Source organism: Pelecanus crispus, chromosome 3 (genome assembly GCF_030463565.1).
Source record: "Pelecanus crispus isolate bPelCri1 chromosome 3, bPelCri1.pri, whole genome shotgun sequence".
NCBI lineage: Eukaryota > Metazoa > Chordata > Aves > Pelecaniformes > Pelecanidae > Pelecanus > Pelecanus crispus.
The window spans coordinates 95580678-95724856 of record NC_134645.1 but is presented as its reverse complement, the minus strand read 5'-3'; the positions used below and the strand labels follow the sequence as shown (position 1 = coordinate 95724856).

Here is a 144179-nt window from a genome sequence, read left to right as displayed (position 1 = left end):
CAAACTAATATAGGCCTGGAAAATAAGATTTGATGACCTTTTAATCACTGGCTTTCTCAGTATGCAGAGGAAGATAATTTATTTTCCCAGTGCTTCAGTTTCTTTCTGTACAGCAGGGATAATAACACTACTTGAAATAAGCCTTGTAGGGAGAAATATTAAATATTGGCAGTTGCTTACAGGTTTCGATCAAAGAATCGCACTTGCTATTTACTTTGGGCAAGTAAATGTTATGCATAGATACAGAATTTCAAAGTAAAATAATAGGTCATGAAATCATGACATGGTAAGGCACTCCTCTCAGACTCTGACCATAGGGTACCAGAGGACCTGTGGTATTTTAGGAGATATCTGTACCATGAGCTAGGAAAAACTCTGGACATTAAAGAAGCTTTGACAATCTTCAGAGGAAAAGACGAGTTATCACCTTTAAATCTCAAATTACAGATAATTACATTTTCCTCCCTTAATCCCCTGTCATTCCAATTAGGGATGCTGTTTCTCACTTCCTCTCCCAAAGTGTGGTGCAATGCCGCTATGCATTATTGAACAGCTGCCTTACTTGACCCCAGAGGTGACTGCTTCTTGGCGGTGGATGAAACGAGCCACACAGATTCCTTGACTACATCACAGAGATATTGTGACTAGCTTAATTAGATAATGCTCAAGAAGTGTTGTGAGATACTTGGATTAAAAGCATTATGCAAGGCCAAATTAATTATGAGTATTAATACAATCTTGATCTAAAGAGTAATTTGAATAAGGGATAAAATAGTAACGAGATCTTTGTGAGTCACACACTGAGTGCTTTGCTTCTCTGTATAAAATATCTCCCACATCACTTAAAATGTTTCCGTGAAGCAGAGAAGAGCAGTGCCGCTCAGAAGTGACGGGAATATGTGCTGCCAGATGTGAGTCATCGCTGAACTCCAGCACTTGTTTCTTTGTTCACATTTCAAGCACAAGACACACTGTTCCCTACGACAGAGTTGCCTGCAGGTGTCTTGATGGAACGTGAAATGAGGAACATGCCAGATAAGGGGGGGTGTTTGGGTTTGTTTTGAAGTTTGGGGGATTATCTTCCTTCCCTGTGCAGATATGCAGTGACATGGCACAACCATCCTTGTACCTGGGTGAAATCCTGGCATTTCTGAAATCAAGGAAATGTCCCCTTTGACTTACTTCAGTGGAACCAGGATTTCTACCATGTACATGTTTCAATGCCATGTTCTTTCAGATAAGGAAATGTGGAAATGCTGGAAATGATGTGAATTTATCTAGCCATGTAGTCCATTTCCCTACAAAAATAGAAAAATCAGGTTGAACCAAACTGTCTGATCTCCAAATCTATCTTGACAGTTGGGTGGCCAGCATGGGTTTCCACTGCAGGTTTTTGCTTGGTAAGCTTTATACATTTTGTGTATACCTAGCAAATTTTGTATCGGATTTATTTTAGTGAAATCTGAATGCACAGAGATCAGATTTCTGAGTCTAAACTTTTTATATTGCTAGGGTAGATTGTTTTGATTTAATACACATATCTACAGTATATTTAAGATACCTGCTCTAGGATGAACTGAGTTGCTCACTAGATCTGCACTGACTCTAAGAGGAGTCTACAGTAACTATATTTAGTCACGTGAATTTTATGATTTTATACTTGCTTTTTGGTAAGTACTTTAGGCTTTTAATGAAATAGGGCTGGGATATTGAATTATTTAACATTACTGAGCTAGTTACCACAAAAGTGTGAGCACAGAATTGTATTTTAACTTTAGAAGCAGTGTATCTCTGCAAACTTCTCACTTTGAGTACTACCTAATGAAATATTTGAACTGAATAACCATTTTCTTTTCAGGTATTGGAAAAATATCTCAAATGACTACTCTCACACAAACTCCACTTATAAGGCCAGATTTCCACATGCAGACTTCCTTGTTATATAAAACTTGAGCTGACTGACTAAAGCTGAGCATATAAATGACATTCAGAACATTTAGTTCTAGTCCTTTTATTTTTATTTACTTCTGTGCTTCATTATAATGAGAGATACATGTTTTTGTGTATCAGGGATTGTAATTACTTGTGTGCATAGAGCAACTCACCAGAGAGTATAATTATTGCTCACATGTTGGCTCAAGGCAAGAATTAGACTAGAAAGTCTGACATGGTCATGACTCTTACATTTTAATTTGTTCACCTCCTGGTAGCACCTAACAGATCACCTATGCCTGTCCTAATTTTTCAATACAAAGAGATTAAAGTCCTGCCTCTGTATCCTTTTTTGTGAGGAAGATATTCATGCCTGAGAATGAAGTTCACCTTACTCACAAAGACAGAGGGCTGTCTGAATTGCCACCTGGTGCAGGGACGGGGACAGCACACAGGGCAGCTGGCCACACGTGCAGCACAGCCAATGTCACAGAAATGTCCGAGGGCACAGAGACAAGACAGACAGTGCTGGGTGCACAGGGATGGAGGCCGTTCTCTTTTTTGGGAGAATTCAAGCAAGGTCTTGGGGCAAGCTACGTATCTACCACAGCTGGAGAGATTTATTCAGGCTGGAGGTGACATATCCATTGCTCATGAGCCACGTGTAGATCAAGAATCAGTTTGACATGGCTGCTGAGGACTCCCTCAAGACCAAGGCTACAGCAAGGATGGCCAGAAAGGCTGCACCACATGCTCTCTGTAGGTGCCATGCATGCCCATCTATTTGCAGGCGCAACTTGGTCCAGAATTCAAAAGCACTTTTAGTGCAGGAAGACACCGGACTGCCCCTTACTCACCAGTGGAACAGAAGCAGAGGAAGGCTGCTGCCCAGCTCAGGTACCCATTTCTTTGCTATTACACTGGCCTGTGCACTGCTGACACTTCTGGTTTCTTCTGTTTTCTGTTTGGTGCACAGTTTAATTTCCTGAGAACTCTCATGCTTCAGTACAACAAAAGTCTCTATGCTTTAACACAGCATATCAGGTAAGGCATGATGGTTTGTGCCATATGTTGGGCTAAACCAAACAAGTTAAGTCCTATCAAGCAATAAAAACTGGAAACGTCTCTTCTTTGCCTATTACCAGTGAATCCTGGGCCTCTAAATCACTGAAAAATATCTGGTACTCAGGCTTTCCTGGGCTGGATTATTCTGAGTTTCTGTGAAGATCTTCCTCCACAGCAGGGAGCCCTGACCATCTCCTCAGGGCACGTATGCATGAGCTTATTTTGGGAACTACAGACCTGGTTATGCTAGGGTTGGCCAAGATTTCTCCATAAGGCCTTATTAAGATATGTGAACCTACACAGAGATGACTGTCCTGCTCTCCATGCTATGACCAAGTAAATAGAGGAGCCACTTTTTCCTCTACACTCATACAAGTCATTACAAAACAATAATAATTTTTCAGAAATTTGTCTCCATTACAGAAATGCTGGAAGTGGTAAGAGGAGAGTGAGTGAGTCGGTTGTAAATATGACTCATTCTGTTTTAATATCTTCCAGTAATAAATGTTCACAAACAAGCAGAAATTAAGTTCATTCTGCATATTTTAAATTCATTTTACCTGTTTCTTTTATAAGACTTATGTCTCACTATATGATTTTAAGTAGTTTTACAAAATTGCTTCAAAAGAGATGATTCTGTAGAGTTTGCATACACTTGATATATATCTTTGGAATTATTTGTTCTTGTGCATCCTTTAGTTACAGAATAAAGACTGCTTAACTTTTATTGAGACAACTGAAGTAATTTCCTTACAACAAACTGAACGAAAAACACATCACTAAAAGAAGATTTAAAGACGAGAAAAAAGCCTTTTCACGAGAGCACAACTCTTGAATAATAACTTCAGCTCTGACAGTGAATTCTTAGTTATTTAATGAAACCCTAGTAAGCAGTACTTTATCCCATATATGTCAGGATTTTTCAGTGAGAGAAAATGAACTTTGGTCCTAATGTGTGCTCTGGGAGTGAGAGGCACTGGGAAAATATTATAGCAAGGCATTTCAAACGTAATTTGCTCAGTTGTCTTCGAAGGTAGCTTGGGTGCTGATAACAGCAATTCCTGGTTCTCCGTCAGGCCATGCATGTATGCAGGAAAAAGCATTTCACTGTCCTTTCCTTCACCACCCACCGGTTATGATCATTCATGCTGATACACAGTCTGCCTCCCCAGCTCTCTCCCCAGCATCGCTGTGATCCAGCTGCATCTCTTCACCCACCTGCCATGTTCACCCCAAGCCCTTCTTTGCCATCACGCCAGCCCCACGCTCAGCCAGCAAGCTGGAGTCTGGACACACGCTGCCGGTGGTGCCCGCTAGAAGTGCACGCCCTCCCACGCTCTAACACCTTGGCACAGGGGCTGGTGTCAGGATAGTTTGGGGCGCCCACAGCTGCCGTGGTGCAAGGCAGTGAGCCAACCTCATGATCACCACCTGCCCCTTCCGTGCAAACGCTCAGGTCAGCACCGTCACAGCTGCTGCTCTGAGGTACCACCGCACTGTCAGCCGTACCTGTACCCCAGTGGGGCAAGGTCTGTGGTAATGCGTTAGCCCACTGAGGTTGCAATTCCTCTCACCCAACCCCAGCTTTCTAAAGGTTAGAGACCTAGATACTGGTCTGTTCCCTTTACAGCTAATGGAAGGAGACAGGACCAGCTGTGCTCAGAGCCAAAGCTCCGGGTGGACCTCACCACTCTCCAAAGGTGTCTGTCCTCCACTTACAGGGACATCAGCTGGCTAACACTAACTGCATGTGGCATTGTCAGGTCTCGAGAGTCCGCAGAGACAGAGCTTGACCTTAATGTGCACCAAAATGATTTTAGCGTTAACAGAACCTTTCTTGGCAAGCAAGTTGCTCTACATAGGGAAAGACCCGCACATGGTCCTCCCAGCATCCAGTCCTAATATTTCAAATTTCTTTTGCAGATTATAAGATGCAAGAGCAATACAAACAAACAGTGTTCTCGATGAAGAAATATTGTTGTTAAAGCTAATGACATAACTTTCTCATCCATTTTACACCAGTTTGCCAATAGCCCAAGCCCAGACCAAGCTAACTCAAAAGGACTATAAGTACTGATTTTTGAAAATTAATAAAATAAATAAAACCACCTTAACATTATCTGAGTAAAAATAAAGATGGAACCAAGAAAAGTAGAAGCAGATTATTTGCATTTCTCGAAGATTATTGCTGGAAGTATATTTATGTCTATAAGTACAAAGGGGAAATTGAAACTGATATTATTCATAAATCAGCACATTTAAAGTACTATTATGTAAGTAATTTCATTGAGTATTGATCCACTTAAAAGCCATATAGCATAGAAGAATGGTGCTCTCATTACATGAAGTGCTTTGTAATAAATAAGTGGACCACTAAGTAAATCCATCTCATTCATAACCTGCACAGAAGATAAAGGTAATCAGTAGGACAAAAAACATCACCTAAATCTACTAGTGTTCAATATGAAGTTCTTGTTTAGTGCCAAATGAAACTTTCTCAAACTTTTTTTCTCATGTTGCTGCTCTTTGATTCTTTAAAGATGTATCTGAATAGAAAGCCAAAGTCGTATCTTTCATTTGCAAAGCCAAAGTCATATCTTTCATTTGCAGATAAGAAATAATTTGAAATTTGATTAAATACATTTCATCAAATGGCATGTCTGGTACCAGATGTGATTGTGAAGTCCTTCCAGTATAGTGAATGACTTTTAAGCTCTTTTTTTTTTTTTTTTTTCTGAGAAAAAAGTGACTCGCTTTCTAGCACTAGCAGTTACTTTTTACAAATACACTTTTTGTACCTTATTTTTTTGTGATGGAGCTGTTTTGACTGATCTCACAGTTTTAAAAGTCAGTGAAAACCCTCTGTTTCACTGAAGTAGAAGCCTTGATCAGGCATTGCTTTTTCTTCTTAAAGCTGAAATAAATATAGAAGCATGTCTCAGTACGTTTAGATCGACCTTTTCTTCTGCTCATGAACAAAGAACTCAGGAGTGGAGGGAGAAGATGAGGGCTTTCTCTGGGACAGGAGAGAAAGGCAGGGGGAAAAAATAATAAACCCCCCTATAGTTTCTCCTTAAAATCCTTAGAAGACCAACTCTGCCTCCCCCTTTGTGTTTTGTGGATGGAGGGTTTTGAGCTGATTGGTGACGAAAGTGGGTTAGCATAAGGACCATTTATTGAAATTAGGAAAAATAGCTCTCCAGGTCAAATACTTCCATATCCTTTGCCTTTTCCAGGGGTTAATCAGCACTGCCTTGAGACAACATGACTATGTGGATCCCTGTTGTAAGAGGATTATTGCTGTAAAAATGTTCAACTGACAAAGATTTCAGAGTATATATTATCAGTCTGTATAAGAGTCAAATCTTTCTTGGCAAAATCTCACTGGGATTTGCTTGATCCTGCAAAACGCAGTTTCCATCTCTAGCTCAGCAAACTCATACCAGACATATACAACTCTAAGCAGACCACCAGTCCCATGTATCAGAGTAAAGGATTTCAGCACATTGCAAAACTCATCCCTAGTTGTTTCTGTTCCAGTAACTTTTCTGTATTTTTATTGTAGAAAGTTCTTGTTAGTTGATACAAAATTCCTTTCCTACACTGCATCCATCCTAGAAGACGCAAAATGAATTGCCTGAGTGTACATGTGTATATACACACACACACATACATATCCACACACAGGTGCTCTAATATATACACGTCAGTCAGACTCCTAATATCTACACCCAAAACTAAAAAGAGGGACTGTTTGACACAAGAACATGTAAATGCCCACACTGAACTGAAAAGGTGAGGATATCTTTTTTTAAAATGTTCCTCTTACTGTGACCACCAACATAACTGACATAGCTCTCCTGTCTATCATCAATTAATTTCATCAATTAATTTTTAAATTGCTGTAGGTGAAAACTAGATTTAAACCAAAGTCTTGGAAGCATGAAGTTCCATAGTTATGTACCACTTCAGTAAACAGCCAGCTTCATCGGTTCACATTACATTTACTTGTGAGGAAAATATCAAAGAATCTCAAGATTTTCTTTGATCTGCTTATAAACATTTTGAGATCAGTGGCAAGAATCAAGGTACAGTAATATTACTGATTGATACAAACAAATTAAGCATCAGTGAAGAAAGTCATTGAAATGCCCAAAACTCCCAAAATTCTTAGAAGACTGGATTTCTTCTAAAAGAGTTTTTTCTCAATTAACTAACCTGGCAGTGCTCAATAAAGCTGAAAAGCTATTAAACTAAGTTAATAATAAGCTAAGTGAATTAAGTTAATAACTATCAGAAAACATCTGCCTTTTTGTTAGTCAGCTTCTTGACAGCCAGTTGTAACCAACAGCCCTGGTGTCTGATTGGGAAAACTCTTGGCTCTAGATAAATTCTTAGAGGAGGAATTTCAACATCAAAATAACAAATTGTTTCCATGTAATCTGTTTAAATTTTCATTTTGTTTCCTTAAATTATATAAGGAGATGGAATTTTATTCTCTCATATACCAACCAGGAGCTAGGAAAATTTAGCAATAGCCTGAATAGATGGTAACACATAAGATATTGAGTATTGCAAGAGGATGTGACATGCTGCGTATTGCAAATGACATAAATCATTAAACACTTTAATGTTAAAGGCCCTTAAGTAATTTGTCCAATTTACTGGCTGGTCCACAAGTCAGTGTTTCAAGATTAATATTATACTGTTATGGGTTGTTGAGTAATGTCAGTGGTCAGTTCCTTTCTTTTTCCACCACCTTATTTTGTGGTTGTCATTAGCGATATCACTAAACATTTTATTGAGCCTCCATTTGCCTGTTTTCTCACTATGTAGATACATTTCTGTTCCCTGTAGCCAAATACCCACAGAATAATATGAATACTATTCTCTTTAAAATGCAGTGTCGTTATGAATACTTGCTTAAGCACACAAAAAGGTGCTATTTCCAAAGTCTTCTCATTTTTCTACTTAGGTTTGTACATTCATTGAGTTACATGATTGCATCATTCATAAAGAATACTGGGATCACATCTTGACTTTCTCATTTCTGCTGGTTTTGTAACAGTATATGCTCCACTTCATCATCTTAGAAAAATAAGAAGGGAAAAGAAAGAGAATTGTATTTTCTATTCATCATTGTTCAGCATACAAAATGCTACTCCGAGCTATTTGAAGTTCTACCTGAAAATTTTAGCACTAAATGGTTATTGAAATACACATGGAACACAAAGGAGAATTCTGTTAACTCAATTAAAATGGAAAGACAGAGGTCAAGCACAAAAAATCCCACAAATCATTAAATATTCCTTTAAGACCATCCTGTCCCTTATAGGGAAATCTGTGAAAGCAGATTACCTCTTTCTTTGAGGAAATACCAACCCAAATGCTATTACTGCACCCTCTCATTTTAAAAGAAGTTGCGCAATGTCAAAATGTTTTATTCCTATAATTTATCTGACATTTTATTTTTCAGTATGCCTCTTTGTATGGGTTAAGAGATTTGTTTTCATGAAATGAATGGAAAGAAGGAGGACAGTAGGAATAAAAAATGGAAGTCAAGGCAAAAATAAACTATCTATAGCCATGTATCTCTCTGTAAAAATGCCAAATATCCTTGACACTGGGATAATTGACTGCTTTGTGTGACAAAGGGTATAGAGGAGGCATTAGCTTACTTAGAAACTGTACCAGCTTTCATTGGTGATACACAGGCTTATCGGGTCCTTGCAGCAAGAAGCCCATCTGGAGGTGAGCTGCAGTTCCATCCACATTTCTGTGTCCCCTGTCCTGGTCACTCTTGTCACATGAAAACTCTGAGGATATGACCTGTCCTGCTTGTTTAGAGAGGTAGGATAGGAACAGCATGCCCTATCTGGGGCTGGTGCAAGCAGTGCTTGTCTCTTTTATATCATGATTCCCTTGCATCACCCACTGATTCAAAGAATGCAATTAGACTCATCCTAAATGAGAAATCACTTTATATTACATCCATGAGCAATGTTATTGTAGTGTAAATTACTGTCAGTGAAGAGAGGATGGATAAACAGACATTTTTCTGGTGTGCATTGCTCATTAATAATATCAATAAGCAAGATCACTTGTCTTCTTAGGCAGGCTGGGGAATACAAGCAACTGCAACTGTTCATTAGCTCATTTACACAAGTACTTTTTGCTAAATATGCACATATTCCTGTATCCTCACACCATGAACAAGACGAGATTGCTGGAGCTCAAAAGAAACAAAGATAAGCCCAGGGGGGCTGCAGATATCTATTTAATCACAAGACCATTTACCCAATTTTCTTAAGCTATTTGCTCACTTGAATTCAAACCCATCCATAACAAGGAATAAGCAATTCATCAGACTCTGAGATTTAGACATCAAAACAAGCCTGTTTTATCTGATTAAGTAAATTGAAAGGAAAATTTTGCAGCCTCTGGCACACTGAAAGACAAAAATCCTCCCCTTCCTTGCCCTCCCCCACATCCTTACACCTTGTCTCCAGGAACACATCACATGAGAAAGAAACTTTTCAATTGTCAGAACTTTTAACACTAAGACCAGGATTAGACAGAACGTAAAAACATGTTTCCAAATTAATGTAGTAAAGAAATATGGCAGTAATAAAGGCAGCCTTATGCTTCATTTTAATATTTCCTCATTCTGGTTATTGGTTTGCAATATTGGCATCTCATTAGAGTCTAAGCTACCAAGAAGGCTTCAGGATAATAGATCTTGCTTTAGGTACCAGTGTTTGAAGGGAAAGGGACAATTTAATATTTTAAAGTCAGTGGAACTGTGTGTGGGCAGTAAGGAAGAGGAGCTTATCTGTAGATTTACTGTGAAACAATTACGCTCCTGCAAGCTCTAAATCCCTCTCCTACTCACAATTAAAGGCATAGATAACTTCTTAATGTACAGCAGCTGACAGTTCAGATGATGGAAAGTCAATATCTATCAGTCTCTGTTTACTTCTTACTCTGTATGGGGAAAATCACCATATGCAGAATCCAATTGGGACAAAAAGAGCTTGACTAGCAGTGTAGAGATCATTTCCAGTATGAAACTGTTTCATCCATCAGCTCTCTCCAGCAAGACACGACTGGATGTTTCATTTGCAGGGCAGAGGAGGAGATACCAAAGGAGGAAACAATCAGTTCAATGAGAAGGGGAAAACTCCTTTCAGGCAGAATTTCAAGCTCCTAAATGACTTCCTGAAAGCCTCTGCATGGTTTGTTGATGGTTCTTTTGTTCGCTTGTTTGTCCTCAGAAAAGTAATTGCCAGAAAACTTGACTTGAACTTGCAAGTTTTTGTTCACAGGGAGAGCAGCGCAAAAGCAAAGGGTGTGGGATTTTAACAGGTACAATGAATCAAATCTTGAAGTCTTTCTTCAGTTTGTGTTTTAGAGTTTATATAAAACTCTAACTAAACGTGGCAGAAGCTTTAGCACTTCAGGAACCCCAGAATTTGGCCTGCTGTGTTTAGCTGTGAAGCTCTTACTCCACCTATTAAACAGAGGTACAGTATTTGTACCTCTAAGTTCAGTTTATTTCACTAGTAAAATTTATCCAATCCACCAAAGGTTGCTTTTAATGCACGTTACGGCTCTCTTCCAGCAGAGAAAGCTAGGAAACAGATCATCCTGCATCCAAAGCATCCTGTGGCTCTCGCTGAGCTCTTTGGAGGCAGAGACACTTGCCCACACATTGGAGGATTGCAGGAGTAGCGAGTTACTGCCAGGGGGAGTCAACATGCATGACACTTGGATTGTCAGCTTAAGCTCTCTTGTAGCTCTGTTCTGTGTCCTTGTTTTTCCCATTAATCTCTTATCTTAAAGGATGTAAAAGAAAGACTGAGAAACTAAACTGTGCAAATAGGAATCCAAATGAGAGTCATAGAATCACAGAAGTTTGGATTGTCTCCAACATATCAGTAAAAACATCCCAATTTTCATATTACTTTTCAGACTTCTGTATCCTCCCTCCTCCCCTTCTCTGTTAATTTCACAGGAGATTCCCAGATGATCCTTGTCATGAAGATTTTGCAAGGAATTTGTTTAAGGGGAGTTTCATGAATTTGGCTAGCAATATCTTGCTTATGCTAGCTATAGAGTAACTGAAGAGACCTAAGACTTGTCCTCCATCTGCCAACATTTGTGGATCCAAACCCAGACAGAAATGAAGTCAAAATCACTCTGTGTCACCTGCACTCCTTCAGGATTACATTTCAGTCCCAGTGAGACTGGCAGCAGACTAGGGCAAACAAGTAAAGATGGCAGGTACTGATCAACAGTGAAATTAATTCCTTTTTATTCATTGACCCATGATTGAAGTGACTGAAGATCACCCTCCTAGAAAATGGTATCAAAAAAGCAAGTTCAGCTGTATTTCACCTCACTGGTTATTTAGGTGTATGTCTTTGCAGAAACAATTTTGTTTTTGGAAAGAAAGGACCCTTGCTTTGATCTTAAAAATTTGTATATATTTTTTTTAATCAGTTCAATCATAACTGAGTAGCATATTTTTGTACTTAAACATACTGTGTAGAGATCTGCATCAAGAAAACTAATAAAAGGAATTGTAATAATTCTTCGTTCTTGTTTCCATTTCCTATGCAGAAAGTTTCTACAGTTCCTTCTATCCAGTTTCCAAGTCTTGTTAGTTTCAGTTGTCATTATTATTAGTGACTATTTAAACAAGAAGACATTTCATTATAAGGCTTTGGGGTTTTTTTTTCATGTTAGATACCAGAAGAAGATGACCTGTTTGAAAAGTTGTAAACACATACTTTAAAATTAGATGCTACCAAATATTTTTAACATCTTTCAGAATCAAAAGTGTATTTATCTCCATAACTTTTGTAACAATGTAGCTTTTGTAGTATTTACAACTGGGGTATTGGAGAGTTGGCTACTATGCAGAACACTGCTTTATTTTTTTTGTCTCCTTGAAATTTGTAGGGGATCTTTCAGTGTGCTCTCACTAAAAAGCAGCATCTGATCACCATGCAAACCACTTTAGCTTCTAAGAAGCAATCCTAGAAATTAAAAATTGACACTAACCATTAGCATCTATCATATGGGGAAAAACAATGAAGAAGATGGAAAAATTTCCAATTCTCAGGTTTTCCCTGTGAGTTTTGTGGAGGCTCAAAATTATTTTAAGACCTTTTCATTTAATTGCTTTAAATTGAAAATACAAATCCACATTTTTAGAATTTTTTCTTTTTAGCTTGAACTGTTTTAGTCACCTCACAATTCATTGTTCACGATTTTCTGATATTAATAACTCAACATTTCCTTTCAAGGATGTGCTTTGAAAACTCACTGTCTAAGCCCTTGTAAAAGTCTGTTTTGAGTTGCATTTATGATTTTATAGTGAAGGACCTGTCAGATTTTCAATTATAAAGTTTTATTTTCAAGGACATTTACATCATCTTTGAATTCCTTCAGGGACATCTGAATGATCCTTTTAGGGTTTCGTATATTTCACAGGAGTTTGCAAGGTTTCTGTGAGCTACTTAGATATTTCACAGGGGCTTTCTTAGCCTCCTGGTGCAAGCTTACTGCATATAATTCATGAAACTGTAATTTAAGCACAGAAATCAGTATGGGATGACATTTGACACAGTACTCAGTAGCAATTTTTTTAGTTACAAATGCTATAGTAACTTTATTTGGGAGTTCTCTTACAAAATCTTCCATCATCTACCAGCAGTCCTGGTTTACAGGGGAGGTCCCAGAAAACTGGAGGCTTCCCAGCGTGACACCCATCTACAAGAAGGGCCGGAAGGAGGACCCGGGGAACTACAGGCCTGTCAGCCTGACCTCGGTGCCAGGGAAGATTATGGAGTGGTTCATCTTGAGTACACTCAACAGGCATGTGCAGGCCAACCAGGGGATCAGGACCAGCCAGCATGAGTTCATGAAAGGCACATCCTGCTTGACCAACCTAATCTCCTTCTATGACCTGGTGACCCACCTAGTGGATGAGGGAAAGGCTGTGGATGTCATCTACCTGGACTTCAGTAAAGCCTTTGACACCGTCTCCCACAGCATCCTCCTAAGGAAGCTGGCGGTTCATGGCTTGGATGGGCGTACGCTTCACTGGGTAAAAAACTGGCTGTCTGACTGAGCCCAAAGAGTTGTGGTGAATGGAGTTAAATCCAGTTGGCAACCAGTCACAAGTGGTACTCCCCAGGACTCAGTTTTGGGGCTAATCTTGTTTAATATCTTTATCAATGACCTGGATGAGGGGATTGAGTGCACCCTCAGTAAGTTTGCAGCTGACACCAAATTGTGTGGGAGTGTCAATCTGCTGGAGGGTAGGATGGCACTGCAGAGGGATCTGGACAGGCTGGACTGATGGGCTGAGGCCAACTGTATGAGGTTTAACAAGGCCAAGTGCCGGGTCCTGCACTTCGGTCACAACAACCCCATGCAGTGCTACAGGCTTGGGGAAGAGTGGCTGGAAAGCTGCCTGGCCAAAAAGGACCTGGGGGTGCTGGTTGACAGCTGGCCAAGAAGGCCAACAGCATCCTGGCTTGTATCAGGAATAGTGTGGCCAGCAGGAGCAGGGAGGTGATTGTTCCCCTGTACTCGGCGCTGGTGAGGTCGCACCTGGAATACTGTGTCCAGTTTTGGGCCCCTCACTACAAGAAAGACATTGAGGTGCTGGAGCATGTTCAGAGAAGGGGAACAAAGCTGGTGAAGGGTCTGGAGAGCAAGTCTTATGAGGAGCAGCTGAGGGAACTGGGATTGTTTAGCCTGGAGAAGAGGAGGCTGAGGGGTGACCTTATTGCTCTTTACAACTGCCTGAAAGGAGGTTGTAGTGAGGTGGGTGTTGGGCTCTTCTCCCAGGTAGTTAGCGATAGGATGAGAGGAAATGGTGTCAAGCTGCGCCAGGGGAGGTTTAGATTGGATGTTAGGAAAAATTTCTTCACGGAAAGGGTGGTCAAGCATTGGAACAGGCTGCCCAGAGAGGTGGTGGATTCACCATCCCTGGAGGTGTCCAAAAAACAGCTAGACGTGGCACTCTGGGACATGGTTTAGTGGGCATGGTGGTGTTGGGTTGATGGTTGGACTGATGATCTTAGAGATCCTTTCCAACCTTAATGATTCCTAGTTTTTACTTTCATTAAAAAATAATCCAGCCACCAAGCCAGGAAACATGAAATTATTCCTCTACCCTTAATTGGTCTAGTGGTGGACTTGGTAGTCTTAGGTTAATGGTTGGACTGGATGATCTTAAAAGTCTTTTCCAACTTGAACGATTCTATGATTCTATGAAAAATGTAAATACTCTGTCCTGCAAATATGCAGAGAATTTAGGATTGTGGAACAGTGGTTTGGACACATGTTAAAACCTACTATATTTAATTTACAACCAATTTATCTAAGCACCCTGTTTTTGAAAACTGAGTTAACATTTCTGTTGCATTAGTGTCTTTGCAAAATATAAATAGTGATGTCATATACGGCCACAGCCTGACTTACTGTCCTAGTTTCGGCTGGGATAGAGTTAGTTTTCTTCCTAGTAGCAGGCATAGTGCTGTGTTTTGGATTTAGTAGGAGAAGAATATTGGTAACACACTGATGTTTTAGTTGTTGCTAAGTACTGCTTATGCTAGTCAAGGACTTTTTCAGCTTCCCATGCTCTGCCAGGTACACAAGAAACTGGGAGGGGGCACAGCCAGAATAGTTGATCCAAACTGACCAAAGGGCTATTCCATACCATATGACGTCATGCTCAGTATAGAAACTGGGGGGGGTTGGCCAGGGAGCAGTGATCGCTGCTCAGAAACTGTCTGGGTATCGGTCGGTGGGTGGTGAGCAATTGCATTGTGCATCACTTGCTTTGTATATTGTTATTACTATTATCATTATTATATTGTTACTATTATCATTGCTATTTTACTTTATTTCCATTATTAAACTGTTCTTATCTCAACCAAGGAGTGTTTCTCACTCTTACTCCTCCGATTCTCTCCCCCATCCCATCGGGGTAGGGGGAGTGAGCGAATGGCTGCGTGGTGCTTAGTTGCTGGCTGGGGCTAAACCACGACACTTACAGTTGTCATTCCACGAAAGAAGGAGAAAAAAATACTGTGTAATTTTAACCCATTGAAGTAAGTCCTCCAGGAAAAGAGTGGAGTAAGGCCCTGTAAAATTTAGACTACAGCTAACAAGCTTTGAGGGCAGTATAAACAGAAAGCAACCACTTTTGAGAGAGAAAGGCAAATTAGTGGAAACCAGCTTCCCCTTGATGCCTCCATATTCTTCGTTACTTCAAGTTCTCTGTCAGTTTTGCTAAATTCCTCCCTTATGCTTTATTGAAGACAGTTTCTTTGTATTATGTAAATTGAAAGGGTTTTGCTATTTTCTCCTATTGACCTATTTCAACTGCTAATGAAATGTCTAATGGCTAACAGGTGACCTATTTCCTATGGAAGATTAGCTGAAGTCTTCTTGAATATGATCACTAACACTTGAAACAAGCTCTGGTTAAAAACCATTACCTAGAAGCGTACAAACATTATCTGTATCATTTGCAGTTTTGCTTTGAACAAGAGCTGGAACAACACACAATGGAGAAAACAGATGCCAGTGAGCAACCTCTAAAAAATATTCTAAGAGCCTTTCCCACTGCTGCTGTAGGAGAGAGAAAACTGGGCTAGACGAACCCTTATCTCATCTACTGCAGCATTTCTTATGTTTTCAACTGATGTATGCTTCCATCTCTGGTGTTACTTGCTACTGGACTTACCAGATACAGAGACCCAGGTGAAATCGTATTGACTGACAGTCTAAGGAATGATCTGTGGGACACTGGGATCATCTCTGGCTTGGTATTGACTTTTAACTGAACTAAACTCCTGGAGCACTGAGACAGTCTATCTTATCTGTTTTCCACAAATAAAATAAAAATAATGAGGAAAAGCTGGTCTTCATGAATATTGGCAGAACAATTTCTAGCCCTGACAACAAGCATAGAAGTAATTACTTCTGAGGAAGAAAGAGATTCTTAGCATATGCACCAGTGGCAACATGGGTTTCTATGAATTTTGAGAGTTTTTCAAAACTTTGAGCAGTCTGGAGCATTTAAAATATTATTCCTTGAAGATATTTAATAGCAAGGAATATTGTTCTGAGGGCTACCTAAATAAACATTTCAAATTAGGAAACAAAGAGGAAAACTGTTTTTTTTACTTTTTTATAGCATCTCATGTGCAATGGCCATAATTATGTTTGAGAAAGTATTTCTATTATGACATTTAGAGGTTTAAGATCATGATCTGTTGTGCTAATATTGTTCATGTTTTTCACTACCCAAATATGAATTATTATGAAACTGTGGTAAAAATCCAATCCGGCTGGTTTGTTCTGAGTTATGGAATATGAACAAAAACTTCTGCATAATCTGAAAAATGTTTAGGTTGCCCTTTTACACTCCAATTAACATAACTTTTAGCTTGACATATACCTGCCTTTGGCATGTTTGAATAAATCTGTTTTTGAAATAATCAAGTTATGCATCTTAAAACCACCTACCTCAATCACAACTGTGCCATATTGCATATTTATTAAAGGCCACATTTTCCCTTGAGAGAAATATGTTCATAAGTGCGTGAAGATTCTAAGTGAAGCCATGCACATATCTGTGTGTAGAATGTGGTGATAAAGCATAAATAAAATGGTAGAGTTGAAGAAGGAATGGAAATTATAAAAGCTATTGGAAAATAACTCCCCTCCAAATGCAAGGTGCATAGGAATACAAGAGGATTATCTCCATAAATACATTTCTTGGTTCAATTTCACCTTAGGTTCTCACAGATGAGTGCAGAGCAAAACTTCTGATTAAACTTCAGCTTAACTTTCTTACAGACCTTAAGGAAATTATATATATAACACATATATCAAGTATCACATGTACTCCACAAAACTCAGATTTCTTTATTCTCAGATATGAATTATCCAAGTAACCTACATAAGAATTTCACTCTGCTGACGTGCTGCTTTTTCCTTCATTGTTCCTCAGATACCCTTGAGACCTCAAGTTATACAACCAACTGAGCTTAAAGAACAACCAAATGTTACAGTTGAAATGAAAAACTGTGCATTGATTTTACATATCATAACTGAAAAATCAAACAGTGAATTATTTCAACAAAAGTCTAGAATTTAGTTAGAACTAAACTAAATAGAATTTAGTTAGTTAGGACTGAATTTAGTCCATTTTATGAACTATATACAGTAGTTTTCATGGATTTAAATAAAGTGTCCTTCCCTCTAACAATGGTTTTAGTGATGTTGTAAGTCATGACAACTTGGTCCAGTTCCAAAATTACATATATCATAAAATTTAGGTTCACTTTCATTGCAGCAAATTCCTTCTAATAATTTGTTTTCTTAATAATTACACAGTTGGCAATCTTGTTTGGTTTTTTTTTTTCTTCTGAAGTTTTCTACTCATTCAGCAGAAACATGATTAAAGACAGCAAACACATTTTGGCAGATGGGTGATTGCCTCTTAAATCCTCCTATGGAATGGATATTTGTGGAGACTTATGGGCAATCTTCTCCCTTCAAAATATGCACAACCCACCATTTGTGGTTCTAATCCGTGTCCTGAGGCCCACACACAGAGCTTCCGATTTCTGGACAGCTGCATCATGACATAACTTGTATGGATTTTATTTGAATTTGAAATTGTGTCCCTTGAGGCATGCCGTGCAAGTTTTAAATGGCATCTTCATTTGTATCTACTGATGCTCACATTCTTATATCACCACCATTTTATTTCAGGCATGGGAACCATGGTAATGTGACCCTCTCATGCTGTAAGCAGATGGCCGTCTTCTCTGCAGCAACAGCCCAGCTGCTGGAAGAAAGGAGTTATGTCAGGTCCACTGCCCTTCCCTGATGGGCTCCAGGAGCCCCAGGAAGCACAGGATGAGAGTTTCAAAGCAGATACAGTATTGATTGCAGCTCCCTTGATCTGTTACAATTATGTTCAACCCTTCAGCTGTAAAGCTCAGTAACCACTGAATTACGATATGTGATGGCATTTTTCTGAGGGAAGGAAAGTTGCATGTGGAGGAGAAAAAGTGTTTTATGTTTGGAAGCCAGTCGCTATAGTTGAAACATATTAATCAGATAGCAAAAAATTACTTTGCCTCTTTACCACAACCTGTTTCGCTTTGTCATTTGTATCTAGCTATGTCTATCTATCTATCCATCTGTCTAAATATGTATATATATATTTATGTGTATATACCTCTATGTATGACCTATTCTATTTGTATTACATATTGCATTAGAAATTCATTTTACTAGTCTAAAATATTTAGGTTTTTCTGAGGAGTATTTTTTTTCTTTCTCCAGTCTCCTTTCTGCAGTTGCTAGATACATGGAACACTGGGGTCCAAGAATCTACATTTTTAATAATTTAACCTGAAGCCTACATTTCACACCAGGAAAGATTAATTAATTAATGGTTTAGATTGTTAAACTCAGTGGGACACATTTACAATTAGAGCAAACTGACAAAACTCCTTTTAAGTGAATTAAATTGTGACAATTTGCATGGCTGAGCAGATGGCTCTCCCTCTCCTCACCTACAAGAGCAGTACAATACAGTCCTTTTGAGGGGAGAAGTTACCCTAATTTTGAATACTAAACCAGACTGCTTAGTCTATAAGAATAGGTCTGTTAATCACTAGTTATGTGTGCGACTTTGTGCAAGTGAGTGTGTGTAAACAATATAAGCTTCCACAAAATGAGGAAATGTCTACGTAGTCCTTTGTGGACCAAAGGGGGAAGAGTGCTTTGGTGCCTGGTCAGTCGGTGTGGATTTCCTAACACGTGGGGCTTCCTTGTGCTTGACACCAGCTGTGTGGCACAGCCAGACTAATATTGCACAGTGCATGACATGAATAGTGCCACAATATAGCACAGGTATGTTGTTAGGTCCAGAAAAAAACTTCCATGTTGCTATCCAGTGCAAAGACCAAGGATCCTGGGAAGAATGAGGCTGACAAAGGCAGGTGCTGAGCGAGGAGCTTCTTCAGAGAGTCAAAATTCTTACACACATGTATGTAGAAGACCGCCAGACCATATGCCATTTCCTCCAGTGTAGATCAGAGCATGTATGTCCACATACAGGTCACAGCTTCCAAAACCTCTCCTGATTTTAGGTCTGGAATAGTCAAATTTTTACAAAATACAAATAGTAGATACTTTAACCAGTTTCTGCCTGATAACCCAGTGGCCAGAGGGCTCCCCTGAAATGTGGCACACATATACTCCACTCATGAGTCAGTGTTCAAGCCCACCTCTCTCACCTTGCAGCCCAATTCATAGAATCATAGAATGCTTTGGGTTGGAAGGGACCTTGAGAGATCATCGAGCCCAACCCCCCTGCAGTAAGCAGGGATTGAACCTGTGAACTTGGCATTATTAGCACCATGCTTTAACCAACTGAGCTAACCCGGTTCACTAGACTATAGGCTGTCCTCAGGTGGTCAGGGAGAAGGTAGGGCCAGAGCACTCTGTTTTGCTTTTGCTTGGCTTTGCTTTGCTTTGAAGTGACTTCTAGAGGTTGTCTAGTCAGTCCTATGTCTCACTTCAAGTAGGATTATCACCAAGACCAACATTGCTATTACAGCTCTTCCATCAAAGGAATGAATTGTTGGCTGAGACAGCATATTACATGGTATCATATATGACACCTCACAAAAAGATAATTTGGTTTCTTACCTGAAAGTAGTGCAAATTCCAGTTCTTTCTACAGAAAAATACACATTACCTGGAGCAGGGATCAAAACTGGAATCCTCATGTTCCTGCCAGGTAACTGCTCTTTCACCATATGAAAATTCCCTGTAGGCTAATGAGTATTTAATTCTTTCCAAAGCAGAGCATTTTTGGGAAAAGGAATTGAGACAAAATTCTTCCAGAACACCACTTGATTTCCTGTGGGAAACAAGGTGCAAATTCCCCCCAGAAAAAGGAATTGACTTTGTATCCTTCAAGCTCTGAACAATAAGCTACTGGTTAGACAGGTGAGATGCTAGCAGCACTAGCACAACCACTGTGTCTTAAGTGGGTTATCATCTGGCATTTTTTGTGTGTGAAGTGTGATTAAGTGAGTATGTTCCAAAAGGTGAAAGTCATTTCACCAAAACTTATGTCAGACCCACTCAGGTCAATAGAAATAAATGGACGTTGTAACCCATGATTCAGCTGACACCCAATGTTTGCACAGAGGAATGCCAAACAAAACATCTTGTAGTATTGATTTCCAGATGGTGAAATTCTTTGAGGGAAAGGTTTTCTCTTCCTTTAGTATATACTGTATAGAAAAGAATGGAATCTGTTGTCATTAACTTTATGTAAGTGATAACATTAAATAAAGCAATGTAAAGCATCCATTCATAGTGGAGCATACTGTCATAACTGATGGTGTGTTGCCTCTTAATGGTAGCAAGTTTTGTTTCCCTTTTCTCCTCATATTATGTCTAACTTTTTATATTGCTTTTGTAGAATGAGTTTTTCATTGCTATCAGATGCTGAAACGTTCTTTTTTTTTCCTGATGGTAATGCTTTATTTCTGAACAATAACAAAGTCATTGCATAACTCCCTGAACATCCTAATTCAGATGCTTTGTTCAGAATTGTAGATTATGATCAAAGGGACTACTTGAGCGATATCTCTGTGTCAGAATTACATACAAAATAGAGCCATCACAAACACATTATAGCCTAGTTTGAAAAGAGCATGATGCTGAGTAATGAAGAATCATGATGCCAAAATTCTTAATTAAATATAGCACTGTAACACAGAAGAATGAAGGCTCAAATGAGAAGACACTGACTATCCTGCTCATGATTTTCACATGCTCTTCTCAAGATGGCATATCTCTTGCCCCACATCAGCTAAACAAAATTGCAAACTACAACAGTTGAGACAGCATATTTCATACGTGTTTCCAGACACTTCCAGCTCTCGGGTAAATTGAGCTGCATTAAAATATAAAGATGCCTGATGAATTCTGACAGATTGTAGTTCTCCAAACAAAAAGGTATTCTTTCATGTTTGCTCAAATTGTTGTTGATACTGTAGGCATCCAGTAAGAGCAGGGCCTGCAGGTCTGACAGTAAAGTAATCCATTTACTTTTAACAACTGATTGAATCCTGTGTTTTTGGAGTTTGTTCTCAGTTGACCACTGAATTGTCTGTAATTATTCAGTATGTGGATTAGTTAAATACTGAGAATTCATGACCTCTAATGCGATTAAACACCTGCACTGCTTTTATGTTTAATTATTAATAAAAGCAGCTAATTATTTTGTATGACCTTTTGCCATGAATATATCCTTTGACTGTTCTTGAGATCAAAAGGTATCTTCAGAAACAGAGATCAAAAGAATTTATCTGCAACTAGTAGAATCAGCTTCCTTCATGATCTACAAACTGCTTATTTCAAATCAAAGCTTGATTTTACTGTTGGTTCACTTGAGATTACATACAGTGTCAATCATCCCAGGTTTGGATATCAAAATGGGAATGTATCTTATTTTTTATTTATTGGATATAACATTAATTTGCACACATGCAGGAATGCATGTGCACACACCCCCATTGTTCATTTATGAAAAAGTAATGTTAGATTATGTAATCACTGAGAATATTCAGTGCATGAAGTTAATACAAGTTCTATACATTATTTTTGAAAAGTGTTCTTCAACAGAACAGGATCACACATCTCAGTGAATCTGCAGTTGATTGTGCACAGATTTTGCTGCTTTCGGATGAATAAAGTCGACCTTAGAGATGATCTGTTAATGGGGGGGGGTGGTGGTGGAGTTAGCTTTTTTCCACCTTGAAAATATTGGGATGCTTCAATTTATTTTAAAGGCAAACCTAAAAACTGTATAAAGGTGTACCTTGGTTGGTATTCTGAAAGTTGCATACAGTAAGTTTATAAGTTTAAGACACATTCTTTTTAACTACTACTAGCTCTGAATAATAAAGAAAAAGGGGCTGTGCATCTAAAACTAAATTTATGCAGCTCTTAGATGTTTAAGTACAAAATAATCAAGCGAAAAACGTCCCTCCAGGCAGCTGTTTAATGGTAGAAGGTCTCAGGATTGCTAGGTGCCTCTCAGTAAGCCTACAATTGCGATTAGGACTGGCACTCTCACAAAAAGCAGAGCCACTTTCTTTTTTAGAACAGTAATAATGTTACCTCTGCCTAATTCTGCTTTTTAGATTCAGTTCTCTGTATATAAACCCCAGGTTTGCAGGTAAAAGCACTGATGTCTCTGAAACTTTTGTGTCGGTCACAGCTGAAAAGATTATGTGAAAACATGGACGTTCCGATTTACATGACTGTCCATTTTGCAAAGCATCTGCATCACTTACATGCAGCAAAGATGCACAGAAAATGATAAACAAAGTGTAGCTGCTGATATGTCACTGTAATAAAAGGCTGGAGAATGTTTTGTTATTTTTACTCCTGGGTGCTGTCAGAATAAAGATAGTCTCTAAATTATTACATCTAATTTATTTTTATCATTTGAAGTCTAAAATGAAAGTTCCAATGTGTTAACAGTTTTCTGTAGTTGGAATGGTAAAATTATTTTTCAAATTAAAAAATACTAAGTACATTAGCTCAGAAGTCTACCACTATGTATATTGATAAAAAATAGGTTTTTGAATAAATTAATTTGTTTTAAAAAAAAAGCTGTTCAGATTATCCAAGAACAAAAAATGATGAAATGACGAAAATTTTAAAACTATATTTTGTTTGTCACATCTGAATACTTCTGTATTTAGAAAGATCAGCCCCCCTCTACTTAAGAACTTGATGTATTGTGATAAGCCTAACTGCACCTAATGCACCTGACTTCATTACTAATTTCTTACCTCTCCTCCTGTCGTCCCTCCTCACCCTTCTCAGCCAAAGAGACTCCATTTCTGGCCAAGAAGTCTTAACACAGCCTTTTCAGCACAGTTTGTGTAAAGAATATATTTTTACGTATGAAAAAAATTTTCTTAAGTTAACCGGTGAGCTTTGATCACAGTGTTTCAGCCAAAAGGCAGCTTCTATTTCCAATGTGTTGTTAAGGAAATACTGAAGTTTTGTGATCCCATTTGCTCTTAGGATATCCGAACATCAGAAATGTTTAGAGAGGCCTAAAATTAATCAACAAAACACTTCAAGAGAACCGCATGCAATTTATAGCAGTAAAGATGCCGCGGATTTGAGACCATACACAGATCAGTGTAAAAGCACAGCGGGGGTCCTTGCACGTGACTGAGGTGATGGGGGGCTCCGTCGCCTCGACCCTCAGCAGGCCCCCGCCTTCCCGGTGCCTGCCCACAGCTACGCTCCCCTCCCTCTCTGGAGGCAGCGCAAAGCGCCTTCAGGCGTCTCCTGTGGGGCTCCCCTGCTTCCCCCTTCCTTCCTCTTCCTGGCTAAGGTGGCCTTCGCCTTCGCGAAGGTGGCCTTCGCCCTTCCCGGCTAAGGCGGTCTTCGCCTTCGTAAAGGCGGCCTTCGCCCTTCCCGGCCAAGGCGGCCTTCGCCTTCGTGAAGGCCGCCCTTCCCGGCCAAGGCGGCCTTCGCCTTCGCAAAGGCGGCCTTCGCCCTTCCCGGCCAAGGCGGCCTTCGCCTTCGTGAAGGCCGCCCTTCCCGGCCAAGGCGGCCTTCGCCTTTGCAAAGGTGGCCTTCGCCCTTCCCGGCCAAGGCGGCCTTCGCCCTTCCCTCTCACCCCTCACCTCATCCCAGCCCCGCGGGCGCCAGGAAAGGCCCGCGGTTTCAGCCAGCGGGCTCCGGCAACACCCGCAGGAAACACCCGTGTTTGGCCGAGCTAAGCACGAGTGGGGTACCGAAGGGCACCCCCCCGAAGTGCCTCGGGGCTGGGGCTGGCCCTAGGCGGGGGGCTGGCCGGGCCCCCGCGCCCGGGCGCGGCCCCTCAGCCCCGGGCCGCCGCCCGCCAGGGGGCAGCGCGGAGCCGGCGGGGCGCCGCTCAGGGAGGGCGGCCGGGCGTCGCCCCTCGCCGCCCCTCGCCGCCCCTCGCCATGGAGTCGGCGAGCGGCCCCTGCGGCGGGGCTGCCGCTGCAGGTGGGTTGCGGCCCGAGGCCGTCAGGGCTTCCCGGGGACCTCGGCCTCCCTGCGGCCGGCGGGGCGGTAAGGGAGGCTGGGCGAGGGCTCCGGACGGCAGGCAGCGGCCTGAGGAGATGCCCCCCGCCCCGCCCCGCCCCGCCCCGCCGCCATTGCGCGGTGTGGGTGGGCTGCCGCCTCCCGCCGCGGCTGTTGCTGCGTTTGGGGACATCCTTGGTGTTTGCCAACCCCGCGTCTTTGGGTGCAGGCCTGGGGCTTGCCCGGGGTAGCGGGCGTGGGTCCGGGGAGAGGAGCGGGCGCCTGACCCGGGCCCGCTGGGCCTGGCCGCCGTCGGGCGTTGGCCTTGCGGGCAGGAGGCCTCGCCTGGGCAGGCTCGGGTGTTTCTGGAGTGGTTTCCTGAAGAAAGGTTCAGTTTAATTGGTTTAATGGAACGAAATGGCGACCTTCACGTGAAAGGTGCACCTCTTACTTTTCATTATTCATGAAGAAGACAAGCTATGAATGACTTCTGTCTATGCGTGTTCGGAGTCTTGATTTTCTTTTCTAATATGCTACAAATCTAAAGGTTTTTTTCTTGCTTGTTTCACCCAAGTCACAAGTAAGAATGCAGTGGTGGTGTTAAATTCTATTGGATAGATGCTGGAGTGCAACTAATGTTGTTAGTGCTCTGCTTGCTGAAACAAAGCTCCATTAAATATAGAGATACAATACAAAATAATTATCGGAGAATTATGAATATTTTTACCTGAAAATGATTATTTCTAATGTCAGTGAGTTGAAATGATTGTTTCTGATCACCCCATCCTTAGGAATTTAGAAATCATAGTGCTCAGTCTCCTACACTTTTATCAGTGACCGCCAGAAGAAAATAATGGTTAATTTTCTTTTTTATTTCCCCTGTGCTTTCTTAATTTGAGTAAACTAGTCATTGAGCTGAAATAAAGTGTAAAAAATGCTTTTCTTTTCAATGGACCTGGATGCGAATATTTGACAAGTCACTTCCATAGTCCACTGTCTTTTACAACTTCCAGTGCTTCATAAACTACTATTCAGGCACTCTGTATTTAATTATGGTTATAGTTGTGTTAATATCTATAGTATATATAAGACTTTGTTCTTCATTGCATGCTGTATGCTTTTTAGAGTACCGGATTCCTAGTATTCCAGCTATTCTCTCTTTTCCTTGTCTTGTATTGCAAGCGTTTGCTTTCTCTTGTACGATCTCATCTTTCATTCTGCCAGTACAAAATTTGTGTAAGAAAGCCAAAACCAAGGTTTTTAAAATACAGCAGATGCTTTCTGGTAGTTTACCTGAAGGAAACTTGTTCACTGAAAGATACTGATCTTGCAGGTTTAAAAACTTGTGGAAATGGAACTATTCAGGTGAAGGCTGAAAAATGTGAAATTAAAAAGGAAAAGTATAGTGATATTTTAGTTGATATATTTTAATGTGGGAAGAGAAGAGATGCAAAATAATCCCTGAATAATCCTACAAACTGTTTATGATTGCTTTTTTTTGAACTCTGCTTTGAAATTCTGCATTCAAGAACCAATGCAGTCATTGCAGTAGGTAAAACTTAGGAGATACAGCTGCTTTCTTGTTGTAACTCGACAGTATTTAACAGCTGAGATTATTTTCCACAGTCCAAAATGCCAACTATAAATTTATACTTTATGTAATTAAATATTGTTAGTGCATGTGAAACTTTGTAAATGACTAAGGGTCTGACTTTCATGGTCTATCTCATAAAGCTGTAGTGAAAAGTATGTCCTCAGTTTCCAAATCAAATGGTTTTACACCCAACTGATTAAGTGATTACAGTTTTGTTTTGGTAGGGGAAGAAATCTGTGCTGACATAAGAATAGATTAATTTACACCATTGAGTTATACTTTAATTTCTGAACACCAGGCTTTATAGAATAAATTCCCTTTTGTATAAATGTGTGCAAGTCTTTAGTAGTGAGAATAGTAAAGAAGAACATGGTAGTGGTAACAGTACTATGTGCCAGGTTTATTAGATACCATTGTGACACAGCAAAAAAAAAAAAAAAAGCCTGTTGGAGAAGAAAACGAGTGCAAAGGGAAGAACTCTCAGCTTGTAGGGAGAACATATACATCATTTAAAACTATCAGAAATCTCAGGCTTACATTAGGGTTTTTTACTTGGCATATTCTAACGGGAAAAGAGCAGAAGTGAATCCTTTTATCTCTTTAAGGCTGCTATGGTGCATAAGCTGTCCTTGCTGTCAGTACTTTGTAATGTTTCTTTAAGAAGATTGGCAGAGTTGAACTCTTGAGTGACTTGGGATTCTTGTATGTCACATCTGATACGGTATTTCTCTTCTAGACGTATTACTACAATAGCATGTTAGAAAAAAGACAGTTAAAAAAAACTTGTCAAATGATTCTGTTCAGAAAGCAAAATGCCAGAACAGTCCAAACCTGGAAAGAGTTAATCTAAGCATGTAGTTATGGGAGTATTGATATACTTGTGGTATCTTAAATTGCTAGTTTACACATTTTCAGACAGGAGGAAATAATTTCCTCACGTGATCTCACTGAAGAGTGATGCACAGTAACTTTATGAGGGGCCAAGCTGATTTTTATGCTCATTTTATTCTGGGCATACTTGATGCTTCACAGGTGTTTTACTTTGCACCTGTATGCTATTTTGTTTGTGCATGGACAATCTTTAGATGTTAACAAGGTTATTCTAACAAAGTTTTTCCATGACTTCGGGGTTTTCTTCTAGAAAGCTTTTTTTTTTTTTTAAAGAGATAGTCAAAAGATCTAGGATTACAAACTTCTTTTAAAAGGTGCTGATTTTAGCCTTGCAAAATTTCACTTGTTCATTAGGTACTTAAATACTTTTTGAAGGTCTCACTTCAGCTGCCTGTGGTGCACCATCTCACTGAAGTTAGCTGTCCACAATACATGTATGTGCATCTGATCTGGTCATCTTAACTCTCTTTGTAGTCCAGGGAGGGAAACAAGTGTTTCTGGGTCATGACTGACTTCATCACAAGGTAGGTGCACAAATCACTTGGCTTATTTTTGACATTAGAAATCTCTGTTTCTGCCCATTGATGATAAAGGAAGCCTAGACACCTAGTTTGGCTCTAGCCTTCTAAACTATAGATTTCTGTAGTTAAGAGGAGATAAATCCTACCTCTAAAGTGTTACTGAAATCCCAAGGGATTATGCTTGTTTATGTTCTTAAGTGCTATAAAATGGTTATAATTGGGGAATGTTAAAAAGCTCTAAAATATTTTGCAAATCATTCATGTTATTTGGTTTTGGAGAACATATAGGACTTGATTTTTAGAAGCTAAAATGATTTAAAACTTGAATTGTTTGAAGAAATAATTCATGTTACATTTTAATCAAGTTTTCTTGCTTGTGACATAATTTATTTTAAATATTTATTATTTTCAGTATCATTTTAGCATCTTGAGTCCATATAAAAAAAAAAAAGAAAAAAAAGAATATGTTGGAGGTATTGTTTAGGCTTGTGATAGTAAAACCAAGTTTTTTCCCTCAGTGAGTATGTCAACATTACATATATTTGTGTATTATGAGTATAGGTTGTTTAAAAATGGCACTGCGGAGTAGCCTTGGTTTAATACACTTTTTTACAATAAAAGCTGCTTAATTAGAACACAAGGCATACTTTAGTTCATCTTGATTATGCAGCTGTACTGTTATCATTGTTTATTATATACACGAATAACAGTATTATGTTTGGCATACTAATTAAATCAAGTTTATTTTATTGTTGCTTAATGTTACAGCCTCATGTGTCTGCAGCTCAGCCCGGTTCTGCTAGAGCACTTGCATCATTTTGTGACCTGTTTTGTGTTCCATTATAACAGGTCAATATCTTGGTTGCTATTGTATAATGCAGAATGAGGTTACAAAGATGTGGGTAATTTTTTCACCTTTATCTGCAACGTGTAATTGACAGACTAATTAAAGTAAAAATCATGGCAACAAAACAGCTTTTCCTATTATGTTTGTGCCATTTAAGACAGACCTTACAATTAAATTTAGAAGGAAAACCATTTTTTGGATATTTGTTATGTACTATTGTTTAGGACTTTCTGAAGATGTTTAGCTGTGTCGTAGTGGTGAATGGCAATTTATTTCTGTCCTGACATACTGTTTTACATGTCCCATCTGTTTCAAATGTGAAGAAAACTGAGCCCTTGAAAGGCCTGGAAGTTAAATGAGTTACAGTCTATTTCGTGTCTTACTCTGTTAATTTTTAAAATGTTCAGTCTTGGATGATAATGATCCGAATAACAAATAAATGTCCTGTTGTAAGCGACAAGGTTTTGTCTGTTGACATTTGAAGAAGTTTCTTCCTTTATTAGCCATGAATTTCATGGGCAAGCTTAGAGATCATGCCTAAGGTGTGCAATCCTGTGACATAAATGAGTATTACTCAAATGTTGAATTATTTTCAAACAAGTTTAGGTTTTGGTTTTATTTTGAGGTGCCTTATAATTTTAAATTATAATAGAACTTAGCCCCCTTCTCCCCATCGCTCTGTGACTTCCCTGTTTCCGAGGTCAGTCCGAAAACCATATGTAGTGCTAAGAAAGGTGAATTGTCTAAAATTATTCACATCTCTTACCCAAAAACACCCCCAAAAGACTTCTTAAAAGCTCTAGAGCTGAGGATTCACCTGTGCAAACTGAGTAGCTCATCCCTTGATGGCTGGGTGCGGCACACTCTGCTGTTCCTCTGGGTAGAGGAGCCCAGAGCTGGCTGAGAGAGACCAATGGATGTGGGGAGGCTCATCCCAAGATAGCTGGGTTTTTCCCCAGGGAGCAGCCCATTTTGATCTGACTGCAGACTTAACTGTACCCCTTTCTAGGTTAATGCTCTTTGGGAGGCAGATTCCTCTAGTTTGCTTGTACTGATGGAAAGAATAATGAAGAGATCACCCCTGCACTTCTGTTAAAGACAGAAAATTATTGTTATCCCTGTCAGCCTGTTGTTGACAGTAGTGCAATTGTGGCATGCGGTAGAAAACCCCAAATAGCATCCAGGAGTATTTTTTTCCTCTTGAGACTTAATTTGGTGTTGTGTGCAGCAGTGAAAGCAACTGCTGTGTATTTGGAGACTGGGCTGTTCAGTTGTGTGTAGTTAACAGTGGGGAAAAAATACCCCAAACCAGTGAAGAGGCAGAAAATCATCTTCTGACAGCTAGGAAAGTGCTAGGGGAGGAAGGGATGCTTTTGTGCCGGTAGTGGGCTCAGGGAGTTCTTTGTTTCTTGAAGATGTCACGTTTTTGACCTCAACTTCCAGACTTTGACAACATGTTATCAGTATGAAAGTGGGGACCACTGACTAGCAAGGTGTGTAAACAGCCCTTTTGTGGGGTTGCAGGTTTTTTGGAAACAGGACGTTTTACAGATTGTTAAAATGACTTTAATGAATGGTTTAAGTTTAGATGCAAGTTTCATGGGTTTAATGGATTTTTTCAGTTTTATAATAACAATTCATTGTTATTATTGTTTAGATTTTTTAACCAATAATGTGAAACCTTTGACCTTTGGAATGGACTTAAATATATGAAGTTTCCGACTGAGAAGAAAATGAACTAAAAAGGTGGTAATCTGAAAATAGTGGGGTTTTTTTCTAATTAGTGGGAATTATTTCTTCTTCACATGTTGCAGACAGTGTCAAAAACAAGGGGAGGCTTACCAGAAAGGTATCTTGCTGTAGTTAGTGGTGTAATATGAGCTGCTGCATCAAATGCAGTTGCAAAACAGCGGGACTGGCAGGTTGGTGGAGTAGGGTAGTGTTTATGAATCAGACTTACCCTGGTTCTTTCCGTTATCCTCTTTCCTGTTTATATCTAAAGTCCTCAAAGGATCTTACACCACCTTTTAGTTCCCCTTGGTTATCTAACACAGAGCTGTACAGGACGGTTCATGACTTCTTTTGTAATTATTTCAGCAGCTGAATGATTACTCAGCAGCCTTCCACGGCTAGGACCTCAGTGCGGCTGTGGGTCCTCAGTACTCTCTCCCTGCATGAGAGTTAGGAGGCTGGAGAGAGGTCTCTCTTGTGTTGGAAACATGGTGACTCAGGCCTGTCTGACAGGATTTTTAGCTGATCCTGTCTTCTGAGTGCACTTCCAATATCAGACTGTGGATTGAGGGGGTTGCGTAGGAAACTCGGCGCTGGATGCTATCTGTTGTTAGGGTGCTGTGCCCTGCTTCTAGCAGGGCTCACAAGGGTTACTGGTTCCCTTAAAACTAGGTAAACACACAAATGGAGCTTTGTTAGTAAGTAGTTATTCTTGCTGAGTAACTTGGGTACCAGATGTGTGTTGGTGCATAATTCTTGACCCATCCAGTTCCTGTTGGACATTAGCAGCTGAGGTTAGACTGGTGACTTCTTTCTGCTCTTACCCTGGTGCTATTCCCAATCAAGGAAAATTTCTGGTTTAGTTCTAAACCTTTTTTCTACCTAACCATTGGTGTCATTTCTGTGCTGATCCAAGCAAAAATATTATTGATAAAGCTCTGTAGCTGCCAATATGCTTTTAGTGGAATGCATTCGCATTTGGTGGTCTTCAGTGCAGCGCTTCCTGAGAGCAACAGATTGCTGTGCAATTTTTGCTAATGCACAGTTGGCCACCGTCCCCGTATTTCTAACAATGTCATCTGGTGTATTATTTTCTAGGAGATTTTTTACAGTGGTTTCTGAGAGAGCAGTTGTCCCTTTAGGGAACTGTGAAAAACTTGAATCAGCTCTTACAACTCCTGCTTTTCATTCCACAAACTTCTCTTTTCATGATCATAAAAGAAGAAAAGACAAGAGAAATGGTGGTAGTGACAGTAATAGAAAGGAGGTGAAAGAGCCATATATTCTCTATAAAATCTTTATGAAATCTACTGTTTCTGGAAATACATGCAGGTATATCACTATTTGTCCTCAATTACATGGTTTTAAACAAGAGATTTTGAGATTCCAACAGAATTACTTCTCCAAAAACTGCTTTTATTGTGACTTGTTCCTAAGGAGAACCAACTTTATGATCTGTGCTGCTTTTTTTTTTTTTTAATAGCATCTCTACAAATAATTAGTCCAGAAAAGAAGTGATTCTTTTTCTCCAGAGTAAGAGTACGTTATTAAACTCATTCAGCGTAGGGTGCTACTACTGTAGAAGTGAGTCTATACAAGATGTTAAAGAGAAAAAGGCATCCCTAAAAATCCAAATTTCGTTACTTAACTGTATGTCCTAAGTGTTAAGGTGGAATGCTATTTGAGATTTTGATGATTGTGATTTAAAGCAAAATTAGGTAAGATACCATGGTTTATGTGATTTATTAAGGATACATCTCCTTTAGGAAATAGCATTTTGGCATGTTGTGGGTGAAAGAACCTTTTGCTTGTCTGTTGTATTATTAGCATGTACACTAAGGTTTTTGCTCTGCTTAAAATATAGTAGTCCCCTTTAAAACAAAGTAGAAAAGTGACTCTTTTTAGTTTGGTAATAAGTGGTGAAAAAATAGTACTAAAGTAGCATTTTGCACTTCTAAATTTCCTTCAGCTGTAGAAATTCAGTCTCAACTATCCCCATTCCAGTTCCTTGTAATACTTGTCTACTTATTAGATTATTGGGTTTTTTTTCGACTCTAAATCACTTGATTTAGAGTTGTGGGCTGAGATGTGTAAAATGCATGGTGGTAAAGTATCAGTGGTCAAACAGCTAACTTTGACTTTTCTTTGTAATAGTATGTTATGTGAGTAGAAATAAACAGAGCATGATAGAAAAGAAGATATTGATGGTGACTCTCTAAGGATAAAAGGCACCTGAACGTTCATGCAACGCTGAAATTAAATACCATCTTCTGACCCATACCGGAATGTTGGTCCTTCTGAAACTTCCCTGACTGTAATTTAAAGGAAGATGCTAGTAATGACAAAGCATGTTATAAAGCGCAAAGCGAATCTTTATTTGTCCTTTTAAAAAAGGAGGTGAATCAGAAAGCTTTTGCAAAGTAGTCTCCAGAGATATCAAAATGATAAACCAGCAGTGAAAGCCATTTGGAAGACATCTTTCTGCCTGCCTTAATTTGTGGCTCTGCTCTGCAAAGAAACTTTGTAAAAATGAAGCTTGACAGACACTGAGTGATATCTGGGTGAAACTTCTATTAAGAAGACGAGATACTGTTACTACTCTACTCTTCTTTCAGTGTTCCATGTATTTCATTTTATTCACAGCTTTGAAGGCAGTTCAATTACTTGCATGGTTCTGTATTTGTAAAATATTTCCTTTGATGTATAAGGCAAACAAGAGTCTTACATCAGTTTGTTGTCCCACAGAGGTGCTGATCCTTTGAGGCTGAGAGAATTAACTTCTGCTTTTTCACTGGAATTCTTAGATATGAATGGAAAAGTTGTGTGAAATAGATTTTTACAAGTAAAGATTTTTGCAAAAAGTGCTATCTATTTAATGCATAACTGCTTTAAGCAGTGGGTATAGACAGTATAGTTCAGTTTCTAAGGGCTTACTTTTATTAGCTTTAAGAGCGCACTGGTGGCTTAGACTAGGTGGTTTTACCCTGACACGGGGCAGGAATGCAGTGTTTCATGAGGAGAACAGTGGCTTAAAACATAGCTGTAGAGGTAGCTCCCAAGCAGTTTTTGCAGTCTTATCCCTTGCATTTCAAAGTGTAACCGACTGCTGTGTCTGAATGAACAGTGTGCAAGGAATGTACAGGAATTGTTTGTGCATTTCGGAAGTATTTGAAAGGTGAAAGAAATATTTAAAAGGCAGCTCTTTCTGTAAGTGCCCCTGATGGATAAATAAATATGTGATGATTTATGACTTACTGTCCAAGGTTGAGGAGAACCAAAGGAAGAAATCAGCTTAGTGATAGCAGGTGATCTGGTTAAAAGATGACATAAAATACCTTATTCAAACCTGTGCTGTGACTATTTCAGAGATACTCAACACAACTTACTATTATCCTTAGCCTGCAGTTTTCTTGGATAACAAGAAAAAATAGTATTATGAACAATTTTTAGATGTCAAGGCCAGGAGGAAAGTGTAGGAAGAGATTTTTTTATTATTCTGGAAGTAATATTTTTTCAAGTAAAAAAAAAATACAGTGAACTACTGAATGAAAATGGTGTGGAATTAGGAAAAAAACCCAACCCTTTGCTAATTAGATAGGCTGGATATTATTAGTTGTCTTTAATTTCCTTTTTTTCCTTTTCTGTTCTTAGGTCCTGTGCTGTTGCCCATGACATAATAATCTAGATAATTCTTTTCTTTTTCTGACTCTTATAATGCCTTTTGCCCCGTCATCACTGTTTGTAACAGAGCCGATAAAAATGTCTTCTTCGCTTATCTTACTAGCCACTTGCATCACTTTGAAGCTGTCTGCATGCACCTTGCTGCAGGCTTGAGGCTTAAGGTACACTTAGAAGCAGGTGTCCAAAACCAGACACTAACAATAAACTCAGAAGTTTTATCTTTTGAACACTGGGACTTTTTGGTACTTTGAAGAAAGTGTATGTATTGTGTTTAAGCTAAATATAAATAACCCCATATGCATTCTTCAGTCATGGGCTTGGGGTTTTTTTTTTTTGGGGGGGGGGAAGGTGTCAGGGTTTTTGAGGTTAGTATTTTTAGTGTTTTCATCTTTGTTTTAGTGGAGATAACATTTGCATTTAAAATTTTGCTAGGATAAGCCTATTTGAAGTGCTTGCTATTTCCACAGTTATTCTCAAACACTGTTTGAATTTTATTGTTATAGTTGGAGCGCAGCTCATGTATGTTTTAGTCTCACATTGTGCACAGATGCTTTCATTTCTACTCCTTTACTTGATTTAGGAATGCACTAGAAATAAAATAATTGGTCTCACTGTTGAACAGTTTTCAAAGCCAAGAAAATACTGTATATAATTTGCTTAATAGAGTCATAGTGAAGTTACTTTTTTGTTTTCTGTTTTTCTGATGTAATAGAAATCAAACGCAGAAGAGAAAATCAAGTTTGGTATTTGAAAATATCAAAACTAGCATTGGCTTTTGCAATTATCCGCTCAAAACCACCAGGGAAGAGTTGCAAAGAATACACTGAGCACCTTGCCAAAACTGTATCTGAACAAGATTTTGGATGGAAATCAAAAGTTGAAGCGCTGGAAGCTGAAGTTCTTCGATTACGTCAGGAACTTCTTTTGAACAAGATCTGTCCAAGATTCTGCTTGGAAAATGGTAAGTTTCTGAAATATTTTCTATGTTGCAGTAGCAAGGAAACAAACAGTTTCCATGTTGCCTGCACCATTTCTTGTACCTAAATATGAAAGTCTTCAGTGTACAGCTTTCTATTTTTCCCAAAGCCCTGTAGTAGAAGAACACTTAATTAATTTGTAATGGGATTGAGCTTGAGAATTTGATGCTTCCTCTGAACTTGCATTTTTAACCTTCAGAATCAATATGTATCATGCAGAATAATTCCAGAAAAAATTGTCAATACGAAGTGTTACTCTATAACCCTGGAGATACTAGTTTGTAAGAATATTGATGTACCCTATTTACATTTGGAACATGTCTTAAAGACATATTGCATACTTTTTATCACTTTAAAGATGCTTGAAATCAGAATTTAAGCCTAATGTGTTGAAAGCATGAATCCCTAATATGTATAATGGGAAGGTTGGGCGGGCAAAGGACTGTATGTCTGCTATCTCTGTTAATGTATTTAGACTGTGCATGCTGTGAATGTTTATTATGACATATGATAAAATATTGTGAGTCTGATATTGTAGAATTCAGGAAAGCTGTTAGTTAAAGAGTATGGGAGGGGGTGGGGAAATGAGCTCAAACAGCACTGTTTCTCTGACTTGTCTATGTGGAGTGAGACATTCTCACTCTGAGAGATCAATGGAACAGGATGAGCTTGGAAATCAGGCAGTGGAGGATGTCTCCAGGCCCTGGGGGGATGTTTCCCCTGAGAGATGGAGGTCAAAATGCTCTGGGTTGAAGGAGAGAGAAACAGTTCACTGTTGAGGGGATCTCTAAAATCAAAACATCTAGCCAGTTGCTTTATGACTTGAGATTTTTAGAAGGTTCCCTGATAGAAAACTTGATGAGGCTTTATTGGAATGCTTTTGTACTGAAATGGTAGCTTCTTTATTGCCTTGTGAAAAGATTTTTGGATTGTAACTTTGACTGAGGGGGAGGATGTGTTAGACTTTAGCTAGAAGCTCTGATGATGATTCTTTTTTTTTTTTTTTTTTTAAAAAATAGGCCTTTCTTTAGAGAAGTGATTTAATGACTATTCCTGCTTAGTTATTGTTTGTATGTCTGTTCCCACAACCTATTCCTAATGTGAAGTTTATTTAAGAGTAAAAGTAAATTTCAAGCTGCTGTTTGCAACAGATGTCTGAATGTTGTGAATAACTGATTGCATACAATGCATATGATCAGGACAGACTAATATCTAATGTCTGAAGAGGATATTCTAATTGTGGATTAAGCAGAACATATCAAACACTAAAAATGAAATCAATTAATCTGCAACTTCTGTGTTCCCAGTCTAACTTTTTAAAGATTCTTCAACTCAAGCTATTGAATTGAGCAATACTGATATCTCACTTGCCAAAGTAAGCTCTTCTAGTAGCAAGATAGGCAGAGAAAAGCAACTGTCCCTGCCAAATAACAGTTCTTCCAAAGGATGTTAATTTTCATTGCCCTAGTCACAGTGAAGTTTGTTCACAGACCTAAAATGTGATAAATCTTGTATATTTTAGATGTCTACAGCTGCGCTAAATTGTCTGTGTTTTCTTCGTTATCTGTACAGGGAAACAGCACGCTTATTCTACTGTTTATGGTTCTCTTGACCTGTTGCAATATTCACTAACATGGGTATGGTGAATTGTCCACAAACGACGTCCCTCTCCATTCTGCTAGCAATAGGCTGACTGCCTTAGAAGGAGTCCCAGGATTCCCAAACCACTTCAGTAAGCTGCTTTTCATAGGTAGCTCTTTTTATTTTTTTATGGTCTCAGCAGCCTGTTCAAACATACCTTGGGTAGCTGACCAAGTCTCATTTTTAAGTTAAGCCAAACTTTAATTTCAGTCTATGTTTAGCTAATGGAATCATCAATAGTAGAGATAAGTATGTGGTATCTATAATCCTTCTATATGCCTTCAGTTTCTCCAGGGTACAACACCAACACCCTACTAATTTGAAGGATTAGTGTTGTAGCTGCTTTTCCCTTCAAATGTTTGTTTATATTTATGATTTCACTGTTGACAAACCTGTTAGAAAACCTTTTGATGTTTGAAATATCTGTGAGAGTTCACATCAGTCCCACCTGCATCACATGCTGTCCAAGAGGAGCAGGGCATAGTCTTCCCCTTCAGTTTCTTTTAACCACTTGGGTGTAAGAGAGCAAAAATGTGTGGAAAATCTGAACTGTATAATAATTTCTATTTCTTCATACAGGTTTTCCTTAATGTTGAAAGGACACCTGAGTTCTTGGAGTCTAAATTTGAGATGGACGTATTTTGTGATATTTCTTTGCTTTTTTTTTTTTTTTTCTTTCTTTCTCCTTAAACCTTGGTATGACATGTGAACTCTTCTGATAATGGATTTGAGCCATATGTTATTTTGGAAAGATGTTTTTCATCAGACAGATGTAACTGCTGAGTGAGCATTTGTGGTTACAGTTACGCTGGAGAAAAATGCTCAGTCTCTTGCTTTTGAGTAAAGAAAGATTGTTACTGATACCTGATGGAATATCTGTGGGTGAGATCTGTGCACTCTTCTGGTGATCCAGTTGATGATGAGTACTAAGAGCAGAACACCTGTGGCTGACATTTAAAGGAAGATGGTCATAGAAGCAAAGCCTACCTGAAATAGGGACTACTCTACCACTGACATCTTCTGCTCTGGGAGAAAAAAACTTTCCTCTCTTGTGTGTTGTGCCAGTTTTGAGATTTTTTTTTTTTTTTTTTTTTTTAAGCCCATGGAGATTAGAAGATAAAGGTTGGCTACTGCTGAGATAGGAAGGCTCAAGGAGCTTGAATCTAAGTTGAGAGGAAAAGTGGTATAAGTGGTGTTCCATCCTGTTCACCTCAAGGCTACTGTAGATCCATCAAGCCATTGTTATGGTTTGTTGATGACAGTATATTGCCCAAGTTTGCTACCTAATATCACAGCAAAGAAGTTCTCTTTAGGGCTAAGGATAACTGGGCTTGTTCTTAGGACCAGGTAGTCTACAGATATCATGGATCTTTTTCCTCCTCCACTCGTTTCTCCAGCCTTATTTTTGCAGTTGGTGTTCTGCTTAAAACAATGCAACCTCTTAAAAGAATTCAAACCCTCAGCTTTTCTTTGGCTTTCTTGTGTTCTGCTTAACAATTCTACAGATGCAAGAATACCAGGGTTTCACAAAATCCACCACTGGAAAAATCTCATGCAGTAAGGGTCAGATACTGCAGTTGTGTCTGCTGCTGCCTGTTGAGAGCTGAAGAGTTCAAGTCCTTCAGCCAAGGTTCAGTTTGCAGCTGTATCTTCCCTGCTCTGCATTCTGAGTGTGAGAGCTTTCCTCTCCCACCTGCTGTTTGTAATAACAATAGTAGGTCTTTCAGAGGCTTCAGGAATGATTAGAGACTGACCATGGAGTTTTTTTTCCCCTGATGTGAGAAATTCATGAGCTCTTTGAAGCTGTGATGCCTGTTTTCCTTCTCCACATAAAGTTGCACACAGTATGGATGCACAAGCACATGAAGGAGAAAGAACAAAGTATCCATTTTTAAAGATATGTTATCTAAATTACTTTTGTCCCACCTGGCTAGTTTTTTTGTCCTCAGAGACCCTAAAAACGTTTGGGTTTCCTTGCTGAGTGGGAGGAGCATGCCTTGCTACAGGTAAACTGTTTGGTAGTATGACTTGTTATAGTTTAATGTGTTGTTTAGAAAATTGCTGTGGTATATATCCACTGACTGTGCTGTGTCTGGAAGTTCCTTAATTGACTTAATGTGCAGCTGTCTCTCTGAATACAAGGACACTGGTATTTCTCTTACATGGTGGTGCTTTTGGCTGTGTGTCAGCCGTCCAAGGAGGAGGCGAAGCAAATCTTTTTGTAATTGTCTGTTTATTATATTTTACCTTGCTGGTATTGTCCTGACAATTATGCCCATGGGTACAAAAAACCCCAAATTTCATATTAATCAAAGTTTCTTGCCTTTCTTTGATTCAGATTGAAATCTCACAGAGAGGAGGAAACTTGTTGGTGTTATTCCAAGAATAAGAATATAAACTATTTGAGCATTCTGTTGTCACTTTGCTTTGGAGCTACATGAAAAGACAAAGGCTCTTACAAAGCCTTGATGAATTGATAGATTCATGGATTGAAGCACCTGTCCTCTAAGACAAATTCCTTAGCTGTTATCAGCTCATCAAATCAACAGTCGTATTGTTTCTTGGCAGCCTCTGTTAAAGAGATCTGAAAAGCCTGCAGCTGTTACTCCAGCCTAAGAAGGAATGAATGCAATACTCTACCCTTTTTTGCCAAACACGTATTTTAGGAATAACAATTTAGAGGAGAGATGTTTATTGCCTTGGTTGCTTTAGGCTGATACTCTTGAAGGGTTCCAAATCAGTTATCCAGGATATATTTTTAGCAAAACTTGTATAGAGTATGTATTCTCTCTTCCTTAGCTTCACCTTCAGTCTTGGTTCCAATTATTCCCTTCTTATGCAGTGGACAGGACTTTACTGAGCTGCTTGCTCTTCTAATTAAAAAAAAAAACAGATCCCTCCTCCCCCCCTTTTTTTAGAATTAATTTATTCTTCCTTTTATAGATCATTTACAGTAGGGCTTCATCTGCCATGCCCTGAAGTCCCCTCCTGTGTTCTTAGCCTCCCACAGTAGCATGGTTGTCAGCCCACCCTATCATAGTGTGTCTGTGTGTTTAGGGAAATGCTGAACTCTGAGTCAGAATGTGATTAATGTGAATATCTGATTTTTAACTGTGCCGAGGCTGTGTTTGACTTTTCAGGATAGTGTCCCTTAAATTCTGCTTTCTGTGTCAACACATTTGAAGCAACTTGTATCTCTTTACGGAATAAGAGCCAGAGACAAGAAGAATTTTGTATATCCTGCTTTACTCCTTAACTTAGTGTGTTTCTTGAGGCGTTTAGTTGTACATGTGGAAAAAGGGAGCAATTTGCTTTATCGATTAGTATGAATGAAGACACTTCAGTCTGCTTTCTTCTTGCTGGAAGCTCAGACTTTCTGCAAAAGCAGAAGCATATAGAATTGGAACCAACCAGCTCATCAGCTGAAGTAAAGCTGATTATAAATGATACACAACTCCGGTTTATCAGCAGCCTTGTTTTGGGCCACAGAATTCAGCCACCTCTTCCCTTTCTGCTTCCCTGTAAGTCATGGCTTGGGTGTTTCTCGCTCAGTAGGGAGAGGCAGAAACTTTGGGTGCTCAGCTTAAAGCCCCGGCATTTACTCAGTAGGCAAAGGAGGGATCAGGTAGGTCCTGCTTTGATGAGAGTAGGAAGAGCGATAGCCAATCAAAATATTTTCTGGATAATATGATTGCACACCTCTGAAAGGGCAAAACTCTCCACTGTGACTTAAATAACTTAACTTGTGATGTTTCCTTTGCCTGCTTACAGGCAGAGGAGCAGTGAGAGAACATAATTGGTAATAGAATTTTTAAGTTCATTTTCAAAGACAAACCAATCAGATTAATTCAGAAAGATCAGACCAAAGCATATGCAGATTCTTCAGTGAATATGTTATCTGCAGCCTCATAAAAGAATCTTCCTTATTAGTGGAGGGAACAGCAGTCCAAATCAGACTGAATAATAATTATAAAAACATATTAGTCTTTTAGGAGAAGCTACTTCCCTCCCCAGAAAGAATATGAAATGATGTGAAATGTTTACAGCTGCCCTGAATAGCACTTAGCAAAGATTTTAGTTCCTATGGCATGGTAGTAAGGTAGAGGAATACAGACTGGAATTTCCAAGTTACCATGGTATGTTTGTGTAAAAACTATTTCTTCAGGTCAGTATGTTTGAATGAGCTGCTGTTACAGATTGCTGTGTCCTGTCACCACTTTCCCCCCGCCCCTGGTATTTGGCAAGAAGCAAAGAATGCAAAAGAACAACAACTGCAGAGGAATTGTCAGCCTCTGAGCGGTGTCTTTGGCTTCTTTCTTCTTCTAGCTTCCTATTTCCAAGGTGAGAGGATTCCCCATTGGGCAACAGTCGACACTTAGTTTGATGTCACCATGGAAAACAGATCTGATTTTTTTCGTCTGGTGCTTAGGGATGTGATGTTTCTGCATGAAGAGATTCTTCCTCCCTCCCTTTGCCCCTCACCCTCCTCCCCCTCCCAAAAAGGTGGTCTTCTCTCCATACAGGATCCATAAGGGCAGCCCAGTCTAACTAAGTGTCATCTCAGCATTTTCTCTAAGGCATGATGGTGTCAGACAGACAGTACTTCAAAAATGAACTGTCATTTGACATCTTAAGTGTACTAGGGTACTCCCATGCTTGTACTAGTGGTACTAATGCAAGTAGGCAGCATTGCAAGTAATGTCTCACAACCTAAAAAGTATTTTATTTTTTTAGGAGGGGAGCAGGGAATTGAGAACAGATACATGAGATGACAAATTGAGTTAAAATGTGTTTAGCACAGATTTATGGGAATATGGCTCTTGGAATATGATAATGAGATAAATCTGTTTCCCATAATTGTAGTGACACAATGGGGAACTTTATGAAAGCTGAGGCCTTTTCAGGATAATTAAATAAGTTAATTTGCAATCTGGAAAAAGCACCAGCTGGAGTGTAATGATTCATTGAAATCTCAGAGTACTGCTCCTTCCATGGATAACGGGTCTGTTTTGGTTGTGGAAACTTTCTCTCTTTGAAAGCAGATGCTGTCTGTCTTATCAGATGGCATTGCTACAGCTGTTCTAAGCACATACTTGGGGCAAAGGGACCCAAGAAGCATCCTTTTCTTTCCAGGTTTCTGTATAAGGAACACCTTCAGAGGCAAAACCAACCCAATTGTCCCAGCAAGAGAAAGGTTTTGTTATTATTTTATAAATTCCCTGTATAGATCAAGTTCCTGATAAGATGCATAGTGATTTTTAGAAATAAGGTTCATAAAAGCAAGTGGGATTCATAATTTAGTGTGGATTTATTTTCTTTCTTCTTATTTTATTCCTTTCTTCCCAAAACAGAATTACAGTTTTGGGGAAAACTGAACGTGTATGGTAAAAACTAGTTAAGAAGTGTGGCCATGGCAATTAGGATCCTCTTCCCTGTAAGTCTCCTGTGGGGATTTAAGGATCAGTCAAATTTTTCTCTGGAAATACAAAGTCACAGAATGGTTGAGGTTGGAAGGGACCACTGAAGATCATCTTGTCTGACCCCTTTGTCAAGCAGGGCTACCTAGAGCCAGTTGAGCAGGACCATGTCCAGGCAGCTACTGAGTATCTCTGAAAAATGGAGATTCTACAACCTCTTTGGGCAACCTTAACCTAACTCAAACTTAGATTTGAGTTCCTCAAGCAGATCTTTGTTTGTGGTCCGCTGGGTATGTAAATGCAAAAGCCAAACATTTGTACCAGGTTATATTCAAGAAAAAGAGATGTTTCTAGGAGTGTGCACCCTAGCTGATTTCATAGGGAGCCCACCTCATTTTGGCCTTCAGCTCATTACAGTTGCACCCAGATCATCACTGTCTGCATTGGCTAATACTTCTTGTCTGTTAGTGAAGTTTGGTTTCTTTGATGATGCAAAACATTTTTAATAAGACATAGTACTTCCAGGTCAGTAATTCCAGGTCAGTACTACCAGTTCAGACAGGTAGTCTTCATAGGTAACACTAATTCACTTAATATCTTGAAATACCCCCTATCTAGCTTAGAACTCAGATTTCAGTCATCTCATTGAGATAGTCAATATTGTAAAGCACGTTAGATCTTTTGTCGTGAAAGCTGTTTGATGAGCATTAGCTGACCCAAATCTGTATGTTCGTCACCTGATTATCGATCGTTCCATATCTTTACTGCAAGTATTCTTTATTTGACTTGAACTACAGAAGATTTGTGCTGTCTTCTACAGAAATCTCCTAAAAATGAATGTTTAGATCCTCAAAATCCTTCTCAGTTCTTACTGAATTCTAAATGTTTAGATGCTTTATGTAAGCAAAATCCCTAACAAATTGAAGTATATGCTTCTAAGCCTTCCAAGAAACATTTAAATCCTGTCATTGAACAATTAATTTGAGAATTTTAGATACTTAGTTGTATATTCATTTCTGTGAAATTATTCCTAAATGGGACAAAGTATGTCAGCATGAAACCTTAGCTTTAAACAGAAGAGCTTTATTTTCCAAGCTGATTATAAAAAAAACATGGAAGTGCAGAAGCAAAGTGTGGGATACACAGCTTCTAAAATTTCCTCATTTGGAGAATCCTGAAAACTTTTTATTATTTTTTCATTCTTATTTCAAAATGTTCAAATATGTGAGACAGTATTTCTTTGCTTTGATATATACAGAAGTTTGGCTTGGTTCCAGATCAGGGCATCAATTGTGTGTGAAACACATGGAAGTTCATGAGGGAGCAGAGATGTGTTTTCTCAACCAACCAGCTTGGTCAGTAATGAAAACAGCAGAATAGAGACAGGCTTACATGTGAAGAAAAGGTAAAGAAAACAGTTAATGTGTGTGAGGAGTTTTGGGGGGGTTTTTGTTGTTTTGGTTGGTTTTTTTGAGACTAGAATAAACTTGCTTCATCATTCATAGAAAGTGCACTTCTAACAAACCAATCAATGAAGATTAAATGAAGAATAACAGAGTCCTGGAAAATGCAGAGGTGAAGAAATGAACACAATAGGAAAAAATATGAATAATTTCACACATGTTTTCGTTTCCTTTTAGAAGTTATTGACTGAACACCTACTTGGAAAGCAGAATACAGTATCATCAAAGAGGCTTCTACGATTGTCTCATTTCTAATTTTTTTTTTTTTTTTAAGTGGAACTGAGCCTGTCAATTGTAACTAAGTTTTAAGAGAGCTTTGCATGTCTAACACTGTTATTTTTTATTTTCAAGTGATAATCCATGTGTCTGCTCACAAAGGGAGAGAATATAAACAATGCCTAGTGCTTGAAACCAAAGTAATTTTTTCTTTGCAGAATTCAAATCATCTTTTCACTTTGTTTCTTATATCTGCCACCTTCAAGCCCGTGTAACTGCAGGTATCAAAAAAACCTGCAGGTATCAGAAAAAGACTTGAAGGCCATTTTATGATTCCACAGCAATTTCATCAGTTGAGTATCCTTCTTCAGTTTTTAAATTTTGAACTACATATAGCATGTGGCCTTCCACATTCAAACACTGGTCTGTGACAGCCAGTAGTGCAGGTGTCTGAGAAAGCATCTTCTACCACCCCTGCTCCCGCTACATGGACATTACAAATGCTGCCTCTCTTACTCTGTCTTGGGTAGGACCAGGAGCTGGATCATTCCCTTGTCTCTCCACAGCTCTGAGAACTTCTTATGACCACACTGCTGGCAACAGGCACTCTGGAGACAAAAGGTGTTTGCTTAATGAAGCAACTGGCTCCTCCTATTTCCTTTCTTGTCCCTGAACTGAGTCTTGGTGTATTAAGGTGGCCATTCAGAAGTGACAGAATTCACCTGGGAGATGGAGTAGACTTTGGTGTTTGCCAGACTCTGCTTCCTCAGGACTCCACGCTGTCGTGGTTTAGCCCCAGCCAGCAACTAAGCACCACGCAGCCGCTCGCTCACTCCCCCTACCCCGATGGGATGGGGGAGAGAATCGGAGGAGTGAGAGTGAGAAACACTCCTGGGTTGAGATAAGAACAGTTTAATAATTGAAATAAAGTAAAATAGTAATGCTAATAGTAACAGTATAATAATGATAATAATAATAATAATGATACACGAAGCAAGTGATGCACAATGCAATTGCTCACCACCCGCCGACCGATACCCAGACAGTTCCCGAGCAGCGATCGCTGCTCCCTGGCCACCCCCCCCCCGGTTTATATACTGAGCATGACGTCATATGGTATGGAATAGCCCTTTGGTCAGTTTGGATCAGCTATTCTGGCTGTGCCCCCTCCCAGTTTCTTGTGCGCCTGGCAGAGCATGGGAAGCTGAAAAAGTCCTTGACTAGCATAAGCAGTACTCAGCAACAACTAAAAACATCAGCCTGTTATCAACATTCTTCTCCTACTAAATCCAAAACACAGCACTATGCCTGCTGCTAGGAAGAAAATTAACTCTATCCCAGCCGAAACCAGGACAGTATCCACCCCTTATTCTATACCATCTACGTCATGCACAGGCCCTCCCCTTTCCAATGTGTTCCAATTAATCACCACTGCTTTCCCTATCTTGTTATACACACAGATATCATTCCCTTCGTCTATGGCCCATCCCTCTAAAATGTCCATTGAGTTCATTTAGCCCATGACTTTGGGTTCCATCTGTCATCACAGTCTTTCAGAGCAGGAGAGGTGGTGTGCAGTGTTGGACTGTTGCATGCTGAAGTCAGTTCTCATTCCAACATGGTTTCATCAAAGTTCATTTTCATTAAGCTGGGCAATTCTTACTGCAATACCATTGATGTGGCATATAGCATTCATAATATACAGTATTATATACTTAATATTAACCCACTATATTATTATATTAACCTGCAGTTAAGAGATAACATACAGTATTATAAAGCAATTAATATCATACAATTCAGTTCATTGGCTATTTTCACCCAAAATCAAATTCCCTTGAGGTACACATTGGGCTTCCCCATCCTTTCGCATCACCCACCAAGTGCACCCAGGTCCTTGAGCAAAAGCAATCCCACGAATGGGTTTGCCTTTGCCAGAGGGGGAAGTAACCCAGACTGTCTTCCCCAGCATATTTTTCATGTGCACTACAGGAACTTTATCTCCTTCTACAGTACGTAGAAGTTTTGATTGGGCAGGGCCAGCTTGATTGGCAGATCCCCTGGTGTTGACTAACCAGGTGGCTTTTGCTAAATGCGTATCCCAATGTTTAAACATCCCAGCACCCATTGCTCTCAGGGTAGTCTTTAACAATCCATTGTATCGCTCAATTTTCCCGGAGGCTGGTGCATGGTAAGGGATGTGATACACCCACTCAATGCCATGCTCTTTGGCCCAGGTGTCTATGAGGTTGTTTCGGAAATGAGTCCTGTTGTCTGACTCAATTCTTTCTGGGGTGCCATGTCGCCACAGGACTTGCTTTCCAAGGCCCAGGATGGTGTTCCGGGTGGTGGCATGGGGCACGGGATATGTTTCCAGCCATCCAGTGGTTGCTTCCACCATGGTGAGCACATAGCGCTTGCCTTGGCGGGTCTGTGGGAGCGTGATGTAATCAATCTGCCAGGCCTCCCCATATTTATATTTCAGCCATCGTTCACTATACCCAAGGGGCTTGAACTGCTTGGCTTGCTTGATTGCAGCGCATGTTTCACACTCATGAATAACCTGTGCAATACTGTCCATAGTTAAGTCCACCCCTCGATCACGAGCCCATTTATATGTTGCATCCCTTCCTTGATGGCCTGAGGCGTCATGGGCCCACCGAGCTATAAATAATTCACCCTTATGTTGCCAGTCCAAATCCACCTGAGCCACTTCAATCTTAGCAGCCTGATCTACTTGCTGGTTGTTTTGATGTTCTTCAGTGGCCCGACTCTTAGGTACATGAGCATCTACGTGACGAACTTTTACAACCAGGTTCTCTACCCGGGCAGCAATATCTTGCCACAATGCGGCAGCCCAGATGGGTTTGCCTCTGCGCTGCCAGTTGCTCTGCTTCCATTGCTGCAGCCACCCCCACAGGGCATTTGCCACCATCCATGAGTCAGTATAGAGATAAAGGACTGGCCACTTTTCTCTTTCAGCAATATCTAAAGCCAGCTGGATGGCTTTCACCTCTGCAAACTGACTCGACTCCCCTTCTCCTTCAGCAGTTTCTGCCACTTGTCGTATAGGACTCCATACAGCAGCTTTCCACCTCCGATGCTTTCCCACAAGACGACAGGACCCATCAGTGAACAGGGCATATTGCTTTTCATTTTCTGGCAATTTATTATACAGTGGGGCCTCTTCAGCACGTGTCACCTCCTCCTCTGGTGATATTCTAAGGTTTTTTCCTTCTGGCCAGTCCATGATCACTTCCAAGATTCCTGGGCGACTGGGGTTTCCTATTCGAGCCCGTTGTGTGATCAATGCAACCCACTTACTCCATGTAGCATCAGTTGCATGATGTGTAGAGGGGACCCTCCCTTTGAACATCCAGCCCAACACCGGCAGTCGGGGTGCCAGCAGGAGCTGTGCTTCAGTACCAACCACTTCTGAAGCAGCTCGAACCCCTTCATATGCTGCCAGTATCTCTTTCTCAGTTGGAGTATAGCGGGCTTCGGATCCTCTGTATCCCCGACTCCAAAACCCTAGGGGTCGACCTCGAGTCTCCCCTGGTGCTTTCTGCCAGAGGCTCCAGGTAGGGCCATTCTCCCCGGCTGCGGTGTAGAGCACATTTTTAATATCCTGCCCTGCCCGGACTGGCCCAAGGGCTACTGCATGAACTATCTCACGTTTCATTTGTTCAAAGGCTTGTTGTTGCTCAGGGCCCCATTTGAATTCGTTCTTCTTCCGGGTCACTTGATAGAGAGGGCTTACGATCTGGCTGTAATTTGGAATATGCATTCTCCAAAAACCCACAACGCCTAAGAAAGCTTGTGTTTCCTTTTTGCTAGTTGGTGGGGACATAGCGGTTATTTTGTTGATCACATCCATTGGGATCTGACAACGTCCATCTTGCCATTTTATTCCTAAAAACTGGATCTCCTGTGCAGGCCCCTTGACCTTACTCTGTTTTATGGCAAAACCAGCCTTCAGAAGGATTTGGACTATTTTCTTTCCCTTCTCAAAAACTTCTTCTGCTGTGTTGCCCCACACAATGATGTCATCAATGTACTGCAGATGTTCTGGAGCTTCACCCTGTTCCAGTGCTGTCTGGATCAGTCCATGGCAAATGGTGGGGCTGTGCTTCCACCCCTGGGGCAGTCGGTTCCAGGTGTACTGAACACCCCTCCAGGTAAAAGCAAACTGGGGCCTGCACTCTGCTGCCAAAGGGATGGAGAAAAATGCATTAGCAATATCAATTGTGGCATACCACTTAGCTGCCTTTGACTCCAGTTCATATTGAAGTTCTAGCATGTCTGGCACGGCAGCACTCAGCGGCGGTGTAACTTCGTTCAGGCCACGATAGTCCACTGTTAGTCTCCACTCCCCATTAGACTTTCGCACTGGCCATATGGGACTGTTAAAGGGTGAGCGAGTCTTGCTGATCACTCCCTGGCTCTCCAGTCGACGAATCAGGTTATGGATGGGAATCAGGGAGTCTTGGTTGGTGCGATATTGCCGCCTGTGCACAGTTGTGGTAGCAATCGGCACCTGTTGTTCTTCAACCTTCAGCAACCCTACAATCGAAGGGTCCTCTGAGAGACCGGGCAAGGTGGACAACTGTTTAATTTCCTCTGTCTCCAAAGCAGCTATACCAAAAGCCCACCGGTACCCTTTTGGGTCCTTGAAATACCCTCTCCTGAGGTAGTCTATGCCAAGGATGCACGGAGCGTCTGGGCCAGTCACAATGGGGTGCTTTTGCCACTCATTCCCAGTTAGGCTCACTTCAGCTTCCAGTACAGTTAGCTGTTGGGATCCCCCTGTCACTCCAGAAATACAAATGGGTTCTGCCCCTCTATAGTTTGATGGCATTAGCGTGCACTGTGCACCAGTATCCACTAGAGCCTTATACTCCTGTGGGTCTGACGTTCCAGGCCATCGAATCCACACAGTCCAGTAAACCCGGTTGTCCCTTTCCTCCACCTGGCTGGAGGCAGGGCCCCTATAACACTGGTCACAGTATTCGTTGTTCACTTCCTGTAAATGTGAATCAAAAGTCCCCTGATCAAGGTTGGAAGTAAAATTAGCCCTCTTACTCTGTCTGGGGAACTGCTCACTGGAAACTGGAGCTGCAATTTTCCTGGGAGAACCGCCTTTTCTAATAGTTTTTCCTTGCAACTCACGCACCCGTGCCTCTAAGGTTGAGGTGGGTTTTCCATCCCACTTTCTCATGTCCTCTCCATAATCACGCAGGTAAAACCACAGGGTGCCCCATGGTGTGTATCCTCTATATCCTCTCTCTTGAGCATAGGGACGTTGACTCCTAATGGCTGAGACACTGGTCCGTGCAGGTGGGGAGTAGGACAGATCCTCTCTGAGTTGTTGGAACTCTTGGCACAGTTTTTCAGACAGTTTTTCCACAGCCGAGACACAGGCCCGTAGGGAGGAAGAGAGCTTTTCTTCGTAGTCCCGGAGTTGTCTAGCCACTTCATCCACCGTTGGTGCCTCGTCGTCTTTCCAGGCTAGTATTGCCAACGAGTTGGAATACGATGCTGGTGCGCTCCGTACCACCTTCCGCCACATGGATTGTGTGCACCTGACTTCATTTGGGTCTTTGGTTAACTGCTCATCATTCAGGTCACTGTAAATCACCTCCAGCACGCCTAATTCCCTCAGGTACTGGATACCTTTCTCTACGGTGGTCCATTTGCTTGGGCGGTATAAAACATCCTCCTTGAAGGGATACGTTTCCTTCACGCTTGACAGAAGTCGCCTCCAGAGGCTGAGCAGTTTTGCCCCTTTTCCAATTGCTTTGTCAATGCCCCCTTCCCTGGAAAGGGATCCCAGCTGCTTGGCTTCCCTACCCTCTAAATCCAGGCTACTGGCCCCGTTATCCCAGCATCGGAGCAGCCAGGTGATGATGTGCTCGCCTGGATGACGACCGAAATCTTTTCGCATATCTCGCAGCTCACGCAGGGATAGGGATCGGGTGGTCACCATCATTTATGGGTTCTTCCTCCTCTGGTTCTCGTGATGGCCCTGGTTCATCTTCATCCCTTACTAAACGAACTGATTTCCTCGTGTATTTTTTCTTCTGTATAGGGTCAACTGATACCGGCGCAGGTTGGTTCTCTGGTTTAGCCGCAGTGCCTGCCACTGGGGTTTGAGTAGCTGCAGCGCCCATGGCTGTGGTTTGAGTAGCCGCAGTGCTCATGGCTGTGGCTGGAGTAGCCACAGTGCCTGGGGCAGGGGTTTGAGTAGCTGCAAGGCCTGTAGTGGGGGTTGGAGTAGCCACAGTGCTTGTTGTTTTGTCATCAGATCCAGAGACCTTCTCTTTCTTTTGAGGGTACTGATTAGCGTTGACCACGGCTCGATAGGCATGGGCCAGTCCCCAGCATGTTGCAATGATTTGTGTCTCTCTGGAGCTACCAGGGTGACAACATACTTCTTCCAAATACTTTACTAATTCTTCAGGATTCTGCATTTGTTCAGGGGTGAAGTTCCAAAACACTGGAGGTCTCCACTGCCCTAGGTACTTGCGCATACGATCCCACACACCCTGCCACTCATAACTATCCAGCCTTGGGGTAGATCTCTGGATGATATTTTTAAACTGCTTACTGACCTTTATCAAAATGGAAACAACATTCCCAAGAATTATCAATAGAAGTATCTTAACTGCCCAGGGGTGTTCAAGATACAGGAAAGTTGTTGTAATGAAGGAGGAAACATCATAGAAGAAAGCAGCAAAGGTGCCATTCTATATTTCCTCCACAACAAGCCTCTCAGAGTAAGAAGTATAATTGCTAACTCTCTCTATGAGGTAGTACCCGAAGTACAGTAGTGACTTCTGTATGAAACCCAAATACCAAAGAATGCTCAAGGTCAGAGTTTTGATAAGGAGCATCCCAAGCAAAAGATCATAAATCACTGCAGAGCATAGCACACTACGCAAACTGACAACAAGCTTTAACGCGTGCTGCAAAAAAAAGAACATGGTGCAGATCAGATGAACTAATATTGTGACCAGCAACTGTTAACAGACTCCTTAATACACTCTGGTTAATCTGTTGTTATCTCAAACCCTTTGCGCCCCACGTTGGGCGCCAAAAAGGACTGTCGTGGTTTAGCCCCAGCCAGCAACTAAGCACCACGCAGCCGCTCGCTCACTCCCCCTACCCCGATGGGATGGGGGAGAGAATCGGAGGAGTGAGAGTGAGAAACACTCCTGGGTTGAGATAAGAACAGTTTAATAATTGAAATAAAGTAAAATAGTAATGCTAATAGTAACAGTATAATAATGATAATAATAATAATAATGATACACGAAGCAAGTGATGCACAATGCAATTGCTCACCACCCGCCGACCGATACCCAGACAGTTCCCGAGCAGCGATCGCTGCTCCCTGGCCACCCCCCCCCGGTTTATATACTGAGCATGACGTCATATGGTATGGAATAGCCCTTTGGTCAGTTTGGATCAGCTATTCTGGCTGTGCCCCCTCCCAGTTTCTTGTGCCCCTGGCAGAGCATGGGAAGCTGAAAAAGTCCTTGACTAGCATAAGCAGTACTCAGCAACAACTAAAAACATTAGCGTGTTATCAACATTCTTCTCCTACTAAATCCAAAACACAGCACTATGCCTGCTGCTAGGAAGAAAATTAACTCTATCCCAGCCGAAACCAGGACACACGCTCTCTAATGATAAGACTTATTGGCATCCAACTCCCTGATAAAAGCCTCTGTGTTTTGTGGTCCTGCAACAGTATGTGCATTTGAGTTCTTAGGTACTTCTGTGAAGCATACAAACCTTGCTTACATACTGTACACAGTATGAAAGTCACTCCCTTGTCCCTTGAACGACTGCTGGTCTCCAGGCCAGGCACTTTCTGCAGTGCTGGGTATGTGTAGAGGGATGTCAGTTCTTCAGCCTTTGCACCCCAAGGCTGTTCTTGTGACCATATCTTGCTTTGTTTAGGGAGCATGAAATTCTGATTTTCAGTTCAGGATCTTAACGTAGTAAGGAGCTAAAGTCCTAGATAGGAATTAAGAGTTTAAATATTTCCTGAATCTGATGTAACATACTTAAGGAGGCTGTAAAACTGCTCATGACCAGATATTTCATTAGCTATATAAAGGCATTGTAAAATTTTGTGGTTGGTTTATCATGCACACTAAATTTTCATATTTCTTGTTCCAGCATATTTATAGTCAAATGTTCTTGAAATTACTGTTTAAAGATGATTGCTAGTGTGAGGCAGGCTTAATGCTGTTTTGTTTTCTGTACTTGATAACCGCATGGTGTGAACATCAAGACTGCTTTCTCATTTAAATAGTAGGTGAGTACAAAGCGATCAGTTTACCTTCTTTCAAGAAATAAATGATAAGCTGTTTCTAGACATTTTGAGGGAAATAATGAGTATTTCCTGGTGGGTGATTGTTGTTGGGTTTTTTTTTTTTTTTAAAAAGATAATTTCCACCTCCTCCCCAAATGACTAGAACATATCAATGACTGAACATTTTTAAAGCATTTTGTATTATTTGTTGAACAGGAAATATGCTGCTATTGGGCACTTAACTGTAACAGGGTTTTCTGGAAGCTCATCATGGGATACGGGTTTGGTATCTCCGTGAGTAGGAACCTAAGCATAAATGCAACATTGTCTCCTACTGGTAGGAGTGTTTCATTGTATATGCTACATCTTTTATTTGGGCATGGTCTTAAATCTGGTTCTAATGGATATTTCTGTATTATTCTTTTTTTCCCTTTTTTGTTCTCTTTCCTTATCCTTTCTTTTACCTCTGCTGTTTTTTTCCTTCAACAAGAGAATCAGTGAACCTACATAAGTTTTTTTTGCACGTAGTTCTTGCTTTGCTTCTTTTGACTCCTGCTGCAGCCTCATAAGCAATTTTCATATTGCCCATGGGATTAAAAACAGGAACAAAATATCCACATAGTGAAACTCACAGTAGATGGATTCCCTAGAAGGGCTTATTTTCCTTAAACAGCACCAAAAACAACTTTCACTTTTTTCTTCTAGAATGTCTTTTGCTCAAAACCCTAGGGAGAGAAGACATGAAAGATTGATGCCTGTTTTTATTAGTCAGACCATGGGAAGTGTGCTTTGATTCTTTACTTGCTTTCCAAGTTTGGGTATGCAGGGTATTTGGGAACACTGTTAATATATAAAATGCTAGGCTGGCCTTACAAGCCCTGCTTTTCCTACCTGCTGGAAATGTTGGTTGATTTTCCTGCAGTTAGCCCTTTCATTATGAGTCAGTTGGTGCCAATCTGGTTCAATTTTGAGTATGTCTGAATGTTAAAGGCATAAAACTCAACAATAAATAAATAAGCCACATTTTCAGTTTTGCTCTCAGTAGTACCCTCATTGGATGATCTTCAGAGACTGAAGTAATGGTCAGAATTCCATTTGAAATTGTATATTTAATGAATTCTGTATAAACTTTTTTGATTCTACAGAATACTGTAGATTGCTGCCTAGTGATGTTTTCTGTGTTAAAAATGGGGTTTTTTTTAACTTGCCATTTATTTCCCGTCAGGCCAAACCATCTATAAAATCTTTTTATTCATTTAAGAATACAAACACAGAGGAGTATGGTATTGCTTTGGATCCTTGTGGAAAATATGAGCAGTATATACATGTTTTTTAAGAGTGAGAGGAGAAGCAGTTTGTGGCTGTGCCCCAGTAAGCAGGGCACAGCCAGGAGTTGGTCAGATGGGGTTCTAGCCTTGCCTCGTGGCACAGAGATGTTTACGTGTGTTGGTCTTCCACTTCACTACTCTAGTGTCTCTTACTTGTTTTGACTGTAATCTTTTGGCATAGGTAGCATGTAGCACAGAGGGAGTCTGTTGTCACCTAGTACCAAGTTTATGCCCAGAGGCACTGACTTAAATGTATCTAATGTGTGAAATAGGATGAAAGAGATTCTACAGTAATGTATGAAAATAATTTAATGGTGTGAATGCAATGCATACATACTGTAATGTAGTTTGTCTTTGAAGAAGACGGTATGAGAGATAGGTGGTGACTAGTGAAATTTTTGATTCTGAGTGGTTTCCTTTCTTAATAAACAGCTCAAGTGTAATGTTCTGCTCAACTTTAACTCTGTGACAATTCCTTACTACCTGACCTGAGGAGAAAGAGTACAAGTAAAGGAGAAGATCTTATCTGATGCATCTGTAGTAACAGACCTTCACTATCTTTTAAAAGCAGTCTGAGTTCTTGAGAATGAAAGTAGTGAAAATGTTTGAGGTGGCAGAAATTTACATGCATTTCCTTCCCTGGGAATTAATGAGAGTACAGATGGCCACTTAAATTGTTTGTGTGATGTCCACTTAAATTATATATGTGAAAACTTAAAACCATCAGGAATTTTAAACTCAAAATTGCTGTTCATGTTACTATGAGCATAAAACATCTTGTTCACAAATAGACACTACCGACTTTACTTGAAAAATGTCACCTTCTTCCACAGCTAAATTCTAGTCATGGACAGTTCTTGGGGAGCAAGCATACATATGTATAGTGATTTTTGCATGGAAGCAAAAGGAGAAAGGGTATATGACACTTTGTATAAGCATGTATTTAAGTATTACACAAATGTAACTTTCACATTTGTGTTTCAGGAAAACCAGACACCTCTGTGGAAACGCTTCTGGATCAGGAATGTATAAACCCTATGAGTTACTCAAGCCAGCTAGAAGACTCTGGATGTGATGTGTCTAATGACTATGCATTTGATTCTTTAGGCACAGCTTCTGATTTTCACCAATCTGAGCATGCTGACACTTCTAAACATTGGTTGGAAAGAGTTCCCCCATTGCATCTTTGTTGTACTAGCAAGGAGGAATCTCTGACTGCTCCAGTGCAGTTTTTGCAACATCTGCTTGAAATAAGAAAACTGTCAGAAGGAGGAATTCTTCAAGCAGATTTCACAGAACTTGAGAATGATTCTTTCACCGTATGCAATTCAGTGTCTCAGTTGCTTGATGGACTGACTGTTTTTTACAACAGTCCTAAATTTCCTGTTTCTGATTTTCTTACTGAAGCAGTTCGTGTTTTGATCAGTTTAATAACTGATACTAATTTATCTAATCATGTTTTGAAGAAGTGTTTCAAGAAGCTCGAAGAATTTAAGAAAAATCTAATTCAGCTTATTTTAAGAAACAGCAATGTCAATAGGGTAAGTTTAAAACATCTTCCATCTTTCCTACACCATTTCAGTATACTGTAATATTCTCCTGGGTTTATGCACTTTTTAAAATATTAGTTTGTCTTACTATATTTTGAAGAGTACTTCTCAGATTTTTGTAATTGTTCTTGTTGTGATAGGGACAACAAATGCTCTAAAGCATTTGAAAAAGTTCTTGCTCATGCATGCAAGTTCTTCTACTCTATTCCTGAGTATAGGACTTTTAAAAACAGTTGAAAAGGCAGATTAAAACAACTTTATAGAAAATATGAGAGAAAAACATACTGTTTCTCTTGCTGTTATGAAGATATAGTGTTGATATTTACAGAGTAATGACTATACTTTTTTTTTATTTTCTTGTGCACCTAGGTGCACATAGGTTGGTTTGCGTCACTCTCTAGACATTTGCAGATCTGTGTTTTAAAAAAAAATCAGCAAATGAGCAAAGAATTCAGAAATGGTGTGTCCCCAGCACAAACAGCAAATAGGCCTGAGCTGCATTTTTTCTGTATTCATCATTTTGCATTGTTCCATGCATCATCTTGTTAGTTTCCTCATTCAACTGAAATATCCTTAGTCTGTCTTCACAAGACTTCCTATAAGTAATGAATTCCATTGTCTGTCTTAGGATTTTTGGTTTTCATTCTGGTTTGAGTAACTTAGAACAGGCATGATCGCGGAATTGTTTGAGGCTTAGACATACCAGTTTAGTGTTCACACGTATGTAACTACACTACCATTATAGTAAGATTGTATGCCTATAATCCATGGAGCCTAAAGAATGCTGACCAGGGACTAGGTCCTTATTTTAGGATGAGCTCTGGAGTTGCCTTTAGCAAAATGAGAGCCTAGACATCTGCTACACCTGTGGACAGATGTACCCATTTGTCTTAATTTAACATGAACCCCACTCACTGTGTATTAAGTATTGACTCCAGAATTTAAATATCAAACAAATATTGCTACCAAACTAAGGGGGGTGGAGGGCGGGGGAGGGGAGGAGGCGGATATGCCTGTATTTTGGTTAGATGTAGGAAAATGAAAGCATTCAGAAGGAAAACTTCATATACTCAAGATTTTCCAGGACTAGAGCCTTGTGTCTCTAATGCCAGGGTGCTTCTTATTTCAGTGTCACCATTCTGTGATACTTAATTTTAATTAGAGGTGTCCCTGGCCAGTGGTTTGAAAGGATGTGAGCATAGATACCATTTGTGTGGTATTAGGAATTAGTCATGCAGGTGTGACTCCTTTTATTTTTTGTGATTACAGGATACAGAACAAAGAAAACTTGAGCAGGCACTCAGTAAGGACCTGTTCATAGTTGATAATGTCCAGTGTTTCCACCTGTTCCCCTCCTCCACCTGAATGGGTAGTTAATAAGTAATTAAAAAAAAGTTAATTGTAGGAGTGTAACCAAGAGGTTATCCAGAGAGGGATCACTTGGTGATTGGAGGAACCTGGGGGGAGGACAGAAAGAAAAGCAAAGTTTAAGTGAGAGGTGTCACATCCTAAATGAGGGAAAATATCCTCATAGATCAGGGATGTTTCAAGTCTGCAAAGTGCTTTTAGAAATCATTCAGGAAGGGTGGAGTATGTCCACGTAATTTGCAAGTGGCGTGTTTTCTCTAAATAACTTCACTGAAGCAGATGGCTTTTTGTGAGGTATTTTGTATCTTCCTCCAAAATACTGACTTAAGTCATTCCTGTTGGCAGCTATTAGTTCAAACAAACAGATTCAGAGTTTAAAAGCTGTATAAACTAATTATTAAGGAATAATTGTGATAGTTTCTGGATTTTTAGGAAAAAAAGGGGAAATGTATGTAATAATTGCAGTGTTTATAAAGATTTAATGAAAAATTTTTGTAGAGGTTTGGTTTTCTTTAAACTGAATTGAATATGGAAATAAATATGTAGAATTCAGAATTAGTAATGGAAATTGTATAACTAATTCTTCATGTCCTGTGTACCAGAGTATCTCCAAGGGACATTTTATGCTTCAGTTTTAATCATTGCTGTTTACTCAAGTGGCGATTGAAATATCGAGATTATAGGTTTAAAATAAAATTACTATTAATTACAAGGCTGTCATCTGGAAAGAGTGGCAAACTGTATGAATTTTGGTTCCAGGAGGATGCTTAAATGCCTGCAGTATAAAAACATTAGGAATTTTGTTGTATCTAACCTTACTAACTGTCAAAAAGCATGCTTATGGAGAGCCACCAATGCAGCTATAGTATTTGACACATCCTCACCTATAAAACTGTCAGGAGCTGTCAAGGAGGACAAAGGACTGTGAGAAACATCTTCAAATAGTGAACAAAGAGAGAAATGGCTCTGGATTACACTTAACACCTCATCTTCAAAAGTAATGCCAGCGTTTTGCAGAGCAAATTAAATAACTTAAAAAACCTTTGAGAATTGGAAAAGAGATAATTATCTCTACATTAGATGTAAAGGAAGAAAAACAGCAGCAGAATTACTATTACAGAATTACTGTAACTGTTGAGTCCCATTGTTTGAGAAATTTCTAATTATAAAGCACTGGAAGCTGTAGGAACGAGCAAAGACATGTGCTCAGAGTTTTTCTGCCTGGATTCAGTTGCCTAAAGCTGTGCACTTTGGATAGAATTTTTTTGACCTGAAACTCCAAATTGGCACAAGTATCAAAAGGAAAAAAAAAAATATCTGTCATTTAAGATATTAGAGGTAAAAGGAAATATTACTTAAGACCATTTAAATCAAAGAACTACAAATAAAAGCAGCCTCTTGAATTTCCCTTTTTAATTTTTCTCCTCTCCCTTCATGTTTGGAGACCAGCTCAGAAGTCTGCATACAGCTATCAGACACACAATCTTTTGGAAGAAGCCTTCTGGAAAGTCTAGAAGGAGTCTTAAGTCACAGCTGCTAAGGGTGAGGCATGAATGCTCTGAGGTTAAATCATCTGCTCAAAGGCCTGCCTCCTCATCTTCTACTGGCATAGTCTTGCATCCCTGTATGGCTGCTACAGAAAAGCTTGTGAGGATCCTGTGTCTAATTCTGGTACAGATGAGCTGTTTCTCTCCTGCTGCAGAAATCTGTGATAGTCGCTGCTGATCTGTGGAGTAAGTGCTTTGTCACCAGTTTTTGAATCCTCAACACTGAGACTCTTGGAGTTTCGTATGGGCGTATTGCTTTTGGTGCATTGCCTTTTGATGTGCATATTGTTCGTTCATGTTGAGTCACTCTATGGTGAGCAGAACCACTGTCCTATTTATGCAGGTTCTTTGCAAGTCCTGCTTTGAAGCATTTCTCTCTGCTGTCATATTATAAGAAAACTCTGCGAGACTGAATTTGGTTTGCGGAGCCGCTGGCTCTACTTTTCAAATGGACTGTTCTCTACTATTTGACAAAACATGGGAAAATGTTTCCCATGGAAAACTTCTGTAGGAGCTATGGTATGTAATTACAGCTCCAGTGGAGTAGAAACTTTGTCTCTTCCCCTTCAGAAGGGAAGCACAGTAACATTTTTTTCCTTAATCTACCCATTTGGGATTTGACAACAGCTATCTCCATCCACCTCCACAGGGACATAGTAAATGTGCATCTCTCCTGCTCCTAGGTGCATCACTTGCTCACTGGCACTGAGATGTGCCTGTTCTGTTGAGGTTTGTCTCTGTTGTCCAGGATGTGTTGGCACAAGGGATCATTTCTCCTATTTCAGAAAAATGCAACAGTCAGAGGCATTGGGGGTTCCCAGCTCCCTGTGCTGTTCAGAATAGCATGCGTGTTTCATGTTTCTGGTGAAGGTTTTGCACAGCTCATTGCAGTAGGGCAATTAGAGAGGACACTACGTTCAGTTTATATGGGCAGTGTCTGGAGCTTGCCTGGAAACCTGCTGTGGTGAACTTGAGCTGGCTGTAGCTTCATAGTACATAGAATTAGTTTTAGATGTCAAATCCCTATAACAGAAATTAAGATAACTTCATACATGACTTATTTACATCCCTCATATATACAGACGCGTAAAACTTCAAAAACAATTATTGTTAAGGAATTCAGAGTCTCATTTGTTACTTTGGAGGGAGAAGAAAAATACTTTTACATCTGGATTCTTTCAGTGCAGTTCAGCTATGTTCAAAGCTGTCATGGGCAAATACGGTCACAGGGTGCTGCATTACATAGGATTTATGTGATGTGATCCCTAGTGCTGTCACACTAGTTTATCAGCATTGTTGACAGAAGTTCAGTTCACTGGTTGTACTACTTTTAGGTGCAGCTGATACTGTAATTTGGAGCATGGCTAATGCATCAATTATGTGCCAGAAGATCCTGACCTTGACCCTAGGTTCTGTACAGAGACCTGTGTCTGTTTCTTGGACCTCTTGTTTTAAGGAGTTAATCAAAACACTAAAATAGAAGACAATGGTACATTGCCTTCAGGATGCTAGAGTAAAGTCAAGCTGTGTAGGGCTCTCAGAAGAGACTGCTTTCTGGTGACTTGTTCCTGTTCAACAAATACCTCATCCATCTGCCCCACCTCACTCAATCTCTTTCAAACAAGACCCAGAAGGAAAAGAGCTGTGTTTCAGTGAACTGTGGTTGTTTGCTGTTTCTCATGCTATGTTTAAAACATCAGTCCTGACTTTGAAGATGCTGTCAAGAGTCATGAATTGCCTGCTCTGTTCAAACAAAGAAAAAAAAAAAAAGCTATGTGCCAATTCCCTCCTTTTTTTTTTTTTTAACCCTTGTCCCCTTTGTAAACTGGCTGCCCTACCTTTAGCATGGTTGTTTTGAAGTTGTTTTGTGTTAAGAGTATCTGAATGGATACTGAGACATGACCATAGTTGCTGGGAACTTTTCTTACCCTGTTTCGGACTTTACTGCCTGGTTTCATTTTTCTCTCGCTTCTTCTTATATTCCATCTAAAAGTCTTTATGTAGAATTTTGCAAATGCTCAAATATTACTGTTGATACATTTAGCAGAAAAGCAAATGCAAGAATTCTAAGTAATAGTTTAATGCCTTTACCAGATGTTTGTGTGAGAGAGGATTCACAATTCTTCATGAAAATAATAAGCTGAAATGTAGTACAGTGAAAAGCAGAAAGCAGAAAGAGAGAAATGTTTGAATCTCATTGGCAATTATTAAATCTGTGTAAGCGTGCTTGTGCAATTGAAAAACTACACATTAATCAGAACCATGGTTTTGAATCTTTTCTCACAAGTCTGAGACCTCATCTGCAGTACTGTGTCCAGCTCTGGGGCCCTCAGCACAAGAAGGACATGGACCTGTTGGAGCGGGTCCAGAAGGGGGCCACCAAAATGATCGGAAGGCTGGAGCACCTCTCCTATGAGGTCAGGCTGAGAGAGTTGGGGTTGTTCAGCCTGGAGAAGAGAAGGCTGCGAGGAGACCTTATTGCGACCTTCCAGTACTTAAAGGGGGCCTACAGGAAGGATGGGGAGAATCTTTTTAGCAAGGCCTGTTGTGACAGAACAAGGAATAATGGATTTAAACTAAAGAAGAACAGATTTAGACTAGACATAAGGAAGAAATTTTTTACAGTGAGGGTGGTGAAGCACTGGAGCAGGTTGCCCAGAGAGGTAGTGGAGGCCCCATCCCTGGCAACATTCAAGGTCAGGTTGGCTGGGGCTCTGAGCAACCTGATCTGGTTAAAGCTGTCCCTGCTCACTGCAGGGGGGTTGGGCTAGATGACCTCTAAAGGTCCCTTCCATCCCAAAGCATTCTATGATTCTATGGGGCTGGATGGGATCCACCCAAGAGTACTGAGGGATCTGGCAGAGGAGCTTACGAAGCCACTCTACATCGCCTGTCAGCAGTCCTGGTTAACAGGGGAGGTCCCTGATGACTGGAGGCTTGCGAATGTGGCACCCATCTACACGAAGGGCCGGAAGGAGGATCTGGGGAACCACAGGCCTGTCAGCCTGACCTCGGTGCCAGAGAAGATTATGGAGCGGTTCATCTTGAGTACACTCAACAGGCAAGTGCAGGCCAACCAGGGGATCAGGCCCAGCCAGCATGGGTTCATGAAAGGCAAGTCCTGCTTGACCAGCCTGATCTCCTTCTATGACAAGGTGACCCGCCTAGTGGATGAGGGAAAGGCTGTGGATGTCATCTACCTGGACTTCAGTAAAGGCTTTGACACCGTCTCCCACAGCATCCTCCTAAGGAAGCTGGCGGTTCATGGCTTGGATGGGCGTACGCTTCACTGGGTAAAAAACTGGCTGGATGACCGAGCCCAAAGAGTTGTGGTGAATGGAGTTAAATTCAGTTGGCAACCAGTCACAAGCGGTGTTCCCCAGGACTCAGTTTTGGGGCCAGTCTTGTTTAATACCTTTATCAATGATCTGGATGAGGGGATTGAGTGCACCCTCAGTAAGTTTGCAGCTGACACCAAATTGTGTGGGACTGCCAATCTGCTTGAGGGTAGGATGGGCCGAGGCGAACTGTATGAGGTTTAACAAGGCCAAGTGCTGGGCCCTGCACTTCGGTCACAACAACCCCATGCAGCGCTACAGGCTTGGGGAAGAGTGGCTGGAAAGCTGCCTGGCCAAAAAGGACCTGGGGGTGTTGGTCGACAGCCAGCTGAACATGAACCAGCAGTGTGCCCAGGTGGCCAAGAAGGCCAACAGCATCCTGGCTTGTATCAGGAATAGTGTGGGCAGCAGGAGCAGGGAGGTGATTGTTCCCCTGTACTCGGTGCTGGTGAGGCCGCACCTGGCATACTGTGTCCAGTTTTGGGCCCCTCAGTACAAGAAGGATGTTGAGGTGCTGGAGTGTGTCCAGAGAAGGGCAACAAGGCTGGTGAAGTCTGGAGAGCAAGTCCTATGAAGAGCAGCTGAGGGAACTGTGGTTGTTTAGCCTGGAGAAGAGGAGGCTGAGGGGAGACCTTATCGCTCTCTACAACTACCTGAAAGGAGGTTGTAGTGAGGTTGGTGTTGGTATTTTCTCCCAAGTAGACAGCAATAGGACAACAGGAAATGGGCTCAAGTTGCACCAGGGGAGGTTTAGATTGGATATTAGGAGAAATTTCTTCACGGAAAGAGTAGTCAAGCATTGGAACAGGCACCTCAGGGAGGTGGTGGAGTCACCATCCCTGGAGGTGTTCAAAAAACGGGTAGATGTGGCACTTTAGGACACAGCTTAATAAGCATGGTTCGGTGGTGGCCTGGAAGAGAGTAATCATAAATTTACTCTGATGGTTTTAATACATGCAACAGTATGTATTTAATACATGCTCCCACTGGTTGTGGGTGACAATAAATTCCCCCAGCCATGTCTAGTTTGCAGTATCTGTTGTCAGCAACTACCAGGACAGTACTTAACTCATCAGTTTACAAAAGTCTTGTCTGCTCAGGGACAAATAAGGTTTAAAAATAGTTATTCATGTCATCAGTGGCTCCCAAGTATAAAACTAGTGGGCTTCAGTTTTCCTAAATTAACTGGGTCCCAAGGGAAATATCATGGCTCCTGAGACACGGTGCATTTTCATCATCCAAAGAATTTTGCTTGTATAGTGGAAGAATATTCATATTAATATTAAAATGTGTTGCCAGGATTTTATGGTCTAGTAAGAGTCAATGTTTGAATCTCTTGATTGTTGAATTAAATTTTCTCAGCACTCTGTTTTTGTATGTAGAGAGCTATTTAAGTCAAGTGGTAATCAAAATCCTTTGTCTTGTAAATCACTACCAGTCTAAAGCAATCACCAAACTGAGTCTCATTTACCTCAGTAAAGTAGATCATAGGAGTAACCAGACAGTAATGAAGGAAAGAAAACTTTGCCTCTTAAGAGTTTTGTCCAACTTCCTTCCTCAGCCAGCCTCAGGTGATATCCGTCATGCACTAAAGCTACAATTATTGAAGAGTTACAGGATGAAGTTAGCAGGATTTTTTTTACCATTATCAAAAAAAGTTTTATTCATGGTTTCCAGCCTGCCTGTAATGCTGTTTGTCAGGACCATCTCTTTTCCTAATAACGAATAGCGGCTTTACCGATTTTTATCCAAGTAATTAACTAGTATTCAGGGTATTGCAGATAATTTCCACTAGGAGGAGAAAAAAGGGATGGAATAGGCCTCTGCTCTTCTCTTGATTTACAAATTAAATATAAGGGGGCCCCTAACGCAAGAATACAGGAAGTTCTTGTTTTTGTTGAATATGATAGGAAGTATATATATCAAAAGCTGTTTATTTCCTCTGCCCCTAGTCTCTCTCCAGTGAATGCTTTCTGTCAAAGCTCTCTTAACTTTCTGTAGCGGTGTCATTTTGCTTCTTTGGCATCTCTGTGATACTTGCAGCTGAGACCATGTGGAACAGCAACATCAAAGCCCATCCTTCAGTCCTTCACTTATCATGCCTGTATAAAAGCATTTGAATTCTATCTAGGCCTTGTTGTCTGTTATTCTAGCCAAGTTATTGAACAAAAGGACCTAAAATTCTTCTGTTTTTTTGTTCTCAGGGGTACCATAGTAGGTGGTTGTTCAAAGAGATGATATGACCACCTTAGCTCCATCACATCATTACTTACTCCAGCTCTTTAGTTCTATTCTGGTTGCTTCTAGATGGAGGTCTAGGGCTGTTCTTGCTGTAAGGATAGTCTTTCTCTTCATGGAGAAAATCAGTTTGTTGCTTTTAACAGAGATGGTGCAGGTTTTTTTGGCTTGGGAGGAAAATTACCTCTTACATCCTTTAGTTTTTGAAGGTGGCTGTATATCCCAAGGGGTTTTTGATAGTAGTCCTCAACCATTGCTTAAGATGTGTGTACATACTTTAATAATAGAATCTTAGGGTTTCTCTCTTCTTTGCCTGTTTACTAATGAACCTTTTCTCATAGCTTAAATTTGTCATGCTTCTCTAGGAAATATTTTTGTGTGCCCAAATAGGGTGTGTGTTTGCGTTAATGGTGATAGGATAGAAATGAAAAGTAAGCTCTGTAGAGCCTGTGATCTACAGCCAGCTGCAAAGACAGTTGAGTATTCCTTGCCTAACTTTTTAGTGCTCAACTCCTGCAGTGAAATCAACAACCCTAAACAAGGTACCTCTGTTCTTCCTAGGTATGCATGCCGGATACTTGGCATCTTTAAGTGGTATTCAAAGTAGCTTGCACATTGTGGGCAGAGGGAAGAAGAGTGAAGGACTGGGAAATAAACATCTGAAATCCATTTTCATTTGCAGAGACTGTCTGTAAATCTTAGACACTTAAATAAGACATTGATTTACATCCCTGAATTTCTTTAAGGATGACCAGCTCACTCTTTAGTTTAAAAACTTGAAAGCTAAATAATACCTGTTTTCTGTAATTCATCCAGTGACTTTTTCTAAACAGTCCTCAAATAAAAATTTGAATCCATAATTCTTCTGCTCTGAGTGAGCTCACACTTGTTCCTTAGTGTCTTCTGCATCCATCAACATGGCTTGGCAACTCAGCATCAGCAGGCAGATAAGCAGTTCTTCACTCCTCTAGGCTTCTGACCAGGACTAGTTAAGAAGGAGGAATCAAGAGTAATACAAATTTTAACCTCTCAGGCAGGGAAGACTTAGTATCTAGAGCTGCTTCTTCATAATCAATAGAATATTTACAATAGGTATTAAAAAAAATGGACAGCAGTAACATTGGAGTTGTCTGAGTGGCAGCTGTTGTGAATGCTGTTTGTTTAACTGGGATTGATACCATCTTGCTTTTGACAACATTTACTGGATCCAGCCTCTTGGATGACTTAGATATTTAGATGCCTAACTTATGAATCTCAAGAAGATGCAGATGTTCTTGGTCTCTGCCAAGATAGCATTGCTTAAAGTAAGTTTACTGGTGAAAACTCTGGTGCTAGCGGGATCCCAAGTGTCTTCAGTAGTTAGCTGGATTTCTTTATACATCAGTTTCTTGTACTTAGTGTGCAGATGAACTGATGACTTGTGTGTTTGCGTGCCCTCAAGGAAAGTGTTGCCTTTTCTGTAAAGGTGATTGGGGTGAGGTGATATAAGCAAGGTACTTGGTTTTAGTGTATGGAAATGGATATTACCATTTTGAGGTAGACGCTAAATTAAATATGACAGTGATTTGAAGCCCTGAATTCCTCTAAAGGTACCCAGGTCATGCTTTAGTTTTAGGTTGGGGGTTTTTGTTTGGTTGGTTTGCTTTTTGTTGTTTTTTTTAAAAAAACAAACTCACAACAGGGTCTGTTTATATGTATTTTATCCCATCAATGAGATGTCATTGTTTTATATATATATTATCCAACTGAAGAGGATGTAAAGTGTTCAAAACAAGAAAGACAAGACAAGTTTTCATCCTGTGAAACTGAAAGAAAAAACAATTACAAGTTTAGAATCAAAGACTCAGAGATGGTGTTATTGTGACTGTAGAATTTCTAATATAGCACACTCCATATTTAAAAGTTAAGAGGAAGTTACCTGGGTAGCAGTTTATCTCAATAACATACAAAGCTTTAGAACAAAGTTAAAAGAAAATAATAATTAAAGATTTAGAGGTAAATGATATACAATGCAACATGAGCTTACCAGAGGTAACTTGTGGCAGAACAACGTAAGAGCATTCTTTGTAAAATAAACTGTGTTTACAATGGGAGATATGGTAGCTTTTCTCTATCTGGCATTCAATAAAGCTTTTGTTATGGAACTCGTACTAGAAAAATATTAATGAAACTGAAAAATATGTTCTTTAATGCTTTAATTTTTTGTAATTGGATAAGAAAGCAGCTAAAGAAGTAGCAGCAAGTTGTGCTATGTACTGACTGGCTGTACTTGGCAGGAAGAGGAGGAGAAGGGTTTGTGTATGTCAGTCAATCAGAGGACATACTACTAGGGTAGTCCAGTCTCTGCAGGTGCTGGGTCTGGTTTGAGTCTGTTCTCATTACTTCAGCAGTACCAGCCATCCCCTGTGCAGGAAAGGAGAGGGTAAACACTGAGGAAATAGTCTGGGAAATTTGCTTCTGCAGAGGGCTTGGTGGTGTGGAGAAGCAGTGAGGGGGAGGAATAGGAAGGTGGCTGCAAGCGCATCTCTCCTTCACAGAAGTTGCTGTGGTCTCTCATTTCTCCCTTTCCTTGGTGGTGTGGCAGCATCAGCTGGGTCAGCTCAGTGGACAGCACCAAGCAGATGCACTAATTACTGCCTGTTTTGCTAGTGTACTGGTATTGGGTTGGATAAAAGCATATTTGGAGCCAGAGGGACCCTGCTGATCAGCGAATCAGAGAGTGACTTTTAGGCAGCCGTGAAGAAATAAACCTAAGAAAGGTATTTTCAATCCGTGAGCAGAAAAGATTGCACCTTCACACTCCCAGTCTGACATACAAGCTTCATGGTCAGCAAAGTTGACTGGGAGGAGTTCATGCAGTACACTTCCTCCCCACTCCACAAATTTAACAAAGCTGTGCTTAAGCCAGTAGGTTGCACATTTCTTTCAGTGAGTACCATGATACCTCCTGTAGCATTTCTGGCTTTTCCAGCATCATTCACCAAAGTGTTCTGGTTTTCAGAATACTTAGTAGGCTGACTGCAGGTTATTTGTTTCTCCATCTGTGTCCTCTGCACAGCATGCAGGTGCTGTGTTACAATCACTCTTTCTTGGTTTTGGATTTTAGCAAAGCTTTTGGTACTGTCTATCACAGTATCCTTCTGGATAACCTGTCCAACACACAGCTAGACAAGTCCATAATATGTTGGGTAAGCAACTGACTGATGGGTCGAGCTGAAAGAGTTACAGTAAATGGGGTTGTATCAGGCTGGCGGCCAGTCACCAGTGGGGTTCCCCAGGGGTCAATTTTAGGGCCAGTTCTCTTGAATGTTTTTGTAAATGATGTAGATGCAGGAATTGAATATATGTTAAGTAAATTTGATGACGGTACTAAACTAGGAGCAGCTGTGGACTCCCTCGAGAGTAGAGAGGCCTTACAGAGAGATCTGGATAGACTAGAGAGCTGGGAAATCACCAACCGTATGAAATTTAACAAGAGCAAGTGCCAGATTCTCCACGTGGGACGGGGCAATCCTTGTTATACACATAAACTGGGGGAGAAGAGTCTAGAGAGCAGCCCTGTGGAAGGAGATCTGGGGCTTTGGGTTGATGGCAAGTTGAATGTCAGCAGCGTGTCCTGGCAGCCAAAAGGGCCAACTGTGCCCTCTGGGGTGCATCAAGTACAGCATAGCTAGCTGGTTGAGGGAGGTGATTGTCCCACTCTGCACTGCACTGGTGCGTCCCCACCTCGAGTACCGTGTGCAGTTTTGGGTGCCTCAATATAAGAAGGACATCAGACTATTAGAGTGTGTCCAGAGGAGGGCAACCAAGATGGTGAAGAGCCTCGAGGGTTAAGACTCACAAGGAGCGGCTGAGGTCACTTAGTTTGTTCAGCTTGAAGAGAAGGCTGAGGGGTGACCCCACTGCAGCCTACAACTTCCTCAAGGGGCGCAGTGGAGGGGAGGTGTTGATCTCCTCTCTCGTGACCAGCGATAGGACACGAGGAAATGGAACGAAGCTGCGTCAGGGGAAGTTCAGATTGGACATTAGGAAAAAGTTCTTCACTGAGAGGGTGGTTGGTCACTGGACCAGGCTCCCCAGGGAAGTGGTCATGGCAGCAACCCTGTCAAGAGTTCAAGGAGTGTCTGGACAATTCTCTTAGTGGTATAGTTTAGTTTTAGGTAGTCCTGCGTGGAGCAGTGAGTTGGACTCAGTGATCCTTATGGGTTCCTTCCAACTTGAGATATTGTATGATTTCCCAGATATTGAAATATCTTGGTTTAGTTTTCATCATTTTTTTTCCTTTTCTGAATCTTTTCTTAAAAAAAAAACCACCTAAAAACTGTATCCCTTTTGCATTTTAGTTTGATTTTTTTTAAGTATTTTTGGTGCATGCAGTCAAACATGTTGCAAATAGACCTGCCTCTGTTGTATGTCACACTGTCTGTCAGAACGTCTTTCAGCCAAAGCTCTGCAAAACAGAACCAAAATACTGCAATATAAAAAGCAGCTTGCAGCAGTGAAGCTAACTGGTGGTCCTAGCAGAGAACATCAGGTTTAGAAGAGTGGGGAGAAGCATGAACAAGATTATGAAAGGGTAAGGGCAGAGCAAACGCTTGAGATGAGGCTTACAGAGCAAAGAATTGGTATAATATGTATCCAGTCCCGAGACTTGAAGATAGGAGAGGTAGTGCAGCATAAACAGGAGGAGAGATAAACGATAGCCATCAAATTAACAAAAGAAGCAACATCACAGTAAGATAAGAAAAAGGACACTAACACACTCTGTATAAAAGTGAAACTTTTCAATTGATGTTGATAAGTTAGGACAGGAGGTCAGATTGGACCAAACGGGCAAAGGGTGATGGGAATTCAAAGGCAAAAATACTGTTTTGTTTTTAACACCTCACAGTTTGAGGATAGCTATGTAATTATTTGCCTTGCTCCTGTATTGCCAAATAAGCCAGTCACTTTTGGAAGAGAGCTGTTACTTGGCATGAAAGTTGTGAGCTAACGAAACAGAAACTAAGGTGCAGTTTTCATAGTTGGCAGAGTGTAGTGAATTGTGCAACTCATGAAGGAATTAAACTCCCAAGTTTTGGATAACTGTTACTAAAGAAAAGTCTAACACATTCTGATAAATAGATTCTAAACAAATAATTCATAAGTAAAGATTTTTATCCTAGTTTCCTGGGGAAACAAGACTCATAGGAGTGTGCTGTTTGTTTTGCTCGTCAGTCTTTTCCTCTACTAGTACCTTTTGAAACTGATAACCAGTTTGAAATCACTTGAAAAGAGAAGTTGAAGGTCAAAAATATGTTCCACTTAAAATTGGTGGCTGGGTGGAGGAGAGCGCAGAATAATATGATTGAGGCAAGCAGAACATTGATGTTATATGTTCATTTTTGCCAGGTAGACAGTCTGCACATCTTTCCCAGCTACTGGCACAGCATTGCTCGCTCTTGCTCTGCATCCTGAGGAACATGGAAAGAGAACAGAAACAGGGGTGTGGGAGGAGATGGTGCACCTCCCAAACAGTGAACTAGGCTCCATTATTTTCTTGTTTCTGATCATATGTTTTTTGCAATATAATTTGCTGACTGCTTTTAACTGAGAAACCCTGAAGCACATAGGTTTCATTTCATCTGTACCATTAAGCAAGCCCAAGGGATTAAAAGATTTCTGTTCCTTTTTTAATGTTTGATGGATTTGAGAGCTGAAGATATGTTTTTGTTTTTAATGCAACTGCATACTATTTGAACTGTTATCAGTTTGAATGTTTCCAGAGATTAATTAGCAATACATGAGCATTACTCTGAAACACAGTCTTCCTTCTGTTCGCTATTTACAGATTTATTGCTTATATGCTATAACTTTGTTCTGTGAGTGTTATTTTAACCTTATTTCTTTGTTTTCTTCTTATTTTCTTAAAATATACTAAGAGATCCACCAAAATACAATATTAAATCCATACTCTTTTTATAAATCAGTTAGCAGGTGGGATTTTTCAGTGGCATCGATATCCAGATCTCAAGTACCCTAAGTACTGTCATCACAAAATCCTTATTTACTTCCCTTAGTAGAGGCTCAGGCTTTAAATTTGAATATCCCCTGTCATCTAGTCCTGCAGAATTCCAACTAGAAAATGGTAACTCTTGCAAACCGGAAAGAATATGGAAATTTTGTGAAAGATCCTATTTTAGCTAAATCTCAGCTGCTAGCATTAATAACTACAAAAAAAAAAAATCATTTGTTTCACTATCTGTCTAAAAATCTTGTAAGCAAATAGAAGAGAGCTTAAAAAAGAACAATCATATTCATGTCTGTGTGTAAATATGTGCATTTAGTGTGTTCTTTGGGAGAGGTAGCATTGAAAAATTTCTTTGTTGCACCTAATGCACACTGAACTCCTATGTAATTTCTATCTCTGAATTGCTGAATCAGTGAGTTTTGCCTGTGTGAGAAGTACAGAATATTGACCAATGCCTAAAGAAATTTCAGTAGTATGTAAAGATGTTAAGCATGTTATACACAACTACTTTTTTCATCTTAATGTAAGTTTTGTTCACACTTCTCATATAGTAGAACGCAGTGTAGGATAAAGTATTCATGAAAAGGATTAGGCAAAATTTATTTAATCTGTACAGAGACATTTTTAATTGTTGTCTAAAATCTGCTCAAGGTAGAGTGAATTAAGCTTTATTTAATGTAATCTGTTCAAAGGCTATCTGCAGAATCATCGTGTACTAATTTCCACTGTGTTGCTACCAGAAAAAAAAAATGTTGGTGCTCTTTGAAGTCTGAAAGAGGTGATTCATGAATCAGGAAGTCAAGTTACAAAGGGCAGAGCAGTGTCTGTTTTGTCATCTTTTATTTTTTTTCCTTTTCTTTACTCCTACTGATAGCTGCAGGTATTGTTTGTAGAACACTTGAGACTTCCAGAACGTAATGGGTAAATCACACTAGTCAAGAAAATTAGGAAATTGTGTACTAAGAGCCCATCAAAGTGGATTTCTGTAGTCTTAAGTGTCTTACCGTGTACATTTAGATTTGAGTTATAACTAATTCTTATTTTACTTCTGCTTACGTTAAAAATGTCATATATTATTTAGGTGACTTTTTTTTTTTTAACCCTTTGTCGTGGTTTAACCCCAACCAGTAACTAAGCACCACGCAGCCGCTCACTCACTCCCCCTACCCCAATGAGATGAGGGAGAGAATCGGAGGAGTGAGAAACACTCCTGGGTTGAGATAAGAACAGTTTAATAATTGAAATAAAGTAAAATAGTAGTAGTTATAATAACAATAACAGTAATAACAATATACAAAGCAAGTGATGCACAATGCAATTGCTCACCACCTGCCAACTGATACCCAGACAGCTCCCAAGTAGTGCTTGCTCCCCCCAGCCAACTCCCCCCAGTTTATATACTGAGCATGACATCATATGGTATGGAATAGCTCTTTGGTCAGTTTGGATCAACTCTTCTGGCTGTGCCCCCTCCCAGTTTCTTGTGCCCCTGGCAGAGCATGGGAAGCTGAAAAGTCCTTGACTAGCATGAGCAGTACTTAGCAACAACTAAAACATCAGTGTGTTACCAATATTCTTCTCCTACTAAATCCCAAACACAGCACTATGCCTGCTACTAGGAAGAAAATTTAACTCTATCCCAGCTGAAATCAGGACACCCTTCTGTACTCAAGCCATTACATTGCAACTGCTGGTCAGAAAGGGTTGTGGAAGGCTGCTTGATGTGGAAAGCTGCAAGCCACCCAGTGTAGTGGTTCCCAGGAACCACCAGTCCATTTTTCTTTTCCTCAGGGAAGAGGCACAAAAGGCTGGGGAAGAGGTGGGGCAACAGAGGCACTCTCCTGTGTGAAACATGCAAAAGATTTTTTTATTCAGTTTTGTTTCACATTGAAGTGAAACAGATTTCTCAAATGTGTTATTTGGGACAGAAAGGAAGTGTGAGGTGAAGGGGAAGAAGGAGGGGTCGTAACCCTAGAATACCAGCAGGCTGCTGACTGCAGTGTTTGCATGAACATTGATTCACTTAAAGTATCTGCACTAAGGAGAGTTCAGTGTTCTGACTTCAGACAGCATAAATTTGAACAGGAATCTCTCTCATCCATGTGAGTGCTGTAACTCAGGAAACAGGAATTCAAGGGTCTCCTTACTCCCTCACATTTTGAAAAGAAACACTACTCTAGATTGTCTAGTTCGCTTGCTTGCCAACGGCAAATTAGCAAGTGTACTCAATGTTACGCTCTGAAAATACAGAACTATAAAACATGTATCCATCCTTAATTTATAAAAAGAAGTAAAAATTGTTTGGGACTTTAATGAAAAATGTGCTATTTTTTAGCATTGTTTAAACCTCTGAGTAATGATTTGAAGCAATCTTACCTTTTTGGAACATGTTGTGGTGAACGCAGGACTATCCAGCTGTTGCAAACTTAGTTTCTGTCATACATTTATAGAAGATACTATGGAAGATCTTTCAAAACTGTAAATGCCTAGATTATTTTTGGGAAGAGGAGTCATTGTTTTGTTTGGAAGGGTATACATTTCCAGTATATGGAAGTCTGATTTTCATTCATATATCCTCAAAGCAAACGGAGGTGCATGCATTACATTATGCTTTCATACCATTTTTTCAGAAATCTATTTTTATCTCAGCTTCATTCACTTTTCATCTTTATAGAATCTTTGGTGTATACATTTATGAATTATTTTAATCTCACAGATTTTCAAAGCTATATGGTACAACTTACAAATGCTCTTTAATATGAGGAGTTTACTTTGTATCTCTGCAGATTTGATTCGGAACATAAGACTTGTCTGTCTTTTGTAGCTTTTTTTTTTATATTTGTTTTAGAATTACATTCAAAAGTGAGATGATTAACAGCAAATTTGTTTAAGTTTGATTGTTATGACTGTGAATAGGAGATTGTCTCATATTGGGCAGATGATAGCCAAGCTGTAAGAGGCTGGTAAATAGGCATTGCATCAACTGGCAGGGCAGTTTGACCATCTGATCAGGCGGACAAGCAGTAACTGTAAATGGGAAGCTACCTAATTAACGGTTTTTACAGCAAAAGTTTTCAGTCCACCTCACTGTCTGCTTACCTTGGCACTATCTGCCCAAAATTTTATCAGTAACGATTTTACGGGAGACAGTGTTGAAAACCATAGAATCATAGAATCATAGAATCATAGAATCATCTAGGTTGGAAAAGACCTTTAAGATCATCCAGTCCAACCATTAACCTACACTACCAAGCCCACTCTAGACTAATCAAGGGTAGACCAGACTAAACCATATCCCGAAGTGCCACATCTACCCGTTTTTTAAACGCCTCCAGGGATGGTGACTCCACCACCTCTCTGGGCAGCCTGTTCCAATGCCTGACCACCCTTTCCGTAAAGAAATTTTTCCTAATTTCCAACCTAAACCTCCCCTGGCGCAGCTTAAGCCCATTTCCTCTTGTCCTATCGCTAGCTACTTGGGAGAAGAGACCAACACCCACCTCACTACAACCTCCTTTCAGGTAGTTGTAGAGAGCGATAAGGTCTCCCCTCAGCCTCCTCTTTTCCAGGCTAAACAACCCTGGTGAAGTCAAGGTAAATGATACTCACTGCTTTCCCCTCATCCACTCAACCAGTCATCTCAAGGCGATCAGGTTGGTTACATACAGTTTCCCCTTAATAAATCCATGCTGACTACTACCGGATCGGCTTCCTGCCTTTTGTGTGTTTGGAAAGGGTTTCCAGGAGTGTTCATCCTATACAAACTTGTAAATGGTGGGCACGTATTTTTATTCTCATATGTTTGTGTGTGTGTATACACATGTGAGCTGGCTGGAGGAGTAAACTAGATTGTTAATAGGATGTGGTGGTCTGCTTTTGAGTGGTTGAGACATGGTAGTTATTCTTAGACACACAAATTTGGGTCAGAGTATCCTTTTGTCAGTCAAAAATACTCATCTACAAAGAGATACTGAATATTAATGTTGTAGCGGTATTTGTATATATAATTTATATAAAAATATAAATCATACTCATTCTATTGAATGTATACTAATTTTATTTGAAAGAACTCTGATACATTTATATATAAAAATCATAACTTCTTCTAGTAGTGTTTTACAAAATAATGTCATATTTACTTTGTAGAGCAGTATGTTTCATTACATAATGGCTATACATTTCCATTTCAGGGAACAAAGAAAACAGTTTTAATTTTTTTTAATAAAAAACTGTGGCAAAAAAAATATTACTAATAATTATTCTCATGTGAGTTCACATCACTCCTCCTGTGGTTCAAGAGAAATGCCTTGGTTACAGCTTGTTAAACAACAATATGAAAGTGAATTGTCTGAATTTGAGAATATAGTGTATCTTCTATCAGTTAGCATTTAATCAAGTTTCTTCCTGATAACTCTATTGACAGAAAGCTCCAGTATAGCTTTTAGCTTGCTCATGCATTTGAATTTCAAAGAATTCATTTGTTCATTTGTCTACCTGTGACAAACAGTTACTGTATGTGCGGGGTAGTCACCCACTTTCTATGATGGCAGATGGGTACGATGACAGCTGATGCTGAAAAGCTGCCTCCTGGGGAATTCACACTCTTGGAGGAGTTTGTTCATGTGACAGTTTCCTGTAGTGCTAATCTTTTGAGAAAACAAAGTTTCTAGGTAATGGATGTGGATTTCTCATATATCTCGTATGTATGTAATTAACAGAATTTTAAATTCTAAAATTTTGACTTTTACCTTTTTTTTCCTTTAAATTTTAGTATGTAAATCCCATTTCTATTTAAGACAATTGTTTGGGGTGAAAAAGATGGAGACTTATTTTGAAAGATTAAATTTACTATTATTTCTCTTTAGTTTCAGGCACTGCATGCTGTATCACACACGCTGGTTTTGCTAGGAAAGAACAACATACTAAGAAATTCTTTAATATCTCTTCTCCTATCAGAAGTACGTCAGTTTGCGGAGCACCTGTTGCGAGCTCATCAGGTACTGTCATCTTTTCTTCTGGAGAAGGGCCGAAGAGTAGTATTGGGGAGTGTTTTTTCTGTATCTGTTTGTTTCATAAAATGTAATAAATGGATCGTTCCATAGAATACGCAGGTTTAAGAACCCAGAAAATGCTAGTGCCTAACTTTAACAGTAGATTAAAAAAAAAGTTATATAAAGTAAAAGAAAACTTCCATATGGACAAAAGTAAAATTATCAGACTGTGTAATAAATAGACTGTGTAGGTTTTAACATTATGCTATGTAATTTGGAAAATACTTGAAATAATTAGTTAAAACAATTACTGCAATGTATAAGTTGTGGGCTATGCAGGCAATACAACTTAGGTATCCAGCTGGACCCACAAAGGATTACATAAATTATGTTTTAGCTCATGTAAAACTAGAAAAAAAGTTACATTATTTTATTTCAGAATTAGATTTTATTTCAGAATTAGATTTCAGAAAGGCCAGTTTTGAAAGTATTAGACAATGAGCTGTGTCTTATTTTAAGTCACTAGTAGCATACCAGAGTTACTGATGGCAGCCAAAAGCGAACAGAAGACTTTAAGCAAATGTGAGGATAGGGAAGTGTGTAATTAAAAAAAGTTTTGTTATTTAAGTTTAAACAAGTTGCTTATTCTAAACATTATTAAATCTCACCTGCTTAACAAAATTAGTCATCCCTCCTTTCAGCAGAGTTTCTGCCAGTGGCAACACAGAACTCTCCAGTGCTCCATGCTGATGAAAAGCTTATATTGAGCATTGCACTTTGCTGAGCTAGTTACTGTAGTACTACTTAACCTTCCTGTACTGTAATTATTCTAAGTATTGCTTTTGTATTTAGTACATTAGAAATTTATTTCTAAAAATTTCTAAAATAAGTTTGACTCTTCTTTGGCTTCATTTTATGTTTGAAAGAATCATATATTTGATTTTAAGATCATAAGAAGAGAGACTACAAAACTGTATAACTTGCAGTTGAGAAAATGGAAGTAAATTAGTATCCTTGGATTTTAACCATAAATTCTCTTTAACTACACAAGTGATTTTGATTTTTCTAATGGCAAATTATTTTATTACTGGCAGTGTACTTTGTATATTTATGGGAAGACAGTAGAAGATTTGGTTCATATATAAATACAGAGAAGTTGGTAATTTAATCCCTGAACAATTCTTATACCGCAGCTGGTATAATAAATTGTTTAAATGCCAGTCTTACTAGGGTGGCTTGATACCCCTAGTTGATGTGTACAGTAGTTTTCCTTTTTTTAACCTCTGGGAAAGCCATCACTCTTCTTGATTGTTCTCCCCTCCACCCCCCCCACTCCCTGTCAAGAAATGGAAACCTTCAATTGTACTTCCTGGAACAACTGAAGAAAGTTGTATCTAGCACTGAAGGGAAGGTGCCTGTGGAGTGGGAAACAATTTCCAGGGGGACAAGGACTTGTACTCCTTTATTGAAAAGAAAAAATAAAGATGTTTTTGATCTTGTAAATTTATTCTGTTTCTTCATACTTAGTATATGTGGACTGAAATTTGGGATGGTAAAATGCATTTGCTACTTGATCTTTTCAGCTTCAGGACCAAATCCTTTTTCAGGTTAAGTCTTTTCTACCTGCAGCCCTCCATCTGTCTCATTTTAATAACCTTTCATGTGTGCTTGCTGCAAATCTTACCCATTATCAGTCCACAGTACTGATTTTCAGACTTTCTACTACCAAGAGCCTTGAAATGCCTCTCATCTTTACAAGTGGGGAAACGTATGCTTATTATTGTACAACAGGAAACACAGAAAGACTTCTTGATTAATAAGGTTCCCTTTCACCTTTTTTTTTAAACAACCCTTTCTGTTCACCCAGAGAAATAATTTAATTCTCTCATATTCAAGAATTTAGAGCCATGTTTACATAAGGAGAGTTTCCTGCTCTGCTTCTGCTTCCTCCTACTAAGTTGTCAGTCTGCCTTCTGCTACTGAAATGTGGTAGACACGCTTTTTTTCTTTTTAACTGATACAGTTATTTATTTATATTTTCTTTATCCAGCATTATGGGTGTTTCTTGGAAGGTTAATGCATCTTGATCAACCAACCACAAACCGTGGTCTGGAATAGGACCTTCATATAATCTTACCAAAGCTTATGGGGCTTTCTTTTGAGTCCTTTTAAAACACCTTGTGTTTAAGTGACCATCAAAAAAATAAGTGAGCTTCAGGCACTTAAGTAGAGACTCCAGTGACTAATTTTACAATGACAAAGTAGTCTTGAAATGTTCACCCCCCAACACAGTGTTGGACTTTTTGTGGGAATAAGGGAAGGTTCAAGGTGGCTGAATTTGAAGCCGCAGGAGCTGTGCATCTATCTGTAGCTGACACTTTATAGGACTACAAGATTTTGAAAAGCTGCAGTTCAGGTAGGAAAAGTAACTGAAGTTGTGGTTTGCTTAGCTTGCTGTGAAGTCAATGTTTTTAAAGTTTACGCATTCTTGCATTTAGTCCAAATAGATGTATTGTGTTCATTTACAAACCCTTTTACGTTCTGTATGTGATAATTATTTCTGGAAATACTGCTTAACAAAAACCCTTCTACTTATCACAATAGGACCCTAAACTCTAGTATTTCTGACAGCCTGATTTACAGACCTGCTTCTGAATGTTTTGACTTTGTGTAGCATTACTTTCGGTAGGCATGATTCTAAAAAGGATTAAAATATTTTTTTCTTGTTTTATAATCAAAACTAACAATATGACATCAGTTTGAAATATACCAAATGACAGCCTTAAAAAAAGAAAATTGTTTATAAATACTTGAATTAGAATTTGCAGAAGGATAATACTTTTATATAATCAAACTTTATTAGCTGACAAGTATCCTAATCCTGTTTTGTTACTTAAGCAAAACTGCTGTTAATTGCAAAGGCGTTTCATGTCTTCCACTTAAGACAATTGAATTAGGGATTCTGAATTTCAGTTATGATTAGAGGTGTGCAAATACCTGTTTTCTTTTTGCTTTGTTTTGTTGTTTGTTTCTTTGGTTGTTGGTAGATAGGAGAAATAAATAAACCATCTGGGGCATGTATTCAGGTTAGCTTGCAATTAACTTTTAAACATTTAGTGAAAAACAGAAATTGAAAAAATAGCTTATTCGTCCAAGCAAATTTCTATGTTTTATTTTTATATAATTAGAATATTTTTTTTAAAGTTGAAGATGTTTTCCAACACTGACTTGGACTGAAAACAAAATTCCTTTTAATTTTTCTAAATGAATCATCTAGAGATCTCAACATTTTTATTTTAACTTCCTCATTAAGACTTGAGCTAAGCTACAATTAGTTTGTAAAAAAGTTCGCATTCCAGAATACACAACTTTATATTCAACTATTTCTTCAATAGGAATTGTGCTCAGCTCAGGCTATGTAGGTTTGTGGATATATCCTTTGATAAATACTGAAATTTTTTTACTTTAAAATAATGACTGATTTTAGTGAGTTTGTATCTGTGTCCTCTTTGAACAAGCTTATCTATGACCCATAGTTTTAAAGAGCTATCTATGCCCCTAGCTTTACAAATTAAAAAAACCAGGTTGACTGTAGTGTATCTAATGAACTAAACCAGAATAGTACAGAGATTACTCTGCATATTTTTGTATTGTTCCTTAATTGGCTAAATCCATTCATCTTAGAATATGACAGATTAATGTGAAATATATGAATAACAGAATTTTGTTTAATATTTTTGACCAATATTCCCACATGTTAATATTGAAAATATAAGTAACTAAGGAGCATGTAAAACCGTATAGTTGTGATTTTTCACCCAGTTAAGATTAATTTTATGATAGTAAATTAATTAAAGCAAACTACGAACTTGCTTGAGAGTTTAAGTACTTCATCATGTGCTTAAAGTGAAGCTCATACTTCAGCACTTCACTGACACCAGGACACTGACTTCTAGGCAAAAGCATATTAATATAAACTCAGTTGGATCCCTCAATTTTTACTGATGTTGGATACGTACTTTTCATTTTTGTCTGTGTCGTGGTTTAGCCCAAGCCAGCAGCTAAGCACCACACAGCCGCTCGCTCACTCCCCCTACCCGGATGGGATTGGGGAGAGAATCAGAGGAGTGAGAGTGAGAAACATTCCTGGGTTGAGATAAGAACAGTTTAATAATTGAAATAAAGTAAAATAGTAATGATAATAATAACAATATAATAATGATAATAATAATAACAATATACAAAGCAAGTGATGCACAATGCAGTTGCTCACCACCTGCCGACTGATACCCAGACAGTTCCTGAGCAGCGATCGCTCCCCCCCAGCCAACTCCCCCCAGTTTCTATACTGAGCATGACGTCATATGGTATGGAATAGCCCTTTGGTCAGTTTGGATCAACTCTTCTGGCTGTGCCCCTCCCAGTTTCTTGTGCCCCTGGCAGAGCATGGGAAGCTGAAAAGTCCTTGACTAGCATAAGCAGTACTTAGCAACAACTAAAACATCAGTGTGTTTTCAACATTCTTCTCCTACTAAATCCCAAACACAGCACTATGCCTGCTACTAGGAAGAAAATTAACTCTATCGCAGCTGAAACCGGGACAGTCTGTAACAGGAACTTTTCATACTTCATCACTACAGTTTATAAGAATACAGTAACCGAACCTTATCTTCCTATGGAATAGAAATCTTCTGATCCCCAATTGGATTTCTACTGCAGAGCAGATACAATTTTAAGATGCTAAGATTTCAGAATGATACTGTGGCAGATGGATTATTTTTCAAATGTTGAGCTCCTCACCATGATAGCAGATCTTTTATGATAACTGTTTCAAAGACAGAGGACCGTAAATGGAAAGCACATATTCGTTCAGTGCTCATTTCTAATCCCCCAGGTGTTAATTCCAAGAACTCTGACAAAGAAAATCATAGAATCATCGAATGCTTTGGGTTGGAAGGGACCTTTAGAGATTATCTAGCCCAACCCCCAAAATTAAAAACCAGAAAATAGATTTGAAAATAGAAAAAAGGAAGACATACTGTGATGTTTTAGAAAGCCCTGTTATTCAGTAATTGCTGATACATAGCTTGTTTAGCATTACATTTTTATATCACATTACTTTCTGTACACTATTTTTCCATTTTTAAAACTTTACAATATTTCTATCACAAAAACTGTACACTGAATTGTTTTTGAAATCAAAACACCAAGTTATATGTAATTCTTAATGTTATATGTAAGCATTAAGTCCAAATCCAAATGTGGGTGCTAACTTTTCTCCTAAAATGAATGGCACAGTTAGACTTTGACACAGGATACAGGGTTCAATTCATCCTATTTAGTTTAGATGTATGTAGTAGACACCGCCGTCTACTTCTCATAGAAGTCAGCCAAGCAGCTAAAAAATTTGCAAACGTGAAGATAGATAGTTGTGCAAGGCTCTTAAGGAAGAAAAGACGAGTCATAGTCATAGGAGACTCCCTCCTGAGGGGAACGGAGGGTCCAATATGCCAGGTGGACCCTCCTCATAGGGAAGTCTGCTCCCTGCCAGGAGCCCAGGTCAGAGATATCACCAGGAGACTTCCCAGCTTGGTACAGCCCTCAGACTACTACCCCTTACTGCTCTTCCGCGTGGGTGGTGACGAAGTTGCAGTGCACAGCCCAAGGGTGATTAAAAGAGTCTTCAGGGCCTTGGGATGCTTAGTGAGGGAATCTGGGGCACAGGTCATCTTTTCCTCCCTCCTTCCAGTTGTGGGAGGTGACATTGGTAGGAACAGGCAGATCAAATCTCTTAACACATGGCTCCGAGGCTGGTGCCACCGTCACAACTTTGGGTTCTTCGACAATGGGACGGCCTACATGGCACCAAGCTTGCTGGCGACAAATGGGAGCCTCCTTTCTCAAAGGGGAAGGAGGGTCTTTGCACAGGAGCTTGCAGGGCTCATTGACAGGGCTTTAAACTAGATGTGAAGGGGGAGGGGGAACATACCAGGCTTGCCTGTGACAAGCTGTGGGAAGGTATGTAATGGTTAGAGGGGCGGGGTGCTGCTGTGAGCCCTCAACCTGTTGCCCAGAGGCATGATGAGGAAGCTGCAGCACAGTTGAAGTCTGGCAGAGATGAGCCGGGGGCTCCTGAGATAGTTTAGAGCTCCCAAGGAAACCTTCGTGAAACACCCTGAGGGAAACAAGGGATGTTCCACTAAGAAGGTGACACGGCCAACAGCCCAGATGAAATGCCTCTACATGAACACACGCAGCATGGGCAACAAACAGGAGGAGCTGGAAGCTGCTGTGCTACTAGACAGCTATGACCTGATTGCCATAACCGAAACCTGGTGGGACGAATCCCACAACTGGAATGTGGCTATTGATGGCTACAGGCTGTTCAGAAGGGACAGGCGAGGAAGGAAGGGCAGAGGCATTGCCCTCTATGTAAAGAAATCAATACAGTGTGAAGAGCTGTCCCTGAAGAATAGCCACGAGCAGGTCAAAAGCTTATGGGTAAGAGTCGGAGACAGAGGCAACAAAGGGAACCTTGTGGTTGGTGTCTACTACAGGCCGCCTGATCAAGGGGAGCCTGTGACAAAGCCTTCTTCCTCCAGCTCCGGGAGGCTTCGCGCTTGCAGACTCTTGTCCTGCTGGGGGACTTCAACCACCCCGACATTTACTGGAAAAGCAACATGGCGAGCTGTAGGCAATCCAGGAGATTCCTGGAATGCATAGAAGACAACTTCCTAAGCCAGGTAATAGACACCCCTAACCGAGGGGACGTGATACTGGATCTGATGGTCACCAATGCAAGTGAGCTCATCGGTGATGTCAAGACTGGAGGCAGCTTGGGCTGCAGTGATCACGCATTGGTGGAGTTCATGCTCCTGAGGGACATGGGAAAAGCGAGGAGTACAGTCAGGACCCTAAATTTTAGGAAAGCAAACTTCCAGCTCTTCAAGGAGTTAGTCAGAAGGACCCCCTGGGAGACGGTCCTCAGGGACAGGGGAAAGGAACAGAGTTGGCAGAACTTTAAGGACACCTTCCATAGAGCACAAGAGCTATCAGTCCCCAGGTGTAAAAAATCAGGCAAGGAAGGGAAGAGACCAGCATGGCTGAGTCGAGACCTGCTGGTCACACTAAAGAGTAAGAGGGAACTGCACAGGCAGTGGAAGCAGGGACAGGTGTCGTGGGGGTAATACAGGGAAACGGCCCGGTTGTGTAGGGAGGAGGTCAGGAAGGCCAAGGCGAGGATGGAGCTGAATTTGGCAAGGGATGTAAAGAATAACAAGAAGGGTTTCTACAGGTATATCAACCAGAAAAGGAAGGTTAAAGAAAGCGTACCCCCCTTGATGAACAGGAAAGGCAAACTTGTATCAACGGACGAGGAGAAGGCTGAGGTACTCAACAACTTCTTTGCCTCGGTCTTCACCCGCAACCTCTCTCCTCACCCCTCCTGAATCAATGGACCAAAAGATGGGGAGCAGGGGGGTAAAGCCCCTCCCACTGTAAGGGAAGATCAGGTTTGAGACCACCTGAAGAACCTCAATGTACACAAGTCTATGGGACCAGATGAGATGCATCCCAGAATCCTGAGGGAATTGGCTGATGTAGTTGCCAAGCCACTCTCCGTGATATTTGAAAAGTCATGGCAGTCAGGTGAGGTTCCTACTGACTGGAAAAAGGGGAATGTTGTGCCCATTTTTAAAAAGGGAAGAAAGGAGGACCCTGGGAACTATTGACCTGTCGGCCTTACCTCTGTGCCTGGCAAGATCATGGAGCAGATCCTCCTAGAAGATATGCTCAAGCACATGGAGGACAGGGAGGTGATTCGAAACAGCCAGCATAGCTTCACTAAGGACAAGTCCTGCCTGACCAACCTAGTGGCTTTCTATGAAGGAGTAACTGCATCAGTGGACAAGGGAAAAGCAATGGATGTCATCTACTTGGATTTCTGTAAAGCATTTGACACAGTCCCCCACAACATCCTTCTCTCTAAATGGGGGAGATATGGGTTTGATGGGTGGACTGTTCGGTGGATAAGGAATTGGCTGGATGGTCGCATCCAGAGGGTCGTGGTCAATGGCTCGATGTCCACATGGAGACCGGTGAAAAGTGGTGTCCCTCAGGGGTCTGTACTGGGACTGGTGCTATTTAACATCTTCATCAATGACATAGACAGTGGGATCGAGTGCACCCTCAGCAAGTTTGCAGATGACACCAAGCTGAGTGGTGCAGTTGACACACCAGGAGGACGAGATGTCATCCAAAGGGACCTGGACAAGCTGGAGAGGTGGGCCTCTGTGAACCTCATGAGGTTCAACAAGGCCAAAGGCAAGGTCCTGCACCTGGGACGGGGCAGCCCCCGATATCAGTACAGGTTGGGGGATGAAGAGATTGAGAGCAGCCCTGCGGAGAAGGACTTAGGGGTACTGGTAGATGAAAAGCTGGACATGAGCCGGCAATGTGCGCTTGCAGCCCAGAAAGCCAACCGTATCCTGGGCTGCATCAAAAGAAGTGTGGCCAGCAGGTCGAGGGAGGTGATTCTGCCCCTCTACTCTGCTCTGGTGAGACCTCACCTGGAGTAATGTGTCCAGCTCTGGGGCCCTCAGCACAAGAAGGACATGGACCTGCTGGAGCGGGTCCAGAGGAGGGCCACCAAAATGATCCGAGGGCTGGAGCACCTCTCCTATGAGGACAGGCTGAGAGAGTTGGGGTTGTTCAGCCTGGAGAAGAGAAGGCTGCGAGGAGACCTTATTGCGACCTTCCAGTACTTAAAGGGGGCCTACAGGAAAGATGGGGAGAATCTTTTTAGCAAGGCCTGTTGTGACAGGACAAGGAATAATGGATTTAAACTAAAGAAGAACAGATTTAGACTAGACATTAGAAAGAAATTTTTTACAGTGAGGGTGGTGAAGCACTGGAACAGGTTGCCCAGAGAGGTGGTAAAGGCCCCATCCCTGGCAACATTCAAGGTCAGGTTGGCTGGGGCTCTGAGCAACCTGATCTGGTTAAAGCTGTCCCTGCTCACTGCAGGGGGGTTGGGCTAGATGACCTCTAAAGGTCCCTTCCAACCCAAAGCATTCTATGATTCTATGATTGTTGAATGTTACATAAATTCTTGAGAATCAGGCTCATTACAACAGAATAACTTTGAGTCAGGTGAGCCAAAGGAGTTAGACATATGGTCGGATTTGTCCCACAGCTTCAGATTTGTATGATGTTTTGATCTGATTTGCTTACTTTAGTTTTCCTTTATAGCCAAGGGAGGGAAAGGCATTTCTTGTCCAGCCTATTTTGAATGTTCATAATGATGACAATTGGTCCTAGAGTAGTCTGCTTCTCTCTTCTGGCATAAGGAAGGAAACTTAAGTTGATGAGCTGAAATGCAGATATTTATGTTGTACTCATCTAAAGTTAAGGGAGGAAAATCCCATCATATCTCACTGAAGATCTCTTTTGGATGATGTGGGCCAAAGCTGTTATGCCAGGAAAGGCCTGATCGTACAGAACAGTTGTAACAGGTAGTCAAGCAAAGCATACTTCTGTCTGAACACTGACAAACTTATATAAGTGACGTTATTAGATGTTTGTAACAAGTTATATTTCAGTTAGGATAATTAAGAAGTTGTTAGTTCCTAGGTATTCAAATTCTTTAAGTGTACACATCGTTGGAAGAGATTGATGATGAACTGGGGTGCAGGATACATGTATTGGAGCTTCTTGAAGCCTGCATTCAGCAATGGTGCGTCTGATGTATATGCCTCTAAATAAGAAGCTCTGAACAGTCTATGCAGGCAATGTATTTAGGAAGAAAAAGAACAAGAAGGAGCATGGATTCATGATTTTGAGCATTTTCCGAGATTTTTGTTGCTGTTCAGCACTGTGTAGCAAACAGTTATGTCACTGTAATGTCAAACTATACAGCAGTTTGCTCTATGTGGAAGCAAATGAAGGGCTGAAATATTCCTGTGGCTGGAGAGCCTTTTTTTCTTACTAGCAGGCCTGCAAATTAGAGACATTGTGAATGTCAAGATGGACTAGTTGATAATCAGTCCATCAGGGAAGGTGGAGTTTGCCTAGAGCTGTGTTCAGCTAGATAACAGAAAGGTTTAAGGTGCTAAGAACTGAGCTATTAACGGCAGGGCTTGTCTTCATAAGCCTTTTTCCATGCAGCCGTTCTGTATCCAGTAGATGCACTGGGCAGGTATGGTACCCCACCTCGTGCTTTATTGCAAATGCAAGTGTGTCTGATGTGATATAGAGAATTCTTCAGATAAGCTCCTCTTTCCAAGAAGAAATTATGCAATATGTCTAATCTCTTAGCCGTAAGTTTATATATGTTGTAATAGAGCTTTTATATGGGTTAGAAAAAAAGCTATACTGTTTTTCCCAAATATGGTAGAAAATGGCTAAAATCATTAATTAGAAAAAAAATAGCTGAGAATATTATGCAACTAGAAAAGCTAAACGCATTTTGCAGTCCACTGTTGTTCAAGGTATAAAATGGCTGTCCAGCATATTTGACTTTTTGTAGTTTCTACTGTTGACCTTTACTAATGCATCAGATTACTAATACTTCACCCAGGTAAAAGAAAAGAGATTGATGCCATGTAGACCTCATGAAAATAATTAAACTTACATCTGGACATCTGTTCATCCTTTTTAAGATGTCATTTCTTTCCTTATTATGCTGGTAAGCACAGATTGTAAGATATTTCAAATTGTGAATGGTTAAAGATGCTGCAAAATAGTGCTCTGAGTAAATGTAGGATTATTTTTCATTCCACGTGACTGCTGATGCTACTGGTAACAAAGGAAATAACATCTGGATAGAATAATCTGGATCTGCATTTTGTGTCATAGATATATAACTAGTTTGGAGATACGAACTTGTGAAAACATAGATCTCTTGCCTTGAAAGACAGGAGTGAAAGAATCAGTCGAAATACGATATATGTCAGAAGAGTGCCATACGCCTTTGAAGTGTATACCTGCTTTTGCTGCATATGTCATCCCCTATTACAGATTAGATTTTAAGATGCATACGTGTCAGACAGAACTGGAAAATGATAAATGGTTCATGCGGTTTCTCTCTTCCCTCTCATACTATCATAAAATGATAGTGCTAAGGAGAAAGGAGTTTACAAGTATTTTTACAGAGCTAAAAGGTAGCAGGGCTTTGACTGCACTTAGGTGCTTGGCAAAATTGAAGATGACATGTAATCAGAAAACCTCAGGTGTGTTTGGGATTAGATGCAGCAAATATTGATTACATGATGAGAACTCTGTATTACTGTCGACTAGAGAATTATTACTTTTTATATTGGTGAATCATCTCATTCATGGAAACATAATAGTGGAAAAGAAAAAATGCTTAATTACAGAAATCAGAATATATCATACCTCAACAAGTAAATAAGTAATAATCCTGGAAATTATCTTGTTTTAAATCATGCACAAAATCCAGGCTTTAAAAAAAACCCAAAAGTAATGTGATTCTAAATTAAAATGACTTATTCGAATTCTTGATACAGTAAAAAAAAAAGTGCAATGAAAGCTTATCTGCGTTGATGCTGCTTTTTTTATCCTTATTGTCAGTGTTAATTCTTTCCTTTTCCTATTGCTTTCTTTACAGCTCAGTTATTTTTTTTGCATGCTTGAAAGGAGAGTGTGAATTAGGAAGAAACATCTGATTTTTGTGGCATATGTGGTATACCTGCTAGTCTGGAAGACCGTTTGATTATTACTTAATCTGTTTCTCCAAATAGGTAGTTTTAATGCTCCTCTTAACCTCCTTTCCTTATGGAGCATTCTTGCTTACTAACAGTGATTTGCAAAATGGAATGTTACAGAAAATTAAGCACTGCTTCCTTAATGCTTTTTGATATTGGAGTTGTCTATGTGAATTAGCATATATACCATATGTGCTCTTAAAAGTTCAATTTACAGGCAAGGTAACATTTTGTTACAGATTTACCTTCTGGTTTTCTTTTGGAGAATTGTTTAAAGTCTTCATTACAATGTACTTTTAATACAGCTTCACTAAATGCTTTTTGGGATACAGTATAAATGCACAGTTCCTGTGTCAGTGGCTTTGCAGTTTTTTTTCAGTTTTAGTATTTCATGTCTTTGTAAAATGAAAAAGGGAAGAGTTGTAGCCCTAGAATTTCTAACTAGAAATTACTGATAGAATGGATTTCTGTTTGGAAGAGTAATTTCAGTTAATAATTAAAACTGTCTTTAAATAAAAGCCCAGTTAAATAAGTAAAATGTAAATGGAAGCTATGGAATGATAGTGGATACTAGTGGAATCATCACTTCATCTTTCTTTCAAAACATTCTTTTCATTTTACAGGACACATTAATATCTTTGGATTTCTTAGCGTTGCACTCACTTGCCTCTAAACATGTGTAATAGTCCTGTACATAATGACTTAGAGCATTAGCTTGGTGCATTGGGACCTCATTTATTGGTTCAGGGTTTTTTTTCAAAAAATACCTTTGAAGCTGTGTTTGTCTACCTATAGAGCTTATACATAACCATCACTACTTTAAATCACAGTACCAGGAATATTAACTGATATTTGTTCAGTGGTTTCTAAGATGTTAAAGTGCTTTTAAAAACTCATTATGTAGCTCACTGTGAGACGTTATAACCACTAAGCAGGTGCACAGTGGCATATCTTCTGCTGTATGCTGTGGTATGCCATCAAGCATACTAAAACTGCTTCTGTTCTTTGAATGTTACTTTTTGATAAGCAATGGTTTTGTTTTATGTTCTGTTTGTGCTTGGATTGAACTCTAGATTTTCAAGGGACTATATGGCTTAGCTTAGGTTGTTAGTTGGGAAGTAGCTGTAGTGTGTTTAGAGTTAGGTTTAGGGTTAGAACAGGATTTAGATTTAGGATAGCAAAATAAGATTCTCACCATAGAGGGAAATGCTTGAAAGGCTGTGCTTAGGAGTGTTTGTCATGACCAACCAGACTACACTTGTTCTACTAGCTTGCTGTTAATCAGGTTAGAGTTGGTGTTAGAATAAAATCCCTGGTTAAGTCCTCAACTGAAACTATCATAGGCTACAGTTGTGCTGGTTGTGTGGATTTCAGTGTATATGCTTACGAGCTGCATTGAATGCCACCACATCCAGAAGGAACTGCTGTCCCAAGTTTGGCTCCAAAACAAGCAGAGTTCGTCTTGCTAGAATTTAACTGATGTACAAGTAATTAATAGAATAAGTATGTCTGGGATGAAAGGGATTGGCTATCTGGAGTTCGTTTTGTAGCTAACATTGGAATTATAGTTTGCATGGCTGAGATGTGCAGGAGGTTAAATCTGGTTCCATAGTTTATCTTAAGCTTAGTCTAGATTTTGGGTGACAGCACTCTACCTGGCTGTTTAAGGCTTGATCTGGCAGGGCAACAAACTACTATTAATGCTGTGCCCAGAGGGGGAAGTAGGTTGCAGGACTGGTGTCAGCAACAGCTCCTATTCATTGTTAGATTGACAGGATTTTGGGTATAGATTTAATTTAGGGGGATAGGATGTGATGAGCTAAAGCCGAACATGTTACAGAGCTAGATTTAGGGTTGTGGTGCTGAGGGCTCAGGAGTCTGGGATTTCAGTTTTAGGTAGGCATTGATGATGTAGCCTTCTCAATCCACAAATAATTCGGTGGAGGTAATGTATTGGAGGGCTTGGGTAAGTGTAAGAATGAGAAGTGAGCTTATTAATGCCTTTAGGACTCATAGGGGCTTTGGAGATGCAGGAATGGGATGCTGGGCTTCATTTGTGGTGAGGAAGAAAGGGAGAAGCAGCTGAGTGTGTTTCCATCTGAGTGTTAGTGACATGAGTTGCTGGATTGGTGTTAAGGTAGAGAGTAAGGCTTGGATGTCCAGGATTTGTGCAGCAGAGAATGCTTTGCTAAAGTTGGAGGTGTTCCAGAAAGAGAAGTTGAAGTATGCTTAGGCAGGATATGATTTATATGGGTTGATTAGATTTAGGATTAAGACATAGGAGATTGCAGTCTTGGACTTGGATGAAATACAGGCAACCAGATACCTTTGCTGGGCTGAACCACAATTCCAAACACGCGCGCACACACACATGTAGAGTCACAGTATAATTTATGACAGCACAATCTCTATTGCATATCTTCTGGACTTGTTTCTTTACTGCTGAAATGCATGTAGCACTAACATTACAGAGTTAAAACTAGTTTTAGGAAATAACATTCTTGAATCCACTCCAGTTTAACTTCCTATTATATAAGAATGGATTATTTTCACTTGATTCCAATAACAATTCATATAGGGAGAAATAAATTTAGTCAAATGCATAGAGTAAGAAAATGGGGGAAATAGAAGAAAAAATGTGTGTGTTTTGTATTTCTCCTTTTTTGTAAACAATGGCATCCCAGGTTGCATGATTACAGTGCAGCCTTTGAAGATTTAGCTGGCATGTTTTGAATTTCCTGGCATATGTCAATCCCTGAATTGAGTTAGCAAAGCACAATTATACCTCTAGGTGTATTGTCTTGAAACAGGATAGTTTTGGCTCTCTTTCATCATTATAATTAATTCTTTCATTAGAAGTTACTCCTAGTCTCTCTGTGTCTTGAGAGTACTAAACTTCTAGCTGAAGTTGCAGTTTTAAAGAACAGCCTTATAGTTTAATCAAAGCTCTTCTACTAAGCCTAGCTACTACAGTTAATACAGGATACTATAGGGAATTGTGTATGATAAATGAGAGAGATAATGTGGTAATAGAGATAAAAATCTGAGTAGTAATTCTGCCTATTGGAGTAAATTATAAACACAGCTTAGTTTAGGTTGACTTATTCAGTTACACATTCTGAGTTCTTCCTACACAATTTGATTATGTGAACTATAATTCAATCCTGTTGACTAACTTAAACAGAGTGAATTCATTGAATGATCATAGAATTACAGAATGGATAAGGCTGGAAACAACCTCTGGAGATGATCTAGTACAACCCTCCTGCTCAAAGCAGGCTCAACTAGATCAGGTTGCTGAGGGCTGTGTCTAACCAAGCTTTGAATTTTTCCAAGAATGGACTACACAGCCTCTCTGGGCAGCCTATTCCAGTGTTGATCACCTTTATCACAGAAAAAAATATTTCTTGTGTTTAAATGGAATTTCCTGTATTTCAGTTTTTGCCCATTGACTTCTGTCCTGTCACTGGATACCACTGCGAATTGTCTGACTCTGTCTTCCTTACCCGCCGACCCACCAGGTATTTGTACACATTGATGAGATCCCCCCTGAGCCTTTTTTTCTCCAGGCAGAACAGTTCCAGTTCTCTCAGCCTCTCCTTGTACGTTCTTGTTCCTTCATGATTTTTGTGACTCTTCACTGGTCCCACTCCAGTATATCCAGGTCTCCTTTGTGGTGAGGAGCCCAGAACTGGACCCAGCACTCCAGGTGTGTCTCACCAGTGCTGAGCAGATGGGAGGGATCACTTCCCTCAACTTGCTGGCAACATTTCCCCTCATGCAGCCCAGGACACAGTTGGCCACCTTTGCCACAATAACTTAGCATTGTCTTATGTTCAACTTGTCTGCCAGGGCCCCCAGGTTCTTCTCTGCCAAGCTGCTTTGCAGCTGTCAACCACCAGCCTGTATTGTGCATGAAGTTATTCCTCCTCAGGGATAAGATTTTACGCTTTCCTTTGTGGCAACTCAAGATTCTTCTTGACCAGTTTCTCCAGCCTGTCAAGGTCCCTCTAAATGGTAGCACAACCCTCTGGTGTGTCCATCACTCCTGCTTTTGTATCATCTCCAAACTTGCTGAGTTTGGAGATGATACAAAAGTCCCATTGTCCAGGTCATTCATGAAGATGTTAAACAGTACTGGTGCCAGCCACAGTGTCAGCAACTGGAGTGCACCACTAGTGAGTGGCCTCCAGCTGGATTTTATGCTTCTGACCACAACTGTCTGAGAATGGCAGTTCAGGCAGATTTCAGTCCACTGTCCACTTACCAAGCCTGTAAATCTATGCTGACTACTCTCAATCACCAGTTTGTCCATCATACGCCTGGAAATGGTTTCAAGGACTATTTGCTGCATCACCTGCCTGGGAATCAAGGTGAGGCTGACTGGCCTGTATTTCCCTGAATGCTCCTTCTTGAAGACAGAAGTGACATTTGCTTTCTTCCAGTCCTCAGGAACCTCCCCTGATTGCCATGACTGTCTGAAGATAATTGAGTGGCCCTGCCTCCCTCAGGGAGCTGGACATTGGCCAGCTCCCTCAGCAACCACAGGTGCATGCTGCCAGGTCCCATGGGCTTATGTATGTCCAGTTTCTTTAAATGTTTCCTGACCTGATTCTTCTCCACTGCAGGTAAGTGTTCCTTGCTCCAGACTTTCCCACTGGTCTCAGGGACGTGGGATTCCTCAAGGCTGGTTTTACCAGTAAAGATCAAGGCAAAGAGGGCACTGTCCTTTGTCACCAGTTTCCTTGACACATTTTTCCTCGTCTTCATTTTGCTGCTGATGTACCTGCAGAAATCTTTCTTGATGCACTTCACCTTCCTTGCCAGATTCAACTTGAGATGGGCTTTGGCTTTCCTAATCATGTCCCTGCACACTCAGACAGTGTCTTTGTATTCCTCCCACTTCACCTGACCCTGTTGTATGCTTTCTTTTTTTTTGTCAGGAAGTCCTTGTTGATCCATGCAGGCCTCCTACCACCTTTGTTTTCCTGTTCATCAGATAAACCGTTCTTGAGCTTGAAGGAGCTGATCCTTGAAAATCAACTAACTCTTCCAGACCCTCTTCTTTCCAGGGTCATAGCATGTTGGATTTTCCCAAACAGATTCCTGAAGAGGCCAAAGTCTGCTCTCCTGATGCCCAGGGTGGAAATCTGGCTTTTTGGTTTTGATAAATTTTCAAGCAATAGGTGAGACTATAGTTGCAAATTAGTTGAGTTCCTAAGAGAAGTGTTAAGTCATATAGAGGTAAGTCACTTTTCTACATACCAAAGAGTAATCCCCTTCAGGAAAGCATATAGGACGTTCAGTAACGCTCTCAGAGTTACGAACCAGTGAAGATAATGATTATCATTGTTATATGAAGGTAATAATTCATAATGAAGCCCACTGAGTTTGTGGGAACATAAGGTGAGTATTGAGACATGCTCTGAAACTCCTTCTTTTTCTCAAACACCCTCTAGAAAACCTTTGCGTATACCTAAGAAGGTGAAACAGAGGCTGGAATCAGTTCTGGAGGATAGCACGTTACCCAGTAAGTCAGTCCTTAGTCTTCCAGGGCTAAAAGATATTTCAGAGGCACCTTAAATAACAGCTAGAACAAAGTATATTCAGATATGTTCCATATCTTTGCTATAGGGTTTTTTTAATTATTTTAATGAAGGAAACAGAGAAACTAGTGTTGCTTACCTAAAAACTATTTGTTATAATTTAGAACTTGTCTGATTTTAAGAAGGGTCTTGAATAACTTGAGCAAGCAAGAAAGCAAAATTATTTCTCTAGAAACCTTAGTACTTGCGTCTTCTAGGAGCTGTTTTGTTTTTCATCAGGATGCGTAGATTAGTTGGGAAACTTGCAGCTTAAATTGTAAGCTTGACAAATGTTCTTTGTGCCCACTCATGTCAGAGAGCACACATTCTTTCTGCTTCTGGGAGAGGTATAGTACTGCTGTTTTTAGCAATGCACAGGGAATGGGGAAACCACCAAGGATTACTGGAACTCATATTACATCTAGAGCAGTGCTTGCCACTAGCAAAAGTGTCTTCAACATGGCAGTTCCTTCACTGTGATTAACCTCGCTTCTGCGTCCATCCAGGTATCTTGAATTCTCATTGGCTAGTCATTTCTCTCTGGTACCATTGTATTACTGCTAGACAATTGACATTATCGCACCTTCCTTCCAGTCACCTAAACTCCATCAGAATTATCATCCTTTTACTTCTGTCAGCCTGGTTACATACTATTCCTCGTCTGTCTTTCACAGACTCTTAGCTCTAGAGTAGCCAGGAGGAGGTAGCACCAGAAGTCTGGGGCTAAAAAGGGCAAGGAGCTTTTAAGCTTGAAAACTCTTTCTCATTAAAAATAAGTAGTAATTCTAGATATTCACTAAGTTTTTTCCTCAAAAGTAAATGGTGTATGATTACATTTGGTATTTCCAAAACAGATAGCAAAATTAAAGTAGTGAGTTGCGCTTCTGTCAGATAAATGCTGTATGGTTGAAAGATCTGTTGTTGTACCATCTGCTGAAAACAATAAATTTTCAGGTATAACGTGAAAAGAATACTTTCCTCTCACAGTAACAAGACAAAAGAAACAACTCGCGCAACAAAATTCACCCACACTTTAGATCAGGTAAATTGTAGTGTTTTCTATCATGAGAGCTTGTTTTCCATTTTGTAAATTTTGGCAAATGTTAACCATTCAGGCTTAAAATTTTTTCTATAGATGTCTGTCTCAGGCCATTTTTGTACATGCTCTTTACTATTTTTGTTTCTGTGAGTGCATGTGGGCAAGTTTTAAAGAGGAAGGCATAAGTGTCCACAGTTTTCACAGAAGCCAGTAAGAGCTTTGCTTTGAATTCATGCAGTTCTGTGTAGTGGCAGGCATTGTAAAATGATGTCCTAGTCAGCCAAGATTGGCATTAATGGCTATGTTGAGTGCTAAAAAGGTTCTTTCATAAAAGGACAAAAGCATTACCTCTCTCTAAAAGCAGTTGTGAAGTTAAAGTAATATTTGTGGTATGCGTGGAATTATAGCAACGATTGTAATTTTTTAAAAAAAAGTATTAATTCTGTATTCAGAGCAGAGACTGAATGCTATGCATTTTATGCCCATGCATATAACAAGGACAGAAAAAGTACTAAATAGTATTTCTTCTAATTGAGCATCATCCATCCTCTATAGCAACAGAAGCAAGTACCCTTGCAAAAAAGAAAAAAAAAAAAAAAAACCACAACCAAAGAGTAAGCGATCACATAATTAAAACTGTAGGCATGAGAGTCAAATTAGGCTTGCAATGTCATTGTATTGATTTAAAATTGCCATTGCTACTAAAAAGCAGGTAGCTAGTAGTACATTAAGAAACTATATAAAATAAATGAGAGAATTAATTTGCAATATTAAAGAACATGGTCTGAATCATAGACCTTAATTTCCTCAATGTTTCACGATTCTACTAATGAATCCTTTGACCAGCCTTTGGAATATATCCCTGTAGTTCTTTCTACTTGGTGGTTTAACCTTTAAAGTGTACCTTTTGAAATTATGGAAGACTTACTAATATTTTGCTCAAAATTAATCTTTCCATAGTGTTGTTAAATAGGCCAAACTGTAAAAGGTGCTTTATGATGAGGAGTGTGGAATGTGCCCAACATTCATTACAATCGTGCTAGGTTGGATGGGGCTTTGAGCAACCTGGTCTAGTGGAAGGTCTCCCTGACCATGGCAGGGGGGTTGGAACTAGATGATCTTTAAGGTCCCTTCCAACCCAAACCTTTCTATGATTCTATGAGTATATAACTAGGCAAGTTGTGATATAAAGAACCAGTTGATCAAAATGTCAGAAATATATTATGTTTACTAAAAATAATGATTATTGGTAATTTGTGTGTTGCATTTTTTTAAAGTTTTTTATCTATTTAAAAATACAGTAAAACATGAAAATACCCTATTCTATGTTTGATAGGGAATTTGCATGGGATTCTTTGTGTGCATGTTTAATGTATTTTAAGATATTGTTGACAAAATGTGAGTTTCCATAAAATAATCTAGAAAAGAGAGGACTGAGGGGGAAGAGCAGTTGTAATAGTCTTCCAGAATGTGAAAAGTTGCTATACAAGGAGTAGTCCTTTTGACTTCAGAGTGATCAGGAAGAAACATACTTGGTGATTAAAGTTAGATATCAAATTTCTTTTACTGAAGGTCTTCAAGTATGTTCATGGTGAGCATCTTTTGAGGGTGACCTAAGCATACTTGAACCTGTCTCAGGGTGAGGGTTGGGACTAGAACACTTGAGGACCCTTTCAGCCATAAATCTGAACTATGCACTCCTATTTATGTGTTATATTAACATTGATAATTATGGTCAAAATTTGAATCAGTTGCAAGAGAGGAGGAAGGAGGCAAAACTTCACTGCAGATTTCCTCTGCTTCTGAGTTTTGGAAGAAATTGAAGTACAATTCTAATTAAATGTATGTTTGCTAATTTTGGGGGGATTGGTATAATGAGGACTTAATAAATAATGCTAGTAGGTCAGGAAAGAGATTTTACAGAGAATTTACAAAATTTGACTCATTTTAGAAAATTACTAACACATTCCACAATCAGGATTTCAAAGTGTGGGAGGTTAAAACTGTCTTCTTCAGACAGTAATAAAAATTCAGGATGTAGATTAGATGTGTCCTGGCAAGGATCTTAAACAGGTGATTTTTGCACAGAATTGACTTGTTTGCCTCAGAGAAAGCCTCTTGGGGTTTTCATATTTGAAGTCCCGTGAATTCTGTATTTCTCAGGCAGATTACTTTCGATGTTCCTGCTTATATTCAGTATTCACTGTAACGCCTGTGTATAATATATTTCATTTATAAAGATGGTGATTTTAAGGGAGGTCTTGGAAACTGGGAGAAAAACGTAGCTGAAGACTGGACTGCACCATTGATCAAGTCCTTACAGAGTTGTGCTCAGTTACAGTGGTGCTGTGTGTACGTGTAAGGATCTGAATAATGAGTAGCTTACAGCTGTGTTTACTTGAATAGAATTTCAAATAATATGTACTGTTCTGGGTTGTTTTATGCTAATGACAAAATTAATAATATTCAAGAGCCTTTTTGCTCATTTTTAAATATTTCTATTTATCATAAGAGCCGTTCTTCAAAATGTATTTTAGCATACATTTCAATTTCAGAACATACATCTCAACTTCCTTGCAAGCAATTTTAAATGCATTTGAAAGTTAAATTATATTATTGATTCATGGATTCTGAGGTCAGAGAGAGTCATTTAGTCCAAACTCCTTTCTATACAGGTGATAGATTTTTCCAGAAGCTGAATTTAAGTACGTGTTATTAATACATCTAATCCGAAAACTGTTATTGATTCTGTTAATTGTTTACAATTATTATTCTCCTCATTCTTTAATAATAGCTTATGAGTTTTGGCTTTATCTGAATTTTATTGCCTAGAATTAAGTAATAGTTTAAAAAAAAAAAAGCCCTGATCAAGATTGATAGAATATGCTGAAATAATATTACAGCTGCATAAAGTTATATAGTAAGCTAGATAAATTACGTATAAAGTGTAAGCAATTGTCCAAACAATTAGTTTTATGTTGAATCAATTTGAATCAATACTGTTAATTAAATATTAATTTGTTTTGTTATTTGTTAAACTATTTATTTGAGGAAGAAACCCAGCTGGTGGAAACAAAATTTTTAGTAGAACTCATTTGAAAGAAGCATTACAAATGCTTAGACTATTCCAACATTTTCAGTATCAGTTAAGATAGTTGGGAATGATCCAGTCCTGGCTATGTTATGGTCTAATTGCATTCTGTATGCTGCTAATCCTGTTAATTCAAAAGTTAGAGACCAGATCCAGAGCCTGTTGAAATCACTAGAGGACTCCATTTTTCAGTCAAATTGCATTAAATATTTGGATTTATAATATGATAGCATTGTGCAGTGACTGAGTTTGGGTACTTTTAAAATAACAGAATAGTTATTTAAAACAAGAATTGAGAATTTGTTTATGAAAGTATAATTGAGTTTCCTTTTATCTAGGGATTTATAAATTTTTCTTCTACTTCACATAACCCTTACTTTGTATCCATAATTTTTATTATGACCCAATGTGAGGCATGATTGCATCATTTTTTGTTGTTTATGAAACAAAATCTTAAATAAAGCTACCTGCACTTATCAGTGATATCTGCCTTGACTGTCTCTCCTACCTGATGCTCTGAAACAGGATTTTCTATATCTGTCTCCTTGTTCACAGTGTACCACATTTAGCAAACCTGCAGTACTCTAGTTGCATTTTCAGACTTCTTATTGGCCACTTCTGTTACAATTCCTGTAAGAAAGCAACAGTTACAGTAGTACATATTCAGTAACAAATGCAAATGTCTGGTTTAAAGAGACAAGAGCAAACCTCAATAGTTTAAGTTGTCTGTACTATTTTGTGATTGTTTTCATGTCATCCGTATTTTCTTTCTCTTACTCCTCTTGCTTGAACAGTTCTAAATTGCAGTGTAAGATATTCAAAGAAGAAATTGAGTGGAGATTTTGAGGGGTTATCAGGATGCAAAAAATAAGGTTATTTAAGATTGCTTCAGCAATTCAGTCTTATTTCTTAATAGTGTTGGAACGGGGAAGAAATTTTATGTTTGCAAACCCCCTAAAGATATAGCCAAAATAAGCTGTACTAAACTTAGCAGCAAAGATGAAAAATACATAGCATAGTTGCCATGGCAAAGCTTTTCTTTTCTTTCTGGTGACAGGAGAAGCAATTGGGAGGGCTTTTGCTTTTCAGTATGGCCTTGGTATCCCATCAGTCTCGGGTCCTGTGGGACAGCACCCTAGACAGCTTGCTGCCAAGCCTGCAAGCAGCAGTTCTCCCTTTAGAGCCAAAGGACCACTTGCTGACTCGGCACCTTGGCACATCTTTGGTCATCCTGAGGGGCTTCCTGACTGATTCTCCTGCCTGAAAAGTGAGGGCAGAGGAACCAAAGCAGGGCATTTTAAATATCCTTGCTGGCAGCCTTAAAGGCACTTTACTGTCACTGTTGCAGGTATGAGAAATTCTGTCAGAATAGCAGATAGGATACAACATTGCTTTTAACTCTACATACAACACCACCACCCCCCCTCCACTCAGAAGATCTCAATTTTTCATTTGTTGTATTGTCTTTAAAGATGCATTCCTTATGCCCGCTTCTTTCTTCTAATAAACAGTGCAGTATTAGGAAAGAAGACGATTTTTTTTTTTCTCCTCAGTCAGTATCAGTATACAGATCTGAATTCACTGCAAGCAGCTGAGGGTGGTTTATTTGTGCAGAAGTGATGGTTCCTAATGGAACTGGTATAACATAAACATGGCAAATTTTATTGTAATCTGTGCACAAGGCACTGATTTATTTTTTTTTATTGCATTTGACTCAGCAGGAGACAGATTTCTAGAATTTTGCTCACAAAGATGAGATGCCTATAGCCACTTGATCAGTAATACCTTATTTGTAAAATATCAGCCTGTGCTAAGTTCCAAATTCCAAAGACATTAAAGAAAAAAAAAAATTAAAGCTAAGAGTCTAAAAGACCAACTTATTTTTAAGAAACCTTTTTCCTTCAGTAGGAAGTTTAAGGAGAGTCAGGATTTGCAGTCAAATGCATCATGTGAAATAGCAAGATTTTCAGGAATTTTTATCAGTCAGTGTATGTATAAAACTAGGTTGTCAGTGCAGTCTGTGGATTTTTTTTAATAATTATGTTGAAATTGAGGCATATTGATTTAATTGCCCTTGTGGTACCATTAAGTGTCTGAAGGAGCAGCAATGAACAATTCTCTTATCAGATTATAACTGTTTCTATCATTGGCAAATGAAAAACTCTTCCCCCGCCCCCGCCCCCCCCCGAAGCCTGAATAGTTAAGTGCAAAAGCATTGCATCTGAAAAACAAACTCAGATATAGGCATCTAGTTGCAGTTGACATATTTCTAACAAGGCCTTCAGGGCTTTGTTGCTGTAGGGAAATACTAGCAATTAATGTGAAATCTGGTAAGTGCATGTCTGTCTGCTAAGTTAATAAATAAAACATAGACAGGTTTTATTAGCTGACAATTGTATCCAGGAATGCAAGCAGTGAACTGTGATACTTAAAATAAATTAGCATCTTACAAAAAATACTGAGAAATAATTATAGTCCCTGAAATTATTAGCCGTAATAATAAATTTTACTTTTATGTTTATTCATGCTATTTTAAAATCAATTAACTATATAAAAGTAAACTATGATTTTGAGTTTTAATCAAATATTTGCTAGTGCTAAGATCTTTCTGAGGTAGAAGAAAGGTCTGCTTCCTTTGATACTCCGTATTTGCAGTCCAAACCAAGAAATATTATGTTTGTATTGAACATAACACTTTCTGCACAGGAAACTTCGTATTTTTTTTAATACTCAGCATGAACCTAGGAGACAGAACTGTGCTCCAGTTACTTCATAACTGTAGTAGCATAAAGGAAATTTCTTAGCAGACAGGCTCTGCTGCCTTTTTGCAAGGGCAATATCCTATTGAAATAGATCTTCCAAGCAGTGATCTAGGGCTTAATATACACATATGTTTCATGTTTTAATGTGGGTCTTGACATATATTCATTGTGAGAAATACTACAAACGTGTTCTGGAAAGAACTTGAGAGCATCTGTTAATAAAGTGTTAGGCTGTTGCAGATGATGTTTCACAACTCCACTTTTTCAGTTCTGTCTACAATATCATATAGAATAGAAATGTCCTTTTCTTCTTCCACTTCAGAACGGGAGCAGAAACCACTCTTGACTATTTCTGGTTTTTTGCATAACTAATAATTTTCCTACTTACATTTAGTAGGGTAACTTTGGTTTTATCTGCGTTTTTTTCTTTTATTCCTAACACACTTTAAAATTCTTACTTTTTTTTTTTTTAAAAAACTACTACTTATTGGTATTCGGTGATCTGTTTAGCTTCTCTCATCAGTTACTTGCATTGTAAATTTTTACCTTACCTTCAGTGCCATTAATTGCCTCCTCTTCTATTCCCTACATGTAGATTACTTAATGTTTTATCAGTGCTTTCACATTTTCTTTTAATAGGTTCATTTTTACATCAGCATACTTTGTAATGTTGATACTTGGAAAATTCAGCTGACATACTGGCAGTTTACATGGAAAAATAGTGACTTCCATAGTTTATCCTCTTTAAGATAAAGCGATGTATCTTTCTGAAAGATGATTACATTCATTTTCTGGGAAAAAAGATGTGTTTTTTTTCCTTGATCTTTCAGATCAAGCACTGTGGTCTTTGTAGTCCCTTCTAGATTCAAAATTGAAGGCTACGTGAAAACATCACACTACATTATTTAATACTTTCAGATACATGATCACCAAGAACTTTGAATTGTTTTTAAAAAGAGGCACAATTAGTGCTCTGCTTTTGTCTACATTTCTTTGCTGTAAGAACTTTTAAGTCAAAATATTTGCTCTGAAAAATATGAGCTTGTTTATTTAGCTTGTTTTTACATGTTCTTCCCCTCAAGGGCAGTTGTACTGTATAAATGCCACTGAATGGGTATGAATATGGAATTAGGAAGGGTAAAGTAACTGTGTCATAAGATGCGAGAACAACAGCAGCAAAAAGAAAAATCTTTGAGAATTGATTTCTAAGTAAAGCAGCAGCAAAGGAGGACTTTGGTTTTTATGGACTGTGTAGAATTTCAGCCTTCTGCAGTCTGACACACACAAAATAGACATAGTAATGCCTGTCACAAACATAAGGAAATGCTACACATAATATACAAACAAGGACTGTCTAGTTATAAATTCTAAAATAACTGATTTCTTATCCTCTTAGCATTGCTTCTCGTTCTTAATTTGTGTGCCTGCTTGCAGCAAATATTTGAGACTGAGCAATAGATGTGGTTTTCTAGTTAGGGTGTACTTCTCAGAGTGGGCTAGTGAGTTACCATTGCTGTTCATTTGGCTTTTTGCTGTCAGCCAGGTTTTGCTGCCTTTCTCACAGGTTCTTGAAACTGTCAACTTTGCCTTTTTAATAATTGTTCCCTGTCATTTCACTACACAATTTGCTCTAAGGCTGTTGATTTTCCTAGTTTCAGAACTTCTCAGTTTTGTTTGGCTATGTTTAAAGCTTAACTACTATTGATCTTATTTTTATTAAATATTTATATTTTTATCTTCTGTGTTTCTTGATTTTAAAAAACGACACAAATTCTTTGTACTGTAAGCCTACGTGCTGAAAAAATACCATAGTGCTTCCACTTCTATGTGCCTAGTTCCTAGCGTGAAATCTTTTAGGAAGCTCCTGGTACAGGGCTAGGAAAGAGATGAGTATTTCGGAATAGGCTTGACAGCAGTAGGTACAATGAGTGATAGACAGCTATTCTAAGAATTAGGAAAAGTTAAAGAAATTGGTGTTTCTTAAATTTTGTTTTTCTGTGCAACTCACCTGTAGGGTTGCAGTTTATAAACTCGAAGTGGTTTCCTTAGTTGAAGCACCTGAATCTTTTTTGGTTTTTCATGTTGGAAATGGGAAAGAGGAGATTTGCATATATCCTTTTAAATGAAGTCAGTACGTACCAGTGCTTCTGGTGTCCTGTTTTCTTACAGAGAATTACTTTCTTAGGAAATGATAGATAAAATACAGCCGAATCAGTGATTTAGACTAACAGATTGTGCTGTTCTTCGCAGCTTACTAAATTCTCTACCATAGTACTTGACATACCACTTATATAATACTCACGTTTGATTAACAAGCACAGGAAAACCAGTCTGGGACTAAACAGGGAATGTAATTCATAGAAAACACTTGTTTCTTGCATCACTTTCCACAACACTTGGACAACATACAAGGGTTAGCAGCACAGGATGACTCTTGTCCAACACATTACATTTTTCCAGTCTTGCTAACTCACAGTTTCATACCAAAATTACCCTTAAGTATTACCCTTATGCTAATCTTCTATAGGTCATTCATATTTGTATTGCATTTACTCCTCTTTCCTTTTATTTACATACACACATCGTTAACATTCAGAGTTCCTTCTGAAAATAGACTATCAAATTTGCATTAGTCTTTTAAGCATCTGTGTCAGTATGTTCTAATGGTGTTACTGTCGACCTGCATCTTCCTAAAACAATTCAGAACGCGATTGTCTGTCTCTGTAGTGAGTACTGCAGCTACTGGCATAATCACTGTACTTGAATTAGTTAACTTTTTCAAAAACAAAGACAAAAGAAACACTTTCAGACTTGCACAAAGTCAAACCTAAAAAATGTACCTATGTTCCTGCAAGATTATTCCCACCAGTCAGTGACTGTCTTCTCAAAGGCTTGTAATATAAATGCAAGGGGAGCATTCCAAAAGAACAAGTAATTGACTGCTGTTCAAAACTGCTTACAAACATGAATATTATAAAAACCAGTAGAATGGCAATTACAGTCTGTGTAGAATATTAATGTGCTACTTGCATGAAGTAGGCCTTTGTTATGAGTTCATTTTATAGGTGAGCCAGTGTAGATTGTTTTCAATATGAAATATGACATGCAGTGGTACTAATAAAATCTTGTTGCACATATTGCCATCTCTTAATATGCAGTTAAGCGCAGTTTTAAATCCTAAGATAGATCATACTGCATGCAAGAGCAGCAAATTAAAAACCACTCCAAGTATTTTGTCATTCTTTCATCAGTTAGTGTAGCAAGGTGGTGCTAGCTATTGTAGATCTAAATTTTGAAGATTACAGTTAGTGTAATTTTTACTCGTAACTGTAATAAATTATTATTTTGTTTAACTTAAGGGCAAGTTCTTTAATTTCATGTCATTTACCAAGTACAGAAAATAGGTTCTTAGCTATTATTTCCATGCAGAGCAAATGTTCTAAAATATTATTAGGACTGTGAGATAAACTGGTAAAGGTACAGATGATGAGTTGTAGCAGACTTGGTCATGTGATAATGTCTTCTCAGAAAATACGCAACAGAATAGAAAGGGTTTGGATAAAACCAACAGATTTAGAGACTTGTGAAGTCATCTATTCTGAGAGAAAGTAAGATTGTGATTTAGGGAGGAAACAACTGAGAATTACAACAGAAGTATATAAACCAGTGTATGATGTAAAGAAGTTAAACTGAGTGTTTTTCTACCCTTTATCATTATGGAAGAACTAGATGGCATTGAAATTTGAAGGTAAAAAGCATCTGAGAAAGAGACACCTTTGTTCAAAGGTAGTATCTAGTATATTTTCTTTCCTGATCTTTAGATCCTGCACAAGAGCTTTCTAGCTGCTTTCTCTGTGTGGCTGTTCCATGAAAATTCTTGTCATGTGACATAGTTCTCTGTAATATTTTTTTCTTCTCTGCTTTACCTTTCATCTTTGGACTATTGATATCACTTCAGATGTGTTTCTCTCTAAGGAAGTAATTTTCAGCCAATACTTTGTGCTTCTCTGAGGATCCACATGTAATGGATCCTCAAGGGTGAGTAAGAAGAGTAGATTCAGGAAGTACTGTGCTTCTAACCTTTATCTTGTTCTTGGAAAATGTTGTTAGAACATGCTGCAATTTATACAAGAAGTTCTAAATGTGCTAAAGAATTCAGCAATTGAAACTGCTCCTTGGAAACATTCACTTAGTGTTTCTGAATGTTTGCAAAGCTGTTTGAATTTTTCAGAAGGAAAATGGGGTGCCTAGCGGCAAGGATGGGAAGACCAGATATGAGTGGAACAACTATTTCCTTGTCACAGTAGTCTCCCACCTTCAAATGATGGGTGCTGTTAGGAGCAACACATGTGGATTACTTCCATAAAAATGTTAAGTGCCACCCACCTGATCTGTTAAGATTTTTTTTCTGGTACAAATGTGGTGAGAAGGCATTGGTTCAGGAAGAATGTTTATATTGACTATCTGACTTTCCCTATTATTACAGTCCTGCTAACAGTTGAATATATTTCTCCTTTTTTGCTGTTGTGCACTTTTGCTTGACAATAAGGCTGTGTCTTAAGTCAAGCAGTATGAATCTAGTGTTCAAACAGAGCTGTGAAATGAAAGATGTCTGTCCCAGACAATGGCAGTTTCCAACTGCTGAGTGAAGAAGGCAGAAAGCTAACGTTTTGGGTTCTACTACCTTTTTTCAGCATTAAGAAGAAATTCACAAAGCTTTGCGCAATTGCTGCTGTTAGTAACTTTGTTATTAACTCTAGTAAAGCCAAAGCAAAGCAGCAAAAGCCATTGACTTTATCCTGAAGGAAGTCTTTGTTCGCATGTTTCAACAGCAGCAGAAGATGCATGTACTCTGTCTGGCATAACTTTCACTCTTGCTATTCAAAGATCATGGGATATTGGGAGAATTACCCTTGGAATTGCTTGAATTCATTCAGCCCACCTCATTTTAGACCAGCTGCCTTGGGGATTTGGCAGTATTTAGAAGCTGCTTTGTCTTCAGACTTGTGATGCTTCTCATGATTCCACAACTGACTTGCTTTTGTGAGTTCTGCCTTCCCACAAGCATGGGGATTCTACCTCTTACTCTCTGAAACGTCCCTCCTCTCTTCAGTTGTTTGCCAAGTATGTGCATAGGAGAAGCAACACACTTCAAACACACTTTAGAGACTCACAAAGTCTGCCACAAGTCCTTCTAGAAACTTAGTTGTCGTCTTTGTGAAGGTCATAACACAGAGTATATCACAGTTCAGCACGTGTATACTCTGTATGCTTCTGGGAGGAGCCTACTTTTTTTTTCCCCAGGTTGATCCCTGATGTCTTTCAGCCAGTCACTCAGTCTGATTGGTTTGACCGTAAAATCCCTGTACATCCTTTTGGAGAATGCATCCTCTGTCATAAAATGGTGGCCAGAATATCTCTCTGTTAACACGGCCATTTCGAATCTGGCAAAGTCATTATAAAGGTCTCCAGTTTGAAGCTATCTAAGGAACAGGCAGATTAAAAAAAACAAAACAAAACAAAACCACAACATAGGTTGGTTGACGTTTCATTTTTTTGGGGTGAGGGGGGTTTGTTGTTACTTCTGTGGCCATGTGGGAACTAGTTGATGGGTGGGAATATGAAACAGTTACATTCTAGGGATAAGACCCAAAAGCAAGACAATGGAATTGGGAAGAAGTTACACTTATTTGTATCATCAGCTTCTCCAGCTAATTATCCAGCTGTCTATACAAATTCAAAGTTCTGCATAAACTGCCTTCCCTCACCGATGTCTTTGTACTGATTTCAAAAAGAATTTTCCTTCCAAGGTTTGTTCATTCATCACGAGGTTGTTACAGGCAGCAATGGTTGTGCTGATATTCCCTGTCAAGCAAGATGTACAATTTTCATGAGGAACGCCTCCTAGTTTGACTTTGTATGGTTACACAGAGAAATGCCTTTCTCTGTGGTCATTCACCTATTGGTAACTTCATTCTATCTAATGATAGGGTGGATGAGGTCTTTCTTTTCATTGATGTCATGGTTTAGCCCCAGCCAGCAACTAAGCACCACGCAGCCGCTCGCTCACTCCCCCTACCCCGATGGGATGGGGGAGAGAATTGGAGGAGTAAGAGTGAGAAACACTCCTGGGTTGAGATAAGAACAGTTTAATAATGGAAATAAAGTAAAATGGTAATGATAATAGTAACAATATAATAATGATAATAATAATATACAAAGCAAGTGATGCACAATGCAATTCCTTACCACCCGCCAACCGATACCCAGGCAGTTCCCGAGCAGCGATCGCTGCTCCCTGGCCACCCCCCCCCACTTTATATACTGAGCATAACGTCATATGGTATGGAATAGCCCTTTGGTCAGTTTGGATCAACTCTTCTGGCTGTGCCCCCTCCCAGTTTCTTGTGCACCTGGCAGGGCATGGGAAGCTGAAAAGTCCTTGACTAGCATAAGCAGTACTTAGCAGCAACTAAAACATCAGTGTGTTATCAGCATTCTTCTCCTACTAAATCCAAAACACAGCACTATGCCTGCTACTAGGAAGAAAATTTAACTCTATCCCGGCCGAAACCAGGACAATTGAAGATTTTACAACCTTGGCATAATGACAGTTACCTTTCAGAGGAATCCAGTTCCGTGGATTGTACTTAGAGAGGCCATGCTTCTTGGCTGTTCCACAAGTGCAACCAGAGTTGGATCCACTGAAATAATGGCATCAGCATCACTGAGGTGAGGGCATAGTTTTGCTATCACATTGTAGACATATCCAAGAGGCCTGATACATTCCTCTTCTTATTTATTACTTTTTCCAGTTTTGGCTATAAACCCTTCTTTAAGAAGTGCATTTACTCTATATCTATGTGCATACATTTGTATTACCACAGCCAGAAACTGTTCCATTTAGTTTTCCTTACTGTCATCCTGAACCACTGTTAAGTCTGCCCCTTTTCATGGATGATGCTCATGAAGATCTTTCACAACAGGTTAAATTTTCGTATGATCCTGAAAACAAGAGTGATTTCCTGTAAACAGAAAGAAGGCTCTGCAGCTCGTAGGTTCTTGCTTTATTTTTTTCCAAAGAGGAGTGGAATTAAAATCAGTCTAGAACCCAGACACTAAGTTCCTTCATGTGCACATGAGCATTTGAGTTGATAACTCTGTTGTAATCTCAGACATTCAAGAGTTGGGGGGAAAATTATATATAAACTGATCTCCTGCTTGTTGCTAAATCCCTGTGTCACCTGGGGACAAAAGGGTTTGGAACAAATCATGGGGCATACTTTATTCTGGAAAGAGATTATAGCTATCAAGGAAGTTTCATGGGAAGGTAAAGCAACATAGAGTGGTAATGGCCCAAGGCTGACCTTGTACAGTTCTGAACACTAGACTGAGATCCCACTGAGGGAACAGTAGGTGGAAGAAGTTTAATTAACCCTCTAGGATTAAGGAAGTCAAAGTCTTTCAGTTCTTATTGGCCAGAAGATTGAGAACTGAAAAGAACATTAAATGAACTGTAGTTCTACATGGTGATAATCCCATCTCTTCCATCTCCAGCAGGGAATATGAAATACACAGTATTAAGGAAGAGAGATGGACCTGTGACAAAACCAAGTGAGAAATTTTTAAGAGTTTGCAGACTGGAAACCTTAAAAACTTTTCTAAATCAATGGCTGTGTGCCAGTATAGTATGGGAGAACCTGAATTCGATTTAAATGAGTGAAGTTCAGTAGCAGAAGCAGTCACAGCATGAGTTCCTTATTGGCTGATTTGCTGTCATCAGGGAAACTTGAAGGAATGTATTGCATGGCTACCTTAAAGCTATTAAAATCTAGCAGTAGTGTCTTTCTTATTTGTTCACAGTCTGCAAATTGCAGTGTTATCCCAGAAGTTTTCCCTCTACTATAGCACACATATTCTCTACAAAAGCACTGATAGCAATGGAACGCACAAAAGCTCAGATTCAGGATAATGACTTTCTTCTAATAAAGTAAGTGTGAGCATTAAAATAGGAGGTTTTCTTTATATTGCAGATGATGTCTTTCACTGGTCAGTAGTGTTATGATTACTATGCCAGGTAGGCTAGACCTTCTAATAACTCGAAATTTGCTAGGAGTCAGTTACAGCATAACAAAGATGATATGTGCACCTTAATTTTGATAGGATTTGATTTTGTTTCTTCTCTCTTCCTTTACTGAGTCAGTCCATAATGATTTCCTGTCATATTTTTGTTAATGTATTTCCTGCAGTCATCTGAAATTATTTTGAAGAGCTAGGTGGCCTGTGTATTTAGTATGATTTGTTAATATGATCTTTTAATCTCTTTCACAGTGGTTTTAATCCTGCCTAATAAATTAAGCAATTATGTAAAATTGCATTAAATTTACATTATATCTATTTAAAGTAGCAAAAAAGAGGAATGCTATTGTGTTACTAAAGGCACTTAAGGAAGCATTGCTACATTCTTGTATGTGTTGCCTACTGGTAATTATTAAATAGAATTACCTGATTGTGAATAGCTTTGTGCGTAAAATGAAGCAGCAGGTATTTTGAATTATTACATCTGGTCCACAGTTAGGAAGATGCTTTATTTCTTGTTCCAGACTACTTAATTTTAAAAAAATCTGTCTCAAACTGAAGCTTAGCTATTCTTTTTAAAGGCTAGTCATCCTCTGAAATGTTGGAATTTTTCTAATTTTTCAGGACAAATTTTTAATAAATATCATGCTATATCTAACACTGCATACTGATTGCACAGTAAATCTGACATTAGCATTGTATTTCACCTACTGCATGCTCATTTAGTAATCGGCAAGTACCGTGGCACCTGCAAGAAAGAACAGAATCATCTCTGAGAATCTGCTCTGAATGTCAGCTGCATTAATTCTTCTAGTACAGTGCTGCTTGTTGTTTTACACAGAAGGTCGTGTGCTGTCTTAAAGGTGGTGAGGGCTAGGGACGGTTTTTGTAATCTTCTTGAAACTGTATTAAGCTCTGAAATTGTTTAGGTAAGTACCATATTGACTGCATTTTTAAAGTCTACTTTTTGTAGAAGCAGCATGCAGTGTTTTAAATAGTGCTCATTATTCTGCTAGTCCAGTCCCCTTCAAAACATTCATAGTTTTGAAGTGAATGTAAAGAGGTTTGTATCTTCAATTTGCAGATGTGATTATTTTCTACTCTTTGGTTTCATTTTATTTTTCCATTTTTTCCCCAAGACCATGTTCTTGTAGGAAGTTCAAATCAAACAAACAAAAAAAAATTACATTGTTCAGATTCAGAATTCATAGACATTAAGAGCAAAAGAGTTTGTGGTGACTGATGAAATACAACTCCTGTGTATTTCAGATTCATGTGGTTCCACTCATGGCAGTCAGCATGGGTTTATGAAAGGCAGGTTCTGCTTGACCAACCTGATCTCCTTCTGTGACAAGGTGACCCACTTAGTGGATGAGGGAAAGGCTGTGGATGTTGTCTACCTAGACTTTAGTAAAACCTTTGACACCATCTCCCACAGCATTCTCCTGGAAAAATTGGCTGTATGCTTCACTGTGTAAAAAAACTGTGTGGGTGGCTGGGCCCAGAGAGTTGTGGTGAATGGAGTTAAATCCAGTTGGCAACCAGTCACAAGTGGTGCTCCCCAGGGTGCAGTATTGGGGCCAGTTCTGTTTAATATCTTTATCAGTGGTCTGGATGAGGGGATCGAGTGTACCTTCAGTAAGTTTGCAGACAACACCAAGGTGGGCAGGATTGTTGATCGGCTTGAGGGAAGAAAGGCTCTACAGAGGGATCTGCCAGGCTGGACCGATGGGCCAAGGCCAAATGTATGAGGTTCAACAAGACCAAGTGCCAGGTCCTGCACTTTGGTCACAACAACCCCATGCAACGCTACAGGCTTGGGGAAGAGTGGCTGGAAAGCTGCCTGGCCAAAAAGGACCTGGGGGTGCTGGTCAACAGCTGGCTGAATATGAGCCAGCAGTGTGCCCAGGTGGCCAAGAAGGCCAACAGCATCCTGGCTTGTATCAGGAATAGTGTGGCCAGCAGGAGCAGGGAAGTGATTGTCCCCCTGTACTCGGTGCTGGTGAGGCCGCACCTGGAATACTGTGTCCAGTTTTGGGCCCCTCAGTGCAAGAAAGACATTGAGGTGCTGGAGTGTGTCCAGAGAAGGGCAACGAAGCTGGTGAAGGGTCTGGAGCACAGGCCTTATGAGGAGCGGCTGAGGGAACTGGGGTTGTTTAGCCTGGAGAAGAGGAGGCTGAGGGGAGACCTTATTGCTCTCCACAACTACCTGAAAGGAGGTTGTAGTGAGGTGGGTGTTGGTCTCTTCTCCCAAGTAACAAGTGACAGGACAAGAGAAAATGGCCTCAAGCTGAGTCAGGGGAGGTTTAGGTTAGATACTGGGAAAAATTTCTTCACAGAAGGGGTTGTCAAGCATTGGAACAGGCTGCCCAGAGAGGTGGTTGAGTCCCCACCCCTGGAGGTATTTAAAAGACTTGTAGCTGTGGTGCTTAGGGATGTGGTTTAGTGTTGGACTTGATGATCTTAAAGGTCTTTTCCAACCTAAACTATTCTATGATTCTGTGGCCCAGAACATGGTCATGCCAGTGGGATGCTTTATCTTACCTTCTGTTTCCTGAGATGAGGGAGGGAAAAATAGAGAAGAGCCGAAAGGATGTAGATGGGAGTGCAGCAGGGAAGGGAATGGCAGGACATGTAACTGCTAAGGAAGACTGAGGAGAGGTTTTCAGATGTAATTCACCTAATATTGTGTCTGGTTCAGGCCATTAGAGGACATCATGACCTTAGCTGAAAGGTGTACTTGAATTCTTTTTTTACAAAATTCAGTTCCACCAAATGCAGTTCTTGACTTGCAGTGGTGTCAGACTGACAGACCGTTCTGTTGCTGCAGTTCTTTATGTTATTCGCTGGCTGATTTTTTTGATACTATGACACTTCTTTTATGCAGCTATCATCCCATGTTCACATAAATGACAATCTGTTTCTAGAAACTTTAGCTTGCTAACTGTTATCAGGGTCCCATATAGGTCCCTGCAGGTACATTTATGTCAGCATCCTGTAATAGATCCACCAGACACCTCAGTCATTTGCCTGCAACACTATCTTTTAGGTTTCTCAATGCAGGTGCTGTTTCATTGGGCTTTGTTTAGATCTTTTGTGACTTCGAACATAATTTGAGCTCCAGTTGGGCTGTTGTTTCTAATTATTTCTTGAATTGATGCTCCTGCTTCAAACTTAACTGCTTTAAACTTCTGTGATATCTCTGTAGTTTGGGTGCAGTAGTCTCCTTTTGGGGCACTTGGTGCAATAGAATGCACTTCTGGTCATTTCTAGCATTATTGTTCTTAACTCTTTGGCTTAGCACAGCCATTTGATAAAATCATCTAGTTTTGCTAGGGTAGTCAGCTCTTAGGTATCCGATTCAACTGCAGAATCTTATCTTTCAAACAGATTCTATGAAGGTTAAATGAGTCTGTATCTCTCCACTACTTGTCAGTTCTAGGTAGTGTTACTGAGCTGTGTTGAAGTTTTGGCGTAAGAAATGATACCAAAGAATGAAAAATCATGTGCTTGTCTTGCCATATGTAAATCTTCCTAAATTTTCTTCAGCTTTCTTTCAGGTCATTTCAAATTGTGGCATTCCCAGATTCATAATTTCTCGATTGCGTCCTGCTAGCACAACGAATGAGGCCTGTTGTAAATGACTGTGTGCTTGCTGAAAATGGTGGTGCTATAGATCCAAATTTTGGCTCAACTTTGCACTCTCCAGAATCTTTTCCTTTAGTTAAGACCAGTTGTGCCTGCTGACACATTTGAGATTTTCAGAACAATCCAGATGACAGGTTCGGCCATGCACAAACTGTGACTTGCATAGCAGAGAACTTTCCCTAAACTACCTTGAATGGGAGTCAAGCTATTCCAGACCTAGCTATAGGAAGCTCTTGGACTTGGGTTGGCTTGGTATGACCTGGTATATTTCACTAAATAATAATAATAATCCTCAGACCGCAGATCTTACTTCAATAATTCTTCCATGATTTGTTTCAGATGTTATAATAACTTCTAGAATTATAAGCATTTTCCTGTACATAATCCTTCCTGTGTATTTTTTGCATTCTTTCCTGCTTCAGGAACTGAAAGGAAAACTAGTTGGCTTCTGATGGTCAATTTATAGTTTAATCCCTTTCAAGTTTACTTTGCTTTTTTGTGTTCTGTCAGGATGCTGCAATTTTCATACAAGCTGCAGAAGATTTTCGGTTTCAAAAGGATCTTTCTAAATGTAACTGTCTTTAGAGTTACTCCTGGCATGCTGAATTTTAGAGAGCCAATCTTGAACTGCCTATCACTGTTCTCCAGCACCGGTTTCACTGTGACAGTCACAAGTTCTAAACTGCTGCTCTGAAGCTCTTAAAAACCTGTCTCTTTACACTACTGTGCTGGTGTAGCATTTGAAAAGAACAAACAAACAAATTAAAAATGTGAAAATGTCTAGAAAACTACTGGTTTGGGGTTTTCCAGAAGAGTGTAATGGAAAATTAATGGAAAAGTAAAATATGAAAAATAAACTATATTTGCTCACAGTCAGTACCCATTTAGTTTCTGTAAAGCGTAAAAAGATTGTAGGAAGGAATCTGTTCCATTTTCAGTTTTGTCATGTTTTAGTCAAAGGAGTAATTGCTTCTAAAATTAAGCTTTACAGTATGTATATAAACTTTTAGATACAGTGTAGTGTATGCATGATTTCATGATATTTTATATTTTGTATGATTTTCAATTAAATATTTTCTTCTGTAATTTCTCACATATTTAAGCTGAATAAGCAACATCATTTTCATATTGTTAAGTTCTATTAATCCATTCAAGATTTATTCTACATACATATTCCACGTTTGTAAATATATTAAGAAAGTAGCACTGCTTGTCTATCCTGTCTAATTTTCACAAAACTATGATATCGTACCATGCCTCTTGAGTCTTCCAGTTAAAATTTGGAAGACTCTGATGGTATTGTCTGAAAGTTGGGAGGAAGTTATGGGATTTGGTGGCATATTGTAGTGGAAAGCTGTTGTTTTAGGCAGATGCTAGAATCATTGAAAGAGCATATTTTGTTGTCTTGTTTCATAGTCATATCTAAGGGAAATATTCATCCATTTTAGGCAACTAGTTTGTGAAAACCTTATATTTATATGAAATACAAATATTTTCCTAAAGATATTTTTCTGTACAATAAAATGTAAGATTTTTTCCAAAACAAGAGGAAGGAGAAGTAGATAAATAAAACACTACTTCCTAAACCACAGGTCAGTTTAGTTGAACATTGCCTTGAACAGTCATGCAATATTCAGCCTCTAACTACGGAAGTGGAAAAATAACTGTATAATTGGAAGGAAACCTGTCTTCTTTAGCATTATCCTTTTTTATTTCTGAAAAATATACAGAGAGTTTGATTGATTGGATAAAAGTGATTCAGAAAGCAGATGTCACTTTTTTTCTTACAAATCTTAGGCTTGTGTTCCAACCAGCTTTGTCCATTTTCTCACATAGATCAGTGCCTGGAATCACTCCTCTTGCTCTTTGTTAGGTGTTTTGTCTTGTTTTTCATGGCTTTTCTATTTTCTTTTGCAGAAGGCAAATGCAAGCTTTGAGTACATACTGCATTTTCAGTTAGTCCAAAACCCCCTAGGTTTTCTTCTGTTCAGGCTTTTTTTCTGTGTGATTCTGAACCTGGAGTGGTGGATTCTGTCTCTGGCTTTGGAGGAACTTGCTGAAGCTGAAGAATTTTGTGGTGCATATATGGAGCCATGGGTTGCAGGCTTCCTGAGCTGAAAACAACCTTTACTTTGCCTGGAAAAGGGAAGGGGATTTTCTCCTCTGAAGTAACTTAATGTTGGTAGTGGATAGGGCAGCAAAGTAGACTGGGAGATAGAGAACACAAGAGTGGCCATGCCATCAGACCAGAAGTCAAATATTCTGCTTCTGACAGTGGGCCATGCCGTCAGACCAGAAGTCAAATATTCTGCTTCTGACAGAAGCAGAATATATATATATATATATATATATATATTAGACATTAGGGAAGAGTTTGGAGATGTTTCCAGGAACATTCCCCCAGTATCCAGAAACCTGGGCTCTCTAAGGTGGGGGGTGACTGGTTTTATGTGTGTATCAGTGGATTTCACTATCATATGGCTATTTACTTTCCTTTCACCCCATGCAAGCTTTCAGCTTTCACAATATCCTGTGGCAAGCAGTTTAAATGCATGTTGTGGGATAACCTACTATTTTGATTTGTTTTCAGACCAGCCATCTACCACTTGCTAGTTTCATTTGATACTTTCCATCCCTAGTATTAGAAGAGATGATTTTAGTAAGCAAGCTGAATGTGAAGCAAGGTTATCATGCTTTTAGAAAAGCAGAAAAAGCCTTGTGAGATGAAAAGCATGTTCAAAAGCTTCTTTTCCAAAATGAATGAATTATGATTAAGTACTAATAAGCGTGTATGTTGCATTACTGTCAGGATGGTGTTTGTTACAGCCACTAAAGCAAAGTGATTGCTGTTTATTTTCAGCACTTCTGTGTGTTTTCTAAAGATACGTAAACTTCTGTCAATAAATCTTTTGAAACTAATGTAGCTGTATTTTTCAGCAATCTATTGTTTTCTGATGTGATTTTAATTAATAGAGGACTTTTTATTGTTGTTATTAAAAAATTTTATTACCTTAGTGTCATTCTTTACCTAGAAAAATGTTATATGTATGATGTTTATTTTCAAGACTTGCTTAGATTACTAGCATTGCTGTATACTTTATGACATTTCCTGTAGGATAAGAATATAATTTCTTATTTCAACAAACAATGTCTGTTATATGATACAGTTATTGCGTATGGTACTCCTACACTTATGAACGTGTTACCTCTCGCCTTTTTGCTAAAGGTCTCAGTCTTTGTCATTGTCTCAGTTTCCACTAGTAATTAAGCAGCTTATTCATAACCACATCTAAATTATCATCCGTCCTCCTCCCTGAAAGCTAAACAGAACATGGATAAAGAAATAGAAGTCCCAAATAGGACTTTGAAGATGGGGTGGAAGGTGAGTCAGAACAGAGTATGTGGTGCAGTCTGTTGTCAGTTTTTTTATGACTGATTGGATTTGAAAGTCAATGTAAATTGTATTAAGGCTCCTTTTTGGAGGGAAGCATACATCTAAGGGAGGTAAACATGGGGGCTTTTTGCTTTATAGTTGAATTGACAAGCCAGTTTCCTCCCCTTTCTGTCATGGTTTAACCCCAGCTGGCAACTAAGCACCACACAGCTGCTCGCTCACTCCCCCTCTGCCTCCAGCAGGATGGGGGCAAGAGAAATGGAAGGGTAAAAGTCAGAAAACTCATGAATTGAGATAAGAGCAGTTTAGTAATTGAAATACATTGAAGTACCCTCTTCTGAGGTAGTCTATGCCAAGGATACATGGAGCCTCTGGACCAGTCACAATAGGATGCTTTTGCCACTCATACCCACTTAGGCTTACTTCAGCCTCCAACACAGACAGTTCCTGGGATCCTCCCGTCACTCCAGAAATACAGATCGATTCTGCCCACTTGTAATCTGATGGTATTAGAGTACACTGTGCACCAGTGTCCACTAGAGTTTTATACTCCTGTGGGGCTGATGTGCCAGGCCATCGAATCCACACAGTGTAGTAAACCCAGTTGTCCCTTTCCACCACCTGGCCAAAGGCAGGGCCCCTCTATTCCTGGACAGAGTCTTCATTACTTGATTTTTATAACTGCAAAACAGAATCATAGAATCATTTAGGTTGGAAAAGACTTTTAAGATCATCCAGTCTAACCATTAACCTAACATTAGCAGTCCACCATTAAACCAATTAAGGGTAGAGTAGCAACCCCACGCCTCCTGGCTTGGTGGCTGGATCATTTCTAATGAAAGTAAAAACTAGGAATCATTAAGATTGGAAAGGACCTCTAAGATCATCAGTCCAATCATCAACCCAACACCACCATGCCCACTAAACCATGTCCCAGAGTGCCACGTCTAGCTGTTTTTTCAACTCTTCCAGGGATGGTGACTCCACCACCTCTCTGGGCAGCCTGTGCCAATGCTTGACAACCCTTTCCGTGAAGAAATTTTCCTAACATCCAATCTAAACCTCCCCTGGTGCAGCTTGATCCCATTTCCTCTCGTCCTATTGCTGTCTACTTGGGAGAAGAGCCCAACACCCACCTCACTACAACCTCCTTTCAGGTAGTTGTAAAGAGCAATAAGGTCTCCCCTCAGCCTCCTCTTCTCCAGGCTAAACAACCCCAGTTCCCTCAGCCGCTCCTCATAAGGCCTGTGCTCCAGACCCTTCATCAGCTTTGTTGCCCTTCTCTGGACACGCTCCAGTACCTCAATGTCTTTCTTGTATTGAGGGGCCCAAAACTGGACACAGTATGCCAGGTGCGGCCTCACCAGTGCCAAGTACAGGGGAACAATCACCTCCCTGCTCCTGCTGGCCACACTATTCCTGATACAAGCCAGGATGCTGTTGGCCTTCTTGGCCTCCTGGGCACACTGCTGGCTCATATTCAGCCAGCTGTTGACCAGCACCCCCAGGTCCTTTTCGGCCAGGCAGCTTCCCAGCCACTCTTCCCCAAGCCTGTAGCGTTGCATGGGGTTGTTGTGACCCAAGTGCAGGACCTGGCACTTGGTCTTGTTGAACCTCATACAGTTGGCCTCAGCCCATCGGTTCAGCCTGTCCAGGTCCCTCTGCAGGGCCATCCTACCCTCCAGCAGATCGACACTCACACCCAGCTTGGTGTCATCTGCAAATTTACTGAGGGTGCACTCAATCCCCTCATCCAGGTCATTGATAAAGATATTAAACAAGATTAGCCCCAAAACTGAGCCCTGGGGAACACCGCTGATGACCGGCCACCAACTAGACTTAACTCCATTTACCACTACTCTCTGGGCTCGGCCACCCAGCCAGGTTTTTACCCAGCGAAGAGTACACCCATCCAAGCCATGAGCTGCCAGCTTCCTTAGGAGAATGCTATGAGAGACTGTGTCAAAGGCTTTGCTGAAGTCCAGGTAGATGACGTCCACAGCCTTTCCTTCATCCACCAGGTGGGTCACCAGGTCATAAAAGGAGATCAGGTTGGTCAAGCAGGACCTGCCTTTCATGAAGCCATGCTGGCTGGGCCCGATCCCTCGGTTGACCTGCACATGCCTGTTGAGCGTACTCCATATGAAACGCTCCATAACCTTCCGTGGCAGGAAGGTCAGGCTGACAGGCCTGTAGTTCCCTGGGTCCTCCTTCTGTCCCTTCTTGTAGATGGGTGTCACATTCGCAAGCCTCCAGTCATCAGGGACCTCCCCTTTTAACCAGGACTGCTGATAGATGATAGAATGGCTTGGCGAGCTCCTCCACCAGCTCCCTCAATACTCGGGTGGATCCCAGAAGTCCCTTCATCAGAGTCAAAAGTACGACCAGCCCTTCTACTCTGCCCAACAGACCCTGGAGCAGTAATTTTCCTGGATGGATGCTTTCTGGCTGTTGTTTTTCCTTGCAGTTCCGGTACCCAAGTTTCTACTCTCCAGGTAGGTTCACCATCCCACTTCGTCATGTCCTCCACCTGGTCACGCAGGAAGAACCACAGGATTGCACCTGGTGTGCACCAGCAGTACCCTTTCTCTTGAAAAGAAAAAAGTTGACTCTTAATAGCATGAGGAAAACCTATCCTTCTCGGCTTGCTCAGACATTTTTGGGTCAGCCTGTCCACAGCCGAGACACAGGCCCACGTGGAGGAAGCAAGATTGTCTTCGTATTCTCGGAGTTGTCTGGCCAGTTCATCTATAGTTGGTGCCCCTGTGTCTGTCCAGCTCATTATCACTAGGGTGTGGGCATATGACGTCCGTGTATTTCATACAAACTTTTGCCACATGGACCACATGCACCGGATTTCATTGGGGTCTTTGGATGCCTGGGCATCATCCAGGTTGTTATAGATCACCTCCAACACAGCTAATTCCCTCAGATACTGGATACCTTACTCAGTATTTGTCCATTTCCTTCAGGAATTTGCAAGTTCTTCCTTGAAGGGATACCTGTCCTTCACACTTGGCAGGAGTTGCCACCAAAGGCTGAGGACTCCTGCCTTTTTTCCAATCCCTTTGTCAATGGCCTTGTCCCTAGCGAGGGATCCCAGCTGCCAGGCCTCCTTACCCTCTAATTCCTGACTGCTGGCCCCAATATCCCAGCAGCAGACTAACCAGCTGAGAATTAGCTCACCTGGTTGACAGCTAAAATCTTTTTGTGTATTTCACAGCTCACTTAGGAATAAGGATCGTGTGGTTTCTGTCTCATTTATAACTTCAGTCTCTTCCTCCTCCTGTTCTTGTGACTGCTGTGCTGCAGAACAGGTTACCTCTTCTGATTCTTTTTCCGGCTCCCTCTTAGGAGAAGCTTCTTCATCCCTTACTAAATGAGCTGACTTCCGCTTCCATTGTTTCTTTTTAGTTATAGGGGTGACTGATATAGTGTCTGGTTTAGCCATGGTGTCTGTTGGTATGTTTTCCCTCTCTTCTCCCTGAGGGTGCTGCATAATATTGAGCAGTGTTTGGTAGATGCTGGCCAGGGCCCAGCACAGTGTGGTAAGTTGTGCCTCTTTGGAATAGCCACAGCATTTTTTTTTTTTTCCCCCAAACTTTCTGTCACTTCATTAGGATCCTGTAGTTGTTCAGGAGTGAAGTTCCAGACCATTGGAGTTGAGAAGTTCTCTAGATACCTACCCATATTCTCCCACATGCCATGCCAGCCATGACCATACTCTCACGGAGCCGGGGTCATATTCTTAAATTGCTTGTTAACCTTAGACAAAAGTGAAACAGTATTCCTTAGAAATAGTTATTTAGAAAACTTCCTTAGAAATAGTTTAACTACCCAAGGGTGTTCAAGGTACTGAGAAGTTATTGTAACGAGGGAGAAAAATCAGAGAAGAAGGTAGTGAAGGTGCCCTTTTGTTATTTCCTCCACAAAAAACTTCTCAGAGGAGGAAGTATAATTGTTAATTGTCTCCATGAGATGGTACCCAAAGTACAGTAATGGCTTCAGTACAGAGCCCAAATACCAGATAAAGCTCAAGGTCAGTGTTTTAATAACAAATCTCCCAGGCAAAACATCACTAATCACCACAGGGCACAGCAAACTGAAAAAGCCAACACCGATCTTTAACATATACAGCAAAAAAAAAGAGCATGGCACAGATCAGATAAACTACTATCGAGAACAGATGAATCAATATTGTGACCCGCAACTGTTAACAGATACAAATCCCTTCTAATACCCTCTGGTCAATCTGAGATTATCTCAAACCCTTCAAGCCCCATGTTGGGCACCAAAAAGGACTGTTGCGGTTTAACCCTAGTCAGCAACTAAGCACCACTCAGCCACTTGCTCTCTCCACCCCACAGCTGGATGGAGGGAAGAGAATTGGAGGTGTAAAAGTGAGAAAACTTGTGGGTTGAGAGAAGAACAGTTTAATGATTGGAATAAAATATAATAATAAAAAACTGTAAAATAACAAAGAGAGAGAAATAAAACACAAGAAAGACAAGTGATGCAAATTAAGACAATTGCTCACCACCAACCAACCAATGCCCAGCCAGTCCCCAAGCAGCGGCTCCTCTGCCAGTCTTCTCCCTACTTTTATTGCTGAGCATGACATCCTATGGTATGGAATATCCCTTTGGTTGGTTAGGGTCAGCTGTCCCGGCTGTGTCCCCTCCCAACTTCTTGTGCACCCCCAGCCTACTCGCTGGTGGGGTGGGTTGAGAAGCAGAAAAGGCCTTGACTCTGTGTAAGCACTGCTCAACAATATCTAAAACATCCCTGTATTAATAACTCTGTTTCCAGCACAAATCCAAAACATAGTCCCATGCTAGCTACTATGAAGAAAAGTAACTCTACAGCAGCCAAACCCAGCACACTTTCCCACAGTTCTGTTTTCCTGTGAGTTTACAGGAATGGAGGCAATTCCTCCTGCTCAACCAGGAAAAAAAAAACACAACAAAAACCTTTCTCTAATACTGAAGTGTTCATAACTGAGAAATTTGAACCAGCAGTGTGCCCAGGTGGCCAAGAAGGCCAACAGCATCCTGGCTTGTATCAGGAATAGTGTGGCCAGCAGGAGCAGGGAGGTGATTGTCCCCCTGTACTCGGCGCTGGTGAGGCCGCACCTGGCATACTGTGTCCAGTTTTGGGCCCCTCAATACAAGAAAGACATTGAGGTGCTGGAGTGTGTCCAGAGAAGGGCAACAAGGCTGGTGAAGGGTCTGGAGAGCAAGTCTTATGAGGAGCGGCTGAGGGAACTGGGGTTGTTTAGCCTGGAGAAGAGGAGGCTGAGGGGAGACCTTATTGCTCTCCACAACTACCTGAAAGGAGGTTGTAGTGAGGTGGGTGTTGGGCTCTTCTCCCAAGTAACAAGTGACAGGACAAGAGGAAATGGGCTCAAGCTGCGCCAGGGGAGGTTTAGGTTGGATATTAGGAAAAATTTCTTCACAGAAAGGGTTGTCAAGCATTGGAACAGGCTGCCCAGAGAGGTGGTGGAGTTACCGTCCCTGGAAGTGTTCAAAAAACGGGTAGATGTGGCACTCTGGGACATGGTTTAGTCTGGTCTACCCTTGATTGGTTTAGAGTGGACTTGGTAGTGTAGGTTAATGGTTGGACTGGATGATCTTGAAGGTCTTTTCCATGCATGCACTGTCACTTTGCATGCAACTGTCTGGTCTAGAACTTTACTTTTTTTTTAATTAGAAATCTGCTTAAGTAGCCCATTTGATTTGGAAGGACCCATACTATGATAGATACTTCCACAATCTTTATTTCAGATTCTTTTTTTGGGGGGGAGGGAAAAAAACCAACACATTTCATGCTTCAGCTTGTGAAGAATTTCATTTTTTTTATTCTAGAATAGATTTCGAAAATAACATATATGATAGAAGTAACAACTGACGTTTGTGCCTTGTAGATTGGAGTAAAATAGGTTTATAAATTCTCCTTATCCCAAGAAGGTTCATACATTCGTTTTTTGGTTGTTCTCTCTAAATGAGATTTCATAGTGGCTCATATTTTAGCTTTTTTTAACAGGATAACGGGAATTAGAATTTACTTTTTAAAGCTTTCTGTGTCTTTGTTATGCTATTTGCAAGGCAATTGTTTTAATTCTTACTCCAAAATGGAAGCTTGAATGCTCTACTTCTAGTATATTTAATTTCTTACAATATGTTATAGAAATCATATTACTAGGTAAGAATAATGTTGCTTAAGATGGCTTGGGAATTTCTTGTAATTCAGTGTGTCATATTAAGAGCTAGTAACAGATGACCCTGCTAAATGATATGTGGAAGAGGCACAATGCATAGATATCTCAGGGATAAGGGTCTTCCCCTTGGGTGATGGAATTTAAAATGCTTGTGCTCTCTGCTATGAGAAGTATTTTTCAGGGTATGTCAAATTATTGTGTCTGGGCAGACACCATTTTCTCAAGATTCTTACTGTTGCTTCTGAAACCTCTCTAGCATGAGGCTGGTTGGGACATCTAAAGTGTTGTTGACAAAATGTTACCCAGGACCGTAGTCACTGCACACTCTGTAGCTGCAGATTCATTTGTTCCAAGAGTTTAGCTGATGGTACCTCCTCTGGAATTTAACTTTCACAAACATTAGTAATTCCTTGACCCTTTCTGCAGGCACATTTGGTCTTGATCAGTAAGCAGAATTATTGAATCTTAGGGAACTCCTTTAGAAGAAAGTGATAGCATGAATGAAGACAACACAACTAGACTTTCAGATCCCATTCAATAAAAGATCAAAATACTTTGAAAGTTTGGGGGGGTTATAAATTTAAATAAGGAATTGTAGGTGGTATGAATTTTGCTTTAGGTACTGAAAGGGAGTGTAAATCAGTTTGAACTTTCTTGGCAGGTGAATGTTGATGTGGTTAATGAAGATTATGATTACTGGGAGGGATGTTAGGGAAATATGCATTTCAGAATCACAAAACAAAAAGCATTTAAAGAGAAATGCTAAGCAGCTACAAACGGAATCCTGAGTCATGGCAATTTGTAAGGTAATTACCTTTTAACCAAATACAATAGTATTAAAATCAGAACAAAAAGATTTCTAGTAAAGTCTTTCATGCATGCCTGCCTTAAACGTTTTAGAGATGCTTATCAGCCTGTTATTTAAACATTAAACAGCAATTAGAGATAACCTCTTTTATCCTACTGTGTGCTTTCTTATATGATGGGTATTGTTGGTTTTGTAAATTTTAATGATCCATGTAGAGGTTATTTACGTGCTTGTGAAACATCCAGTGAAAAGACTTTCCATGTTGTTTTGAAGTAAAATGCCTATTATCCAAACATACATGAGTAGCCTGGATAGGGATTTCTCAGAGGAAAAACAAAGGGTCAAGACCACAATTCCCTGTGAGAATTAATCTTCTTTGTTCATAAAATGAGAATGTATTGACACTTGAGGAAACAATTCAGTCATTCTTGAAATATGTTTCCATTAACCTCTGACTCAGACTGGACGGGTAGAGTAAACCAGTGTTGATTTTACTGAAAACTTAGGTTTGTCCGCATTACCTTAGCAACCACAAAATTTACTAAATGCTGATCACTTGCTGATAGTGTTTCCAGCCAGTCACTTCCTTCTTATTTTTCATTATGAAGATTTAGAAACTTTTTTCCTAAAAAGTGATGTTGTCAACATCTCTCCGTTTAGGGACTTGTTTTTATAACTGCGTACTTGTTAGGACAACGGTAGTGTTAAAATACTGAAAACAGTTTCAGAGAAGCATCCTTCCTATATACAGGCATAGTGAGCACAGAAATACTTTTTTTCTTTTCTGTGGACATCAATGGCTGTGTTTAGCTTGTCACTGCCTTGTTGTTTAGTCCCAGATCCACCTTCCTCTTAGTTCTAGATAGAGCAGCCCCTCCTATTTCCAGAAAGTCAAGGCAGCAAATAAAATAAATTTAAAAAAAAATAGTTAGGGTAATTGACCCTAAAACAGCATACCCAGGACTGTGTGCCTCTAGAAACGTGTAAACCAAGCTTAGACATTTTCCAACAGGCATGCTCCATTTCAAACAGTTTGAAGTAGTTTGGGTGAGTCCCATGTCCGTGTTACATGGGACATCAGCTTACACTCGTTTGGTGGCCTCCTAGCCCATGAATCTTCACTTTCTTGCCAAGAATTCAGTCTGCACATGTACCTGCCTGTACCAGCAGCGTCCTGCAAGAAAGCAAGGGGACTGGGACTATTTGCTGAGATGATGCGTTGGTGGTGATAGACTATTTCAAGGTAGATATATGCTCTTTGCCTGCTTTTACCTGCTCTAAAGAATTTCTAGGAGCTTTGGCTCCATTTGCTTCCCTGAGCAGGGGATGGGCCATGGGAGATTTTTGCTAGAAATGGCTAGATGGCACATTTGGTTCTGTTCTGTTCTCCGTCCTCCTTAACTACTAAGTGATCACAGCCCAGCAGCTGGCAGTGCTGCGGTTCCTACTGCCTCTGCTTCCGTGGAAAGGTAATATTAGCCAGGCTTTAGAAGTTCCTGTTGTTTATTTTGGTTTTCCCTTTATGCTTCTCTGAAAAACATGCATGTAAAGGAAGAGAAATGCCAACTTTAACGTTTGCTATTTCAGTGAAATTTGAAATAGAATGGGACATAGAAAATACACCTTGCTAGCATGAAAGTTGTGTCCCTGCTGAATAGTAAAAGTTTGCCAAGAAATGGAAGTGGCAAAGGTTGCAAGAAAAACTTTACAAGAAGCAAAACTGTTAGAATATGATGGATTGAGGAGATTTGGGCAGAACACTTTTCTGCTAAAATAGCCAGTGTCAATTTTATCACTTTCTGAACAGCAGAGGTGTATAAACACTCATCTTTCCAGTTTGATTCAAATTTGTATCAGTATGTCAGTATTTTGTATAGCATTATATTGTGTATAATTATTTGTTGCAATATACATTTAAACTTGGTATCTTCATAGGACTAAAAAAGCCTAAACAGGTGTTATTAGGGGGATAGAAAAGGAGGAAAGCTTTTTGTCATTAATCAAACATAATGGTGCTTTTAGATTAATTCTAATTGTTTTAATTTTGTCAGAAATTACAGTATTTCAACAATCCATTCTAAACCAAAAATCAGTTTTCCTGAGTTAGAAAAGTGTTTCTGTTAGAAACAGTTAGTTAGAAAAATGTTTCTGGCTTACTCCAGAAAGCATACCGGTGTTGCTGATGCTTTGTCCATAGCCTACATAAGTATCTGAGTTGCATGGAAGCAAATACTAGTTGCCATGAACATAATCTCTTTCTTTTCATCTGATTTGTATTTGCACTGGTAAAGTATTGTCTCCATTCTGTAGGTCCTTTGAGACATAAAAGGAATAAAAGTTATTTGCCTACATTCAGAAGGTGGCATCAGTCTTCTGCATGTGAAAATCCCAGCCTCAACAGACTGCATCACTAGAAATATGAGTTGCGTCTGGTAAATGGCTTAAGAATTGTAGAGAATTTCGTCAAAGCTAATATTTATTCTCATGTTCTTGTTTCATCTTGCTGTTATGGAGAGCATTTGAATAAATGATATAAATGTGCATGAACCACTAAGTCATGAAAACAAAAATATTCCAAGTGCAAAAATTGCACGTAGAATATCACTTGGGATTTTTTCTGAATCTGGTTAAATAATCTTCAGGAATTACATCCACCATTCTGTGAAGGTTACTTCAATTAATTCTGTGCTTTTAGATACCTACTTTTTGTCTAAAATTTTGCTGAAGACCCCAACTCCAAATCTGTCCTATAAGCGAGCAGCAGCTTGGAATTTGATCCAGGACCATCTGATCTGTTGTTTTGCAAAGAGGAAGTTAACAAAGGCCGAGGGACCTGGAACACAGATGGCTTCTTAGCATTCTGACTGTCATTGCTGCGTACATTTTTAAGCAGTTTCCTTTAACGTATTAGTACTGGGTTTTTTGATAGCATTGTAGAGAAGACAGCTTAGAGAACTTCTTCCCTGCTTTGAGATTATGTAGTAAATATGTGTGCTCTTCCAGGTGGTCACCCTGTAATGTAGAAGAAGCTTGGAGAATTGATTTCAGCCAAAAGCTTTGACACTTCCTGCATTCTGAACTTGGTGATGTAAATATATGAATTCTGATTAACAGATACTCAAATCCAGCCAGGAGATCCTTGTACCCCCTTTTTCCATCTTATGTAAAACTCAGTCTTATATAATTAATCATTTTTAATAAATTATTTAACTTTGGAAAGTTTGTTTAGATTGAGAAATCATAATAAGAAAATAATTTCAAAAGTTAAATTCAAAACTGCGGTGCGTGCAAAATGCATCTTACTGCTAAGAAAGGTGAGGAAAAATGGGCTAGGACTGATCTCACAAAAAAATAGTGTCCAAAACCCATATTGTACACCCATCTGATCTGTAAAAAGAGTGATGATCTTAAAATTCTTTCTGAAAAACAGAGTTAGTGTTAAGGTTATTTAAAGTTGGTATTAATATATTCTGGAATTGTAGTCTATATGTAAGGTTTGCTTTACAGACATACTTTCTGAACTTTCTGGATGGACTAGCTGTGCATATGTGTGTGTACGTGTACATACACTGCTACCCACTTACACACATTGGTGAGCAAGATGAATAGGTCTGTTATCTGACTGCACCATTAGGTAACAGTAAAGGTATTCCTCTGCAAATTCTGTGGCATAAATTTGCAGTGGTAGCAATTGCATCAGTTAGCGCTACAAAAGACATCTAACAAAAGAAATGGAGACACATTTTGTTCAGATTATTAAATGGGTTGGAAAGGTTAATAAGCCTTGAGCCAGAAAATGTTCTAGACTGATTTTTTTTTTTTTTCTGGTTTTATAAAACAATATTTCAAGGTGCATTTGTCCCCTGAAAAGCAATTACCTCCAAAAAATACTTCCTCCTTACATCAGACTTATTCTTTCTGTTCAAAGTAAGTTCTGTGTGGCTAAAATCATTTTCCTTTAGTGCAGTAGTATTTGCAGAGGAAAGAGAATTCGTTAGCTTGTGGTTTCTATTATCCATAATCAATTAGATAGATTACTAAGTTGCAATTAGTTGCACTTTTCAAGATCCACTGAAAGTAGCAAAATTGCTTAACTGCTTGGAAGAGCCTGAGGTTATGGGGATAAGTGAAGTGATATAATTTGTCCTTCTAAAACATTTTCTATTGATTCCTCATGCGAAAGGAAGATCTAAGCGAATTTACAAGGCCAACACTTAATAATCAAACAAAGGTTTTTGCTTTTAATGTTGTACTTCTAATATCCAAATTACAGGAACTAAAAGCATAGAACTTCAATTTATGTTTCTACATAGCCATTTTTCTGGGCACAGTCATACTTTATCACTCTAAAGAGTTTCAGGACATGCTACATCTGAGGATCTAGTTTAGAATGGGATGAATTACATCCTGAAAGACTGAGTTGCCAAAACTCAGACATCTAATATCACACTGGATGCCCTAAGGTACTCCTGGCTTACAGCTGCTGACTCTTATCTAAAGTTCTACCCATGCACATGCCTTGGATACCCTTGGACATCCAAAATGGCAACAGATATCTACATTCAAGGAACTGAGTCCCACCCCCTGCTTCCCTCTGTTGACTAAACCAGGAACCAAGGATAACTATCTCAGCTTGTTGATGCCTGTGTTTCATCAGATGACTGCTACACTGAAAGTCTTAAGGGCAGACTTTATAGGCCTTTAGAATCATCTATTCCCTAGAAATCCAGGAAATCATTAATACCAGTTATTTTCTCAACTTAGAAAGCTGTAATTTAGTCAAATAAGTAAAATAAATACATTTATCACCAATGTTAGTTAATAGTCAAAACAATCAGTGCATAGGCATGGTTGTCCTAGAGTCAGATGCTTGGTATTTGAAGAAACAGCCTGTCTTGTTACCTCTTTTTTAGAAGGAGGTTTTCCCTAATTATGCAGTTTGATTTAATTGGACTTCAAAAGTATGCAAATACTTACTATTGTCCTTTTATATTTTTTGCTGTCTGTTGTGATAAGAATGTCAATATTGAATTCTTGGCAGCAGCTTTTGAATGGCAGATTTTTCTCACCAGGTTCCAGGGAGACAACTGTAGCGTGCAAGGCTGGGGTAATACTTTTCAGCAATTAACCTAATATTCAAGATGTCTAGAAAACTCAGCAAAATTACTTTGCTACATTGAGGCTTTGCAATAGGATGGCTATGGTGTCTTAGTGTTGTCCCTGAGGTGAGAGGTTACCCTAGGGAGCTTCAAACACAGATTTTAGGTTTAAGAACTACGAGCTCAGAAAGACAAAGTGAGCAATCCCTGAGCCACCACCTACTGCAGAGGTAGATAGCAGCAGCCTTACCTGAGGAATGCAAAGTGCTGTCTTTTTGTTAGATTCTAGTGGAATCAAAAATGACTTACATTGTTTGTAAAAACAACTATTATGTAATAAATATCATGCTTTGGAAAGTCTAGTAGTGTGCAGTTCAAGGGGGGTAAAATGAATCGATACTGATTCATAGACCCCTGTCGAATCCTAGATCCATCTGGCTTTGTACCACAAGCCTAAACAGTTGTTCAGGCTCGCTAGAGCTATTGGTCCATTTTCTAAAATGTCTAATTAATTTTTTAGCAGCTATGATTTTACATTTTGGTTCTGATCATCTAGCTACTGTAATTGCAGCCTTTTTCAGAACAAGGTCATCTCATATTATTGGTAGATTTTGCCGTTAAGGAGGACGCAGAATTTCATTCCAGAGAGACAGCTGCCCAAGGTTTAAAGTTTTGTCTTACCAGTTATTCCCTGTGTACACCAGAGATTCTGAAAGCTTCAGTTTGAAATTGCAGTTTCCAAACACAGGGCAGGTAAATTTATATTAGATAAAGCTGTAAGGCTTTTAATGAATTTGCAGTTTGGTTAGTGAGCTTATTTGACAAACTGACTCTTCCACTTTGTAACTGACTCAGATATGTAGTACTGACTTGTGTATTTTCTGTTGAGATTGAGTTTTTATTTGCTTTCTAGAGGTGTCACTTGAATAGTTGATTGACTGTATTTGAGAGTAAAAAAAATTCTTTTTTTATTTGTTATTTTATTTCTCAGAAAACAGTAATCCACCAATTTTAATTATATGCCTAAAACAAACAAAGCGCTTGTTGTTGTTTATATGTAGATGTTGCTTATCTGTATGTCGCAGCCTATGGATAATTAGGTAGAGAAGACTCTCTGACTCATGAACAGGAGGTTACGTTGACTTTTCATTTGGTAGTATGATGGTAGAGTTAGTTGTTTGGCTGTTATCACAAAAAGGAAAACATTTCTTAGAAGTAATCATACTGAGTGTATAGCCATTCTCATTATATAAATACTACTGCAAATTTTAACATTTTTCTTTAAACTGTCATCTGAGATGGTGGGCTGCTGAAGCATTTTTCACACTGTGCTTATGTATTGATTTTTCTTTATTCCCAGATCCAGGCCATGTATGACATTACCCAGTATGAGAATATTTTTCCTTTGTGCATGACTGTGGAACAACTTCTTCAAAATGAGACAGGAGAAAGTAATGTTTCAAGCTCAGACTATGATGGAGAAGAAAAAATCAAATTTATGGAGAACCTTGATCAAATTATTCTTCACCTCTCAGATGAATTCCCTTTGTTTTCTTTATATTTATGGAGAGTGAGTGTTCTTTTGAACTCAGATCAAATACAAATTGATTAAAACAAGCAGTCTGCTTTTTAACAGTGCATTTGTGGTGAGATTGCATTGGAAAATTTTTGAGCCAGACAGGAAAACTGTCGTTATTGGAAAACATTTACTTTAAACTACTATGCTATACAGCAGTTTCAGAGATAATGCAATTCATTTCCAATTTTAAAGAGAAAAAATGTAATAATCCAGCTGCCGTTTTGAATAAGTGCTGTTTCTCAATGGGAAACAATATGTTGGTGTTTGCATACACAGTGAAAATGGCAACAAAGAAAGTTGTTTCAGGTGATGTTTAAAATAAGCGCTATGAATTTTGAAGTCCAGACATAACGTGTGTGTAGAGCTTCCAAGTTAGGAAACTAATGCCTGTCTTTTAGGAGTTGTGTAGCTTCTGTGTGCTTTAGAGACAATGGCTGGTTGGCAGAAATAAAAATGTTTATTTTTAAACTTGGTAACTTATCACTACAAATTCTTATAGGACAGACTTAGTTTCTGATTTAATCAAAAGAGTCATTACCTGAGCAAAATAAAATCTGGTGCTCAGTTTTACAACTTTCTCACATTCATTGTATACTGCTTGGCTTTTCTTGTGTATGCACAAGTATAGGCACAGCATGTGAGTTGACTAGTGTTTTCAAAGATCTAATCTGAATAAATTTAACCCCTTTAATGATTACTTTAAACCTTTCTGTTCAAAATTAATTAATATTGATAAAATCCCCTTATACATGATCTGAATTTTAAATTTTTATTTCTGTCTGATGGAATTATAGTAATAATTAAAGTAACATATTTTAACAGAAATCATCTTAAACATAAAAGGCCATTAAAATATGAGTTCAACAATACTTTAAATGATCCAGATTCTTTGATAAATTTAGAGGGTAACTCTTATGATGAATGGCATTTTTTTCTAATAGATAAACATTTTAGTTTTGTTATGTCTCCTAGTAGTGCATATTCACCATAAATATAAAACATTTTTAGCATTAGTCCTTATCCTTCCCCTTGCAGTTTTTTCATCAGATCCATTTTTAAGTCAGAAAAATTCTCAGAAACACCACTTTTTTAATACTGTAAATAATTTATCTTGTTAATTTGAATGCATTTATTTCAGATAATAAACCTTTGTTTTCTATATATGTAAAATATATTAATAGTTACAAAACAAGTTACTTTGATGTTGGATTGGCTCCCCAGATCGATTCTTATACTTGTTTAGACACTGGCCACTGTTCTGTTTCTTAAACTTCATATTTGGTAAGTCATATGGTAACATTTGTTTAATGCTTTCTTTTAGCAAACTTTCTTTCAACAGAAATGTTTGCGTTGTAAAAGAAGTGTTCCTGAATATTCACATTACAAAATCAGATAAGTTTAGCCAAATTAAAGAAAATAAATTTAAATAAGTATGTAAGTTTGGTAGCCACTCAGGAACTACTATGCCCTTTTTGTTACTGCTTTACTTTTTGTTTGTTTGTTTCATTAAGGTAGAGGATCAGTAGTTCTACCTTCCTCCACAGCACTGAAAGCATGATTACAAAAAGAGCAAAAAAAGGAATAAGCAAAAAGAACTGGTATTTAATTGATATAATACTTTTCATTTTCATTTTTTAAAAAAGCTTCATTCAAAAGTATTTTGTAAAGAAAAGACACAAAACACAGGAGGATACTGGAACCTGTATAATAGCAAAATGTGTATTGTTTCAAGACTCCTGTTCTAAAGAACAGTTTCAACACTAGATTGCACACCACTGCATATTTGCTGATCTATTGGAAAAAAATATTTTTGTTACTAGTAGAGCAACTTGGGCACAAAGGGACACATATTTTCTTCTTTGCACGTTGTGGCATTTTCTCACCAGCAAGGTCTCTAGGCCACTGGAAGAGCAATGGATATTTTGGGAAACACATGCATCCTTGATAAGTTTTGAAGTAACTGCTGACTTGATTTTTGAAATCTTTTTCACAGCATACAGTAAGAGGGGGTTTTGTGTCCAAAGATGGAATAACTATGTGGCACTTAGCTCTGACAAAGATTTGAAACAGTTTGTTATGCAGCTTTGAATGTGCTGGGGCAGAGTGAGGGTTCCCCTTGTAATGCCATTATAGCACTTTAGACACACACTAGCCTTTCTGTGAAAGTGCTATTAACTGGTCACCTGGGCTCTCCTTACGTGTTTCAGTGCAAAATTAAATAGCGCAGTTGAACCACGTTAGTGAGCATATCTTGGCTTTGGTGGGAGCAATAACCTCTGCAACGAGAATAGTTATTAGGCAGGTTGTTGTCTCATGTTTCTTGAAGAGATTTTTCGCCAAGATTGGACTTGCCTCAAGATGAAGATGCACAAAGGTAGATGTGCATTTAGATGTCTCCCTGTGGTTGGGATGTCTAAGCTATGAAACACTTACAAAGTACCCTTAATGTTTTGGGCTCGGTCTCCAGCTGCTACCCCAAAGGACTGCGGATCTTCTGTAAGTCCTGTGTCACATTTTCTCTCCCCATGTAGATGCCTCTCATACCCTGGAGCATCTTTAGTGCTCACTAAATGTGTCTGCTTAGCAACTGAATCGAGCAGTGATGATAGTATGAGCTTAGATATGTAGCTCACTGACACGAACATGCATTTAGGTGTCTTAATGTAAGAACTAAATCCCACCCATGTGATAACTTGGCTGGTTTTAGGGGTAGGAAATCCTAGGTTTCAGTCCATGCTCTTCAGACAATTTCTGCTCTTGTCCAGTGACTGTTGGGCGTAACTTGAGTAAACATCGCTGTCTTTAGTTTTGAAATAAAACAGGATGACTGACCCAGTCCCTGGAGTTAGCTGTTACGGGTGAGGATTTGCAACCCGGTTGAAAGAAAACTTCCTGCAGCTTGGACTTTAACTAAGCGTTAAAGTACTTACTAAATAGGTATGTCGACATCCAACTTTTACATATCTGGCCTCCAGAGAGGAATCCCAAATCCAGAGAAAGTACATATGGTCTTTGCTGAGTGGAGACTATTAGATGTCTCAAAAGCATAATCTGAGAGTCCCATGTGTTGAGCATAACATGCCATAGACCTAAAGAATAGGAAACACTAAAAAAAAAACCCAAGCTTGGTCTGACCTGTCATTGCTCTCAGGAGTGTTTCACCTGAGTTACCCTTACAGTTTTAGAATTAACAGTTCCAGGATATTTCTTTGTCTTGCTGATTTCCTTTTTGTAAATATATATACTTCAGAATTTTGCAAAGTGCTAATGTTCTGCAAATGCAAATTGTTCAGGCTTTTATATATATGTGTGTGTGTGTGTGTGTGTATGTGTATACACACACATATGGTTGAATTATATATTTATATGGTTGAATTAGCATGCTTATTAATTAGAAGCCTAATAGCAGTTTATGATTTTGTAATTTGTTACTTTGCCACATTCTTAGCTTCCCAGGTGACTATGTTTTGTACCTGTCTCCATCTGTTTTAAAAAGAATTTTATGCTAGAGTGTCTCATTTTATGAGAGTGGAAAAATTATTAGACAAGGAAAATAAATTTTTATTCTAGTGCTGCTCCATTGACTGTTCTATTCGCTAAAGAATTTTACATGCCTACTAATGACAGCAGTGGGTGGGATTTTGAAGTTAACTGTCTCAGGATGTTTTTGTAAACTTAATTTGGAATCTTTTTATAATCTGTTTGTGATTTACTGGGGTTTTTTTGAGGTAGTTATTGCTTGTGTATGTTGGTAATAGTGGAAATGAAATTGTACCCTATTTTAATCCTGTAATAGTATTTAATTTTTTCTTTCAGTTATCTATGCATTACTAGCTGATACAGAGTAACACTTTGTAGTTTACTGTGGTGCAACATTCAGCTGATGTTCACATGATCATAGGAGAATTCGAGTTGGAGGGGACCTCAAGAGGTCTCCACTCCAACCTCCTGCTGGAAGCAAGGTTAGCTGTGGAGTCAAACCAAGTTGTCAGTTGCTGGTTCAATTTTCAGTCAAGTATTGAAAATCTTCAAGGACAGAGACTGCACAACTTCTCTGGATAACCTACTCTTCTGCTTGACTGTCTTCATGGTGAAAAATTTTTTTCTTATGTACAGCGTGAACCTCTGTTGTTTCATTTTATGCTCAGTGTCTTTAGTCTTCCCACCACCCAGAGTCTGGCTCTCTCCCCTTGATACCTTCCCTGTAGGCACCAGAGGCTGCTGTTAGGTCCCCCTGAAACCATCTCTTTCCCGGGCTGACCAAGCCCAGCTCCCTTAACCCACCTCACAGCACAGGTGCTCCAACCCCAGCCATCTTGATGGCCCTCCATTGAACACACTCCAGTTTATCAGTTTTACTGGGCGCCCAAAATGGGCAGCAGTAGCCTAGATGCAGAATAACAAGGGCTGAGTAGAGGGAAGTAATCCCTTCCCTAGAGCTGTGCTCCTGCTGACCCAGCCCAGGATGCTGTTGGCTCTTGTTGCTGCCAGGGCCACTGCAGGCTCACATTCAGCTCCCTACCCATCAGGGCCCCCGGGGGCTTTGCCCGCAAAGCTGCTCCCCAGCCAGGCACTCCCAGCCTGTATCATTGCAAGGGGCTCTTCCTTCCCAGGTTGGACACGTTGCACTTGTCCTTCCTGAATTTCATAGTCTCTGTCAGCCCATTCTTCCAGCCTGCATTGGTCCCTCTAATGACAGCCCTGCCCTCAAGCATATCGACCAGGACCCCCAGTTTGGTGTCATCTTGATATGGGTGCACTCCATGACATCCTCCATGTCACTGATAAAGATGTTAAACAGGACACATCCCAGGATAGCTTCCTGTGATACTCCACTTGTGACAGGCATCCAGGTAAAGTACAACCCATTAACCGCTACAGTGTGAGCTTGACCAGCAAATAATTTTTTTACCCACATGGTTTTTCACCCATCCAGATGCATCCTATCCTTGGCCTTGCAAGGACATTGGCCAATTCTGTCAGCACCCATGGATGAAGACCACCTGATTCCATGGACATATATGGGCTGAAATCTCACAAAGAAAAAATCTAACTTGATCTTCAGCTATTCCTAATAGTTCCTCTCCTTGAACACCTTCACTAAGCAGAAAGGCCTAGGAGACCTTGTTCAAGATTGAGGCAAAGAAAGCATCAAGTTCCTCAGGCTTATCTGTGTCTGCCATCACTAAAAGTTTCATCCTTTGTAAATCCTTAATTTGATCGAAAGACATCTATGAAATTCCATTATGTAAGTCACTTTGAAAGTCATCAGTAATGTAATTAAGTTTATCTTTGCATTCCCAAAGGAGCTAGCTTTGAAATTTCAGAATTAACTTCAGATTTGTATAAAATTATTTAATCTGAAATTCAGTTCATCTTAGCCTGTTTTAAAAAGCCATGGGTTTGGGGGTGATTAATATATGTTCATATTTTATTGATCTAGACAAGGGAATGTAGTCTCTAGATCTCTTGCTGGTATGGGAACAGAGGACACAGAATGACTGTTTCATCAAACAAAAAAAAATCTTACAGCTTCTGCTTTTTTATTAGTTCCACAACCCATGAGCATGTCTGGCCTGCAGGGACAACTAAGTGGACCAAAACAAAGTTTACTTCTTAGAGGTGGAAAGCCCTAGTCATAACTTGTTTTACACCGCAGAAGTGCAGAGCATTCTCCAAAACTCCTGACTGCAAGGGAAGGCTGCAGTGCTCCTTTTCTGCAAGGTAGAATAGCAGTGGCGTCTGAGTAAGGGTATTAAAAGCTCAGTATTTACATGCAGAAACTCCTGTAGCTCTTGCACAGTAGTAATTCCTTTAGCTATCTTCAGCATCCTGCAACAAGGAGAGAAGCAGCTCAACCTAAAAAATAGAGTGGGGAGAAGAGTGAGGAGGGAGGTACAGGTGAGCAGGAACCTTTGACACTGCTGGGGGTGCTAGGTGAGATGAGGAGTATGGGAATATTGGACGGCTAGGTGACAAAATGAGACACAATGTGCAGAGAGATCAGTACTGTAAAAAAAAAATCATTTAACCTTTTCACAGAGGAGAGGGAAAAGGCAAGGGCAAAATTAGATTGTTTTTGAGCTAAGGCATTGTCACTTCACACCCTCACAGACACAAATCTGACTTCAATTTCAGCTTCTTCAGTTCTTACCCCTTAAAAAACTCTCTTCTGTACCTTAGTGTCCCTGCGCAGATTTCGGCGATGAGCTTGAGAGAGAAGTAGTTAAGAACTACAGTCAGGTGATAATCAAAGGACTACATTAACACTAGCATCTTACTCTGCTTCAGTTTAATAGTGAGAAAAGAGCAAGTTTTAAAATATTTTTAATTATTCATAGTGCTAAGCACAAAACCAGGAAAAGCAAAGGATGACATTTTAGAGGTTTTCCTTCAGTATTTGTTTTCATTCTCTAAGCAGCTGTCCATATATGTATATTTCCCTTTAGAGCTCAGAGAAGTTTTGCCCAGCTACATACTTGTAGCTTTCCTGGTTTGTGCTTTTTTCTTCTATTGTGTGCCAGAAAGGGTCTTTTTCTGTTCTGCAGTTCTTAATTGCCTTGATTTGAGTTTCTGCAACTTCATCCAGATGGTGTGCCTCACTTAGACCTTCTTTAAATCACCTCCCCCTTATATAAATTGTTTCACCCTCCTTAATTGTGTTTCCTTTTAGTTCTCCCTTTCTTCTTAGAAGAAAATTTACTTAGTCTATACCTGCTTCTTTAATGGAACAAGCAAAGTTAGTTTTCATCCTTGCTTTGATTAAGCCATTCCTTCAACATGGTTTCTTCTAAACTTGCCAATTTCAAATTAAACCCAAGTTCTTTGGAGTTATGCCTACCATTAAAATAGTTATACTAAAGAGAGGCTCATCGTATCACCCGCTTACCAGGCTTGAGTTCATGTTTGAGACAACTCTTTCAAATTATACTTGAGGAAACAGTCTCTGCCAGCCAGGAAATTCCTCCAGTGAACAGAAATAGTTCCAAGACAAGATCTTTGTTTGGGGTTGTTCAAAAGGGCAGTCTTCTTTCTTTTCTTATTTCTGTAGTTGCCAGAGATTCACGTGACTTGATGAAGGCCAATTCTGGCACCTTACGGAATACAACTCTTCAGCTTGTGAGGCTTAAAAAGCAGCACACATGCATTCATCAACATTTTCTCCATCACAACAGTTTGAGAAACTGTACACTGCAGATTTTAGCACTGATGTTGGTTACTCCTCCAAGATGTTTTGGTGATTTCTTGCCTCCTCCTGTCAGCTGCTGTTTCTGGTGTTTCTTCTGTCAAAACATAGCTTTTTGCAGTTATCATTATTGAATTTATTTATGTTCTTTGAAGACCTTCTTTCCAACCTATGAAGACTGAAATTCAACTCTGTCCTCCAGAGTAACTGTCCTCCCCTGACCCTGGCATGATGACACCTACAAATTTCATAAGTATACTCTCTGATACATACAGCCAGGTTTGTACAGTCAGAGGAATATTGTGAAGTAAAAATGCTGGAGAAAACAACAGAAATTGAAACTCCTGTAAGTGACTATTATGTACTGAAAGAAGATAAAACATTGAAAGCAAAGGTATTATTACAAGGGAAATATAGAGCCTAATCTGTTTTCTTTTAACATAAATGAGCTCCATTGATTTAGTGAAGCATTTACTTCATGTTTCTGCTGAATGCAAGTGAAAACTGTCAGCCTAATTTTCTATTATCTTTTCAACATATAGAATTGAGAAGGGTTTACATCCACAAAAGGCTTTGAACACACTTATATACCACTCCCTTTGTTACCTGGGGAAGATAGTGGGGTGTCTCTGCCCTTCACAGCCCTTCACTGTGCCTTCCTCTGGAAAGTTGTTGCTTTTGGCCATTGGGTATTCTGAGCTTTGTCTTTTGTACCAGATATGAGGAAATATATCTTGAGCCAGAAAAAGAAGAATGAAAGCTTAATCTTGTAGCTTACTGTCTTTCTTAGTGACTGCCTACTTTGAACCCCTATTTTTTGGGAGGAGGAGAAGGAAAAGGATTAACTTTTTCCACAGGGGGACTCTCGGTACCTGTTTTCAGGCTCTGAGTTTTACACGATGTCAGGATGCCTCACTGGTACCTCACTAGTACTCATTACTCATCTAGTAATGAGTCCTATCAAGATCAAGGTTCTTCAGGCCTTACAGATAATGGTGGGTCTTTCAGCTAAACTTTCAATTTATTTTAGTTGCCATTAATAAAAATGGTTCCAATTCCACATTAACCTTACTCTGAGGCTGTCTTGTCCTCACAATACAAGGAAAAAGAAGACACATGAGAAAAACAAAGAAACAAAAAGACGAACCCAGATGAGACGTCCCAGAAAGTGTGAACTCCAGTGAAATTTTCTAAAAGCCTTCACCAGTGTGTCATCCTTTTAACGGTCCAAGCAGCATGACTAAATCAACTAATGAAGTCTTCCAGGGTCCTTGCTATTAGGCTGGAGCTAGCATGGGCACTGGGAAGAATGTTCCCATGACACTAGTGTAGTGTCCTCAGCACTGCGCACCTCTGTGATCTGCAGCCCTAACTGGTTTGGATCACCAGGGCAGGCACCCAGACACTTAGCAGGGTAGTTCACTACAGGTCTTCTTAAAAAAACTAAGCATAGTCTGCTTCCTAGATACAGAGCCAGTTGCAGTTTTTCATATGTTTTTGTAAAAAAAATTAAAGGAACGCCTCATAACTGGGCAATGAAGATTGCTAAAACCCCATTCAGTGTTAATTCCTCCTGTTAATGATCACTTTTTAAGTGACAAACAACCCCTTTATTTCAAAGGAGACCTTGTTTTTCTCTTTCTGTGTTTGTATAAAAGGCTCTTTTGAGTAGAGAGAATCTATAAGAAATTATGCAGCACTTTAAATGTTAGTCTGCCACCATTAGAATATAACAGAATAGATTCTTTTGCAGGTTTTTGGTGCAACAATTTGTTCTGCTATTCAGAAAACAGATTGTACTATTTGATCTTTTAAAAATCTACTCATATATTAGAAGCTAATAGAAGCACAAAGGAAGCCTATTCCACATGGATACCACTTAACTCCAAATTCCTTGTTGCACTAAGGTATTGTTGCAAGCATTTCTGTGTAATATTCATGTATGCTCTTCAGTGGCATACTCTGTTTTTTCCTCCTAATGATTATATAAACCAAAATTGACATCCAAAACTGTAAGAAGTAAACTGACTATGAACTTCAGGATTCTGTTTAGCATTTCTAGTTTTTTGCTCCAAAGAAAATCTGCTTAAAATAGTAAGAAAATCATACTATGCTGTAGTATGAAAATCACTTCAGGCAATAATTGAAACAAATAAGTTAAAGAAATACATGCCAGTCATGTATATCACTGGAATTATTTTTGACATTTTTCACTCATTAGTTTCTAGTAAAGTTGAAAAGGGTACTATAGGCAGGTTATACCCAAGTCATTTCTGAGTCATTAACTGCTAAGTTAATGATCCTGTTCCACACAAAATGCCCTTATAGTTATTTTGAAATAAACTAAGGATTTTCATTTTTTATTAGGGGAAAATTTTGGTGGCTGGAAGGCTTTGTTGCATTCTGTGACTAGACTGAACACAAATATCACATCTGCCCTTACTTTTAACACCTTCCTGCATGTCTTCAGCTTTAGTTAGGCAGACCATACAATGAGAGTTTATCTGCACCTGTTTGGCAATTATTGAGAAGGACGAAGTACTGAAATTGTGTGATCACCTTCAAAATGAAACATTCCTGAGGTTTTCTTACGTATTTTATTTTTGCAAGATGTTTCACTCTTATTTTGGTTGCTGCAAGCACACAGACATAACTAAAGGTTAGATTTTACATTCTTTACTCAGGGTAACTTAGGGTGGGGTTTTTTGTTCCTGTTTCTGGTTTACTAATTTATTTTCACTTCAGGATGCACACATGATACAGGAATTAACAGAAAAGCAGAGGCATGAGTCCTAAGCTCCCATAGCACTCCTGCCCCAAAGAGCAGAAAAGACAAAAACCTTATAGATGACACTGATGAAGCAGCCTGTATAATTTTCCTTTTTTGTTCTGTATTTCTTCTGGATGGGATATTTTCAAAAACATTTTGAAGAACAGTGCTTATCATAACCAAACCATCAAATCCACTTTTAGGCGCAGTGACAGAATTCATGTCAGTAGCACTTTAAAGGAAGATTAGAAATTATAAGTAAGTGAACAAATATCTTACTAATTTCCAGACTGATGAACAGCAGATCATTTTAAATGTTGTCTTGGTAATGTGCTACCAAGTGCTGATAAACAGGAATACATCCATTTAATATTCCATGTCCCTGCTCAGATCTTACATTCCTAATTTGCTTTCATTTAACTCTCTTGACCGTCCCTTATGATTCAGTCTTTCCAGGCAGCATTATTTGTGCTGATATCCTGTGAGCTGATTTGATAATAACTTTCTGGTAAAAGTATTATGCTTGGAGAGTAGGAATTCTAGCTGTGACTGTACACCTTCCGCTTTGTATGATTGCAGCCTTCCCTGTGCATGTTGCAGCTGCTTGTACAAAAATGCCATACATTGTGCTGGATACATTAGGCACTTAAGTCCACTAACACTACTGGAGTTCTTTGTGCATTAAGATTTAGACATGCATCCTTTTTTTTTTCAGTGAAAGAAGTGGCTAAACTCTTCTGACCAATCTCTGATCACACTGAAATAGGTGTTTCAGCTAAAATGGGTCAGCCTAGCACAAATGTGCTCTTTATGGTAGTTCATTCCAACTGAGATGGGTTTTGGGTGTGAAGAAGAGCAGTTCAGTAGGCCATCACGATCCCAGGAAAAGGCAGTCATGAGCAGCTGGAAGTAATTTTGAGAAGCGACCTTTTCAGTCAGTTCAGCTACAGTCAGGAAAAAATCAGTGTGCCTGCAGCCTTACTGATTTCTGGGTTCTCCTTTCCTCTTTGTGCACTTAATTCCTCTCTTTGTTACTCCGTTCTCCTTCCTCATTTTCTTCTTGTGGTAGATACCTGTATTATTTGCTTTACTTACCACATAGGTGCAACGAATTATCCTAAGCCAATATGATCTGTAGGGCTTCCCACAAAATGCATTTGCAGGTACCTTGTTTCAAAAGGTAGCCCCGGAAGGCAGTAGTAAGGATGTTTATTCTTTCTTCTTACGCAGTATCCAGGTGGGTCAGTCACCCAAGTGTGCAAAATCAGTGATCCCTGCTCAATCTTTGAAAGAAAGGCTTATGGACAACTATTTTCAGAAAAGATATAATCTGTGGCTCCCAAGTACTTTCCTGTCATTTTGCGTAAAGGGTTACATTTAGGACACATCCTTCTTGTTACTCTCCCAGTGACTAACCCTGAGCAGGACCTTGCTAAGCATGTTGGCTTTAGACGGCTCCCTGCCTGCTCTGCTGCCTGCTGCAGTTCCTGTTCTGAGGTGTGCAAGATGTGTGCCACCCTGGTGAGGCCCAGGATTCAAAGGCTACGTCTGTACTAGCCACATCACCAGTGCCAGGGCCTTCCTCTGGCCATCAAGCCAACTTAAATTCTCATAGCCTTCTAATCAGGGTTGCCATGCCCAAAGTAGCCATTGAGGGATGGTCCCTGGCCTGTGCCAGCACCCACACTGACTTGTAGGGAATCATATGGGGAAGTGCTAGATGACCAGTGCCAAAAGGGTACCAGGGGCTGTTCTGGCATTTCAGCGATAGGTGTTTTAACTTCTCTTCTCTGACACTCTCTAATTCACTGGTGCAGGCAAAATCCTTAGGTTTCTAAGGTCATGCAGAGATTGAAATAGGTTTTTGCACAGACATGCCCGTTGTCGGAAATTTGTGTATATGTGTTATGCTTTGCCTATAAAGACAAAAAGTATGAACGCACTAACTTAACTTGTGAATAATTTAAAAGAAAATACGTAAAGCATAAGATGAATATGGAGTGAACTGAAAGTGCTGACATATCAAAATTTGCTTTAATTCAGAGTTGTAATGAAATTCTGATAATACTTATTTTGCTTGAAATATAATCTCTGCAACTTTGCAGTTTCTCTTTTTTTCCCTTACTAGAATCTTACCTCAGAATTTCACTGTTATATTATACATTTCTTTTATTTCTGTTTTTAAATATACATGCATACATATTTATACATGGTTTATATTTTTATTTATATTTTACTTGTATATTTACTTTTATTTTAGACTTATTTCTTTTACATGCCATAATTTGGCACATAAATTATGCAAACATACTTTGCTGTTGATATGCCATAGCAACTGAAACTTCTATTATTTGAATTGTTATGTTATCTTTGTTTTAAATCTTATAAGCAGCTGTTGTTCAGTTCTGCTTGAAATGTGTTGTCATTTTGTCTTTGGTGCCTCCAGTTTGAAACTTGAGGGGTTTCTAAAGTCACTGTCTCCTAGGTGAAGTCTGTGGCATAGAACAGGAAAAAATTATCTGTCTCTAAGTTTGGTTTTTGAGTTGTACTTACTACTGATCTGATGTCCATAAATCTTTAATCTCACACATAGTTTATACTCACAAAGTCTGCATAGCTTACTTGAATTACTAGACTTCCTATTATCTATTATCTCTCAGGTCTGTTTTGTTTTAGCATTTGTATGTATTTCCAGCTTAAACTCTGTAGGTGTCTACATCCCAGTCAACTTGTCTCATTCAGAAAAAAATTATATCTAACTTAAATAGAGAGCAAGATTGTTTCAGTACTTTGTATTCGAAAAAGCTTTAGACTACAAGTGGCTCAATAAAATACTGATAATCAAGGATTTCATTCAGCAGATCAGATTCCATTAAATGCAGCTCAAAGTTGTTTAGACATGTCAACGATTAATTCTGTAGAAACAAATGTTATTCATTAATGAGTTGGAACCCATTAATACACAACTCTTTGAATAAATAAGCTGTAATTATATCAGAATATAATCCTCTGATGGAACAGCTACAAAGTTTCTCTCTTTCTAAAAGCTTTTCCTAATGCCTCACTGATTTCTATTTCCTACTCAATAAATTATGTCCTAATTAGTGTAGAGCTTTGTTGCAGAGAAACAGCTTTCACTTTCTAAAATGTTAATCTTTTCGTATTTCTACTTTCAGCAGTAGTCTGTCTAAAAATGATGCTGCTCTGCATCGAAGTTGCCGCTTCATTTACCATTATAAAATGCTGAGGTGATGAGGAGTGTGGAAATTGCTGTAATTATGCAAGTATATGTGTTTACTTATTGTCTCACAGCTGCCTAAATATTATTTAAAGATAGGACTCATCAGCAAACAAAAATTTCCTTTACTGAATTTTTTTAAGTCTTTTACATTAAATTCCTTCCAGTACAGTAGAAAAAATAAAGCTTCAACCAAGATAGATCTCTCACCTAGATCCAAGCTCAAGCTTTTTGCTCTTCTGCAATCTGGATGAGGCAAGATCTTGAACCTGTTTCAGTCACCTTGTCTGCTGTAGCTTACAAATTGACTGTGTCTGTGTCTCTCACAAATCAGGTAGTCTTGCTGTGATTAAGATCTAACTAACCTGGTATTTTAAATCTGATTAAAACTTCTACCCAATTAAGAAACCTTTCCCAGCAAAATTTATTTTTTTAATTAAAACTTCCCTGAAAAAAGGCTTTTCTTTCAGATGGATATTTTTCTTCAAAAAAAATGTTTTCTTGAAAGTTCCCAGTCAGCTCTATTTAGCTGCTGGAAGGGGGAATGGTTTGCTACTATAAATCATGCACAGCACTTAAAGATAATTTGTGGAGCAATTAAAATAGCTACTAAGATTTTACGGTGTGCAATTATGTTTCTTCCATCAGAACATCATTAGGAGGGAACTTGTTTGCCCTTGCAAATAGAGCTTGTTAAATGTAAAGAAAAATGCACTGGCAAGCAATAAAGGGCAGATTAAGGGACAAATAAGATGTCCAAGGAGTTCTTTATGAATGGGGCTTTTTTGTGTACTCAGCTTTTGGTTTTTCTAGCCTTCCCTGGAATAAGAATAAGAGCTCAGAAAACCTATTGAAGCCCATATAGTTGGCTGGCAGTTTTAAATGCAACTTCATCAATAAGTAGTAAATATACTAGGTTACAGTTAAGTAAAAAAGTAGTATGTGCTGAACTTGTGTATGCAATACTGTGTTGTGACATTCCCCTGTTTTTTCAGAGTTTTAGTCAATCTCCAAAAGGTGTCTGTATGGTTTTTAGAACTGTAGGAAAATTTGGGTTGGGCAGAACCTCAAAAGATCTAGTCCAACGTCCTGCTCAAAGCAGCATCAACTAGAAGGACGAACCAGGTTTCTCTGTGATTTATCTAGTTGAGTTTTGAAAAATTCCAAGGATGGAGACTGCATGACGTCTCTGGGTAGCATGTTCTGCTGTTTGGTTGGCCTCCATATGAAAATGTGTCTCCTTATTCAGTCTTAATCTCTTTTGTTTCCACTTATCCTTGTTATCTCTCTTCTTTCCATGCATCACTGTGAAGAGCCTGGCTCTGGCCCCTTGGTAATCTCCCTGGCGGATGCTGTTAAGTCCCCCCGAAGCCATCTCTTCTCCAGGCTGAACAACTGCCCCCTCACAGGGCAGGTGCTCCAGCCCTGACCATCCTGGTGGTCTCCACAACTCACCCCAGTTTATCAACATTTTTCTTGCACTGGGGTCCCATTATGGGCTGCAGTGGCTTTAATGCAGTCTAATGAGTATGGGGCAGAGAAGAATAATCCCTTCCCTTGATCAGCCATCCACGCTCTTGTAGACACAGCCCAGGATGCTGTTGGTGCTCCTTGCTTCCAGGACCTCTGCAGGCTCATGCTCAGCTCAACTGCCCGGCGCTCCCAGCCTGTACCACCGGCAAGGGGTGCTTCCTTCCCAGGTGGGGCACACCTTGTCTTTCCCCTTGCTGAATTTCATGAAGTCTCTGTTGGCCTGTTCTTCCAGTCTGTCTAGGTCCTTCTGAACAGTGGACCACTCGCGTGATCAATTTCACAAGAGAATGACATTTCTTATACATTTTATTTCTTAAGTGAAATTATGTTTGACAGGTGCATCAGGGAACCGCCTGAATAAAGCATACAAATGCAGGCATAACATTAAGCACATATGCCTGAGTAATTCTGCCCCAATTCAACAGTAATCCTTGTTTAAAAAATGTTTTAAAAGTGTAAGTATACTCAAAGTAACATACGTGCTAAATAAAAACTGAATTCATTGGCAGCTTCAGCACTTTTTCAGAAAAATGAGCTGAATGTAATACTATGCTGTTGCAGAGTTGATAAACATCGGACTGGAATGCATAAGAGGAGTGAGTTTTCAAAACATGAAACCATTCTTCTCTACATCCTGATACTGATAAAGCCACAAGAAGAATAAGGGCCAATAACAGAGAATTGGTGGTGGGGTTGTTTGTGCTTTAAAATTCTTCATGATTAGACATCTAACCATGACTTTTGGGGGAACACTGGAAAATTAGAATTGTTTAGGCTAATGGAGAGAAGAGTTAAGGGAGCTATTAATAGCAGGTTGCAAGTACATAAAAGGTGTATTTAAATACTGTATCTGACTCTGAATTTCTGGTTCATATGTAACCTTTGAAGTTTGCAGGGTTACTTGCATGAATCAGCATGGCAGAACAGAGTTGTCAGATGGAGCATCCTCTAGCTGAACCACTGCTCAAAAAGGATTGATTCAAAATACAGACAGAACTAAGTCATGCTTTGCTCCCTGTCAGAAACTTGAGCTTTTAGCTGAAATAAGAAAGAAGAAAGTATAAACTAGTTTGATATATTCATTCTGTTTAACCCATTGGTGTGAGAACAGATAAAAATTGAATAGGGTCTGTTTAGCAAAGAGAAAATGTCCAAACCATTTAGTCATATGAGGCATCCTCATGTTTTAGGGAGAAAAGGAAGGAAGAGGAAGCCTCTCTGTTTACTTGATAGGCTGTTCAAAAGTGGTAGCATTTGTGTCTGTCTCCGCCCACCCCCCCCCACCCCCACCTTCCTTGCCAGTACTCCTGGAGAGAAACAGAAGTAATTCATCTCTGCAGCAGTGTACTGGATTCCCAGGTGTCCACATTGAAGGTGTATTTAATTCCTCATTTCAGGCTTCAACTGAAAAGTCTGCTATTTTGTCTGATACTGTTTTCCTTTTGGGGTGAAACAGGCCACTTCCTGCTTTAACCTTTGCAAATAGAAATAGAAGACGAAAAAATAGGTCAGTAGATACTTAATAACTTGAGTAATAGACTTCTACACAGCTTTACTCAGAAAGCCCATTCATTCTCCTCAACTGTATCATCGTCTCTTACTAGACTGCATTACAGGTGAACATAGAATTTACAATAATAAAAAGATAAGTTTCTGCCATAAATAATTCTGAATTTAAATTAAATTTAACACAGCAGTAAGCCAGAGTTAGAAGAGCAGTTATAACAGCAGCTGTCAGAATAATAAAAGTTTATTTTTGCAGATTTTTAACCTTAAAAATCCTTTGACTTTAGGAGTTAATGTCCAGAGGGCAAATGTGATGGATTAATCCATGTTCAGAATAAAAAAAAAAAAATCCAGGAGTTTTCTGATATTAAAATTACATAATTTTATATAATTGTAATAAATAATAATATAAATAACATTTTAAGTTCTGCAGGGTGGACCCTCCACACATTGAATTTCTGGATGTGCATGTGCAAAACCATTCCAGACTGAATGCTTGTTTGCATTCATGGTATTTGTAGGTTATTTCTCAATAATTCTGTCTTTAATGTTCTGTGGAAGAACATCATGCAAAAATATATGGTGATTCTCATTTCCTTTTGTCAGAAGTGACTCAAGATAGATGGAACATTTTTGGATGAGACAATAAGAGCAGTCATTTGGCTGCCAGGCATTGAGAAAGAATTTGAAAGATTGTGGATTGTAGCAGGAGGAGAAAAGGATAAAATTCCATCTATGTGAGACCCAAGAGTAGTTCTGGTAATATCAGAGGAATTAGGCAGCAAGGAACCAGCCTCAGAATGGGAGATGCCAGCTCCAGAAGTCATCTTTCTGAGACCCTGTAACTGGCAAAAACAGGAATTTATGAATTGGATCAAGTTGGTATCCCAGGGCCATGGAGTTTCCAACTTTGAGAAGAATAAAATCAGTAACAACTGGTTAGAATTCTGTAGAGGCATTCCCCACAGAAAGCTCATCATGGCGTTACAACTGAGAGCTAATGTCTACCCCACAAGAGAATTTTTAGTAAGGGGCAACTCAAATTAAATAGTGCCAACGTTGTCAGGCACAGAATGAGACCTGTTCCCATATTATCGGATACTGCC

The 144179-nt window shown here is 39.5% G+C and overlaps 1 protein-coding gene across 1 annotated transcript; it reads left to right on the top strand.

Moving 5' to 3' along the window:
* The first annotated feature begins 24083 nt into the window (after positions 1-24083).
* On the top strand, positions 24084-126873 carry MEI4 (meiotic double-stranded break formation protein 4). The gene is made up of 5 exons (XM_075707730.1): positions 24084-24192; positions 34122-34370; positions 53759-54315; positions 73691-73822; positions 126622-126873. Exons 1-5 carry the CDS (start codon positions 24084-24086, stop codon positions 126871-126873), a joined length of 1299 nt encoding a protein of 432 aa, XP_075563845.1.
* Positions 126874-144179: the final 17306 nt, after the last annotated feature.

What these genes read in the sequence shown, in the direction of transcription:
- MEI4 (XM_075707730.1), top strand. Translation starts at nt 24,084, where the DNA reads ATGGAGTCGGCGAGCGGCCCCTGCGGCGGGGCTGCCGCTGCAGGTGGG. An exon ending in AAGATTCTGCTTGGAAAATG is followed by an intron (nt 34,371 to 53,758) that starts GTAAGTTTCTGA and finishes TTTGTGTTTCAG; the next exon opens with GAAAACCAGACACCTCTGTG. An exon ending in ACCTGTTGCGAGCTCATCAG is followed by an intron (nt 73,823 to 126,621) that starts GTACTGTCATCT and finishes CTTTATTCCCAG; the next exon opens with ATCCAGGCCATGTATGACAT.